Source organism: Nyctereutes procyonoides, unplaced genomic scaffold, assembly GCF_905146905.1.
Source record: "Nyctereutes procyonoides isolate TBG_1078 unplaced genomic scaffold, NYPRO_anot_genome, whole genome shotgun sequence".
NCBI classification, from domain to species: Eukaryota; Metazoa; Chordata; class Mammalia; order Carnivora; family Canidae; genus Nyctereutes; species Nyctereutes procyonoides.
Genome location: NW_026575133.1, coordinates 23,210,237 through 23,354,415, shown reverse-complemented (window position 1 = coordinate 23,354,415; position 144,179 = coordinate 23,210,237). Strand labels below are relative to the sequence as shown.

Below are 144,179 nucleotides of genomic sequence, written 5' to 3'. Positions count from 1 at the left end.
TATAGTTTTAGCAGCAATATTTATGTCTAACAGGAACATTTTCAAGAGGTGTGTGCAGAGTAAAAGAGGACCAATAAGAAATGGTGCAGAACCTAGGGGCAAGGCAGGCAGGGGTGCTGTTAGCACCCCTAAGCCTGGAGACGGAAGAGCGAGAGGAACAGGTGGAATCAAGACCGCAGCTGGGTGGAAGGGGAAGGGACTGACTACCTGGTGTGGTGTACTTTGGGGGAGGGATGCACCCATCCACAACCCACACAGAGAGAAGCTGGGGGATCTCCTCTGTTTTCTGATCTTTGCTGATGCTTCCATTGGCTGAGTCCCACCCTAAACGAGAGGACAGGGGAACCACTAGATGCAATTGCTCCAGGTCCGTCTCCTGGGGCACTGAGCAACTTGGAGGAGGTGCGGAGTGTAAATCTGGGGGTGTGGCCAGCAGGATAATAGCCCCCAAAGATCTGCTGGTCTTGATCCTCACAATCTGTGAATACATTGCTGCTGTGGTTAAGGACCTTGAGAGGAGCAGATTGTCCTGGCTGATATGCTTTGGCATAATATGATTATGAGAGTTCTTATAAGGGGACGGCAAGAAGGTCATTGTGAGAGTTTGAAAATGCTATTGCTTTGAAGATGGAGAGAAACACCATGAGCCAGAGAGTGCGAGTGGCCTTTAGAGGCTAAAAAAAGCAAAGAAACAAGATTCTTCCCTAGAGCCTCCAGAAGGAACGTGGCCCTTGAGGAGTCCATAATTTTAACCCAATGAAACCTGCTTTGGACTTAGGACCTCTAGAACTGCACGATAATAAATTTGTGTTGATTTAAGCCATTATGTTTGTAGTAATTTCTTATAGCAGTAATAACTAACACAGGAGGGACAGGTGGCAGTTCCCTCTGCCTCCTTCTGCCTGGGGAGACCTGGGGTTACTAGTCCTGGAAGAACTGCAGGTGACCATGTTTACTTGCTGTGGGAAGACCCCATTTCATGAGTCTTGGTCACTGCTTTCTCTAGAGGAGGAGGTGATTGTATTATGCAGGATTCACTCAGAGGAGTAGATTCATCCCTCAGTAGGGATGGGGAATTGGGGATTTATTCCAGGAATTGGGTTTTACGCAATACTGGAATCTGGTGGAAAGTTCTGTGCAAGACTGTGGCCTCTAATGTTGAGTCTGATGTTGATTAGGTCAGCCAGACTGGCAGTGAGGAAGGAAAGATGATGTGGAGTGCAGGAGAGCAGGGATCCATTGGAATCCACCGGGGGTGGGGCATGGGGGGGGGTTGGAACCCAAACTATCTCCCATGCAGCTTTGATGACAGTGACCTGCCATAGGGACTGTGCCCTGAGCCACAGAAGTCATGGGCACCCAGCCCAGGACTTGGAGATTTTGAAGAGGAGACCCAGAGGGCACGGACAAGGCTACCCCAGGCCAACAAAGTGCCTATACCAACCCTCGAGAGCATAGAATGTCCACTGTACCATTGTGTCTTCCAAATTTGCCACAGGTGTGTCCTGTGATCAACCAGAGCCCAGAATCATACAGGAAGGGGAATTCTGGGACTCATGATTGAGCCTAACTGGGTTAATATGTTTCAAATCAATGGTGTGGAAGAGTAAGCATTTGTTAAGTGCTTACTATTTATTAGCTCCTTCAATCACCTTGCAGTTATGTCTACTTCACAGGCAAGGAAACTAAAGCTCAGGATTACACACATTCCCAAAACATGTAGCTACTCCAAAGAAGACACACAAATGGCCAATAGGTGCATGAGAAGATGCTCAATGCAATGATCCATTAGAGATATGCAAACCAAAAACACAGTGAGAGGCCTCTTCACACCCACTAGGATGGTTATAATAATATTTTTTTAAAAAAAGACATAACATGTGTTGGAAAGGCTGTAGAGAAATTGCAAGCTTCATGCACTGCTGATGGGAATGTAAAGTGGGGCTGCCAGTTTGGAAAGCAATCTGGCAGTTCCTCAAAATGGCATATATGTAGAGTCACCACACGACCCAGCAATTCCACTCCCAGGGACAAGGAAAAGGTAAGCATGCATCCGTGCCAAAAGTGGCTCACCAATGTCTTCAGCAGCCTTATTCGTAATAGCTAAAAAATGGAAACAACCCACATGTCCATCAACAAGTAAATGGGTAAATAAAAGACATTTCCACACAATGGAATATTACTCAGCCATAAAAAAAGAATGAAGCAGCGACACATGACAGCATAGATGAACCTTGAAAACATTATGCTGAATGAGAGAACCCAGACACAAATGGCCACCTGTTGTGTGATTCCATCCGTATGAAATATCTAGCGCAGGCAAGTCCATAGAGATGGAAGGTGGATTAGTGGTTGCTTAGGGCTGAGGGGTAAAGGGTAAATGGACAGTGACTGCTAGCGGGCACAGGTTTTTTTACATGGGGTAATCAGAATGTTCTAAAATTGATCATAGGGATGATCTGTGAATATACTAGAAACCTATGAATTGCTATATACAAAGTCTATGGGCAGAATGCTTGGTATATATATCTCAATAAAGCTGTTTTTTTTTTTAAATCATGCCACTAGTAAAGAGCAAAACACAGAATCCCACCGGGGTTGTTCTGACTTCAAAACCATACCCCCTCCAGTAAAAATGGATCCCCAACTGGGTGGAAGGGTCACCAGTGAGCTTGTTACACATACAGATTGCGTGGCATCCCTGGAGTCCAGGCGAGTAGAGGTGGTGAGGTCGGGAGTCCTCGTGCTTGACAAGATCCAGATGAGTGGAGTGTCAGAGGTCTGTGGCCACATCTGGAAAACCACTGTCCCTGGCTCTACCAGGTAGGACTTCTGCATCTCACAGCTAACAGGTCGTTAGCCGGTGAAATACGAGCAAGTGGGTGAGTAGAGGGAAAGGAAGGAAGGAGAAAGACACATGGAAGCTCATGGACCTGGACATGTATCAGAGGGAGATGCGGTGGAGGGCCAGGTCAGCGGTCCATTCAAGGGGGAGCACTTCAAAGAGTAAAGGAATGTCAAAGGTGTGTGGAAATTTCTCCAGAAGTGAGAGAGAGAGAGAAAGCAAATACACACTAGCCCAGTTTGCCACCTGCCCGGGGCTTCCGGGATGACTTGCTTCACACACTCAAGTGTAATCCTTGAGAGGAAGAGAATTTCAGTGAACTTGAGGTAACCAGTTCTCTGGGGCTTCTTTTTGAAGAACTAATCTGGACAAGCTTGGAAAGCACCCAGCAGTGGTTAAATTTCAATCTTTTTGTGCTGTTACATCTTTGTTCCCTTTACCTTCTCCTTGAAGTGGAAGTGATTGATGCTTAAGTAACTTTGGCTATTGAGTAATGTTTATTCAGACTGCAGGGGAACCAGATAGGGCTTAAAAATGAGGTGGGTATTTTTCCTTTGAATGGCACAAGTTGAGCCTTTGAAAGTCAAGTGTATTCCCAGTTGCGCAGTATAATAAAGAGAGGGGGGCCAGCGGGTGAAAGGTCTCCTGCAGATGATCAATGTACAGAAGTTAAGTGGGGAGCTCAAACAGTCTCCTGAAGCCACCTGAGCCCAAGTCCCGGGTTATAAATATTGACTGGGGCCTGGATTGTTTTGAGGAGATCTGAGGTCTTGTGGTGAGCACTTTTGACCTAGGAACTAGAGGGCTTTGTAAATAACTTTCTGAAGCTCTGAGGAAAGAGGGAAGGCCTGTTCCCATATTTCAGACCTTCTGTAGATCATAATGGCAGTCTCAGCCCCACCCACCACCTCAGAGGTACCCAGAGACTAGCAAGAAAAAGAAATCTCCCCCCAACACCAGTGATGGCGGTGATCGCCTCCAGAGGAGCCCGAACGCCTCCATGTGTGGGCTCCTTCCTGTCCATTGGCTCCAGTTGGCGTGCAGCAGCAGCCAACAGGGCTCAGACCGGTCCAAAACACACCCAAAGCTTTGGCTTGGCACGCTATTATTTGATCTTAAAGTCTAAAAATATGTAAGCAAAAGCAGGAAAAAAGTAATTGTCTTCATTTCGCTAGGGTAGTCTAACAATTGAAATTGGTCGTCTTTGAACCTATGGATTGAAGATGGGGTGGGGGACCTACGCTCTCTTGAGAAGCACAGGGTAGTTACAATTTTCTGAGCCCTGGGTGAGGGCTCCATTGATGAGCGTCGAAACAGCCCTCTCCTTCTGGGGAGGGGGGGAGGGGTGGTGAAAGGAAGAGCTGAGGCCTCTACGTATTCCTCCCTAGAGCTTCCAGAAGGCGTGCCGCCCTGCACCACCTCGCGTTTCGCCTGGTATGCCTGGGTTGGACTTCAGGCCCACACGCCTGTAACATGGGTTTGTGCTGTTTCAAGCCAGGACGCGTGTGAGGTTTTGTTACATCATCAATAGAAAACTAGTACCTGGGTTCCAAGATCGTGGATGTACGAGTTCTTTGAAAAGTGCCATCTAGACGGAAATTGGAAGAGTCCCTGTTGCTCAGAGGCCAGGAGGGGTGGAGACGTCTGCTGAATTGACACCACATCCCTGCAGATGAATTTGTCAGACTGACCGCCCCTGTTTATTTGGGGCCCTCTCCAGGTGGAGAAAACTCTCAAAGACCTAGATGCTCAAAGTCACCCCTCCTGCACCCACTGAGGCAGGTACGTTCGTCCCCAGCAGAGGGGGCGGCCACGGGACAGACATGAGGAGCTCCAGCCCTGGGGTCCTTGACCTCGGCCCGTGGTTCTCAACCCTGTGGTCACACTGAAATCACATGGAGGGCTTTGAAGGCCTTCCAGCAAGTACCCCCCACCCCACCCCGGGGATTCAGACTGGCTCGATCTGCGGGGCGGCCTGGCCACCAGAGCCTTGGAAACACTCCCGCAGGAGCGGCCGGGACCAGAGCTGGGAAGCGCTGGGAGCCACTGGCCAAGAGCGGCCACCTCCCGGGCAGCAGGAGAATCGTCCCTCTCGGGGCCCAGGGACGTCGGTGTCCAATTTCTCCCAGCCCCTGCAGCCTGGCTGGCGTCAGTTTGCCCACGAAGCCAGCTCCTCCCAGACAGGCAGGCTCAACCATAAATTTTAATTCAAAACTTTTCCTTTTTATTATTTTCAAATGCTCAAGGCCCCGAATGTGACGAGCAGCTTTCCTCATGCTCTGACCTGCAGAAAAGCAGCCTCCCCCCGCGAGCTTCCCTTTGACCAGGTGCGTCATATTTCAGCAGCCTCACCCCCTGACACACACGCACGCCCCGCCCTGCACACATACACATTCAGCTGGTTCTCCTCTGCATCCGTGGATACTGTTCTATCCAGTGCGAAGCCAGTGACTTCACCCTGCTACACTCTTTGTGTGGCGGCTCCTTCTCTGGGGCCAAATGGAAAGAGAATCCAGATAATCGTGGATAATGTAAGTGCTGACAGGTACGGGCGCATGACTCCACCTGTACAGGCCGCCTCCTCAGTGAAGTCCGTGTAACTTGTCGGAGCATGAGTTACTGCTGCTCGGCGGCATGAGCTCACCTGCATTCCTGGGCTGATGTGTGTCTTGACTGCACGCCTGACGCCGTGTGCCTGCGAGTGACCGAGCCCCTTCTGGCTGGCCTCCTGCCTGGAATATTGGAAAGCCCTAGCTCGAGGCTTCCTTAGCACCTGGAGACAATTCCTGGTTTGGCCTGTGCTCTATCCTCTGTGGCCTGAGCCTGGGCATGGGGTGGGAGGGTCCCTCCTTGAGGTCACATTGCCCCAGACAGTGACCCCCCTTGGTCTGGAAGCCCTCAGGAAGTCACATCCCTCTGGTGAGCCAAGCCATCGGATCCCGTGGGTCCGGGGCTGGGCCTGACGTTCTGTGTTCCTAACGAGCTTGGTGGGGCTGCTGCTGCTGCTGGCCTCGGGACCACACGTCAGGCAGCAAGGCCTGGGGGGCTCTGAGCGGCTCTGGAGCTAGGCCCAAACCCAGCTGGAGCTTCTGTGGAGACATCTCTAGTGTCTAGGTGGGAGGGTACAAAGGGAACCCCGGAGTGCCGTGGAAGGATGCTCCACCAACATGACCACCCGTAGCTGTGGCTCACAGGTAGCGATGATGTTGCCGAAAAGCAGTCAGTGGAGGCAGCCTCTGTCTTCTCTCCCCTCTCTCCCAGCCTCTACTCTGCAGCATGGAAACCAAAGCCTGTTCCCTCGTTGGCTCCATCTGTAGCTCCCATACACTAGGCGATCCCCGCCCCGTTCCTCGAGTGACACTGGGGGCCCTCCATCAGGCCACCTCTCCAGCCTGAACCCCTGGCCTTCATCCCACCCTCTCCCAGGCCTGAGCCCAGGGACACCCCATCATCTCAGAGCCCCAGCCACAGACACTTCCTCTGTGTGTGGTCTCCCCAACTTCGGCCAGAATGAGTCTCGTGCTCTCCAGGCCTTGGCACACCTTGGACCCCCGTCTGATCTGGAGCTTTCTTTGTTGTGCTGTCATTTTATCTCCCCTCCAGCCTCCAAGTACCTCAAAAATAGCACCTGCCCGGCATGTGGTCGGCATCCAGGCAGTGCCTGCTTACAGCATAAATCCTGCGAGCATCTAGTCACTCCGGCTTCCCCGTGTGCACAGAAGCCATCTCTCCCTAACAAGAAAGGGAAATGCAGCCTGGTTCAGAGCTGGAGGAGGCATAAAGGGCGTTCTCAGGGCAGGAGTGCAAGCGGGGCGGAGAATTACTGCCCAGGGAGGAGTTGGATATAAAGCTCTCTCGCTCACTCCAACACCCCCCCACCCCCATCTTCTCTCCTGAAGGAGGAAGCCCGTGTCTGCAGGGCAGGCCCCAGGGACCAGCAGGTTTGTGGACACCTGATGGGGGGAGCGCTGAGGGCTCCCTTCACAAAGTGAGGGCAGACCTTCCCCGGGAATGTCCAACAGGTTAAACTACATCTCTGCTAATAGTCGAACACATCTTTGTATAAATACTGAAGTGGAGTGAGGGTCGACTCTAGATGTGATAGGTTGTGTAGGCGTTAAATTCCACATGCATTCATTTTAGTTTTTGTTTTTCACTCCCTCTCTTTGAAGGAGAGGTGTGACTTAAGTCGTTCCATAGGGTCTGGGTCTTAAGGAAGCCCAGGGCCTCTGAGCCGCTGCAGACACACCCAAACTGGGGATCAGGGCTGGGCGGGGGTGCTCAGGGCTCTGGGGGGCTCAGGCTGGGGCTCCAGGGCAGGAAGGCAACACTTTTCTCTTGTCTCCTTGGATAGGCAGCGGTACCCAGCTAAGGGCTTCCCTTTTCTGCACCCCCTTGCCCCCCCCATCCTTTCTCCGGCTCCCTCCTCTCCAGGAGGGAAGGAAGTGAGCTCCCTTCAGGGTAGAGTAGCTGAGCTCAAGCCAGGACCTCAGTGACAGCCACCAGGAAGTCAGGAGGACCAAGAAATCAACTTATGGTTTGCACCTTCCTTCGAGAGGGGCCCTCCAGGTGCCACGGTAGTGGCTTGTCGCTGTGACACAGAACGAAGCCCCTTTCCAGGGGCCTGGCTGGTGCTGCCCAGGGTGCTCCCGCCCAGGAGCCATCCCTCCCTCCTGGCCCAAGGGTATGCGCCCCTCTAACCCCAGGTGTCTTCAGTGCCCGGGCCCTGCCAGGCGCCCCAAGAAGCACACCTGCAGCCTGCAGCCTCCTGACCTGGGCTGGGCCGGGCAGGTGCACACACTCCTGCAGAGCCGCCGCCACTCCGCATTCCAAGCCTCACCTCCGGGCTGGCTCAAGCAGCACCCCCCCACCCCGCCCCGTCCTCCCCCGGCTCCGGATGCCCAAACAGAGGCCTCTCCTCTCGGGGCCTAATTGCAACCTGGATGCGAGCGTCAGCAGGGCCCGGGAGAGCGTGTTAATGAGCCAGGAGGCTCCGGCTCTCAATCTTTGGCAGTCGGGGCTCTGCCGAGGAGGCCGAGCAGCAGACAGCGCGGGGCGCGGGACGGGAGCTAATTAAGCTGTAAAGCATCCCCGGAGCCCCCGGTGCATTTGTAATTACGCTCTCTGATCTCAGAAGCGCCCCGGGCGCCCTGGGACAGCTGGGTGGGGGGGAGCAGATGATTGAGAAGTTCATCGGGGCTTTTCGAATGGATTTTCACGAAACTGACATTTACCCCGTTCTTGGAGAATCTGCTCCCTGAAAAGAACCATAAAGCGTGCCTAATTCTGCCGCGGGATGTGAGGCGCTCCAGACCGGCGGCCCCAGGGGGTACTGACTTGTTCTATGTAGGTCAGGGGACCCCTGTGTGCCGTGATTTTGGAAGCCCCCCTCCCTGGCTCCTGCCCACGGAAATACCCCAGCTCCGTGCACTGGTGCTGAAAATCGGGTAGCTCTTTGACTCCGGTGCTTTTAGCATCCCCCAAATCCGAACACTGCGCTTGCCTCCCCGGATGCTGCACCTCCGTGGGAAGAAGAACCCAATCTCAAGGATGGGCCCTCATCGCTAGATCCCAACCTGTCTTTTTTTGTTTGTTTGTTTTGTTTTTTTGTTTGTTTGCTTGTTTGTTTGTTTTTACAGCCAACAAGTCAAAACGTGACCTAATAGGTCTATTTTTTCAAGTGGGTACCCTGAGAGCCAGAAAGGGCCGGGGACTTCATTCTAGATCACACGGGCTTCTAGAAATGTGGCAGAGCGGGACCTGCAGCCAAGCCTGGCTTCAAGTCCAGCAGACTCTGCACTTTCTAAAAAATTGACTAAAAGGCCAAAGCTGGAAGGCGGAGGACCTGTCAGGCATCGGGCCGCCGAGGCTGGTAGTGGGGAAGGGCACCACGCACAAAAGGCTGGAGCCTGAAGTCCCTTCCCGTTATCACCCTTGGTCACTTTTTTGATTTGTTGACTGCTCGAAAAAATGCAGGTTGGGGATATAGGCTCGTTCCGGAGGGTAGATCACAAGCAGGACCACGCAGGCCGCTGATGCACCTGCATCTGGCCAGCCCTGTGCCCAGTGAACCCCACTGCAGTGACGGGTCCTGGTGACAACCGACCCGGGCCCGCGCCCAGCCTGCGCTCCCCCCGAAACCCCGATCCCAGACAGTCCCACGTAACTAAGTAGCAGCAACTCATCTGCGCTCAGCCTTTGAAGAAAACCAGGTAATACTGGGCTCAACCCGTTGTAGGCAGTGGCTATTTCTTTTAAAAACAAAGAAAGAGACAGAATTCCTGCCTGAATCCGTGCCCCCCCTGCCCGTGTGGCCAAGCCCCAGGAATTTTGCCCTGGCGGGGAAGACTCAGACCTCAGCACTTTCCTGAGCATCGGGGACTCGGGCCAGAATCTCCTCCCATGATTCTGGTTCCCAGAGTGGCAGCAAGGCCTGTCAGCGGGAGCCGGCCCTCAAGAGCCTTCCAGATCTGTGAGCGGAGCTCGGGGCTCCGGCGTCTGTTTCCACTATCACTCCAAATCATAAAGTAGACACGACTAATTTTTCATCAAGGTTTCCTTTTTAAAGATCTTATGTATTTATTCATGAGACACACACAGAGAGGCAGAGACACAGGCAGAGGGAGAAGCAGGCTCCAGGCAGGAAGCCTGATGTGGGACTCGAACCCAGGACCCCAGGATCACGCCATAGGCCGAAAGCAGATGCTCAGCCGCTGAGCCACCCAGGGGCCCCTTCATCAAGTTTTAATAAGGATTGAAGAGCTGAGGAACAGCGCCCGGTGCCCTGCATCGAGTAAGCATCCTGAAAGTAGTCATTATCAAAAGAATACATCTCTAGTTATACAGGTAGCTCCCTCGTTATAAACAAATTTGTAAAACCCCAAGAATTACAAAGCACAAAATTAAATTCATCTATAATCCAAACTTCCGGGCATGATGCCTTGTGGATCGATACCCTTCTAAAAATTTTTCTGCCCATAAACTCAATATACCTATAATATAAACTGGGTATGATGATGTCACACATCATAAATGGTATATATTTATTCACAAAAATGAGATCGAGGCATACGTATTGTTTGACTATGGTTTCACTACACAGCATTTCCTAAAATTCTCTTCACGTTAACGAGTATTCACCTAATTCATTATTTTTCACAACTAAGGGCATACTGTAATAATAGCTTTCTGCCAAGCGTCCTTGCACATCGGCACACACCCTCACACACCCTTCACCCACTTGCCTGATCGTTTTCTCTGGAAAATTCTCAGAATTGGAATTCTTGGGGTTAAAGCTTTTAGGATCGCAGGGCCCAACTCTCCTCCAGAATGAACACACCGGTTTTCTTCCCAGCATCTTTATGGGTTTCAACAGCACACTGACATGCATTGATCCTCACTATTCATGGATTCACAAGAATTAGTCCACAAAATCTCTATAGAAAAGGCGATTCAAATTTTTTATCTTTTCACTTGTGATACCCCTAGTACATAGTAAGCACTCAATAAATGCAGTGTGTGTTGAATGAATGGGAAAAAAGTCAGAGGTGGTTATACAATACAGGATATTGTATTTTTTGTTTCTTCTTCTTCTTCTTCTTCTTCTTCTTCTTCTTCTTCTTCTTCTTCTTCTTTTTTTTTAACCAGGATCTTTCCCTGTCCTGCCTTTAGCTGGTTCTTATAAGCGTTTCTCTGAGGCACAAGCACCCTCACAGAAAAGCAAACTCCAGATGTCACCCTTGATCTTTTACCGCTCATTAAATGTGAAGGCCACCAATGGCATTGAGAAAAGTGGTGATGTAGCATGGAAAATCATATTTTCCCAACTAAAAAGTAGGAAACGAGGACGTTATCTGATTTATAAATCTATTTATGTGGAAGAAGAAAAATATTTGCAGAAGAATAATATTTTGTGACATGTGAAGATTATGCAGAGTTCAAATTTCAGTGTCCATAAAAAAATTTGTTGGAACACAGCCACGCCCATTTGTTACCGATCAGTTATGGCTGATTCTGCTGTATTACCATGGACAGGAGTGGTTGTTTCGGAGAAGGGACAGCCCACAAGCCCAAAAATACTTACTCTCCGGCCCTTATGGGAAAGTTCGCCAACTTCTGGAAGGAAGTAGAAAAGGATACTTGGTCACAACATTCTTTTAAGTGCACCTGTGTGTGCACACAGACACTTGTGAAAAATTCTCCTGTTGAGTATAGTGGTCCTCCAACTACTTGGCCTCAGAACCCTTTTCCATCTTGAAGACCTAAAAGAGCTTTTGCTTAATGTGGGTTGTATCTATTGATGGTTGCCGTATTTGAAATTAAATCTATGAAACACTTAAAAGTTTATTAGTTCACTCAAAATAACACAATTCCATTACGTATTAACATGCGTAACACATTTTTATGGGGGGAAACCCCCTATATTTTCAAAACAAAAATGTCAGTGGAGGAGAGTGGCATAGTTTTTACGTATTTGCAAATCTCTTTAAAATCTGGGTTAATAGAAGACAGGGAGATTCTCATCATAGTTTCTGTGTTCACTCTGTTGCAACATTACACATGACACGGCCTCTGGAAAACACCACGAGGGCGAACAAGACAAATAGTATCTTAGTAGTAATATAAAAATAGTTTTGACATAGTGGATCCTCTGAAAATTTCCTGGGGGAACCCCGTGGGTCCCTGGGCCACACTTTGAGAACCACTAGTTTAGAAACACAAGGGCATGTATATAACAGTTTGCAGGGTGAAGTCTCTGAACGAGGGCCAACTGAGCTGGAGCCAAGAGGACCACCTTTGCCCCCGTTTCCCACAAGGTAACCAAAGTCTCAGAGACGGAGGAGGTTAGGACAACCCAGGCCATCCGCTCACTTGTCCCGCAAACCTGGGGTGGGGCCAGCCATTCACTTGCAGCCCCAGCAGCCAAAGCTATTAGAGAAGCAGGTGGGGCTCCGGAGGTGGCAACTCTTCCTCCCCTGGTCTCAGCCTTTCCAGAAACCTCCTCCATCTTCCTCCCTATTTCTTCTCCCTCCCACCCTCTCTATGAGCTGAGGGGAGAGAAGCCAGGTGACGTCGCCGTGTGTGTCTTCAGGAAGGACCAGGGCAGTTCCATTGCACTCCGGGACATGTCTGTCTGAGATCCTTCCTTCAGCTGGAGGAGCCACTTCCCTGGAGCTTGCATCTCAGGTCCCTTCTCGGGGCTCCCCTAGCCGCCCGCTGCACCAGTGCCTTCGTAATCCTATTTTCTCTCATGCAGAACATGAGACTCAGTCTATTATCCTGCTTGCTTTTGCTTTTTTCATTTTTAAATTGCTGTTACAACTCTGTGAAGACAGAAGAATGGTCTGTGTACAGAACCTGAGCCAAAAGTAAAGTGTTCTGAGCATGAAGGTGACCTCTGTGAAGCATGATTTGCTTCTTCCAGGGCAGTGGGATTTGGAAGAGAGCATGAGTCTACAGGTACTGTCCACTCGCTAAGGACCAAGGCCTGTTTCAAGCACTTGAGATCCTTGAGACTGCAAACTGTACACCTCGACATCGCTTTCCCCCTTCCTTTAATTCTGGAAACCACAGTTTTAAGTGAGGCATATGGCTTCCCAGTATAGAGACAAGGTCTGCAAGCCTCCCTCCTATCCAGGTGTGGCCGCAGGACTAAGTCTTGGTCAATGAGATGTACAGACTGAGCCCTGTACCTCTGGATTCTCTCTTGTTCTTTCCTGCTGGTCATAGTGAGGATCTGATGACTGACGCACCAACAACCATCTCGAGTCACGTGGTGGAAGCCACTTGTTGAAGAAGGTAGAGCAACAAGTCAGAAGGAGCCCAGGTCCCTGACACTCAGCAACATACCAGCCTGGACTGCCAGCTGTGGTCTTTTGAAGGAAATAACTATCTTTCCTTTGGTTTAAGCCACTGCTTTCTGTTATGATTAAATATAATCATAATACAGACCTTTGAGGGTCATTAGTTTTATTCCTTAAAAAGTATGACATCAACACTTTCCAGTTGAGGCAGATAGAGATTATATAATGAACCCAAGGCCATCTACTCAAAGAAGGCTGAAACAAAGATTCTGGCCCAGGCAGTCAGAATTCCAATCCTGGGGCTTTTAACAACTGTACTTTGCTCCCCACTATTTCAATAAATGACTGGCCTTCTTCCTTTAGAGGTTGGTTTTCTGGTTTCCTTCATTTACTGTTTATAAAAATCTGCTAGTATTTGATACTAGCCTCTGGAGCAGAGCCACCGGGTTGCCAATTACAAAATAGGGCAATGACACCTCTATTTATTATATTCTCAACTCCTGTGAGCTGATAGGTGTATAGGCACACATGCACACACACGTACGTATATATGGAAACACTGATATCCATCTCAGAGTGGAATGCTCGGTGTCCTCCTAGCTCATCAGATACTGGCTTTTAGACTCTCTACACACTTATCATGATCCTAAGCCCACAAATATGTCCTATAATAAACAATCATGTCAAGTATAAAATCTATTTATTGCACTTCTACTCTATCCAAAGGAAACATCCTTTAGCGGCCAGTGGCAGTCCCATTTTTATTTTCCCTAAATCAAAAGTTAGGTGGCACTTTTTCCCTCCAGCAGAACAGCTTCTCACCCCTCCCCACCACCCCCACTCTGTGGCGTTCTGCTTAAAAAGGACCACTCAGCTAGCCTTTTGTGAAAACGTGGCTAGCTCCCAGTCCTATTCTTTTGTGGCAGATCATTTTATTAGGTTAGGCTAGGCCATACTACAATAACTAATTAACCCTAAATGTTTTTAGTGCCTTAACAAAGGTTTAATCTGCTCCCAGTGTGGGGCAGCCAGAGGCCACGAAATATTCAAGGGAGCTAGTACTCCACATAGTCACATAAAGACTCAGGCTAGTGGTGGCCCCTATATCCTACAGTTGTACTCTCTGGAGCATAGAACCTCCATGAATTACCATGGAAAGGGAAGAGAACACTTAGATATCCCACCCCCTCTGTTTTACGCTTCAACTCAGAAGTAACAGGTCACTTCCTCTCATAACCCATTGGGTTAGAACTGTTCACATGACCCCACCTATCTCCAAGGAGCCTGGAGGAGGCACATGATAGGTATATGGTGAGCTGGAAGTATCTCTGCCATCCCATGTAGGCATCAACATGTCTACAGTCATGAGCTAAAACATATTCTGAGTTCTTAGTTTTTGGTGAAGACATGTGGAAATTTCTAAGCTCCAATTAATGGAAAAGCACAGATGCATAAGGACTTCCAAGGGCATCTCTGTCCCAGTGACAGGATGGGTTAAGATTTTAATATTTTAATACCTGATGGTTGAGGACCAATTAGTCAAGTGGTGCCTGTGAATTAAAACAGGATACTTAGTGGGCTGAGGAGAAATAAGCCAATTGGTCCATCTGTCTCTGCCTTCCAGGCCACAAGGAAACTTGGAGCAGCCCCTATGATGCCCACCCACTCCTCTACCCACTCTGGTCCTCCCATAAGTTTGAGGGGAAATACACGCACAATTTATGGACTTTGGAAAGAGATGAATTCAAGAATATGTATCAAGAGAAATGTACATTATTATTTATATCCTGAGTGCTCCAATCTAAACACATTAGATTTCATTTACAGGTTTGAAGAGGAATGTTCAGCTTCTCTTTTTTTATGGTTGGCCAATTCCAACGAGTACCTAAGGGCCTAGTGGAACCAGGGGCTGGCTTGTGTTTGGTCAGGATGGTAATCTACCACTCAGGTATTTATTTTGTCCCTACCATGTGCCTGGTACAATGCTAACACTTTGATGTTTGCAAAATTAAAGTACAGTGCGTTACACGACAACGAGGCAGATTTTGTAGTGAAACACGCCACTTTTGTAATATTTACACATAGCCCAGGAGAACTCGCCCTTCAAAGTGATTGTTTTAAAAGTTAGAAGTCTTATTAAAGATTTTATTTATTTATTTGAGGGGTGGAGGGGTGGAGGAAGAGAGAGAAAGAGGGAATCTTAAACAGGCTCCATGCTCAGTGTGGACTCAGACATGGGGCTCGATCTCACGACCCTGAGATCATGACTTGAGCTGAAATCAAGAGTTGGGTGCTCAACCAACTGAGTGACCCGGATGCCCCTGCACCCTTATCTCTGAGATGTAGCTAAGAAGGGTCTTGGCATCCTCTTTCTGAAATATCTTCAGGCCCTCGGTAAGGACGCATCTGAAAGCTGACCCCATTACCATTGTAATGTCTCCTTTTCTGGTACTATTGTTATCCAGCAGCGTTATCTACTAGTTTACTAGAGCTGGCTTTCAATACCTTTTGTATATTCTCAGAAATCAAATACAAGCTCCACAGTGGAAGAGTAACCATGCCTACAGAATATCTAGAAAAATGTGCTGTAGCCTCCGAAGGCACATCCCTAAGTACGTTTCAAACCTCTATGGTAAATTATATTTTCCAAATGCAATCTCTCTCATCGTATTTCTCATCCTATATACTTTCCAAGAAACTTGACACTCATCCACCAAGAGGTGGACTCTAGTCCCCTTCCACTTGAAAGGAGATGAGTCTCTGACTCATTTGTAACCAACAATGCAGGGAAGTGATGCTGCTGGACTTCAGAGTGAGGTCATAAAAGATAATTCAATTCGTCATGTGAGTCGAACACTCTCACCAGAGTCCTGACTCACCACGTAAGCACTCTGATCATTTCCGTCGTGTAAATACTCGCACAATGGCCAAGGTGGTGAATGTAGAGCTGAAAAGTGATGCACACAATGGGCACGCTGGCTCCAGCACACACCATCCATAGAACTGGAGCCGACCCTACAACAGGTCAACTCTGCACGGCCAACAGGAGCTCCTGAATGTGTTCCAAGTTCCTTCCCATTTAAGGGATGGAGCTCGGAGCCAGGAAACACAGAAATGTGGGGAGATTATCTGTGTTTGCCTCTGGCCAAGATAGTAATGAGACCCTTCTGGCTTCATGGTGGGCAAACAGAGCTGAAACCCCTAAGCAACCCCAAAGGACCTCTAATTTGACAGTATCCTGCCATGATACAGAAGAATGCAGTGGAGCACGCCCTCACCTCCTGAGGGGTAGATATGCAGATGGCTGTGGACAGGTTTGACCATTAGCTCTTCGAGGGCTTTGAAGGCCCTGCCTCCCTGACAAGGCTGGGAAAACCTGCCCTAAGGAATTTGGCTGAGGGGAGCAAACTGATACACAGGAAGCCGTGGGAGGGCTGGGCCCGCTCTGTGAGAGCGAGGCCCTGTTTCTAGTGAGAGAACGTACTGGCACCCCAGTACCTGGGAAAATACCCACCCCCCAAACAACACCAGAGTCTGCGTGAGGGGGCCAGACAGAGAAAGCCATGCTATTTGCAATGACTTGGTTTCTATCTTAAATTAACATATTGTATTTGGGGGGAAAAAACATATAAAAGGAGAATTAAAAATTGTACCTCATCTTCCACTCTCTCCATTGAAAACTCTGGCTTTGTTTATACAGTCTTTTAGAATATACAGTCTATTCAGGTTTTACACTCGAAGTCTTTCCCTTAGCATTACATCCTGGTCATCTCCCCATAGTCTTAAATCTTAAAAAGTAATAACGGGTGTGGGGCACTTGGGTGGCTCAATGGGTTGACCATCCAACTCTTGGTTGCAGCTCAGGTCACGATCTCAGGATTGTGGGATCGAGCTCCACATTGGGCTCTGCGCTCAGTGGGGAGTCGGCTTATCCTTCTCCCTTTATTCCTGCCCCTACTGCCCTCTCTCTCTTTCTTTCTCTCTCTCAAATAAATAACTTTAAAAATAATAACGGGTGCATAATACTCCATCATTTGGAAGAAAACAACTCTGATCCCTGGCTATCTAGGCTAACTCTGCTTTTCCACGATGGAAAAAGTTGCAAGTCAATCTTCGTGTTCTTATCGGACTCTAGAGTGCTTGTAGCAACAGGAAAACATCATGGAATGACAGGGGCATTGCTGAGGCTCTTGATGAACATCACTGCCCTACAGAAAGCTGCTCTCAGCGTGAGCTCCCACCGGGAAGGCGGACCAGTGCACCTCCTACAGCAGCGTAAGGGGCAACGTGAATTTGCCATGACTGGTGTGATTGCCATTTTGATGACTGCATGGAACCACTGCACGCATTTGCTGAGCGTGTGTATTTTTGCCGTGGACTTGTGCTCTTTGTCCATCTTCTTGCAGACATCTCAGCACTTTGGTGATGTTTTGCAATAGGCTTCCACATCAACATAAAATTCTTTGTGATATTTAGCACAGACATCTTCCCGGCATTACTGAGAGCCATACGCGTTCCAGATTCTGTGGTCACGTGCAATCATCTCTTAACTTTTTAACTCACATCTAAGAATTTTATATCTACAAAGCCCTTCTCTCGAGATCGGAGGTTTACGTATGTCTTCTATGCTTATGTTATTTTTGCATACAGCTGTTAAAGGGCTGTGGACTTAATTTCGATATGTGGGGAGAACCAGGGATTGTCTTTAATCTTCCCCACATGGTTGGTCCTCACATCACTTGTTGACTGACTCCCCATTCCTCACAGATCTTAACCGTGTACTAATTTTTTATCTATAGTGTTTCTATTAGGGGGTGTGTTTGAGACTCTGTTTTCCTCTTCCATCTGCTGCTGATTTGATCTGGCTATTGCCATTGTATAATGTCTGTGTTTTTCTTCTTTTCCCTCAACAACCTGATACTTTTAATACACTTTCCTTATCAAAATAGTCTGGATCAAGGTACTAAAATTTCTTACCGCCGAGCTCCTCCGAATACAGCTCTTGTTGACCTGAGCAAGTCTACAACTTTCTCCCAGGAAACCACTCTTAATTTTTCCCTGCTCATCCTGGCCTTTGGCTTTGGGCTGGAGAAACAAATAAGAGCGAGTGAAGACAGAGCTTGGGCCTTAGGAGGCCACCGCCACATGATATTAGTTTGTGTCATCACCTCCTTCTTACGAAAGGCCATTTGTCTGTCGTTGCTGGAAAGCAACATCTTGCATTTAGCTATGTCTCCACCACGTCCTGGCAGAGGGAGACCCCAAAAGTGAGACGAGTGGCTGCTCATCAAAGAACATTCCGCCTAGGGTATGGGCTCTACTTGTAACTTTATCGCGAGGTGACCTTGGGCACACTGGTGTCACACTCTGGAACTCTGCTGCACCATCCGTAACATGAGGCTTCCAGACTGGACTCCCTTCCACCTCGAACGCGGGGCAACCGGTTGTAGGCAGCCCCCGCTCTGAATCTTGCCTTGGTTTCCCTGAAGCCGGCATCTGTCAGACCTTATCGACAGCTCTGAGTTTGGACATCATCTTCACATTTTCTGGAGCCTTCTTGCTTTGAGAACAGTCCTGTCAAGATCCCCGGGATAAAAGCACCCCCAAAGTGGGAAGCAGCTAAAAAGGAATACAGTCCTCCAAGAGAAGAAGGAAGTCGTGTGTCTGTTTCTCTCTCAATCTCTCATTAGTGTAGCTTCTGAATGATTCAAACATTTGTTACACTTTTCCTGGAAAATTACAAGTTTAATTTGGAATACAGTCATGGAGAGAAAATTCTGCTGAGTATATAATGTAAAAATATGGTTGCTAATGAGTGGCACTGATTTAACAGGAAAGAAGGAAGAAAAATACACATTTTGGAAGAAAACAAGCAATTTCGAAATGTTTCCATTTGCTCCGAATCCAACTTCATTGCTTCAAGGGGTCGCCTGGAAATTCTTCTCATGAAAGCGCAGTAAATATTACTGTCGACTGTCTGTTTTCTGGCCTGGAAGAAATGGGTAGAAATGACAGATTTCCTAGGATAACTTTTGGGAAATTTGTGTTGATGGTACCCCTGATTTTAAATTCTTCATTCTTTCCTCCAGCAAAAATACACCAAATTGTGCAAACAGCACAGAACAGCGTGGCGAATTCCTGCTTCTTCAATTAAAAATAAATAAGTAAATAAAATCTTTTGGGTCTTTGTGTCCATATTGTTTATGTGTGTGTGGGGGGGTGTTGTGAATATCTGAGTGTGCGTACGTATCGTATGTGATCAGATCTGCTTTGAGATAGTTTGGGGAGACACCACAAAAGAATCTCCTTCTTCCCTCTTAGAAATTCTGATTTTATACCGTTAATTGGCATTTTCAAAACACCCAAGCACCGGGTTTGAAGTCTACAAATAAAACACAAGCCCAGATGCCGTGTTTACGCTTGCATGCGTTAACAGTTCATAAGCAGTTCATTAAACTGATAACACTTTAAACAGTAACACTGGCTCTTTCAGACTCTCTCAGGCTGTGATTGTCCTGAGGCGCCAAATGAACCCTTTCTAGGCTGGGAACCGCAGGAATTTACATTCTTGACGTGTGTCTCTTAATTACGGACACCCTGGGCCCTGGCTGGCTCGGGGAGGGCCGGGCTGGGGCCTGCACGCCCGGGTGACCGCACACACAGGGTCAGGCCAGGGGCCGCTGAGTGCTGGGGACACTGCCCGCGACAACAGGCCGCAGGCCCCGTCCGGGTCGGTCACTGCTTCCCTGCAACAGCTCGGCTGGGTGTGTGCTGAGCCTCTGACCAGAAACCAGTTCGCCAAGAATAAACCTCCCGGTTGATAAAGGTCTCGGGAGTGGGTGTTTGCCACCGTCTGGAGTTTTCTGAGCAGCAATCCCCACTGCCCCAGTTCTCTTTCGAAGCGGGAGAGCCTGGTGCAGTCTGCACCCCATCTCCCTGGCATCAACTTCTAGGGCCCGGGGGCCGTGCTAGCAGGGGGGAAGAGGACCGTCTTGGTCCTCTTGGTGTCTGCCTACCGGGCACAGTACTCTTTCTAGAAGGACGTAAGGGTTAACTGTCTGATTGCCACTGAGCCAGCTCTGCATGCATTTCCTCCAATCCCACAACAGTCCAGGGCGGCTCTACCTCTTTGGGGTGACGACCCCGAGGCCTGCCAGGCCACAGAGGGCTACGGGCCCCCCAGTTGTACTCGAGCTCAGGGCTACGCCAGGTCAGTCTTTTCCAGCATCCTCTTCCCCTGCCAACTGGTGGAGACCCTTATTATCCTCACTTTGCAAAAGGGGAAAGGGCAGCAGAGGCGGAGACGGAATTGGAACTCAAGCCCACCCTGCCCCCGCCGTAGAGGCTCTCCAAGCCCGGCCGCAGGGCCTCAGCCCCTCCCTCCGGGCCGCCGCTGCCCCCAGGTCCCAGGCCCCCGGCCCTGCGGGTGGTAGCTGGTGGGCACTGATGCATCACGACGGGAGCGGACCGGCTGCTGCTGCACCTGAGCGAGGCTTCGGCGAGCGCCCTTCCCCGGCCCGGAGGCGGGAGCCCAGCCGGGAAGCCGGGAAGCCGGGACCCGAGTCCCCCCCGCGAGCGCTCCGGGCCTGGACGCGCGAAGGCTCCGCGGCCGGGCGCACAGCGCCATCGCGTGGCCGGAGCGGGCAGCGCAGCGGGGGCCGCGGGCTCCCACCTGCTCCAGGCTCGCGAGTCATCGGTGATGCCCGGGTGATGCCCGGGTGATGCCCGGCTGGCGGAGCTGGAGGGCGTCAGCCTTTGGGGAACATCCCTGATCTCCAGCTCTGGGCTCAAGCGGCCCGTGCGGCTGCAACGGCAGGGGCATGGCCCGGCGGGGTGAGTCCCGAAGGCTTCCGTGGAGGAAGCAAGGCCCCCCACGTCTCCAGGTGGGGCAATGGATTTCCATCTCCTGAAAAAGGAGCACAGGTGGCCAAGGATCCCGAGGACCTTCCGCTTCCTCGGAGATGCATGGGTCCCTGAACCCACGCAAGGTCTTATCGAGGCTCTCACCACTATTCATTCATTGGTTTTTATGGTTCATTCAGTGAAGCCGGCAAAAATGTAACGAGCACCTCCCATGTGGCGGGACCTCAGGTGCAAGCTGATGAGATGAAAAAGGACCCAGGACTCCTGGGGAGCTCGGTGGTTGAGCAGCTGCCTTTGGCTCGGGTCCTGATCCCGGGGTCCTGGGATCGAGTCCCTCGTCTCGCTCCTTGCAGGAGGCCTGCTTCTCCCTCTACCTGTGTCTCTGCCTCTCTGTGTGTGTGTCTCATGAATAAATAAATAAAATCTAAAAAGCAAAACAAAACAAAACAAAACAAAAAAACGAAAGAGGACTGAAGGGATGGCTTAAAATGTGGTGGGCCCTTTAGTGTTCCAGGGAAGCCCCCCGGGCTTCTTCTTTGGAACAGTTTTCTTTCCAAAACTTTGGAAAACATGTAAAATAAAGTACAGAGAATTACAAAGCAGCCAATTTTCCTAAACCACAGTCCCCAAAGAATTTTTAAAATCGTGAAATAGTCATGTTCTTGGTTAATATATGATGTAGCAAGATCTAGATCTACAGACCAGTCTGCTAAGTACTGTCATTTCGTAGTGCGATGTGCACAAATGACATCTCGAGACCGGTGCACCAGCTGCAGTGTGATACGCAAACGGCTATGATTTCCGTTAGTGACAAAGTCACAATGTGACGGCTTGCCTATATTCACAATTGAAGAAAATGTTAGAGTTTGGCAAAAGGAATGACGGAAACGCTTCCTCACCAAGGTCACGGAGCTCCTGGATTTCATCCACGGACGACTTGGTTAAGAAGCAGGTGGGTGAGCAGCTCTATTAACAGGTAAATAAACAGGGTTTGCACGGCTGGTGCTGAATGTTTTGTGGGAGATCAGTAGGGGGATCCTCACTATAAAAACAGAGAGTGTGGGATGAGCACTACGGTGCTATATTATATGTTGGCAAATTGAACTTCAATTTAAAAAAATATGTGTGTGTGTGTATATATATATATATGTAATTCTTAAAAAGTAAAAAATTAATTAATTAATTAGTTAATTAATTAAAAAACAATTAACAAAACAAAGCAAAATAAATAAAAGCAGAGGGCGCTGGTCAGTCGGTCCGAAAGGCCTGGGCGAGGCAACATGCCCTGTGAAGAGGCTCTTCCAGTGGCAGCAGGTGGCCACCAGGGGGCGCAGGGAAGCCCATCACCTGCGCAGTCTGCAGACTGGACTCCCGCCCCCAGGACCTGTGTCCACCTTTTGACCTCAGCGCCCCAAGTTCCTAAGGCCCGGTCAGAGTCACTTACAGCCCTGCCTGGGCCTTGAAGTCACTTGATTTTGCAGCTTTCCCACCGGGGCCGCCTGGTCCTGGCAGCCGCAATCCGCCCTACGGAATTGAACCTGTTGGAATTTAACCCGAAGTTGGGGATCCCTGAGTTTTACTGGGAAGCCAGGCTCCTGACTGTTTGAGGTCCCCCTGAGCCTTTTGGGTTTGTGACTCCTCAGGGCCCCCCAGAAGCTAGCAGGTACAGAATCCAGCTCTCCCCCCTCGATGTCCCGTCCAGCAGCGTGCTGGCGGTCGCTGGTGACTCGGGGCCGGGTCCGAGGCGGCCTCTGTAGTTGGGTACGAACCCATGTGGCAGGCTTGCGGGGTGATGTCAGGGGCTGGCACCCGCAAAGAACAACTTTGTTGACAAGAAGATTAATTAGACAAATGTAGAGCCATCAGTTACTGCCACCGCCTCCTCAGGGGTCAGCTCTAGTCAAGCCTTGGCTGGAGGTTCTTTTTCTTCTTCTTCATCTTTTTAAAAGAAAGCTTAATCTCCTAAGAAGGCAGCCAAAAACCGATTCAAGGCGTGCAAGGAGAGCAAGTCCGCACAAGCAGGTCTGAAGGGAAGGTTCCCGCCAGGCCTGGGGCGGGCCCAGCCTGGGAGCCGACTGGGGCCTCTTCCTCCTACGTGTACAGACCCGACCCCAGGAAGCGTGTTGAGCCCTGAATCCTTCCTCATGAGGGGGGACGCCCCCCGTCTTGGTCTCTCTTCCTCTCTGCCTTTCATGAGCGCACCCCCAGAGCGGGGCTGGCGGCCGGCCACGCCGGGTCTTCAGGACGCCAGGCCTCCGCCACCTACACCTCTCCTCATTTCAAATGGCCTCTTTGTGCCCCAGACGCCCATCCCATTGTCTCCTTACAGGGAGTGACAGGGATTCCCCGAGTCCCAGTGGCCCCCTTCATCATATCCATGGAGCCTGTTGGGTGCCAGCCACCCCGGGGAGAGAGGGGTGATCCCGGTACATTAGGCCCCTGCCTGGGGCGGCCGAGGGGGGCTTATGTTCCAGAGAGGGACATGCAGCAATGACTAAAAGGACCCCACAAGCGAGCTAGCTGGGGCCTGCGGTGCAGGCCGAGGAGGAGCTAAAGGAGGGGACACGGTGGAGAGGGCCTGGACGTGGCAGCCGTTTTGGAAGGGGCGCCGCTGAGGGGGTGAAGCTGCAGTGGAGACGCCAGGAGGGAGGGAAGCTGCCTGGGGAGAGCTGGCTGTTTCTTCAAGGGAGGGAACCCTGGGTAAATACCCGGTGATTGGATGGATTGCTACCATCTCTGGCCCCTCGGGCTCCCTGAGATTCGAGAAGGCCCCTGCGCGGCTGTGGGTGCCTGAAGCCGATGTGGCTTCCGCAGGCCTGGCCTGGGAGCTGTTCCTAACCCCGGCCCTTCACCTCCTCCCTGCCCGCAGCACCCCAGCCTCAGCATGGCTGTGACGTCTGAGCACACCCAAGGCTTGTAGCCCCAGATGATGCCTTGGAAGTGGCCAGTGGATCTGGCCCTCTGCTCCAGGGGGTCTCGGAAAGCCTCCTGGGGTTGGGGGCAGAGTTGGGGGGGCACTCACTTGTCCTGTCCAGCCACCACCCCTCCTAGACTAGACTCCCTTAAGCCCTGCGGGATCCCCAGAGCTCCCTGGACCCCACATCCGTTTTCTCTGAGAAAGAACTGAAAAGTCCGAGTGATACTCCCCCGTGTTCCAATACAACTTGTTTTTGGCCACTCTGCACTGAGCAAAATGACTAGAAGGAAAACCTCACTTCAAAAGAAAGAATCAGAAACAGCCCTCTCTCCCACAGAGTTACAGAATCTGGATTACACTTCAATGTCAGAAAGCCAATTCAGAAGCACTATTCTACAGCTACTGGTGGCTCTAGAAAAAAGCATTAAGGCCTCACGAGACTTCATGACTGCAGAATTTAGATCCAATCAGGCAGAAATTAAAAATCAATTGAATGAGATGCAATCCAAACTAGAAGTCCTAACGACGAGGGTTAACGAGGTGGAAGAACGAGTGAGTGACATAGAAGACAAGTTAATGGCAAAGAGGGAAACTGAGGAAAAAAGAGATAAACAATTAAAGAACCATGAAGACAGATTAAGGGAAATAAATGACACTCTAAGGAAGAAAAACCTACGTTTAATTGGGGTTCCCGAGGGCGCCGAAAGGGACAGAGGGCCAGAATATGTATTTGAACAAATCCTAGCTGAAAACTTTCCCAATCTGGGAAGGGAAACAGGCATTCAGATCCAGGAAATAGAGAGATCCCCCCCCCCTAAAATCAATAAAAACCGTTCAACACCTCGACATCTAATAGTGAAGCTTGCAAATTCCAAAGATAAAGAGAAGATCCTTAAAGCAGCAAGAGACAAGAAGTCCCTGACTTTCATGGGGAGGAATATTAGGGTAACAGCAGACCTCTCCACAGAGACGTGGCAGGCCAGAAAGGGCTGGCAGGATATATTCAGGGTCCTAAATGAGAAGAACATGCAACCAAGAATACTTTATCCAGCAAGGCTCTCATTCAAAATGGAAGGAGAGATAAAGAGCTTCCAAGACAGGCAGGAACTGAAAGAATATGTGACCTCCAAACCAGCTCTGCAAGAAATTTTAAGGGGGACTCTTAAAACTCCCCTTTAAGAAGAAGTTCAAGTAACTCTGAACGTGAATGGGCTTAATGACCCCATCAAAAGGCGCAGAGTTTCAGACTGGATAAAAAAACAGGACCCATCTATTTGCTGTCTACAAGAGACTCATTTTAGACAGAAGGACACCTACAACCTGAAAATAAAAGGTTGGAGAACCATTTACCATTCAAATGGTTCTCAAAATATACCCTAAAAACTACAGAACACTTCTGAAAGAAATTGAGGAAGACACAAAGAGATGGAAAAATATTCCATGCCCATGGATTAGCAGAATTAATATTGTGAAAATGTCAATGTTACCCAGGGCAATTTACACGTATAATGCAATCCCTATCAAAATACCATGGACTTTCTTCAGAGACTTAGAACAAATTATTTTAAGATTTGTGTGGAATCAGAAAAGACCCCAAACAGCCAGGGGAATTTTAAAAAAGAAAACCATATCTGGGGGCATCACAATGCCAGATTTCAGGTTGTACTACAAAGCTGTGTTCATCAAGACAGTGTGGTACTGGCACAAAAACAGACATATAGATCAATGGAACAGAACAGAGAACCCAGAAGTGGACCCTGAACTTTATGCTCAACTAATATACGATAAAGGAGGAAAGACGATCCACTGGAAGAAAGACAGTCTCAGAAAAGTCCCCCTGTGGGAGTTAGGGTAGCAGTTGGGAGCTCAGGGTCTGATGAGGACATGCCCAGACTGAGGGGCCCCAGGTGGGGACAGGTGATCGGCTGGCCCTTCCAGGAGTGGGGCGTGGTGATAGGGACTGAGCACTGCAGAAGGAGCCAGCATGGCCACAGGCCAAGGCGTCCCAAGACCGGGATGTGCCTCCCTGGGTGCTTCATCCTGACCTTCCAGAGTTCATCTTGGGTACCTGGAGCCCCCGGCCGGCTCCAGGTCTGTGTGGACCTCTCTCTCTGGGCCCCTACTCCTGTGGGTACCAGCGCGGCTGGATGTGTGGGTGGTGGGGATGGGAGCACGGACAGGACCTGGACATGCGGGGCTGTGGGTGCACACAGGTGAGCGCTCACACCTGTTCTCCTGGCCCTTTGTGCCCCAACAAAGAGCTGGGGGTAGACCTCAAAGGGGTGGGCCGAAGCCCCACTCTTGCACTACAGCTTCCAGTAGCCACTCCTGGAATTTCTAAATTCAAACCTGGCCTTCCCGATGATGAGGAAGATATAGTTATCAAGGTAGAAACATAACACGTGTGTTATCTAACAGCTTGTTGTCTTGATTTATGACTTTCTAGTAATGGGCACACTCTTGGGGCCTCCCCTCTTGCTCTTGTCCTGGGCAACCGAAACATCAGGAAGCTCAGAGACAGTTGGAGGAAGTTCCCAGCACCAGGCAATGCTCCTCATGGATGTGGCAGATTCTGAGGATGCAGACAGGAGTTTTGCAGAGCCGGCCAGGCCTCTTGTCCCCCCTGCACCCAGGCTTCACCTCCACGCAGTGACTCTCCAGGGGTAGTTGCGGGAGATCCTCCTGAGTCTCGTGTAAGCCTGTTTAACATGCAGATCCCAGGTGCCCCCCCTCCCCAGACCTGGTGAGTGGGGTCAGGTGGCTCAGGGTCACCGGGGGGTGGGAGAACCACTGCCCCCCCCCGTGGGCCCACACCGACACATCCACACTTGGAGAAGGAGCATGGGGCGCCCTGCGTGAAGACCAGGGGGAGGGGCGCCAGACCGGGATCATCCGCTGTCTCTGAATAGATGTGGGGGGGCCCCGGGGCAAATATTTGTAGGCAACTCCCTTTTCCAGCTGCACAAGGAAGAGGCTTTAAATTCATGGGGCCCAACACAAACCACTCACAGCATCCCGTGCCCGTAGTCCCTCAGCCTCTCCCAGACCCCCCCCCCCCCCCCCGCCCGGGAGGCTCATAGAAAGCTAGCCTCCGAGGCCACCTGGCCTGGTTCTCTCCTGGGAGGGAACGTAAAACTCACAACGGACGGAGCGCTAGGCCTGGGCGTTATCCTGAGCCCGCAGCAGCGCGTGGCCGTGGGGCCTTCTCTCCATCCAGGCCTCAGTGTCCCTGCGTGCGGGACTAATAAATCAGCTTCCATGTAAAGCATCAACTTACTGCTCCGAGTCCCAAAAGAGCACACATGGATTAGGACATTTTTGTTGTTGTTATTCCTTTGCCTAATTAATGGCCCTTGGGACGCCCAGCTGCCAGGCAAGTGGTCCCACAGAAGACAGCCCTGTCCCGCAGAGTCCCAGGGCTGGGTCGCACGCGGCTCCATCTCCCAATCTCTGCTGCCCTCTGCTGTCCAGGGCCGGATGGGACGTGCTGACAAGGCGGGGGGCACCACAGGCCACCCAAGGGGTTCTCGGAAGGGGCAGGGGTTTCCTCCAGGCCACACAGCACGGGGGAGCAGGGCTGAGTCCTCGGGCTCACGGATGCTTCGCGGGCGGTGCGGGGATCCACAGCATCAGCCTCCCCCGGGACGGGGACCTGGCTGGAGAGGCAGCTTTTCAGGCCTCCCGGGGAACATTCGAGGTCAGACACTGTGGATGGGGCTCAAGGCTCAGCATGCGAGCCCTCCAGGTGACTCGGATGCACACGCTGACGGAGACCCTTTGCTCTCTCTTTGGGAACACAAGTCTGGAGTATATGCACACACACGTGTACACACACATATATACATGTACATACATGTATGTATATATGTATAATATATATGTTAAAGATTTCATTTATTTATTCATGAGAGACACACACACACGGGGGGGGGGGCAGAGACACGGGCAGAAGGAGAAGCAGGCTCCATGCAGGGAGCCCCATGCAGGACTCGATCCTCGGTCTCCAGGATCATGCCCTGGGCCAAAGGCAAGCACTAAACCGCTGAGCCACCCAGGGATCCCCTGTATATATATTTTTAATTGTATTGTGCATCTCCAAATTTGAAATAAGATGTGAGCAAAATGTAGGAGTTTGACTAGTTTGTCAGAGGCCGGTGCTCTGAGAACATCGGGGGCCCCACATCACACAGGGTGGGCTCAGTTCGAGCGTGTCGGAGAGCAAGACTCCTCAGGGACAAACACGTAGAATGTTTTCTCTGACCTGGGTGATGGCTGTGCTGCTCAGAGTGACAAAGAGCCCCCGCTGTCCAGCAGGATTTCCGCATTTCAGCAAGACGCACCTGACAGCCCGCATCATTGGAGAGAGGTTTTGGACTCTCAGGGAAATTCCGACTGGAATGCATTCATCTACTCACTTAGGGACTGTTGATCGAGCAGTCCCCACGCATTCTAAAGACTGAGCTAGCCGTGGGCCATTTGATTCCTACCCCTGTAGATGCAGCACAGTGGGGAAGACAGGTGGTCGGCCACAAATCGCACCTAAAGATGAATCAGCTGACACGAATTGGTCCCAGCTGTCGTAGGCTGTGCGGGTAGGCAGGAGGGCCGCGCCGGGCCCCAGGGACGATCATAAAGCCCTCTGATGGCACATCCTCTGAGGGACGTGGTCCCGGTGCCGTGGCGGAGACTGGGACACAGCAGACTCCACCTTCCCTGGTGGGCTGCAGGGGGAGCCCCGAGAAAAGACATCGCAGAAGTTGGGGCTTGGTGGGCTGAGTCATCAGAACGGAACAATGAATTATCACTTATTGTGGGACAATTTTTATTGTTAGAAATTTAGAAAATGAAGATAATGCAGATAAGGTGCACATTTTAAACCACCTGTCATCCCACCGTGTAGACATAACTGTCAACAAGAGTTGTTGTAGAGGCTTGATTTTTTTTTATGTCAGTATATGTGATGTTACGTCACATTATATTAATTTTACAAGGGGAGGGAGAAGCAGAAGGAGAAGGAGAGAGGGAGAGAGAGTGTTAAGCAGGCTCCATACTCAGTCCAGAGCCCAACGCAGGGCTCGATCTCACGACCCTGAGATCATGACCTGAGCCGAAACCAAGAGTTGGCTGCTCAACCAGCGGGGCGGCCCAGGCACCTCAGTCATTTGCTTTTTAAGTGAACAGAGTGGCCGGACCTTCTTGCTTCTGCCTTCTAGTCCCCTGTGAGTACCAGTGCATAGTGCCCGGCCGTGCCAGGTGCCTGCAGTGCTCACTTCACTCGGACACCTGCCCGGTTGTCCCCCACCCCCCCGTGTAGCCTGCACTGCAGGGATGTTTCTGATTGAAAGTATGTGGACTTTAAGAAGACAGTGGCCATGTGCTGGGGCTCTTGCGTGGCGATGATCATACGCTTTCAGAGATAACAATGCCCCAAGGGCAGGAGAGCATAGAATCGGGCTCCAAGAGGTCCGGGCAAGAGGAGGGCAGAGACTGGGAGAGGAGGGACAGGGAGATGGGGTCACAGTGGGAGAGCCAGAGCGGCCAGAGCCTGGGAGGTGGGCAGAGAGGTGGGGTTCGGCGTTCACAGCACACTGACTTCTCTGAGGGCTGGTAAGGCGTCGACATCGGTGACAAGGACCAAAGCCTCCTTTCCACAGGCTGTGCGGGTCACCGGTGAAGCCACGTGCCAGTCGTGCGCCCTGGACCAGACCTGGCCTTCGCCCGAGGCTCTGGTGACAAGCGGGCAGGAGCGAGGAAGGGTGGAGGTCGCCCCCAGTGCAAGGGCCTGCTGGAAGGCGCGCAGAGCCGGACACACGGAAAGGTCTGGGCGCAGGAGAACACTGCAAGCCAGCGTAGGGGGCCGTGCTGCACCCCGCAGCTCACTAGCTGCCTGCAGAAATCTGCATTTCATCAGCATGAGCTTCACCAAAATGTTGAAAGTGGGGAAATCCAGAGTGCGGAGCAAGATGCTGGATGAGCTGACGAGTGACAGGAGGGACGCCGCCCTGAGGGTCCCGATGCTGCATCTCACGCTCTTCCCTGTCTCTGTGATGGGTCTGCAGAAGGGGCCAAGGAATCTGCGGAGAGGCGGAGGGACCCCTCTGCTGGGATCGGGGCTTCTGAGGAAGGGGGTGGCCGTCATGGGCACATCAGCTCTCGGCCACGGTCACTCCGACAGCAGGGGAGGAGACAGCACAGTAAATGCACCCCCGAGTGTACCTTGAAATAGTTCCAGGCCCCATGCCAACCTCAGATGCTCAGACCCCACCCCTCGGTCCTCTAATCGCATGAGGCTGTGGGGTGACATGTATTTTTCAATTGGCACCTACAATTCAGGTGGCAGAGGAATGAGGCAGAGACACGTGGGACGCACGCTGGCAGCCCAAGTGTGCCGGGCGGCATAGGGTGACGGGGGCGGGGGGGGGGCAGAGTGGAGCAGTAGGACCAAGGTGCTCCCAAGAGTTGTGCATCTTCTAGTTCTTTGCTTATGAATGTAGTGAGGCCACAAAATAAAACATGATGCTGGTGCTTTTTATGATTATGATTATGAAAAGCACAAACTGTCGGCACGAGAGCGGATTTTGGACGAGAGGCGTATTTTGTTTGGCTTGCACTGGATTTTGTTTTGTTTTTGTTTTTTGTTTTTAAATCAAGCCAACATTTAAAGATCTGAATATCCTGTGAAGTTATTTGGACCTTCAGCTTCTTCTGAAACATCGGTTCTGACACTCAGGGCCTCGGTTCTCCTGTGCCAACAGGCAGCTTGCGTTGGGTGGCTGCTGTTCTGCTTTTCCTTCCTGAGCCTGTGGCCCAGGGACCCCCCACACAGGGCGGGTGGGAGCACTGCACCCTGCCTGTCTCACACGACTGCCCCCACCCCAGGGGCAGCATCTGACTCTCTGGTTTGTCTTAGGGCCTGTGGGTACCCGTTATCTGTAAAATAAAAAGTTTTGGCGCATCTGAACTTTGTCCATATTAAAAGCAAGCAATGCAAACCGAGCTCCTCGTGGGCTCTGTGCAACGCTGGAAATAAATGTGTGTGTGCACTTCATTCCACCTCTGAGCCAGTGACACTGTATGTTTTCCTCTTTTAAATACGATGACCACAAATAAATCTAGAAAAAAGGCCGTGGGCCTCGACATTATTGGTCATTTCCGAGTGCTCTGTTAGACACCAGGCTTGTCGCTTTGCTCAGGAGCAGAAGGTGAGCATCATGGAACCAGTGACAGATCTGATAGCCACATGCTTTCTCTGCTGAACAGGAGGAAGGCGCCCCATCTGGCAGTTACCGCCAGGCTGGTGGTGGCCTGTGGCCCACTCAGTGGAGGGACCAGGGCCGCTGACTTACCACCTTCTTCAGGAAGTGTCCAAAATGTTTTTTTTTTTTTTCCTGTGTGTAAAAGAGGTGATGGAGAGGTTGTGAATCTAAACGGAGGTTTCAGTGAAGAGAGTGGGATTGGGATGCCTGAAAGGCTCACTACAATCTAAAAATAAGAATCACCTGGAAATAGGCCAGCCCTCCCAAGCATCAGGGCCCATTTGGGATCATCCCAGGTCCCAGTTGGGTCAAGACAACCTGGGGGATTGCTAGAGCGCCTCACTGGGCTGTCCGCAAAAGGCAAAAGTAACCAGCCTCCGGAGGAAGACAGCCCCATCCCAAACTTCAGATAATATCTAAGTTTTTTTATATAGAATGTCCGACAATCAAAAATTGTCAGGCATATTCAAAGAAGCATCAATAAGACAACTGGCTTCTCTGTAGAAGCAGCGGCCGCGGGAAGACGATGATGGAGTGTCTTCAGAAAGAAAATAATTGCCAGGCTTGACTCTGTGGTGAACATATTTTTAGGACAATGGAGCTGAGAGATGATTGTTTACCCTGGGTTACGGGTACATGGAGGTTCATTACATTATTTTCTCTGGTTTTGTAGGCTTGAAATTTCCCATAAAAGAAATGAAGGCAAAATAGAAACAGTGAAGACAAATAAAAGTGGAGAGAATTCATCACCAGTGGACACAGAGTAAAGACCCCACTGGAAGGTGTTCTTCAGGCCGACAGAGAAGGGTCCCAGGTGGCAGTTTGGAAAGACAGGAAGGACCCGTACTCAGGTGGGCAAGTCTAAATGGATAGTGACCACGTAAAATAATAATTATGTCTTGAGGAGGCTTGAAATATACATAGAATTAAAATACATGATAACAATAGCTCACGAGCCAGAAGAGGGATAAACAGAATTAGCATGTTCTCACGTCCTTTTCACTGTCCGGAAAGTGACAAAAGTACTAATTTATGTTAGACTTTAATAATGAGTCAGGATGAATGTTGTAATCCCCCAGGTAATTATGAAATGAATAGCACAGAATATATAAGTAACAAGATAATAGTGGGGAAATGCAATATTAAAAAATACTAATCCGAAAGACCGGGGTGTGGGGTTGGTGGGAGAAGGATGTAAAATGAGTGGGGAAAGTTGAAGATGACGTAAAGACAGCAGATTTCCACGGCATCACATTAAGTCACACCTTTGTGTGTACGTGGTCTAGGTCTCCAACCAAAAGAGCAAATCAAAACCAAAAACCCAAGTTACGTGGCGCTTAGAAGGGACAGGGCACCCTATGCATGTGGGGACGTGGAAAGCTAAGCATAAAGCAACGGGCACAAGGAAGGGAAAAGCAACGTGGCTGTGCTAATCGCAAGCACCGTGGCCTGTGAGGCAAGAAGCGACGAGCCCCCCGGGGACGGTGGGGTATGGACCCCACAGCCTGCCATGGCAGCAACCTCATGCTCTAGGAACACATGGTCTGTTGGCTGTCTGGACCCTGACCTCGTCATGAAGCGGCAGGTGTATGGACACCTGGAGGGGCCTGGCACTGTAGAAAATGCTGGAGATGTTGCCTGGGGGAGACCCGTCCTGCCTTCCCAGGGCCTCCAGCCCAGTGGAGGAGATGCTGAGGAACGTGCATCACGGAGCAGAGGTCTGGGCCTTGTGGCGAGCTCAGAGCTGCGAGATGGGGGTGGGGTGGGGCAGGTGAGGCAGGAGGGGCGTGGGAGACGAAGGTGCCGAGTGGGAGAGGTGGCTGGGCCCCGGTTCACGGAGGACCTTTTAGGTCACTTGAAAGTGAACAGTGTGCAGGGGAGAGACTTTGGAAGGGTTCTGAGCTGGAGATCGGCACACTACGCTGATTTTGGGGGGGCAAGACTGGAGGGGCAGGGTGGTTTTCTGGCACTTGGAAGAGAAAGCTCTGGCAGGAAGGAAGGGAGGGAGGGACATCCTCAGTGCTGGGGTGCAGAAGAGCATAGTCAGCCAGGGCCAGGCACGACCCGGTAAGAACTGTGATCAAATAGGTTTAGGAATCCCAAATCCCATAATCCTTTGCGTGGAGGGGCACGATGTGCATCTGGCATATTAAAGGCCTTGAGAAGGTCTGCGATACAAAGAACTTATTTAAAACTATACTTATTTTGGCATTTCCCGGACTTGTTTGATTATGACGCTTTTAAAAATGTTTATTAATATTTTGCAGGATGTTACAGTTCCAAGGAACACAGATTGGGATTATTGGGGGAAAAAAAAATTCTTGGCTTCGGAAGCCTGGAAAGCTAAAACCGCAGAGTGTCCCACCTCTGGAATCTTCTCCAAGCCACAGTCGTGGGTCTGGATGGTTTCGACAGCCAAGCAGGACCCTCCTGGGCTGTGTGTGGGCCTAGGAATTGCTGGTGCCCGCAGATCCCGCCGATCAGCAGCGGGCAGCAGAAAGAAACGCCAGCCGGGCGTGGGGAGAGCTGCTGAGGCCAGGGGCGGACGCAGGAGGCAGGGAGCCTGGCTCGGTAAATCTGGCTGAAAACGGAATTCCGAGGTCCAGAGGTACAACTGAAAGCCTTTCTTTCCTTTTTGGAAAGCAGACCCTGAGAGAAACAAATGGGAGCTAAAGGCTAAAGGCGGTCCACCAGGACCGTGGAGTCAGAATTCCGACTGTTCTGGAAGGAGGGGTGCCAGCCCGACCGTGTGAGGTCCCCGAGGAACCCAGGGTCCTCGGTTTCTGGTCAGTGGCAGCATATCTGTGTCCTAGGATCCCCGTAATAAATTACCACACTCTCGGTGGCTGAAGGCAGCAGAAACGTGTTCTTTCCCTGTTCTGGAGGCTCCCTGGCCTCCGGTGGCTTCGGCCCCGCTCCGTCAGTCCAGTCTCTTCCCAGGGCCACGTTCTCTGCACCTCTCTGTGCGTCCTCTCCTCTTCTCATAGACTCTAGACATGGAGTGATGATCTGATCACCAAGGTCTACAAAAACCCTATTTCCCAATAAGGGCACGTTCTGAGGTCCAGGTGGGCCTGACTTTTGGGAGACCTTGTTCAGCCCGTGGGGGGCGGGGGGCAGCCAGCAGGCTGTGTGTGCGGCCGGGGCGTGGGAGGATGGCCGTGTGCTCAGTCTCTGCTGCGATCCACTGGGTTCAGTCACAGCCTGGAGGTCTGGGAGATCAGGGGCAAGGCTGCCCACGCAGCCCTGAGTCTCCAAGCAGGGCTCGCAGGGTCCCTGAGAGGGTAACTACTTTGTGACAAGCCACTGGCCACTCACCTCCCGACCATGACACTTCGATTTCCCTCCACCCCAACCATGGTGTTAGAATCAAGCTGCCGTAACCACTGACAGTTCAAGGCCAGTGGACTACGAGGTCAGGCTCCTGATCAAGAGGACAAAGCAGCATTTGCTCGGACCAGACCCAGGCTGACAAATGGACATCCTCCCCCGGCCCCCATCCGTGCAACTGGTTCTCCAAGGGCAGAAGTGAGCTGCTCCCTTCTGCGTAACCCTGCGTCTTCGGATGGGAGCTAAGTCTTTATGGGCCCTCAGACCAGCCTCTGCCCCTCTCTGGGAACAGGGCAGTGAGGTCCGGCCGCTCTGTGTTAGTAGGGACTTGCTTCTCCATTTAGTGTCCTAGTGGCCTCCAGCAGCTTCCTTAGGCTCAGTTCTCACCCAGCAGGGCCAGCTGCCAAGTTGCAGCTGTTGGGGCAGGGGGAGGGCGTGGGGAGGCTGTGGGGAGGCTGTGGGGAGGGTGGGCCCGGAGGCAAATGCAAGTGAAGGGAGCAGGGTATCTCAGGTCTCCCCCTCCCGTGGCAGGTGCAGGCAGCGTCCTCCCACTCGTGAAAGCAGAAGCCCTGCCTGGTGGTAGTCTTTGTTCAGAAGGCTCGGGCCCGTGAGGCTATCGGAGATTCGCTGATTGAATTTAACCCCACCGGGACTCCCAGGTAGGCCAAACAGTAGAAGCTGCCCTGAACAGGAGAATCTCTGAGACCAGGATTCCAAGGACCAGCAGCCACAGGCCCTGTCCATGCCAGGATGGGGACCAAATGCTGTCCTCTGCCTGCATTGCAATTGGAAACAGAGCCACCGCAGAGGTAGCAGGAAGAAGCAACGTCTGTCCCAAAGCCCGTGATGGAGGGGTGGGGCACACGCTGCACCGACATTTAGATTTTCAGCCGACAGGTGACGTGTCAGTTCCCCCAAGGCACCTGCTGTTCATTAAAAATAAGGCCAGAAAATAAAGCAAAAGCATTCTTCAGTAGTTTCCTTTTGAAAGGAGAGTGCTCCCAACTAAACTGGCATAACCTGCTCCAGTGTCGCAAATCAATCTAGTTGGAGCATCCAAACATTCAAAAAAGTTTTTAAAATGGTGTTTTGAAACCACATTCTTTCCAACAGCTGATGGCTAGGAAGAACGTTCTTTAATTCTTGCCCCAGCTGATTTCCAGGCCACCTTCTGCCTCGCTCACCGACTGAACCCAGCCTCCCCTCAGATGAAGAGAGGGCTTAGGGTATCGGCTCAGCTGCAGATGGAACCCCTCTAGAATCTCCTTACATCCCAAGTCTGTCACTTACCAGTAGGGTGACCAACTGTCCCGTTTTGCCTGACACCATCCTGGCCTTAGCATTCCAAATCCAGTGTCTCAAGAAATTCCTCATTTGGGACAGTCCAAGGAAGAGGGTCATCTCAGTCGTCCTCAACATCTCCGAACCTTAGTTTACTCTTCTGTGAAAGGGGCAAGATTGTCAACCATGAAGTCAGAGGATTGGATGGTGGATGGTGTCTGCCGATGGGGAACTTGGCTTCCTGAGGGCTCAGATGCGTGATCTCCCAGGAGGGCGCCCGCTCACCAAAGCAGACTCACCAGGGCTGCCCAGATACTTCCCTTCTTTCACCCACGTTTGCTTAGCTTAATATCTTTGTCATGCCCAGCCCTCAGCTAGCTGTTCCAATGGGGACACTGGCACCTGGTGCAATCCCAAGAGAGGGACAGGCAGGGAGCTGCTGACGCGTCTCTGGGGACTGGAAGTGCCTTCAGATGTCTGCAGGGCTGTTGTCCAGCAAGTGCAAGAGGGATGGAGGATGTCCTGCCTGGCCCCAGCAGGCAGAGGCATGAATGGCTAAAATCTTGGTGGAAATCAAGTTTGGTTCAAACACGAGGAGTGGGGCAGGGTCCCAGTGGAGATGGGACTTTTAGTTTTCCTTTTGCCTCTTTACTCTTTTAATCTGCTGCTGTGTCCTTGAAGTTGTGAGCTAGTTCTTTCTCAGGAGGTAACTGGAGTCTCCATAATTTACCTTGTGGATGCACTCTTTTTCCTCGAAGGAGTGGCCCCGAGGCCCTGGGGAATGCTGCTGGAAAGGCTGCTCCTCCACCAGGCCCTGAGGCTTGGAAGCAGGTGGTAGGAGGAGTTAGGAGATGCTCTCCACCACTGCTGGCTAGAGTCCCCCGGAGACAGGGAAGCAGAGAGACCCATCACCCCTCCATGTGGTGTTCGGGGTTACTAGAAGAGTCTTAACGTGAGCAGGAAATGAGGACAGGGCCCCCGAAAGGTCACCATCCCAAAGGGAGGGTTGTTAGGATTAGGGACCTGGGCTTTGGGCAAAAGAACTGACTGTGGCCAGAGCAGCACCCATTGCCCAGGCCTTTCGCTGGTCCTATTGATGCAGTGGCTGTGCCTTGGGGAGCTGGCTGCCTGAGTGTGAGTCTGAGCCAGGAGTCTTGGTGCCTGGTGCCCCCCTGGACTCACAGACCTGTACATGTTGAGCAGAGGATCCCAGGAAAAGATGAGGCAGTTGGGTGCCCTAAGTCAACTTAGAAAAGAATACATCAAACGTGTAAAAGCAGCAGGTGCCAAGCACTTGTAGGAGCTTCACACGGCTTATTTTATCCGCTCCATGGGATGAACTTTGTGTGATCCCCATGTGGCAGGTGAGTCAGGTGAGGCACAGAGAGGCATAGCTTGCTGCCCGTGGGTACACACTGGAGAGATGTGGTCAGGGCTGCGTATGATGAGAATCCTGTTTCTGAACCATCGTCGCTGGTGGCTTTGTGAACAGACCCCAGGGCTAGCAGTGAAGCAGTGAGCCAGCAAGGCTGCCGGCTCCCGTCTCCCGCCTCCAGATCTGAACTTCCTTTTCAAGCTGGGTCCCACTCGTGGCCTGAGGACCCCAGCAGGGTCAGGAGCTCTCTGCCCGTCTGTCCCTCCCACCCTGGGTAGCGATGATGTGCTGAGAGCACAGAGCCCCTTACCTGATGGAAACCACTGCCCGTCTCCGGTGAGCAGAGCACCCAGGACTGGGCCCCAGCTGAGCCACCGCAGGCGTCCTAGCAGCCGGGCCACCGCTCCTCCCACCCAGCCTGGGGGATGTGTTCCAGCATTCCTGAAAAATACAACCAGCTGCTGGTGCTGGTTCCAGGACCATTTTCATGACCACGCCTTTTCCTGTGTTGTGTTATCTGCCTGGACACCCCGGGCTCACGCTTGCTGCCCTAGTTCTGCCCTCTTCCGGGGCCTCGGTCTGCTACCCCTTTCTGAACCCACTGCACCTGCGGGGCACCATCCCTGGTCTTTCCCCCATTGATGTGGAATGTCCTTTTATGATCGCTTCCCATGAATTGTGTTTGGTCCTTCTCTGGTCAAGGAGAACTTCTCCCTGTGCACAGGGTTTCTCTTCACCTCTCTGCCCCTTCCAGCCCCAGTCCTACCTAGTTTTCCAGAAGTGCCTTGGTGGTGGCTCAGTACTTGGAGTTTGGTGGTTCCCACAGGTGGCGACAGGGCAGGGGGTGGGGCAACAAAGGACTGGATATAATCCTCAGAAGGGGATTCTGAGTCTCAGGCAGGAGATCTGCTGCATGTGGGAGATTTTCAGAGCTGCTGGAAGCCGCTGGAGCAGGTTTCTAGACAAGCCTCAAGAGATAGAAGGCAACCCACTGGGCTCCAGATGAAGTTCCTTCTGCTCAACAAGTCTTCCACAATGCCAGAGTGGGTGAGGTTAGAGAAGGTAAGAGTCTACCATTCCTTCTTTCAGTCCAAATCCCAGATCCTGCCTGCAGTGCCAGGCAGCAGGTTCTGGATGGTGAACGAAAGCAACCACCTCATTCATCTCCAGCAAGTGGAGAAGTGGATGGATGGCACCTGTTCTGGATCCTGACTGAGGTCTGGAGCACCCTCTAGACAGACAAGTCCCTGCATCTGTCATCCTCTATCAACCACCCTGAGGTCGGCAACATTGCCACCTTCATACAGTTGAGGCCAGGCAGCCAGATGACAGGAAGACGCTGCCCCACGCTCTGCTCTCCCCTTGCCTCCACATTTCAGGCGCTGGTGTTCACAAGCACCGCTGAGTGGGTTCATTGGCAAGAAGCAAAGCCCAAGGTGTGGTAGAGTTACTCTGTTGGCCAGAGTGTGGCTCCAGCAGGCCCTCTGAAATGTGCATTAGTATTTCCCAAAGCACAGACTTTGGATCAGATTCTTACCACCCCTTGAATTAACCTGCCTTGGAGTGTTGCTAGAACATTATCCTCTTGGGACAGCTTCCTAAGTGCTTGACAGGACACAATGTCTTTTCTTTGGCCTCCTCTTGGCAAAGATCAGTAATTCAAGACAAGTAAGGGCCTGTCGTTCAAATTCCCGACTGACACACATTCTAGAAGACCTCTAGGAAGCAAACAATCTGTAGAACTGAATGTTGTTGGACAGATAGTCATCAAGAAAACTCGGTCATGTCCCACAAATCAGCCTGAGAAATCTTGTTTCTTGGGCCTTCTCCTTTCCTCATTCTCTTCCATAACGTGTCTGCACAAGCTTAGTCATTTGCGGATTTCCTCCAGAGCTCATCCATTGATTCTATTGCAGACTCGTCCGTTCACTTCTGGCGGCTGTTTCATTCCCCAGTCCCTCCACGTGGATTCTATGAAGCCCTAGCCATCAGCGACCGCGGCTCCCCCGACCCAGGAGTCTCTCCCCACATGGGACAGTCATAAGTGTATGCACCCTATGGATTCACACCAGCAACAGTAGTGCCTATCACTGGCTTAGGACAGAAGGATTTTTCATCTACTACCCTGCCTGAAGTACTATGCCTTAAAAATTCTGGTAGGATGTCCAAAGACTGGAATACAATGAGGTTCTTATCACAGAAGAACATGTTAGCAGCTGTCTGCAGTAAAGCTGAGATTTGCTTTAAAATGTAACTATGAAACAGCTCTTGGATTTAAATTTTTCTATCAACTACTGATGCCTTTTATCTCAAAATTGTCAGGAATATACCTGAGGTCACCCCAGGTGGTTCACGTTGTATGTACTTCCCCAGACCCTTGGCCATGGGACTTGGGCCTGTAAAGGAGCCAGATGGGATGAAGCTGAAACATCTTTCTGGAAAGAGGTTGGTTCCAGTGCACGTGGTCACAGGAGAATCGCAGTGGGCTTCATCCTGAATCTGTGCCTACAGGGCAGCTGGACACTGAAATTTCATCACAAGGAAGCACGCAGGGGCCTTGAGGAGTAGGTAAACCTTTTCCTGTAGAGTCAGACATTTAAGTATTTTAGACTTTTCAGGCCAGATGGTCTCTGCTGCATCTACTTGTCTCTGTTGAATGAAAACAGCCACAGACAAAGAACAGATGGGCACAACTGTGTTCCAGTACAACTTTATTTACAGAACAGGCCATGAGCGGGATTAGCTCCGCAGGCTAGTTTGCAGACCCTTAACCTAGAGGGACGGTCACAGTGCTGAGGCCCCTTCTTGGGCTGCTCTCTTCTTCCCCCTGCCTCCACACCAGCCCACTTCACCTCAGCTTTAAAAAATACTGTACCTGCAGAGAAAATGGGACCCTGACTACATTTTTAAGGTAGTGACTGAGGAAGGTCTTATCTGATCTTAAATTTTCAACTACTCTGTCCCGCCCAGTCTTTCTGAAGCAGCACAATACGCAGTCTGGAACCACCCTCTTCCCTAACTGCACTTGGCTATGCTAAACATAAATATGGAAGAAGGAAAAGCTAAAAACCAACCCAAATTGCCTGTGGGACCCAGAATGTCTCTCCTCCTCTGGTATTTAGAACAGTTACTATTACCTTGATTATGTCTTATTTCTTAGTGAACTCCAAAAAGTCAGGGGTGGTGGTGGCGTTTATTTGGCCTTTTTAGGCAAGAGAATCAAATGCTGACAGAAAATGCTTGAAACTGCCTGAAGGGACTCATCTGAGAGCTTCAGACTCATGGGTCATTCTGAGTGAGAGAAATGCGGGGCTTTCAGGCAGGTTATTTTCAGTGGATGAGGCAGGGCTGGAAGAGCAAACACATGGAAGGATTCTTTAAGGCCAGAAAAGACAGCAGGACGATCCAATTCCCTACCTTCTGTCTGGGCCTGTCCGTCTAGTGGGATTCCAGCAGTTCTCAGACTGGATCCTAAAGCCTAGCTTCTTCCCTGCCCTTCTTTTAAAAAAGCAACACCTTAAAGTGTAATCAACTCAAAATGCCTTTTCATTTGAACGGAAAGAGTTCTTTCTTTCACAAGTTGTTTGGAATCCGTCAAATCAGTTCTAAGCAGAACAGGAACCAGAGCCCTACTGGCTAGCAGAATATGCTCTGGGCAGTGGTTCTGCCTGCCGGGTTTTACTGCTGCACAACCTACAGGTCTGCGCCTGACACTCTCCTTAGGTCACGTACTGCTGCTGCGCACAGTGAGATAGGGTGGGTGATCCCCAAGCTCAGGAGTCACTGAAACAGAACACTGTCCTCGTGCCAGGTGGCGGGATGTCTCCAGGCAATAAACAGTTGGGAGGTGAATTGTTTTTATGCCAGAATCTGGTCCGTGGAAAATCTCTGATCAGGAACAGCAGTGAGGGATATGAGGCTTGTACAGAGGCTGCTCTGATAACTTTTAGAACAAAATGTCCTGCTACCACTTTCAAAGCATTGAAAATACTTAAAGCAAGATGGTGGGGAGGCCGCCACTGTTGGTAGAATATGAGCAACACAGCAGGAAAAAGGTAAGAGTGAGTGACAGGGAATGGCCCTGCAGAGACCAGCCTGTAGAAAGGGGTCACAGGGGTCCCCCACACCAGGTCTTCCAGCTCCACTGGCCTGGCTGCCAAGGGAGGGCCGGGGCCCTGAAGGCATGGCTGTGGGGATGGGCACAGGGAGACCCCTGCAGCCCTGAAGTCACGGTCACTCTCGTCTCATCCTGGCTGTGGGTTTCGCTCTGGGAAGTCTCCCCGGCTAATGCATCAGGAACATGAGGTTCCTAAAGATCCTTCATGAAAAGAAAGTGGAAGCGCAGGCCGTGAATGGGATTCACCCTCATCCACTGCTGTCTCTGGGTGCTCACCAGAGGTGAGGCTCAGCTAGGGCTCAGCTTCGGGCCCACCAGGTCACCACGGGGAGGGGCTCCCAGGTTCTGTCTGGGTGGGACTCCCAGTTGTACCTTGACAGACCTGGTCGCCGTCCTGTGTGAAGAGTAAGGACCGCCATCCTACCCGCTGGACTGTGACAGACTTTGGGCCCGTCGGCCTCAGGCGCTCAGCTGGTTCCCTCCGAGCTGCTGGGCCTGGTCCTCTCCTCTGTTGTCACAGTCAGGCAGGGCCTCATCACTTAGTTGTTGGCCTCAAACTCAAAGCATATTACGTTTTCAAAATGCCCCACTCCAGAGTAAGATATCTTTTTGTCTTCTCTACTTACTAAGGGCAGCATTCTTTTTTCCTTTAGCTAGCTGATGGTTGAATAAACAAAATATATATGGGTGATCATTTAACCACAGGCAATAGAGAGAGATCTGTGTTTGCCCATGGCCTTTAGGAATTCTGATGTAATCTGGCCCGGCACAGAAAGGACAAGTAAAGGGAGCCAGTTACAGGACTAATGAATGCATCCTGGATTTCTTCTAGAACTTTAGCCAAAGTGCTGTTAAGGGAACAGACATTCCTGGGATAAATCCATCCTCTCTATGGATCACAGTTCCTTGTCAGAGGGGATTGTTGATATCTAAGGGTAGAGGCTATGATTCTTATCTAAAAATCGTATCTCCTAGTGGATGTGAGGAGATGGGCCACCCTGGATATGCAGGAGGGGAGACAGGAATGCCACTTCCTCACCTCACCTCTGAGAGCTGCACACTGACTCCCAGGGCGCAGGCGTTCAGTCCAATCCTGGGCCCACACTCCTGGAATTCCTACATTCCAATTTCTCTGGACTCAGCAAGTGGCCTGGACTTTGGAGGAAGCAGATGGACTGACTCCCGAGAAGCCAGCACAGCCCCTGACCTCATGCACAGCAGCTCAGGAAACACAAACACCTGGCTGAAATTTCCTTTTTATTTATCATTTCTGTAAGTTCTAGACAACAATAATTTATAATAGTCACATCTCATATATTTCAGTTGTTGGACAAACACAAAGACAGAAAACTAAAAGCACAGAGAGTGCAAAAAGGAGGTTACTGTAATACATCAGAAGAGTTAAAATTCAAAATGCCCAAGATCCCACAAACTAGAATAAAACATAAAGCTTAAAATTTCCCTATGAGCCTGAAATTACAAAATTTAGCAACTGCGTAAAACAGAGAATCAAGAGATCTATATTCTCAAGATAAGAAAGAAGGAATGCTTTGGTAAGTCATCTTTACTGTTGAAATCTCTCTGCTCTGTCTCTTGAATGATTGTAGAGAAACACAGGCATAGTACACATTTGAGGATAGGTCTCACAAACTCCTCTTACAATTAGATTTTTCAAACACCTTTCCACTCAATGAGAAAAGCAATTCAGTCACTTGAATTTTATGATTAAAAAAATTAAAATATTTCCAGGGACTCTTAAAGCTGTCTCCAAAAGTATAAAATGTTATACCCTTTCAAAATCTGAAGCATTCGCATTTTTTTCTGAGATAAACAAAGGGTGTGGAATCTGCTCCTAACTTTGCAAATGCTCATCTGCTGCTGTGCACACACAGCCATGGGAAAATGCTGAGCAGCTCACAGGGACCCTGGAAGGACAGTATCCTCAGTGGTCCTGACCATGACCCTGAGCACTGCTAGACCGACCCCCTACCCTGCATGCGAAGCCAGGTTCCCCAGCACAGATCGACCTGTCACTCTTCAGTCCGTTCTTGTTTGGGGGATTCCAGCTCATTCAACAAATCTCTGCCAGCTGCTCCAGCTTTTGAAGCAAAAAGAACTGCACCCTGTTTAAAACCGAGGTTCTTCAAGCTTCGGGCATAATCTGCATATATAGCAGAGATGAGTTTCTGTAAACCATAGTTAAGGGGAAAAAGGACAGAAAGAAATGTGATTATACTCTACCAAGTTCCCACAGGCAGAAAGAAACCACCTCTATGGGGGCAAATCAGGAGGGATGCAAGGACCCGCCGGGGCCAAGCAAAACACAGACACCCTTCCATGGGGGAGAGGGGTTCCTTGCTTGGGGAGGCAAGGTCTCAATCTGCAATGTCACCCATTCCCCTCTGCAAGAGCTGAATGCAAAGTGTTTCCTTCCAGAAGACCTAGTTAACATCCTCTTAGATTTAGATTGTCTCAAAGCCTAATACTACACTAAAGACTAGAAAAAGAAAGAAGCCTTAAGTACATACCCTCTGGCACCTGAAAGGCTGAGTGGTAGGCAATTCAGGGGCAGACACAGCCTAGTAAGAGGTTTTGATTACGAAGTCTGCCCTGAGGTCTTAGGTTTTCAGACAGCCCTGTTTTCCTGTGCTCTGACAATCTAAGTAGCCTGTTGCAACCAGAGTCAACTTCACCAGTGCCTGGATATAGTTCAAAATTTGGAGTCCCATCCCTTTACAGTCCTTCCTGCCTCCCCACCCATCTTAGAACTGATGCCAGCTATGCAACCATCTTCTTCCTGTCTTTCTCTCTCATTTCTCCTTCTTTCCTGACTTTGGTGAATATGAGTGTGGATCGTCCCTGACCTAACACAGTTCCTGCCCAGGCAGTACACTAAGAGGAACCCACTCATGCCGTCAGCCTCCTGTTCTGCATAATCATCCCAGCAAAGGATATCTGTGTCCTCAGTGATTCCGACTGCACCGTACTTGAGACAAGCTTCCACAAACAAGGCAGCTCGATCGAAGTATCTCATGCTGCTCAAGAGAACAAAATGAGTTAGGCTTTGTGATTTATGGCATTTGGGGCAGACCCACCTGAGGGTGTATTTTCATATAGAGACTTGTACCCATTCTCCCTAGAAACCCAAGCACCAGTAAGTTTACATTAGCATTTTTCCAAGCCCTGGCTCATAGAGGAAAGGCTATGAGAACTGGGTGGTTTTCATAGCCCCCACCTGGGGTTATCATAGACCCCTGGGTGGGTCATCACCCCCCAACCCGACTAATTCATATTTACAAAAACTGTGACAGAGTTGAAATATACACAAATCTACAGAGATGGGACAAGTATCCACACACCCACTGTCCAGATTTATCCAGAAGTCTTTTCATATTTGCCTCAGCCTCCATTAGTTTTAAATAAATAAAATGTCCCCTAAATGATAGGTATTATTTTTAGAGGGTACACTGACAATGCTGTCAGCCTTCCTACTGTTCTCTGGTCTTCATCTTAGTTGCTCTATTCAAAGCTAAATTCTCTACAGACTTTTTTTAGATTCTTTTTAAATAGGTTACCTATTATGTGTGGCAAATATACTGATAGGAAAATAAAGCTCCTAGACCAAATGGAGATGATTAAATAAAGACTATGGACTATTTCATTCCCTGTAGGGTTTTTTGTTTTTTGTATTTTTTTTAATAAACCTAAAAGGTAAGCTTTTCCTTTTACTCCACAAAGTGAGTGCTTGCTCTATCCACCCAGCAGAGCCTCAAGAGAGCATGAAGAATTAGTCACCCTGACCACCTGTGATGCACTGTGGGTGTACCTGTGAAGTGTCTCAGCAACACTGAAAAAGCAGCCCAGGGAGAGAAGGACGAGGAGGGCTTTTGACTTCTGGTTGACTTGTGGAGAGCAAAGGTGGTCAACCCACCGCTTTAAAACATCAGCACACTCCTCAGAACTTAAACGGACCTGAGAAAGATACCCATGTTAAAAACAAAGACATCCTGCACTATAAAAAAAATATATATTTATAATGTAATCAAAATGGTATCTGTTCCTGTGAAACAAATGCTAGGCTTGGTTTTGCTAGCACACTGCCCTAGCTTTGCTGCTTACCATGAATAGCAGAGATAACCACCCAAGTCAGTGGAATTAGGGACCAGCAACTCCTGGGCTGGTGTTGGGGTTTGGGCTCACACCCCAGCACCCCAGCAGGGAAAGGAGCCAGCTGCTTTCACTAAATTGCTACCAAGGCAATCCATTTCTCAATAAGAAGAAAGGTAATTTATACTCATAAAGAACAGGAGCATTAGAGTTGCAAGAAAATATCTGCATAGCAGCTGTGCAGCCAAAAAACTGCTTCTAAATCAGGAGTCAAAAGTTAAAGAAAAACTTTCTATCCCAAATGCTCTAAGCACCTGCCAGAGTCACCTACTTTTGCAAGCCATGCTGCCCGGTTCCACTCGCCATATGTCTGCAGGTAGCGGCAGGCATCTGCAGCTTTGTCTATCAGGCAAAGCAGCTGCACACCCTCTGGAAGATAGAACACCAGGCCCTCAGGTGATACCACAGCCCTCTCTAACAGGTCACTACAAGGTAAAAACCACTATTTGATGTCATCTGCTCTTGTGCATTATATACATACTGGAGACATTCTTGACTTTAATTTTAAAATAAAATACAGGGAACCCTCGGTGGCGCAGCGGTTTGGCGCCTGCCTTTGGCCCAGGGCGCGATCCTGGAGACCCGGGATCAAATCCCACGTTGGGCTCCCAGTGCATGGAGCCTGCTTCTCCCTCTGCCTGTGTCTCTGCCTCTCTCTCTCTCTCTCTCTCTCTCTGTGACTATCATAAATAAATAATTAAAAAATAAAATAAAATAAAAATAAAACAAAATACAAAAATAGTTTTACAATGCTACCCCTTGAGTCAAGAGGGCAGCAGCAGCAATATAGTCCAGGAAGCAAACTGGGAAAGTGTGGGCTTGCGCACCTGTGTTCACTGTTTCAGCCTGCTCAGGTTCATCCAACTCATGCCTGCTGTATTGGTAATTATGACTATTGCCCTCTTTCACACTTAAGATGTGTTCTGCTTCAAATGATTAAGTGATATGGTCACCATGTTAAGGGCTGGCAACAATCTTCCTACTTTTCTCCAGCATATATTAAAAAAAGAAAAGAACTATCTTAATAATCAAATACTTTGCTGGGAATGGGCCTGAGTTCCCAGAGTACTGACAAATATACCCAAAAAGCACACCTTACCTGCCAACTTGCCGTTGGCAATCATGTTAGTTGCCACCAGCTTAATGGTGCTCTGGGAAGGGCCTGATGAGGTGACAGTTGTAACCAAACAGGCTTTCAGGGAGTCACAATAATAATGCTGGTTATCCGCACTTGTTTCCAATAGCAACTGCACAGCTCTGTCTGTCTAATGAGAGAAAGAGAAACAGTTCTTCTAATTATGAGACCATTTTCTTCCAACACAGTGTTATTGAACTCGCAATTTGGAACACTGAAGTTATAGCTTAGAGAAGACTTTCATTTTCAAAGCTTGTTTGTCAATGCTTTACTTATATATACAAAAATTCAACAAGTGTCCTATTGCTTCTTTGGAACAAAGGGAAAACCACAATCTGGTTTACATAGATGCTCAGGAAACTGCTTACTCTAGCTTTGCATCAGTCAATTCAGAGACACAAAACCAAACCAAACTGGTTAGGTCTCATTTGACATATGTAATCCAAAATTCCAAGCTAGTCAACCACAGAAATTTGCTTTCTCACAAGGTTTGTTGGTCTTATTTTGAAAGAAAGCCTAAATTTACATGTATACTTTTAGAAAGATACTATGATTTACCTATCTGTCTGTATGTGTGTGTGCACGCGCATGTGTGCATGTGTGTGATCTACATGATGCTCTGAAATACTCATCAACGAGCAACTCCATGAAATGTGAAAAGAGTCATAAAGATTGACATACTTGACCCAAGAGGAGTAGCTGGTCTGTACATTTCCTTGTATGATCGTAAGTTGACCGCTTTACTTCCTGTAGGTTAACCCTTTCCAGCTGAAATTTCTAGAGTAGAAAAAGAAAAGAAAATTCTAAGATTTTAAATTTTACTATATTTAATAAAATCATTTTATAAATATTATTTTGACTCCTGAGGTTATTAGATAATCAACTTTACAGAAATCCAAAAATTTAATAAGAATTTGACTAGAAAAAAGTGTTGAGGGACACCTGAGTGGCTGAGCGGTTGAGTGCCTGTCTTTGGCTCAGGTCTTGATCCTGGTCTGAGGATCGAGTCCTGCATCAGGCTCCCTGCAAGGAGCCTACTTCTCCCTCTGCCTATGTCTCTGCCTCTTTCTGTGTGTCTCTCATGAATAAATAAATAAAATCTTCAAAAAAACAAACAAGGGATCCCTGGGTGGCGCAGCAGTTTAGCGCCTGCCTTTGGCCCAGGGCACGATCCTGGAGACCCGGGATCAAATCCCATATCGGGCTCCCGGTGCATGGAGCCTGCTTCTCCCTCTGCCTGTGTCTCTGCCTCTCTCTCTCTCTCTCTGTGTGTGTGACTATCATAGATAAATAAAAATTAAAAAAATAAAATAAAAAAACAAAAGTGCTGAAATGAATTCTCATTTGTGTGCAACTCTGCCTGCTTCCAGAAGCCAGCCCTCTGTGCACTGAAGTTCTTTCCTGCAGTGAAAGTACCTTTTTATACATGGAAAAGTGTATTAAGATATCAAGTGAAAAATATTTTTTACAGAAAATGCATAAAAATGAATCTTCTAAGTTAACAATTGTTAAGACAAAGAAAAAAATAAAGACTTAATAATAAAATTATAAAACTCGTGTATTACAAAACTCAATAAGCATTTATGAGCTTCTCAAGTTCTGAGTCAGGCCTTTTCAATGTAGAGGTGCCAAAGGACTCATTTCTATTATGTGGACCTTAATTTAGCTGGAAAGTTTCCCAAATTTAAGACACTTACAAAGACATAAGTCAACAAGATGGGAGCTTTCAAGATTTTAATCCACAAAACATAATACCTGAAAATAGGCATTTTCACAGAGTATATCATAACATATATCTAGTGGGTTGTTCACTTTGTCCCGAGGCTCGGTGTCGTTAGAGGTGGGGCTGCTTGATGGCTTCTCCTGGGACAAGCTGTGCAGGTAGTGGGCAGCAACTGTCCAGAAGTGCAGCTCCGACTCATCGCCGTAAAGCCTGAGGAAGGTGAAACCAAAATCCCACTGACCCCACATGGCAGACCTGGGCGTGGACAGGGCCTCCCCACAGAAGCCTCAAGTACCAGGAGCACAGCGCTGTCACATGAAAGACCATTTGGGACACTCGCCTGTGCCTGGTGGGGTGAAAGAAAAAGTAGCACATTCCCCAGCCCTGTTACCGAGTCTCAAATGATACAGGTGCCTAAGGGCAAGGCCCCTTTGCCCCTAAGTCCTCTCTGTGCTGGGTTAAGAGCATCACTATGGTTCCAAGGCCTGGGCAATGATTTACCCGGCTTGTCAGCAGCACACACACCTTTCAATCGGGACCACAGCTTCACATTAAGGAAGAAATTCCTCTTGGAAAACTGGCTAAATAAGATATGGAAGTAACTACAATTTATTCTCTGGGGAATAGATGGAAATGCCTTTTTTGTAAGTGACAACTCTACCTTGCAGAGAGGGAGTACAGATTATTGCTTTAAATATAACTTATCAGTATATTTAAGGACATGCTTTTTATAGCTGATATTTTAAAATACATATTTTTAAAAGCTATCTGGAGGAGGCAGCATTTCCAGTAGAGAAGGTCTAGATCTCACATTAAAAATGTAGTTATTTTTTCCTATTTCCTTTTTTCTAGTTCCAAAATTAACTGTAAAGCAAATCTAAAGGATGAACTGATATGTTGTTCTAAAATCAAAATCGTTTATTTAATCTTAACTACAAAACCTTGATAAGAGAAATGAGTTCATCTAACATTCTGTTTCTTACACAGAACACTTAGTGTTACCTTGAAACAAGCAGGCATCTCTGCAAGAGACTGAATTCTGGATCAAGTAAGAGCTTCTTTATGTCACTGCAAACAGGAATCCAGACAAAGGTAAGGCATACTTTTTTAATAAAACAATAAGGGAGATAAATCAATATACTCTTGAAATGGGAAATCCACTCAAAATTGCTAATCTACTTAAAGTTTTGCTATTCCTGAAATGTTTTGTTCTTTTTTTAACTAGTTAGTACACTTAGAACTTCCAAAGGAAGTTACTTTGCCAGGACCCTGAAATCATAAATGCAAAGGCTGAGTGTATCTAGGCCAAGAGAGCTAGTACCTGTCAACTACCATAGGGGGGTGAGGCTCTGATTCTGGTTTACATAACATCCTTGCAATAGTTCAACTCAAGGTTTTGAAAACATGAACAGTTGCCTAACTGTAAGAACAAGAATGTCACTGTTGATAAAATGATTCTGCTACTGATCAGAAACAGTGTATACTTTAGAAGAGATAAATTCAGAAACTATTACAAAAAATAAAATATTTAAGGAGAAAGGCATGTTTTTATAAATTGATATTTCTAAAATAGCCACATACAGAATATTCATACATCGGGGGAGGAAAGATGTTCTTTAAATCTTTTCTACTTAAACACAAATATTAACTTTTGGATACAGAAACAATAATTATTTTGAATTTGGCATCAATAAAATATCACTAAATTATTAAATATTGTAATTACATGTGACAGATTCTAAGACTGCAAAAATGTACTCTGTTTTACCAAGAACTCCCCATGAACCCATATTTTTCTACTTCCTTGGCTTTATTCCCAATATGTACTTTTAAATGCTCTTGGCTCTAGGGAACATATTAATTTCTTAGTCAGAAGTGTGCACACATAGCACCTGACACACAGAACTTATTTTAGAAAAGGCAGCTGCCACACAAGAACTGTGCTGTGTATGGCCTCTAACTTGAGGCTTCCTGGGGCATCTGTGACGGAGGCAGGCTGAGCTACCAGGACGCTCACAGCACAGATTCCATTCCTGTCTGACATGGGACCACAGCCATCCAACACATAGGAAACTGGTGAAGGTAGAGCTGTCATGTAACTATTAAATAACTACTTTCTACAACACGAAGATTCGAAAGATCAAATGAGCCTTTATGAATAGAATGGTCTCTCCTTGGGTTACTAATGTTTTCTAAAACACAAGTTACTTTAACTTCAAAAAGCCTAATTATTCTATTTTCTTTCTCACAGTCATATCCCTAATAAAACATAGCCAGGATGCTTACTTTGACAATGAGTTCAGCTGCTCTTGAAGGAGATTCTTTATTTCTTCATTTTCTGGATAATCACTATACAGAAAAGATTTTGAATAAGCTCATTTTCTCTTCACTTATAATCAAGCATTTCTTCACCAGAAAAAAAAGCTGTGCCAATGTAGAAATAACCTCTTTGCAGTCCCTGGTTTAAAAAGCTGGTTATAGGGGTGCCTGGGTGGCTCAGTCAAATTAAGTGTCTGCCTTCAGCTCGGGTCATGATCCCAGAGTCCTGAGATAGAGCCCCACGTGAGACTCCCTGCTCAGCAGGGAGCCGGTTTCTCCCTCTCCTTCTGCCTCTCCCCCTGTCGGCTGTGCTTTCTCTCTCTCAAATGAATAAATAAAATCTTAAAAAAAATAAAAAAGCTGGTTATAGATCAAACAGCAACCACCCAAGAACCTACCAGCCACCTTTCATGTCTGCTTTTATCCTATTTAGTTAAAACAAAGACATAACTAAAGTGTCTCTCTGGCTTTCAAGAAACCAGAAAATTTATCAGTGGGCTCTAAAAACTATCGTGCTTAAGAGTCATGTTAATAAGAAATCTAGCAATGACTAAAGGAACTTGTTCTTTCTGCTCTGCAAAATGGACATTTATTTCTCTAAGGAGATACTTCTTGGAAAACAGACATCACATTATTTTTCTTATTCCTTAACCCATACTTACCTGTGCACTCCACATGTCATAAGTTCAGTAATACTTGTGGATTTAACTAATAACTACTAATAATAGTTACTGTGAATGCCTTTATAAGTGAAATTTCATAAAACAGAAAATATCTCCACAATAAGCCCATTCTTGCTGCTTTTTAAAAAAAAGATTTTATTTATTTGAGAGAGAGAGAACGAGTGGGGGAGTGGAAGAGCAGAGGGAGAGGGACAAGCAGACTCCACACTGAGGAGGGAGCCTGACGTGGGGCTTGAAACCAAGACCTTGGGATCATGACTTAAGCTGAAATCAAGAGTTGGTTGCTTAACTAACTGAGCCACCCCACCCTGGGGCCCCTCATTTTTGTTTTGTTTTGGTTTATTTATTTATTTATTTATGATAGTCACAGAGAGAGAGAGAGGCAGAGACACAGGCAGAGGGAGAAGCAGGCTCCATGCACCGGGAGCCCGACGTGGGATTTGATCCTGGGTCTCCGAGATCGCGCCCTGGGCCAAAGGCAGGCGCCAAACCGCTGCGCCACCCAGGGATCCCAGGCCCCTCGTTTTTAAAAAGAATTTGAAGGCTGGCCTCAAATTCCTCTTGGCCTAACTGGCCTTCTTCACACTCATCATGTCATATCCTGGGTTCAGACAAAGGTTACCAAAAGCAGCTCAGGTGCCCCAGCTCCCAACACATGCTCACTCCCAAAGGCCCCAGAGAGGCAAATGAAGGGTTCTTTCAGGGTGTCTGCTGTCTCAGCCTCAGCTTGTTTTTATAGTTCCAATCCTTTTAAATGCCAGAGTACAGGCTCCTACTGATTTTCAACCCCAAGCAAGTTAAGAAAGGAAAACAAAAATGGTAAAAACTTACACCTGAGAAATGTCCAGAGAATACTGTCCATTCCACGGCTGGTGTAGTAAGAAAGCTTTCAAGGCAAGGGAGGCCCTTGGAACAAGGAGATAGGGGCACCACACAGGCTCTAGACAAAAATAAAATAATTTTAAAAATTAGTTCTTTTAATAAAATAGAATTTTATAGTTTTACTCTGAAGCTTCAGCCACAGCCGTTCACAGAGAAGTCAACAGAGAACAAATTATAAATCTGGTGGCAACTGAGAGAGTATATTCAGTGTAATCACTGCTTAAAGACAAATAGCCTGAATGGAGCGATTCTCTTCATCCAAACTGATTAATATGTCTTCCTTCCCCTTTTTAAAATTTAAGTGTCCTATATGGTATAAAAACACTGATCCTATGTGAATAAAAGATTCAGTGCATCATCAACTCAACAGATATTAATAAAACTCATTATTTTAAAATACTAAAAATAATACTTACCTGTATCATACCACTTGTTATCTTTGCTTTTCTGAGACTATTAAACTAACTCAGACCTTTAGTGAGCTCGGCACTAAAGGGATTAGGTCATCTCTGATCAAAGGCATTCTCAGGTCTCACAAGGGTAGGCCTTGAAGAAAAAGGATTATATTCCTAGACTATGGGCCCCAGCATCCCCTACATGCAGCAGTTGGCTTGCTTCAGACACAAGATTTGCCTCTTTTTCAACACGTTCTAATGCAAAGAAGGTCCAAAGGTCCTAGTGCCCAGGCAACTGTGCTGCGGCTGCCTTACATGGCCGACTCAGTCAGACACCTGACCTGGTAAGAGTTCTTTGGGACTTAACTAATTTTAACTAATTAACCTTAATTAATTTTAACTAACTTAATTTAATGATTCAGTCATTGGAGAACTTTTAAGTCTACTTAGGAATACGTAACTATTTTTTCAGTTGTAAATTTTATAAAATCTAAATATGGCTTAAGTATTTCTGCTGAAAATATGCCCCCTAAGTTGATTCGTGTTCTAACGTGAAATACAGCCTGGACTTTGAAAACGGAGCATGCAAAAATATGAAATACCTCATTAGTAATTTTTAATACTAACTATATGTTGAAAAAAATAAAGCTAGATATACTGGGTTAAATAAAATTATTAATTTCATCTGTTTTATTTTTTAAAATGGGTACCAGAAAATGTAAATATATGTGGCTCACATTACATTTGTTAGACAGTACTGCTTTACAAAATGTCATTCTATGTATTTAGCTAAGTATTAAATAATGGATAAAATATCTTATGTGGACTTTTCAGAGTTGGAAAATGGTCAGAAATATTTCTAAGACTACTTTTTTTTACACCCAAGTGTTTTTTTTTTTTTTTTTAGATTTTATTTATTTATTCATAAGAGACAGAGAGACAGAGACACAGGCAGAGGGAGAAGCAGGTTCCCTGTGGAGAGCCCAAAGCAGAACTCAATCCCAGGACCCCAGGATCACAACCTGAGACGCCCAACCACTGAGTCAGTCAGGTGTCCTACACCCAAGAGTTTTAATATTGATTCACTAAAAACATACTCAGAGGTCCTCTGTTATTCCTTATCCTGACAGCTACATTCTACCCACACTGGTTTCTCATCCTCCTGAGTCTCCTCTCATCTAGAACAGTCCTTTCAACCTTTTTGTTTCTGGTCTTAAACAATGTTTTCATTTTTGAAAAGTTCTGGTGCATTCAAGGTCCTAGGAAATTATCTCCAATGTGATCTGTGTGAGCAAGAACATGACACAGGATGTTGTGTACTTCTCACTGCATCGCATCAGAGGGAGCATGTTAGTTGGCTTCTTGGTAACACTAAATCTGATCATAGGCTCCCTCAATGTCAGGGCACTTTTTTCCCCTTTTCAATTAATAGGTAACAGCGAGATACTGTTGAGACCGAACTTCCTATTCCCAAACACCCTTCTATCAGTGATCTGACACGCACTAGTGATCTTGGCTTGAATCAACTATTACATTAAGAACTGGAATTGTGATTTTCTAATTCTATCACTCTGTCTACATTTATCGACTGGCATTCTTCTGTAAACAACAGCTTTCCCTTGCTGCCCAGACCCCTTCTTCTTTCCCTTTAAATATTGCTATGGAATAATGGATTAAAAAGAGTCCAACACTGATAGCAATACAACTGTTTTTCTTTATGATGCTCAGACTGCCCCACGTGTGGCAGTGGAAGCCCCTAAATGCTAGTTTCTGTATGTTTATGATGAGTCCTCATTGATTTTTCAGTTCCTTCCTTAGTTTCTGGCACCACAACATGTCCCAGACTCATCTTACAGCTTCCTTGCCTCTCTCCTGGAATAAACTGCCCAAGGAGCCCCGGTTCTTTTTAGTCAGGAAATGGAATATAGAAACCAAATCTGGGTGCTAAGAGTGCTCACTGCCATTGAAACATCATTGCTTCTATGCCTGAAATCAGTATATAGGACCAAGAAATAAGGAAATGGATTTTTTTTTAAAAAGTCATGAATTAATTATATTGCTATCTCCAATGCAAATCCATCCTGGAGGGTTCTTTCTCCTCACCCCCCATTCCACATCTGTACCTCGCTCTTCCCTCATTAGGAACCCTGGTTCCCCTAAATTGCAATTTATGTACTAGTTTGTTACAGTTGATAACATGCACAAAACAGTTTTAGAATAACTAGCGCTACTGCCAACTAACTGAAAAATCCATTGTGACTCTTTCTGTTCTCAGGGTCTGAACCACTAAGGGCCACAGTGAGAGTTCTATATTTCAGTTATGTGAACTAGTCTTACCAATCTGTTGTATAGTTAGGTTCAGTAGTCTCTTTGTTCAATTTTAGGGTTTGTTTTTTCTTTCATCCTTTTTGTTTTCATTATACAGTTGATCTTTGAACAACATGTGTTTAACTGTGTAGATCTACTTACAGATGATTTTTTTTCAATAAAGACAGCATCATACTGTAAATGTTTTTTCTATTATGATCTCATGAAATTATTATGATCTTATGAAAATCTCTTATGATTTTCTTAGTAACATTTTTTCTCTATCTTCTCTAATAAGAATACAGCATATAACACATACTTCATATAAAATATGTGTTAATCGACCATTTACATCATTAGTAAGGCTTCCAGCAACAGGTCATTAGGAAAGTTTCTGAGGAGTGAAAAGTTATACTCCGATTTTCAAGTGTGTGAGGGGTCAACAGCCCTAACCCCCATGTTGTTCAAGGGACACCTGTATCTTCTGAATATGTGCAACATTTAAACGACTCAGAAGTGGAAACTATATAATATTAGTATGTTCACGGACATCTCATCCAATCCCCGTTCTTTCAATTTTTCTACCTCTTATCAATAATCATTTTCCTTAGTTCTTGGATTATTCTAGGTTTGTTTGTTTTTGTCTTTTGCAAAATAAACAAATGTATATGCAAACTATACACACTTTAACACTTGGATTTTTCACCTATACATACCCTATCACTCCAGATCAGCTCACAGAGAAATTCCTCATTCTCTTTAGTGCTGTAGACTATTCTCTTGTCTTCAAACTTATTCTTTCCCCAATTCTGCTATGGTCACACATACAGATGGTCAAGTTAAGTTCTTAGTAGTGGGACTGCTGATTATAAAAGGTAAATACACATATAGCTTTGTTAAGTATTGCCAAATTCCTTCCTATAGGGACTGTGCATGAGCAATGCAAGAGTGCTTATTTCCTCAGACTTCCAGGAACATATTTTTAAGCTCCTGAATTTTTATTAATCTGATAGGTGAGAAGCAGTTTCTTAGTGTAGTTTTAATTTATATTTCTCTTATGAATAAAGCATCTTTTCATATATTTAAGAGCCACCTACGCATTTTTTTTCTTCTCTGTGGATAGCCCATTAAAGACTTGCATATACCTCTCCCAGGTTATTATTTGTATTTAGCTTTGCTTATAGTTTTTGCTGCTATGAAAGTTTTTTTTTTTTTTTTTTTTTTAAATTTTCCATTGTCACATTTATCTTTTACAGCCAGGTTATAAAGGGAGGAATGGTACCTGGTAAGAATGAGACTCACTGGGGTGCCTGCATGGCTCAGTTGGTTAAGCATCTGCCTTTGGCTCAGGTCATGATCCTGGGGTCCTAGGATGGAGCCCCACATTGGGCTTCCTGCTCAGTGGGGAGCCTGCTTCTCCCCCTCCCCCTGCTTGTGCTTGCTCTGTCACTCTCAAATAAATAAATAAAATCTTAAAAAAAAAGGAAGAAGAATGAGACTCACATACCTACAGAACCATTAAAACCAGCACTGGAAAGGATAAAGGTGGGTTTACTTAGCTCTCTCTCCTCATCCTTGCTAGACGACAACCACAGGACTCTCCAGCTCTCAAGCTGGCCCTCAACACTTTTAGACAGTAGGGGCTGCTAGCATTAGGTTAAAAATGTTTGGAAATAGCTAACATAAGGGAATAAAACCTTAACAGTAAAAGATTAAGCTTAGAAACAGAGAAAGCTTCCATGCTATGTGTAGTTTCTTAATCAATGAACAGTGAAAAGACACAAGAGAATGTTCTTAGAGAGCAGCACTCCAGAGTTATTATGTAACACGAGCAAGACATTCACCACGCCAGAGTAAACTGAGGGAAACATCTGATTTTTATAAACAAATGTGTTATTTTCTCCAAAACAAAACATTGTTGACAGCATCCCAATGAGCATGAACAGCTGAAAGTGAACTCTATTCCCTCCTACCTTCAAATGAGTTTTTTTTCTTTTTCCTTCAAATGAGTTTAGAACTTTCTTCTCAAAGGCAAATAATCAGCCATGAAAAACGAATAGGTGATCATCTCACAGCTGGAGAAACTCACCTGCAAGAGCTCATTCACTTCTGGAAATTACAATTAGAATGAAGAGGCATTTGGCATCACTGCTACTTCTCTTGCACAATTCTGCTTGGTCTGGGCTACAGCTATCTGAGATGCTAAACAGAAACTTGCCCAGACTGCTGGCTACCTATGGGACAGCAATGCAGAAAATGAGGAGCTGAAGAGCCAAGAAAAAAGCAGTAGGAAAATTGCTCCTCCACCACTTGGAGGTGGCACACGGCACGGTGAGCAGGCAGTCTGGGAAGGAGAGGACTCTGCTTTGGTCATGCTGTTACAGTGATGCAATGAGGGAGAAAGAAGGGAGACAAGGGACACTACTGACATTTTGGGTAGGATCATTCTTCATTATCTAGGTTGTTCCATGCACTGCATGCTGTTTAGGGACCCTAGACTCCCCACTCCCACCACCCCCCCACACACACCTGCACATTGTGACACATTTCCAAACAGCCCAAATGAAAACCACTGGAAATGAGTAGAAAGCAGAGGCAGACGAAGAGGCAAGGTTTGTGTGTAATCTGATTGTAGAAAGTTTCCTTCTATGTGATCTCCCTTAGGAAAAGCGAGTTGTTCGGCAGTGGCCTGAGCAGCTGGAAGGAAGTCAGACTGGACAATCTCTCTAACACTCTGCTGATACTATTTAAAGTGTGTGGAAACCACATCAAACAGCAATGTTATTAAAAAAGTCTTACACTCTTGGGACTCCTTCTAGATGCTGCTAAAAAAAGCATTATAGTATTTTTATGTGGTTTTATGACCCTGACAAGGCAGCAGACAAGAAGGGTTCTCCAACTCAAAAACAGGGATCCTCATCTTCTACATTTATCTGACCTTCTCCTTCACTGAGGCGTGGAGGGTTGAGACAAATGTAAACATGGGGCATAGGGACGGAAAGTAGGCCACTTAAGCTATTCTAAGAAAACGGACAGATTTGAACCAGTATTGGATACTCTCTACTTGTTATTAAGGGGAATTAAAGAAAATTCATTAAATATATCACTGCATATGACCTCAAATGATTTCATCCCCTATCAGTAAGTTCCCAGAATAAAAATCTATCAAACGTATTTTTCCAAGACCAAATTTGCATGTAACTACAGATAAAAATATAGACATCTTTTTGGCAACCTCATATTTACACTACCACCAGTTTTTATTCTTTAACATGTATCGAATGACATTCTGAGTTTAAGGGTCAATACTGACCTTTCCCTGTAACTATTTCAAAATTTTCCCTTTCTGGTTGAGGCTGCAGCACTAGAGACTAGATAGGAATTACTATTATTATTATTTGGAAAACTTTAAAAGAAAATGTAACCTAAAATCTATCTGTAGGTCAGATATTCAAGTATGGTGTTAATGATGGGCTCCAATTCTATAGTCACTTTAAGAAAAGCTACCTTGGCTTTGGTAGACTCAAATTTTAAATTAAAGGTGATAGAAAGCTTTTCAAAGATTTTGATTACATTTACACACCTCTTTAACCTAGATCTAGTAGCTAAATTAAAAGGAAATGACCTTTGAAGTTCCCTCGATTTCCTTAATAACTTTGTTATGGAAGAAAGGGACACTGCCACTTCTGCAGAGCTGGCGAGCATCTCAAGGACACACATGAGAAAGCCACATACAACTTCTGGCTTCAGGAGATGGTAGTGAGGGTTACACAGGATGAAGCGGTGGGACCAAAGCCACCAGGCAGGGCTGGGGCAACAATAAAAAAAAAAAAAATGCACACCTAACATAACTTCCAGGGGGCCCAGCCAGCATCAACAGCAACCTGAGAGTGCCTCAAGCACGAACACAAGGTGAAAGCACAGGTTTTCAAAATCTTACTGCCTCTGAATATGCCAAAGATTGACCCTACAAAGGTATGGCCAGTTCCCAGAGTGGACAGTTTTAGGCTGAAGTCCAGTAAGGGACTAAGTAAGTCTCTTCTGAAATTTTTCAGCAGCCAGCCTGGAATGTACACCAAACAGATGCCTGGGGAATACTTAATTTGCTCCAGTTAGGGTCAGAATGTATCTCCATTCACAAGTGTCTGGCATGGAGGACACTGTATTTCATAAGACAAAAGCAGCCTTTCAAACTGATTGACGGGCACATTCACAGTCCCATTTGCTTTCATAAAGTCACGTATGAGGTTATAGTTATCAAAATATTCTTTTTTTCTGGTAAAAGAACAATCTTAAAACAACTTACAGAAAAGGTACAACAGCGCAATCATCTAATTTTATTTTCATTGGCCATTTAAGAAGTCTTAAGATAGGTATCAAAATTCATGATACCCCGAACACTTTCCAAAGTGACTTTTTAATGATATCTGCTTGCCCTTTTCTTTTCTTTTTTTTAAGTAATCTCTACAACCAATAGGGGGGCTCTAATGCACAACCCTGAGATGGAGAGTTGCACGCTCTTCTGGCTGAGCCAGTCAGGCGCCCCCAGTGATATATGCTTGCAAAAGAAAAAGCTCATTCTTAAAAAGCCAGCAGCACCTTACCACTAGATTCATGTCCTCTGATGAGTTCTTCTAAATTATTATTATTATTATTATTTGGTTAAAGAGTTTATTTATTCATTTGAGAGAGAAAGAGCAAGGGAGAGAGAACTCCTGATCCGGAGAGGGGTGGGGCAAAGAGAGGAGAGAGAGAGGCAGGCACTCTCCCCACAGAGTAGGGAGCCTCATGTGGGGCTCAATCCCAGGACCATGGGATCATGACCTGACCTGAAGGCAGACGCTTAACCAAGGAAGTCACCCAGGCACCAGAGTTCTCCTAAATTCTAAGTGAATCATTTTTATGCAAATATCTCTGATCTTTCCACAAAGCACTCCGCAAAGGGTCAAAGAAGGGGCACTTGCCAAGCTGGAATAGATAATGATTGACATTTGCAGTAACAGAGCCCAGTATCTTAGCAGTAAAAACACTCAAGCTTGAAGTTAATCCATTTCCTTATACTCAGATTGTTAGAAAGTAAGACTGAAATGAAACAGAAGAGAGCAGCCTGTGCAAAATAAAGAAAGTGTCACAGATCCTTTCATTGACATTCCATACCAGTTAACTCTTGTTCATCCATTCTAAAACAAGTGGACTTCATAGACATCTCCAAGACTCTGATACACCCATCATCTGACGCCAGGATCACTTTATCTGACGTACACCAGTCCACATCCAATATCCGAAAGGTCACATTCCTTCCACTTCTTAAACTGCTCACCATCTGAACCTTCAAAAGTGAATTTTGTGGTGGTCATTTTCAGAAAGAAAAGGAAGATGTTTATCAGAGACAATGCCAGTGGCATAGACCCAGTGCAAGTTAAAACTGAACAGTTTTGGCAACCTATCTTCTACATGCAGATATATTTTAAAGATCCCAAAGACAGCGATACCATTAAAAGCAAGAAAATTATTTTAAGAAGCTTGTCAAACCCATCATATAGGCTTCATTTCTAAATCAGACGGAAGAAAAAAAAATAGAGCTCCTGTGACCAGCAGCTTGGTTTGAATGTCTTATCAGGGAGCTGGGCCTACCTCTTTAGTATCCCACACTTCAGCACCATCATTGTACATTGCTATCAATTTCTGGTTTCCTTTACCAGGAGCAAAACGAATCTTCCTGACCCAGCTTCGGTGTGTAGGTATTCCTCTGAGGGTGATAAACAAACAAAACAAAATATCAATACACAGTAGGATAATATCTTGTCACTGCAAAGTTTGTTCAATGACTCTTTCTAGGTCTGCTTTTGACAAGGTCTGGTGACGTGAGAACCACTTTACTTTCTGGGACAAGGGTCTCATTTGACAGAAATGGTCTGGCCTTTAACGACAACTGGAATGATGTCCCAGCATTTCTGCATGGGCCACCTGCAGATAAGTGTCTCCTATGAATGACCCAGAGCCTGCTCAACGCCTTTCCTCCCAAGTACAGTGACAAGAGACCCAAGGGTCCAAGCTATACTTGGTTATGTTTAATATTCTACTTTAGCAGGTCACAGCCTTCAATGGAACCATATCAGGAAGTTACTTTTTAAAAAAAAACAAATAATAGTGAATTCTTTTTTTTTTAATAAATATTTTATTTATTTAGAGAGAGAGTGCATGAGCATGAGTGGGGAGAGAGGGGGAGAGGGAGAAAAGCAGAGTCTGACATGGAGCTCAGTCTCAGGACCCTGAGATTGACCTCAGCTGAAGCCAAGAGTCAGATGTTTAACTGACTGAAACATCTAGGTGCCCCAAATAACACTGCATTCTTGAATCATACCTGGATACTCTGCCTTTCAAATCCCAAAAATTTAAATTTCCATCCATATCTCCAAGAACTAATGTGTCACCTTTCCAAGCGATGCAGGTAATACTACCCATACTTCCCTAGAAAACAAAAGCAATAAATATACAAACATACATATTTTTTTTTACTACTTATAGGACATCATAGCAGAGAAATGTTTTTATTAATAAATGTGATAAAACAGTCAAAATATTTTAGTAAAACTTAACTATAAATGGTTTTGCTTTGGTATGAATGCCATCAAATACTAAGAGACCCTGGACACTAAAGAAATACCTAACTTATCAAATTCAACGATGAAGAAGATTTCAGTTTGACAGACATTAAGTTACCTGAACTGATTTTATAGAGAAGAGGTGTTGTATGAGGAAAAAATACCTTAAAGAAAGCAAACTAAAAGAAGTAAAGAGAAGGAAAGAAAACCCTTTCTAGAGGGCTCTTGTCTCCAACTTCTCACTTGCTGCAAAATAAATCCTTCTGTCCCAGAAGAAACTCAGAGCTGTTTCATAATTAATTGTGCAGCAATTTTTTCTACTGAAAAGAGGATCGAGAGCTTCACTGAACCTTCTAGAATAATGACAGTGAAGAGATACTGTAGATTAAAGCCATGTGCACAGGGACACCTGGGTGGCTCAGTGGTTGAGCATCTGTCTGCCTTTGACCCAGGGTGTGATCCTCGGTCCTGGGATGGAGTACTACATTGGGCTCCCTGTGGGGAGCCTGCCTCTATCTCTGCCTCCCTCCCTCCATGTCTCGCATGAATGAATAAAAATCTTTAAAAAAGATAAAGAAATAAAGGCATGTACACAATCTAAATTCACAGAAAGCTTTGCAAAGAAGGTCCATAGGGAAACCTCAGTGTAGGAATGAAACACTGTTGCAATAACTCCAAGGGGTGGGGGAGAACCGAGCTTATAGCTCTAACAAACCCATGGAGGTAGTGTGACAGAGACCTTAGGAGCCTAGGCTCTAGAGTCAGTTGCCAGGGCTCAAATCTGAGTTTCATCACATATGTTGTGTGGCTTGTGGTACATTTACCTAATCTTCCTGCATCTTGGATTTATCATCAAAAAAGTATGTTAAGCTCATGAAAGTTGAGGAGCTCCTCTTAGTATTAATAAATTTATACAGGAAAGGGCTCAAAACAATGCTGGCTACACAGTAGTCAATACATGTTTGCTATTAAAAAATATCACTGCTCAATTATTTCTCTACTTATTAAAAGAAATCTTGTTTTTTTGCATTTATAGAACCAAATAAAAATAAAAATTTACATGCTTAGTTCTCAAGCTACCCACGGCAGGAAAGCTCAAGGTTGGCCAAACTGACTATTATAAACTGGCCCATACATCAAATACTGCATAAATCCTAATGGTAGTCAAGAAATAAAGGAAAAAAACCTGAATTAAAAATGAGTATTTTAAAGAATTCAATGATAAAAATCTTAGAAAGCTATGTTAAATAAACAGAATTCTGTATGATATGAAGCCACACTTCAAGATCTTATTTCCTAACATCATTAATAGAATGTTTAAAAATTTGCCTTCAAGTTTACTTTTTCTAGTCTTGAAAACTTTCACATTTTATAATCTTACTAACTTCTAAAAATCAAAATATTAAAGTTTAAATAAGCTCAGAAATCAGCTTAGAATTATAAGTGACATATTCATACAACTATATAATTAAGCAATCCAGATCTTTCTACCTAAGAGTTGATGGTATACAGGCCATATGCAGATACCAAGGTGCTTTCAGAGGATGTGGCATAAAGTTGCTCTGTGGCTCCAGACAATCCGGAGAGAGCCAAGACTAAAACTCAATAGAGTATTATTTGTTGACACTGTTACGTTCCTGTATATAAAATATGATGTTCAAAAGATGAGAAGTAAGGCTGACAGCAAAGCAGAAATATTCATTCTCTCCCACTATTCCAGTTTTCTGAATAAAAGAAGTCAACTACTTAAAATATGTCAAACTTTCCTCTTCTTTTTACCATTTTTATACATTCTATAGTTTGCGGGCCAAAAATCGAGAGAGGGAAAGTTTCAATTCAAAGCAAGTGTTTAATACTTTACATTGGGGAAGAGGGTAAGATAAATATTGGATTAAAATAGGCAAACAAAACCTATGCCTATGTATCTATATAGATCAGTCCCTAGAAAATATTTAAGTTACAGAAAATAAAAACAATGATTCAAAGCCAATTCTTCACGTATTATACAGTAGTTGCTCAAATCCCTTTCCCTAAAACCAATCTGCTCTAAAATATGTGCTAATTTCACTGGAGGCTAGATCTGTACCAGGCTGGTCTCTCCCTGAGAAAGTTCCTTCCAGCTGTGGAATAAAAGGATCTGGCAGGCAAGTAGAGACTTCGGACCTCCATAAAAAGAAAAAAAAAAATCTTAAAAACTGTGAGGCACAATTGCCATCCTGAAAGAAACTCTTATAAAAAGGAAAACTAGAGTCTAATGCCCAAAAGTTTTAAACTTTTTCTGGGGTAAGGAGGAATTGGCATCTCAAAAAATTACTGGATTGTGTCTATATCCTAATCCCAAGTGTGAAGTGAACAGACACACAGCTGCCTGTGAGTGGCAAGAAAAGAGTTCAGAAGGGGCCTTCTCTGGGGTTCTAGAGGAGGAACTCTGAATTATTAAGACAGCAAACTGATTTTCCAAAGGACAGCTACATAATACTGCAACTCTATGTCTGCTTAGTTTTTTCTTTCTATACATTTAGTTACTTTTCCTATTGTGATCAAATACCAACCTTTCACATTTGCATTACTTTCACCTTTTCAAACTAGTGACAATTAAAGTTCAAAACAGACATTACTAAGTATCAGGTATGACTTGTTCTATGTAATAGTAAAAATGAAACTGGTTTGAAAAGTACTTTCACATGTTCGTTTCCATTTTTAGCAGAGAAGGTTGTTTGATGGCCTCACCTCTTCTCACATTGTTTATAAGGAAGACATGGCAGCAGCCAGTCTCTAAGAGACTCCACTGATCCTGCCTTGTGGTTTTTATGTGCCCTGGCAGTCACCTCCCACAAGGAACAGGACTGACTCGTGAACCATCAGCATACTGAGGAAATGACAGTGTGATTTCTCAAACTCGGTCCTAAAAGACATCACAGCTTTCTCTGTGTTCTCTCTTGGATCAGTTGCACTGGAGGGAGCCAGCTGCCACGTGGGTGAGGACACTCAGACAGCCCTAGGGAGATGTCCCCGTGAGAAAGAACTGAGGCCAGTCATCAATAGTCAGCATTACTTTGCAATGGCCATGTGAGTTAGCCATCCTGGCTAACTTAGCCACCATCCTGACTGCAACCTGTAAGACTCTGAGCCACCTGCAAAATATAGGGCTTGGCATTCAACTAAAACAGTCTACTTTTATTTATTTTTTAAAGATTTTATTTATTTATTTGAGAGAGAGTAAGAAAGAGTTGAGAGAGGGAGAGAGCGAGAGAGCGAGCACACTAGCAGAGGGAAAAGTAGAGGGAAAGGGAGAAGCAGACTCCCTACTGAGCAGGGAGCCCAATGCAGGGCTTGATCTGGGGACTCCAGGATCATGACCTGAGAAGGCAGACACCCAACTGACTGAGCCATGCAGACATCCCTAAAACAGTCTATTTTTATGTAACAATTTTAAGTAAATAGATATATTTCATGAAATCATTTCATGCCTCCACTTAACCATTACAGCAGTATTAGTTAACAAAAACACTTTCTTATCTATCTTTTAAAAACAACCTATGAAATGCATATGGACACAAATTACAAACTATAGAACCTCAGAGGATTTCAGAAGGTCCTAGGAGGATACATATAAATTAGTAAATATTAATAATGCTATTGCACTTATAACCTGATTACTATTACCCCCAAATGATGCTAGACTGTAAGTCAAATCCTCCAAGTGGAAAGAGGAGAGATACTGGAATCAAACAGACCTGAGTTTACAACTGCCATGTCACTAAGCGGGGTAACACTAGGAAAGTTACTTATTCTCCCTTGGTTTTGTCATAGATAAAATGGAAAGAATTCCTCATGGATTATTAAGGGGATAAAAAATAAGTAGCACATAGTATTTAATTTAAGTAGTTACAATGTTATTCTCTAGCAATATGGGACAAGTTTAATCAATGAAAATATCTCCTTAAATAGTCAAGTTTATGATTTAAAGTTTCATGAAAGAGCTTCACAACTTAACTATGGCTTCAGTGGATACGGAATCAACAAAACCTCTGATAAACTCTTCACGAAGATGTAATCAAGACCTGGACTCACATCTGGTGGAATCCGAGCACTATCTTTCACTGAGTTTCCTTCCACTGTGAGATGATAAACTTGGCCATCGTTATCGGTAAACACAAAATGCTCCCGGGCAGAGATGTTCTGACTGAGTTCAGATTTACTTTCTGCCTCCTGCAACAAGCTTTGGAAGAGAGAGGAATAAGGTAAAGCTATTTCTTTTTCCTAGAGTGACACACACATTAATTAATTTGTCCCAAATACAGATATACAGATGCATTAACAGGAAGTCCAAAAGTCCAAAACTATCTGGAAAAAAAAAAAAAAAAAAAAAAGCACTGACACTAATCTTTGCTCAGTTAATAATAGGAAAACACAAATTACTCCCAACAGGTTATTTACCCCATACAGAGGAATGTAGTCATCTAGACTTTACACAAGAAATTTGTTCACTGTTTCTGTTACAGAAAGAGGCCTTATCTTGACCATTCTCTCTGAGGTTTTTTATTTCTAAAATTGGTGGGGATGGAGATGCGGACAGTCCCTAAATCTAGCATTCTCTATATATTTTCTTTGGTGCATATAAATGACAATATGAACTATCCAGATGTTCATGCTAAATTCATTTGGATTTCAGAAGCTGAAGTTTAGGGCACAGAAGGGTAGTGAGAATGATCACACTCGCTAATGGATACTGGCACATGGATACTACTGTATGTGTCATTGACTACACTAAGCAATGAAATAATAAAATTAACTCTTTCAGTCTTCCGAGTATGCACCGAAATACAAGAGAGTACAATAGATGCCTTTGGACGACACTTGTCAAGTTCCCTACCACGACACTGGTTATCACAAATGACAGGCAGGGAACAGCACTCTGCACCTGATCACGGATGACTCCACAATGCTCAGTTCTGTGTCTGAGACCACGGTCTGGCGGGCCATGGCCTCTCGGGTAGCCAACTGTTTCTTTCTCAGGCTCTTCAAGTTGTGAGATGGGGACCATTCCTGAGAAGCAAAGATGGACACACCTATAAGTGCTCAGTTTACTTCAATCAAACAATCTTTCTGGAACAGTTGGGCATCACTTATTACTGCATATGAATTGACAATTTGTTCTTAGGTATTATCTATTTATAGAAAGGCTGAATGAATGCATTCTAATTAGTGCTTAAGGCAGATTTTAATAATCTACCCTCTACCTCCTTCTACCTCTAATCTTTAATGAGAGCTTAAGGTAGAAGAGTTTAATGGCAAACTTCCAAAAGGTCTAACTCTGATGCCTTCTTTTTTTACAAAATGAAAATAATAAATACAATTATGATATCTTCTCTTCCTTACTTCTAGCCCTCCCCCGTAGATACATAGGGTGAGATGCTTATGTTCCTCCAATATGGTCCATTGTCATCAACAGATCTACCTCAAATCTCTTATTTATTCTTTTATATTCCCACCTATTTTAATGCATTCAATCCAATAATCTCTCATATGCATCAATTCTTCACAGATATTTCACACGTGTGTATTCATAACTTACATAAATAGGAATCACATCCCACCCTGTTCCTAAACTCTTTTCATTGAGTACAACATAAGTCACATCTCTGCTGTTTCTGTAGGCTACCCAGTACTCCACGAGTGCATCCATCCACTTTTAGTCTCTCTGTTCTCCCAGCAGAGAACACCCTGAGCACGTCTGACCTCTCTGACAAACAACACTGCAGTCCATATCTTCACAGAAGCTCCTTTGTGACCAGGGGCTGCAAAGTCTGTTTGTCCAGGGGGGCTGTCAGTCTGCTCTGCAGAGTACCTCACTGGTCTGCATTCCTACCAGCAGTGGGTAAGGATTCCTGCAACCTACTACACCCACAACTGATGCTATCTGGCTCCCCAGTTTTCGTTAGTTTAAAAGTTATACCATGGTTAGTTTATTTTGCCCATTTCTAAAAACTGATGACTTTGAACATTTCTTCATATGCCTATTGGCCTTTTAGGTTTCTCCACCATTCGTGAACTGCTCACGTACTTTGGCCCTCTTTCCACTGGTGTTCCTGTCTTTTCAAGTTCCTGTAAGCCTAGCCCTCTACAAGGATTAGTTAGTCCTTTGCTGGTTTTAGATATTGGTAAATTTCTTTTTCCAACTTGTCCTTTCTATTTAACTTTGACACTGGTGTCCTTCATTGGATAGAGAGCATCAATCTTGATGTAATTAAATGCATTTTTCTTTTTTTTTGCCTTTTGGTTTGAGCTCCTGACATCCTTTTCTGCCCCCAAAACAGAAAAATATTCTTCTATTTTTGACTATGAATTTGATAGATTTACATTTTTACATTTAGGTCTCTAATCCCATAGAGCCTAGCTCTAAATATGGTATTAGGTAGAGATCCAGTATTTTTCTCCATAAAGTGAGACCATTTTCCCAACGCTGTCCTCCTCTTTTTTTAAGGCTGAGTTAGCTACTATGACCTTTTATTCTTTCACAAATCTCTTTATAATGTTCTTCAAAATATCTGAGTAAAACTTTAATTGGAACTGCACTAATGCTATTATTAAGCTTAACCAATCCAAGAAAATAAGAGTTCTCTCCATGGACTTAGATCATCCTCTCTAAACACACATTTTTAACAAGAAAATACATGAACAGTAATGATTTCAATTCAGGCTAAAGAAAAATATTGACCACATATACAACATGCCTGGATAAACTAGTTTTTCAATTGTAACTTACCAAAGCAGTTATTGCAGGGAAGTTTTTGGACATTTCTCTAAGAATGGTACAAGTCCTAACATCCCATAACTCCAGGGGTTTATCTTTGAATACAACTGCCAAATACTGCCTAAAATAAACAAAATTACTAAAAGTTTTGCAAAACTTTTCACCATAAGTAATACAAATAAAAGGTTGAGTAAATCAGAAAAGTCATATAAATTAACATTAGTTCTCATCACTAATAGTTATTAAGAAGATAAAGCCCTAAGATGACCTTAGATAGCCACATAGCCATAATTAAGCAAGGAGCCCAGGTCAGAAGAAAGAATGAAGAAAGGCACAAGTTCACATTTTACCGATTTACCAATTTATGGCAACTCTCCCAAGGCTTAATTTTCTCATACATGACATGAGAATATTACCACCTATCCCAATGGATTGGTATGCAGGGTTATGGTAAAAATTAAATGAAAAAGTAAAGGTTTTCATAAAGTTTCTATCATGCTAGCACTGAGAAAATGTCACAGAGCAGGAAGATCCTTATACTCAGTATCAAAGCACCTAGGTTCTCTTGCTCAGGACAAAGTCTGCCACTTGATAATTTTGTAGCCTCAGATAAACCATGCAATCTTTTTGAGATTTATTTATGTATATATGTATGTATGTATGTATGTAGGTAGGTAGGTATGTAGGTATTTATTTATTTTAAGATGTTATTTACTTATTCATGAGAGACACAGAGAAGCAGAGACACAGGGAGTCCTTGAGGGGAGCCTGATGTGGGACTCCGGGACCACACCCTGGGCTGAAGGCAGATGGTCAATCGCTAAGTCACCCAGGGGTCTCTTTGAGTTTTATTCTACTTATCTTTATAATGATGTTAATAACATCTGTCTTACCCCCCTCACTAAATGCTAAAAAGGGGGGAGAGAGGATAGCACACATGGAAGGATTTTATACACCATTACGGATTACACAAAGGCAATATAATATGTTACATTTTTTATTATATCTAACATGAAGCCATCTAATGGCTTATATATAAATAACTAATATAAGACAGAATCTGGTGAATGCTACAAAGATTAACTATGAAAGAGGAGATTTATTTTGACAACTAGGCAATGGCATTCTAGGCAGTGTAACAAATGTGACAAATGGCCAAGATAAGAAAGGACACAGAGTGGGGGGAACATGCTACCTGAAATGAAGAGCACGCAAGAGCAATCATCATGAGAAAGAAGATCAAAATGTGAATTTTGGATCACATTATTAAAGACCTAAAACACCCAAATATGCCATGCTAGGTTATATACAGATTTATTCTACAGAGTATAGTGGATCATAGAAGGTTTTAAAGTAGTGGGGGATAATGTGATTTGTTTTAGATGTATTAATTTAGCAGGCATATGAGAGTCAAGAATGACTGGAAACAGAAGAGACTGGAGTCCATATAGTGCAACTGAGCAATTAAACTCTCTAATCTCAGGATTCTTACATTTTTAAAAATTATTAAGGACCTCCCCCAAAGAACTTTTGTTTATGTGGTTTATAACAACTGACATTTTGCATATTAGAAATTAAGTCTAAAAAATTAGAAACTATCCTTATTAATTCATTTTAAATTTAAAAACAGAAACTAGCAAGATGGCAGATTTAAACATAAGCCACAATGATAATTATGCTCAATATGAATAATTTAAACACTGCAATTTGAAACATAGATAACCAAATAGAAAAAGAAGCCCCAACCAGATGCTTTCTAGAAGATATCAACTTTAACTATAAAGAAAGACATAGATAAGACACAAGTAAAAGGTATGAAAAAGATACACTATGCAAACATTAATCAAAGAAAGCTTAAGTGGCTATATAAATCAGGCAAATCTGACTTACTTCTGAATAAAAGAATAGTACCAAAAATAAAGAGGGTATTTCACAATGATAAAGAAATAAGTCAAGAGGAGATAACAATACCAGATATGTATGTAACTAATAACAGAGCTTTAAAATACCAAAAGCAAGAACATGAGCTCTTCAAAAGAGAAATAAACGCAAAACAATGTTTATTTCAACACTCACCTGTCAGTAATAGACAGAAAAGCAGGCAGAAAATCAGTATGAATATGAGACCTAAATAACTACCAACCAATCTGAACTGACATTTATGGATTATTCTAATCAATGAGAGCAGAAAACACAATCTTCAAAAGTGCAATATGGAACATTCACTAAGACCGTAGTCTGGGCCATATAACAATCATATTAAATTTAAAAGAACTAAAGTAATATAAAATGTGCTCTCTGATTCTAATGGAAACCATGAATTAACAGAAAGATATCTGAAGAACCCCTAAATATTCTGAAATTAAATAATGTATCTACAAATATCCTATGGAAATTGATTGGTAGTTATGATTTCCAAAACCAGACAAAGATATTACATGAAAACTAGATCAATATGCTTCATGAGCACAGATGTAATAAAATATTAGCAAGTCAAATCCAGTAATATACCATGACCAAGAAGAATTTATGCCAGGGATATAAAGTTGGCTTAACAAAAAAAAATCAGTCAATGTAATTCACCATATTAGCTGACTTAAAACAAAATCCCTCATTATAATGATGTCCCTAAATGCAGAAAAATCATCTGACAAAATCCATCACCTACTCAATGATATAAAGTTTTTAGTAAACTAGGAATAGAAAACTTCCTCAATGTAATAAAGGTCACCTACAAAAAATCTATAACTAACATATTTAATGTTGAAAGACTGAACACTTTTGCCTTAAGATCCAGAAACAGAACAAAGATGTCAGCTCTCATCATTCTATTCTACATTGTACTGGAAGTCCTACTCATTACAGTAAAGCAAGGAGGAAAAAAAAGCCCATACTCCAGAAAACAGAGATGTAACTGAGTCATTACTGGCAAACAACATGGAATGTCTATATAGAAAATACTAAAGAACCAACTAAAAAGCTACTAGAAATAATAATTAAGTTAGCATGGTCATGAAGTCAATATTAAAAAATTAACTATTTCACTATGCCAGTAATGAATAATTGGTAACTGAAATTAAAAAGAGAAAAAAATACATGTATAATAGTATTGAAGAAAAAAAAACAAAAAAAAATTAGCAAATGATGTGTAACACTTTAAGACTGACAACTAAGAAATAAGTGGAGAGATACACCATGTTCATGAATCACAGAACTTATTAGGATATCAATTCTTTCCCACATTGATCTATGGATTAAGTGCAATCTCAATCAAAATCCCAGGAAGCTTTTTTGGTAACACTGATAAGCTGATTCTAAAATTTATGTGGAAATACAAAGATTCCAGAAAAGCTAAAGAAATTTGGAAAACTATTTTAAAGAGCTTACTCCTCCTTTCTTTGTTCTTCTGATTGGTCTTCTTTCAGTCTCTATGTTTAATAGTCTTACTTTACATGTATTTCCCTTGGAATGAAAAACTCAAAACTTACTGAAATTTAAATAGGTCTAAATTATAAACAAAGAAAATCAGTTCTTTGACTCAAGAAACCCATGTTGAGATAGAAATGCATAAGAATTTCATTAGGTGACAAATTACATTTTCCTTGTGGGTGACAAGCATTTAGATCAATATAGCTATAGGAGAAAAAATAGGATTACTGGTTTTACCAATCAAATGAGATATTAAGATTCATAGAAAAGTTATCTTTTTAAGTAGAAATTAAAAGCAATAGTTTAATTTTGTGATCAAAATATTTTCTTGAGATGGCTGCATAGCTTGATTTACCATCACTAAGAAACTCTATATGCATTCCAGCATATTCTCACTTTCTTAAAGATTAAAAAAAAAATCTTTAAGATCCCATTGTGATAACACCACAGATTTTTTTTTTTTTTGGCTCACACTTACTTTAAATGAGATACTTTAATCATTTCGATGGGTGACTCATCATTGCCTCGTTCACCGCGAAAAGCAATGCTCCTACCTTTAATTGAAAATATTAAAGAAAATGTGAAATATCAGATGAAACAGGTAAGACAAAAAGCTATACACACCAACAGAATCTGATCAGTGCTTCCTCTACTCTCCCACTTACTTCTACACTGTTTCAACTAATCTAAATTCAAAATGTATTTCAAAAGTATTACAAGTTAAAGATCAAGAATATATTACTTGTATTCAATTATCTATCTTATAAAAAAGTATTTTCCTTTGTTACAGTTTCTTGAATACTTTCAGTGGTTTCTTTCAAATAAATAGTTATATTTTAGAAATTCAAAATTATCAATCTCCAAAGTTTCAATCCATCTACGGTAAAGGAACAGCCTACTGTAAAATACAACAGGTTTGTGTATTTAGACTATTACATATAATATCTATTATTTAGAGCTATTATATCTAAAGTAATATAAACATTCCCATGTTCACAAATACTAACCAATGGAAAAAACACTCTTTAAACAGGTATTTAAGATTTCCTGTCCCATGTACAAAATGCTCACCTAAAACACTTTGACCTGTTTCTTACTGAAAGGTTCTTTACACACCGGAACTGGGGAATGATAAGAATTAGTTAACTGTCAGAGAAGCTAAATGGTTTTCTGTAATTAAAAAATGCAAATTCTACTCTGTCTGAACAAATACATTTTAATAACTTTTCCCGCATTTTTATTTACATTAAACAAAAGAGAGCATGCTCAATTCAGAGACAAATGAGTGCCTGCATGCCTCTGCTCCTCAGTGCTGTCAAATGGGGCTCCTGTTCTTATTTGCCAAACAAACACCCACATCTTTTCCTAACTCTGCTGGTCTGCTGCTCTTCTTAGAAGACAAGGCTAGAAAAGTCTATTTAAGCTATGAACTCAAATATCCCACCTAAGTAAGTTAGTACCTATGACTTAAATTTTAAAATTTATTGCTCAAAAGTAAGTCTGGGAAAGATTTTAAGTTATCTAATAGTCCTGAACTAACTGGAAAAAATGATAGGCTTTTTTTTTTTTTTTTTTAAGTGAATGATACTAGAAAACAGCATTTTGCCCCTGGGCTGTCATATAATTAGAGAGACCCCAATTTAGGGGCAGGGGCTACTGGGCATGTCATTGCCAATGAGACCAGAACTACACTGGACTGATTACAGACAGTGGGTCTAATTCCTTGAGGTTTAGTAACATACCCATACCCAGAGAAGTAAAAACACCCATTATCTTGGAAATACATATTGAGAATATACTCGATTTGCTACACACATGCCCACACACATACATATATATATCTTAGAATTCAAACTGTTTACATATATCCTTATTGCTAGACCATTTTAAAGAAACTCACTATAATTTTGTTCAGAATTCTATTTGAAATCATCTGTGTGTCATACAATAATTTGAAACTCTCACCTTATTCTACGTTCAAGTTCTTCATTTTGAAACTCACTGGGTTGTAGGTTTTTAAACAAATTCTGAGCAAGTTACTTAATTGGAATGCTTCCTTTTTTTAAACTCTCAAATTACTCTACTCAGTCAGCCTGAGACTGTCAAAAGTCTTAAATTTGAACATTTAAAAACAAAGTCTTACTTATAAATTTATAAAGGTTTTCCTGTAAAGGCCAAAAGTTTTAGAAGAGAATCTAAGAAAGCCTACTACAAAGATTTATTTTAAAACCGTACTTTTGGTCACCTAACAATGTACTTAAAGGTAGAACTGGTAACATATGTAATTATAAATCTGTCTGTTCAGGCTAATGGTACTCCATTTACCATATACTTGTATTAACACAATTTGCATACAACAACGATGAGCCTTTCCAGGGTAATTATTACAGAACAACAAAATGAATGTATAAATAGGATATAAGAAAAACTCCCAAGTTGAAAGAAAGTTTATAAATAGCAACATCTTTGATCAATATGACAAACCATTTTCAAAACTTTTATTTTTTTTTTCATTTTCAAACTTTTAATAGTCTAAATACACAAACCTGTTGGAAGATCAACCAGCTGAAGTTCATTTCTCACTAATCCCATATTGTTTGGTGTTGAAGTAGCAAAGGAAAGAAAACCAGTCAAACTTGTCCATTCGATACCCCTAAAATGAGAAATTAAATAAAATTTAGTCAAAAAACCTTTTTTGTTTGCACAACTTACTTGAAAAATAAGTTTTTCCTAAGACCTTAATTTTATTATACAAGCTAATTAAGAATATTAACATGACCTTTCAATTGAGACTAAATTACCACACATTTTTAATATATATATGAAATTATTTCAAATTAAAACTTAATCTCCAAATATAATGGTGAGATAGTTTAGTTACCTGGATTCATAGCAGCATTAAAATGACTATCAAAATCTGGCAAAGGAGAGTCACACAACACAGTAGTGTCTGAGAATTCCACCGCTTAAGAAACAGTGGTGTGGAAATATTCCGAGCCAGACTGCTTAAAGTTGAGTACACTGAGGAATTTATCAAACTTCTTAGTTGATTAGGAGGCAGAAATTCCTGTAGTAAAGAATTCAAACTGAGCTACCAGATTTGGAAGTGGGCTGACAGTTCCAAATGGTGTATTAATTAGAGAAAAGCACAAAAGAAAAATCTCAAAGAAATGATGACAAGACTCCAAGCAACCTATCCACCAAATGCCTGGGAGTCTCCTTTATGAGGACTGGTAACAAGTGAGTCCACAGTTTCTTGCACTGACGTTAAGAACAGAGTATTACCACCATGGCTTGCAGAGAATGGAAGCCAGTGGTAGTGGTGGTGGGGGAGGGTAGGGTGTGGCAGAGAGGGAGCACAGGTTAAATGGACCATCAGAGTCATGAGGAGAAACACTATTCTATTGCCCCACCTTGCTTACAAGGTAATAGAGGCTAGTTGAGAGGGAAAGTCCAAACCTTTGCTCTACATGTAACTGCCCATCAGATTTTATGGAACAACCATTTTTAACAACATATTATCTATGGCTACTTTCATAACATAATGGCTGATTTGAGTAATTGTGACAGAAATTTTATGGCCTGCGAAAAGTCTAAAATACTTATCTGGTCCTTTACAGAAAATGTTTGTTAACCCCTGACCTAGTTTATCCACATTTACTTCAATTTAAAAGTTATTGCTAGAGAGCATTAAATACTGCTCTGCACATGCCCCTCATTTGCCCAAGAAGATATGCTGGCTTCCTGCATCATATCCAAACTCACATGTGACTTTCAAGTCCATCCAGTTGTCTGCCTCACCCTACCTAACCAAATTTACCTCTTAATCCTCCAAACCTTGTCCACTATTAATACTAGAGTAACTTTCCTCACTTATCCCTGTGTACCTGCCTACTTGTCTTTTCTCAGAGGGGCAAAGGTGATCCCAAAGGAACTGAAAAGAGTATTTGTGAGAGAAGGGGATTGCTGTAGTTATTAAGGATTATAATTCTCTTGGTGTAAAGTTGTGTTGAAACACTCAGATTAGGCTGCTTGAAACTGAGTACTCTTAAGAATTTCCATGTCCGGAGTGATTTCTCTTCTTCCCTCTTCAAATATACTGGCTCCAGCAGTTGCAGGCTCTGTGTCTCCCTATATCTGTCCCCTTATCTGCTATTACTGCAGGAGTAACACTGTGTACATAAAGAAATTCTGGCACACAGGAAGAGCTGCATGTACTAGCAATTACTATCATCATCATCATTCTAATTTCAAGATCCCACTCAAGCCCTATTTCTGCAATGAAGCCTCCTCATTTGCTGAACTCGAACCACATCGATAATGAATACAATATATATCTGATGAAAAATTATTCACTGAAAAGACCCTTTGTCTCTTGTTTCTCTTTCCTTCCCCCAGCATGTAACAGTACTAAGTTTTCTACTCAGAGTGAACAAAAAAAGTGAAAAATCACTTTGAACTTATGATGCATTCTACGTAAGTCTGGTAGCATCAATCAGATCTGTTTATCCATAGAAACCAAAGACATACTCTCCAAGGCTTGTTGCTGGCAATCTGAGCACCTATGCTCCAGTATGGTAATGCCACAATCTCTGGACACTAAGAATCCCAGTCCACCCATTCTCCATTCATTATTTTTTAAATGTGTCTGTAAAGTACCCACATTTTTTAAATGTGTCTGTAAAGTACCAGTGTATACCCATGACGACACTACGCAGCATAAGTATCACTGTGAATGAGAGGTTTGCCTGCTATCCTTCTGGAACTTATGATTTAACAGAAAAAAGACACTACATAAGTGGATTCTGGACTCCCTATTACAAAATACAGTGGTACAGAGTTCAATAGATGCTTGTAAGAGTCCCACAGAATCTGGTCTTGAGGGCCCACTGAGACCCAAAGGGAAAATAGGGTGTTGCCTAAACAACAAGAGGAAACTGTGACTGGCTGAGAAACACTGCAATGGGTTGTACTACTCTCTTTGAAGGGAGGTACCACAATAAATGCTGCTGGATTAAAAGAATGATGTCTACGGAAAGTCTAGCACTCCTCCCTATGGTTATTAGTGTCATACACATTCAGCCTCCTTTCCCCACTGCTTCTAAGACAAAGACATCCCAGTGTTGAGGACAGAACAGAACATGGAATGGCTGCTTATTTGTAATGTAGCACTATGAGTATGTTGCCTTTGAGCTGATTCCAGCAGCTGCTTTTATATCTGACTCCAACTGATCAACATGAAGAAAATAAAAATCAAGTTGGGACTTCAAAGAGGATTAGATAAGGATAGGATTATGTCTTAACAGAAAGGAATGAAACCTCTTGTCAAACTCAGCAAGCACCACGCTGCTCTCAGGATTAGAAAGCTATTGTCTGGGTTCAACCACATACTGAGCTCTTTATAAAAACTCCTAAGAACAGCAGCTCATTTTCTGACTTGGTCTAGGATTGTTCTGTTGGGTTCTGAATGAATGAACAACTGTAACCGTAGACTCTGTCAACAGGTGTCTGAGGTTCTGACTCCCATAGGTTTCCAAGTCAGGCCTGTTGACTACAACTGGGGCTGCTGCACAGGCTACTTTCCAACCCTGGGTACTGCGAGGAGCGCTCACCTCTTGGAAGGCCTTGCAGTTCTACAATTCTATGAAACTAACTTTTGGCAATTTATAGACAAAATGGAAATTATTTTACTTTGCACAAATCACTCCACTTCCTCAAAACAATACTGAGCCAGTCAATGTTCTGACATCCACATAAACTGCTGTTATAGTTAAGTTTTGACACTGAAAATAGTATCATGCTATATTGTTGTAAATTTAGCCTACTGAACAAAGATACAAACTAATTATCTAGAAAAAAAATCTAATAATCTAAGAAAACCTACATATACGTTTACTCCTAGGTATCTTCCACTGGATTATAAGCATCAGAGGATTTGTTTACATGAAAACAAAAGATGCTCAATACGAATCTGTAATGCATAACTGGCTCAAACATCATGATTTTAAAAACAACCCACAGACAAAACTATCTGGAGTTAGGCAGTTCCTGCCCATGCGTATGCATAAAATTCAAGTATGTTAGAGTAAGTGTTTTTTAAAAACACATTTAGTATCTAGTAAAAATAACTTTAAAAAGTTGGCTTTACATTTGACAATGAATATCTAGAATGTGTTGGGTGTATTGCTAATAATTTCAGCAATTTTTACAACACATCTGTGAAGTTTTCATAATGGCTTTTAATTATAATACTATAATTGCATTAATTGAAACACAAAGATGTCAGGATTTTACCATCCTCCTGGGCATCATCACTGAATATAAAATGTGAATTATCTTCAAAATGGCAATTAATAGGGAAAATTCATATAAAATAATGGAACACATTTGTGTGAATCATTCACAACATCAGCCTGAGTAGCATATTCATTATTTGGTATCCCAAGTAAAACTGTAATTTCAAGTATTACTCAATAACAAATATTATTACAGCATGTGAAAGTCATGTATTTAGTGACATCTATCATCTGAATGATCTAGGAAAACATCTTATTTAAATCTAATAGCTTGCTGATAAACTGGCTATTGTGTCTTTATTAAAAGATCTGTGTTCAGAAAAAGTGAAGATGTACTTCATTTTCCAGAAGCAGGTATAAATTCTTAGCATGAATCCTGGCTCAGTCAACAGTTTCATCTTTTTGCCAAATGTGCCCTACATGCATTTTTTTAGCTGGAGATACAGCACATGTACTCTAAGTATAAAGGTCAAGTTGGAAGCCTGAAAGGCCCAGTTTAAATTTCACAGATTATAAAACTGAGTTTCTTCCATAAATTGGGAATAAAAACAGTGCTTACCACATAAAGTGGTGGTGGGGCGTCAAAGAAATGGTCTTGCAAAGTATTAATATTTAACACATCCTCAGAACAAGTATTGATTAAATGCAGTTTGACTGGTGGGTGTTATTCATAAAAGGAAACACTACACAGCAAGCCAAGGGTGAAAGGAAATGTCAAGAGAAGAAACATAGACAGGAAAGAGAGGGAGAGAGTAGGTATCAGTAGTGGCAGAAGGGCTTCTGGAAGAAGAGAGAGAAGATGAACAACAGTCTGAAATGGTGTAAACACAGACATGTGTCACTGTACCCACAGTGCATTGAAAGAAAGTGATTCTTTTTTTTTTTTTTAAAAGATTTATTTATTTGACAAAGAGAGAGAGCATGTGCAAGCACAAGCAGGGGGAGCAGCAGAGGGAGAGGGGGAAGCAGACTGACTCCCTGCTGAGCAGGGGGCCTGGTATGGGGCTTGATCCCAGGACCCTGGGATCATGACCTGAGTCGAAGGCAGCCACTCAACTGACTGAGCCACCCATGCACCCCTGGTGTTAGTGATTCTTAAGATATTAGGATGCCATGTAAAGGTATTTGGGTAGCTACTGGAGGGCACAGCATGAGGTGTTGGTGACCAATAGTCACCAGGGCTGCACCACAAACAATGTACTTGAAAGAATAAGGCAATGTAAACTTCTGGAACTTTCATCACAATCAGGAGTTGTGATACTTAAAGGATTAGCCTTTCCCCCATTCAGAAAATGCAGTAACTCAGAATAATGTGTTCACGAAGGATTAACTATGAATTTTAATGCACACATGAGATCTATATTTATATAACGTACAGAGGACAGAAAATTGCCTTTCTTTTATGTTTGTTAAAAGATCAAATAATACTGGAAATGTAAATTTATACTACAAATGCATAACTTCATAACCCATCATTGCTGGGCAAAGAGGAGAGCAGCCATGCCACCAACAAAATAATGCTATAGAGCAGATATGTATGTCTTCAAAACAAAGCAGCCTTCTTCCCTCAGTATCTCTGAATGCACGGCACTCATACAACACATCACATCTCAAAATGAAAGACGAAATGCTATATAGTTTAGTCCCTTTCTTATGGTGCTTAAGCAAAAAAACAAATGAGATTAGTTAATAATTAAAATGATTTCATTCAAACTTTTCAGGATCCATCCTACTGATGTATCTTTATAGAAATGAAAAACAGGGCACTCCGGGTGGCTTAGCGGTTTAGCGCCACCTTCAGCCCAGGGTGTAATCCTGGAGATCCGGGATCCAGTTCCACATCAGGTTCCCTGCACGGAATGCCTGCTTCTCCCTCTGCCTGTCTCTCTCTCTCTCTTTCTTTCTCTCATGAATAAATTAATAAAAATCTTTAAAAAGAAAAAAAAGAAATGAAAAACAAACTCCACAAATCTGAACAAGGGAACACAGTGATATTCAGTGAGAAAATATTCTAGACCTTAGGAGAAATCAGATGCAGCAATAAAAGTTAGAAAAAAATTTCCACTGCATAATACTCTTTTACAAAGCGAACAATTAGTGCTCAGACCTGATTAACATAACCATTACTTAAACATAAATATTTATTATTCAAAACTTTCAGGCAAATAATCACTTCAGAGTACTTAATGTAGAAAAGTCTCCCAAAACTTCTTCCCAGTATGCTTTCTGTTTGTAATCTCAGTACCACAATACATACTCACCTGACTTCACAGGAGTGGACACTTAACTCTTTGTGTAGCAGCCCACTGGTGAGATGGTACACCAGGACAGAACCGTTACTTGTACCTATCAAAACAATGTAATAGTCTTAATTAGCTGGAGTTCTAGATCTTCCCAAGTCTTTTCTGAAGATTTTAATCATTTGATAACACTTATCTTTTGTAAAAGAGAACCAAGCTATCTGTTAAGAATGAGTGAATTTCTGTCTTCTCTCTTCGCAAAAATGGGCCTAATCTCATATGTTCTGAGAACTTCTCTAAATCCAGGGACACATTTTCACAGAAAGACTTCAAAATCTAACTTAATAAACACATAAAATTTGAAGAAGCACTTTGCTAGGCTTTTTTACACATGGGAACTCATACTTCTTGAGATTTGGAATGTTTAGTCCAAATCTCCTCAAAAAGGCAACCTAGGGAGAACTCATTAACCAGATCTTTTCTATTTTTCTTTATAAAGATTTTTGGTTTGGTTTCGTCTTTTCTATTATATCAATCATAGAGATGGTCAGGTATGATGGTTAACTGTGGACTCTGCAGTGAAACAAGCCTGAGTTCAAGCTCTGGTTCCATCTTACACTCTTACAAATTACCTGCCCACATTAAATCTGTGTTTTTAATTTCTTTAACATGGGAATGACATATTTTTATGAGAAGACATATTTTTATTTTTTTTAAAAAAGATTTTATTTATTTATTCATGAGAGACACACACAGAGAGAGAGAGAGAGAGACACACACACACACACAGGTAGAGGGAGAAGCAGGCTCCATGCAGGGAGCCCGACGCCGGACTTGATCCCGGGTCTCCAGGATCACACCCTGGGCCAAAGGTGGCACTAAACCGCTGAGCCACCTGGGCTGCCCAGAAAACACATTTGTAAATACTTAGTACAGTACCTGACACAAACTAAGTACATGATTATTACTATATTTCTATTATTGCTGTTGTTTTGATTTGTGGTTATTATTATGCCTAAATTTTCATGGTCTTAGTTAGGTAACTTGTGTGTCTATAATTTAATTTGAAGAAACACGGCTATACTCAAAAAAGTAATGTTTCAGTCCTTAAAATGTTTTTGTAAGTTAAGCAAGAAAAATGAAAAGTATTGGTTGGACAACCACTTTCTCACTGCACATGACTTAAAAAAAATGAATGGATTCATGCAAAGTAACAGAAATAATAGAATAATAGAAATAATGCTAGGCAAGTTCCAATTTAGCTTAGTGCTGAATAAAGCTTCATTAAATATTTTACAAAACCATTCTAGAAAAATACAGTATTTTACTTGTTTACATTTATCATTTATTCCACAATAGTACCTTCTAGTACTGAGACAATATCTAAAGAATTATCAAAACCTTTCAATTAATAGATCTTCATAATAATAAAATATTTTAACATTCTGCAAGCCTTTTGTTGTTGTTTTTAGAGAAAGAGAGACAGCATGCATGTGTGTGCTTGAGCGGGGGTGAGGGAGTAGGCAGAAGGAGAAGGAGAGAGTGAATCTTAAGCAGGCTTTACACCCAGCTTGGAGCCATCCATACATAGGGCTTGATTCCATGATAGTGAGATCATGACCTGAGAGCCAAACTCAAGAGTTGGATGCTTAACTGACTGAGCCACCCTGGTGTCCCTATATTTTGCAAGTTTTAATAATGCTGAACCTATGATCTAATACCCTAGAGGCACCACAAGAAGTAATTCCACTATGCCTCTTTTCCCTAGTGACACTGTAAAAGTTTAAGCACTTATTTTATATTTTTTCCTTTAACTTTGTGATTATACTAAATTCAATAAATGACTTGATCATCACAACATACCAGTACAATACAGCTTACTCTCAATAAAAATTCCAGACCCTGACTTAGCTCTTATTATTTAGCTGTGGCAAGAAGTAATTTTCTCCAAGAAAGTGACAATTTAGGTACTGTATATACATGTACATATAATTTACATTGACAAATTCCAATTAAAATCTCTGTAAGAGGTTTAATATAAGTCAATAGTTTCTAAAGCAAAAACTAAATATTTACATTTATATAAATGTAAACATAAACTACCAAATGTTAAAATGCAAACCACTTTCAGAAGACAGTAATGGAAAAAATGGGAAAATCAGAATAGTGCCAAATATTACTCAAGTGAGCCTTTAGTACTCATGAATAGGCAGTTAGCTAACTGAGACATACTAGCAACAAAATAAACATGGGTCAGGTTTTCATATTAGGAAAAAAAAATTCACAAATCATGTTATAGACCCAGAGTGGAAGTCAGAAGCCAACAAATAGCATCTTAAGAAAAAATGTTGACAATTTTAAACGAATATACTTTTTGAAATTGAAAAATACTTTTAACCTCATATACACAATAGCAAATTAAAATCTGTTTTTTTTTCTATGAAGGAGATTAGATTACTCATATTACTATGAAATTGATGTGACAGCAAGGTGAAACTCAGACCAATTTTCTATTTACAACATAAAACTATGCAATTTCAACCCAAAAGGCAAATCTTGGTTTACTGAGACCATAGCCACTTTAAACAATGTTTCACATAATTCTTGGCAAATGAAGAACCATTATTATTATTAAACTAACTATGATCATATCATTAGTTAACAAAAACCCGATACAAAATGACAGGCACAGAATAAACCTGGGGTGGTCCAAAAAAAAAAAAAAAAAAAAAAAAAGAAGCACAAGGAATCTGGATTTAGGATTACCTTCCTAACATTTCAGAAAGGTACCCACTATGTCAGGATCTCTATCATCCAGTGTCAGGTGAATGAGTTAACACTGTGATTAAAAATAAATGAATAAAAAGATGGGTGGATTTAAAGGACAGAAAAACAAAAAGGAAGAAAAATATTTTAAGATGAGTATATACTTGATTTCACTGGGCCTCTTCCTCTTTATCCTCAAAGAAAGGGTTTTCTAGTAACTAGCAAACTTAAATGTCTTATAAAACGTAAAGCACGCATGAAGGATTAAAAAAAGGACAGCTCCAATACTCACCAACAGCAAGAAGTGGCTGATACATCTTGATGTTTTTTGTGGTCAAGGGTGGGCACATACGGATGGCAAACTGTGGGGAGGGTAGCCCTGAAAGCAGTCCCGTCAGCAGGAATCGGAGGTGCACTTCCTGCAGAATGGGGCCTTTAGGATGCTCCTCCCCAGCAATGGCACTTTGTCCTGATTGATGATCCAAAGTACAAATACATCACTTATAATGTATGCTGAAATTTACAGAAACTTTTCAGTGGAAATACTCTTCAGGTCTAGAAGAAATACTCTTCAGACCTACAAGGTACCAGGAAGCACTCCAGGGGCTGCAGCTAAGCAATGACACTGTTCTTGGCTCTGGGTCATAAACCACACTGTCTGCCATCTCAAAGGACAGATTACTCCAGACTATTGCTGTCCAGAATTCAGGAACTTTTGTCATCTAGAGAGTACTGTTTCAGCCAAAGTTCCTGGTATTATGTACTAAACAAGGCAAATCACGGGACCTGAGTCAGAGACCAGCTTCTGTGGAGCAGGGTACTGCCGTACATTCCCACCTCACTGCCTACCTAGTTTCTAAAGGGTTGCTTTTCAATGTGATGTACTTTACAAAATATACATAATGTTGGTAATCACGAACTGCAGGTTCCAAGAACTCATTTAGATTTCTAATCAGAAATCTTCTCAATGGGGATCCCTGGGTGGCGCAGTGGTTTGGCGCCTGCCTTTGGCCCAGGGCGCGATCCTGGAGACCCGGGATCGAATCCCACGTCAGGCTCCCGGTGGATGGAGCCTGCTTCTCCCTCTGCCTGTGTCTCTGCCTCTCTCTCTCTCTCTCTCTCTCTGTGACTATCATAAATAAATAAAGAAAAAATATTAAAAAAAAAAAAAGAAATCTTCTCAATGTGTCAATGTAATTACAAAATCTAAGCTTCATAATTAAATACTTCATATATAAATACATAAATACATCATATATAATAAACTGTATATTATATATTAAGAATATACAAATACATAATATAAAAATATATAAACTGTCACTGTTGATAGTTAAATCTTAAATGGGCATTATTTTCAGATACAGTATTTGTACTTAGGTTATTAAGTCTCAAACTAAAAGGATTCAGTAAAACCATTCTAATGAAATGTGAACAAACAAAATCAAGACCATTCACTAAGGGTATACAAATTTCCTACCTATAAACCACTTGAGTACTGGAATAAAGTTGTCAAAACATATAATAAAACATACATGAAAGTGTGTATGCATGTGCACACACACACACCCATGAAAGGGAAAAAATGTAAATAATTACTATAAATGGGTGATGGGACTATGAATACCTTAACCTCCTCAGTTTATATAGTTGTTTTAATAACAATGTTATTTTAAAATTCATAAGATGTACAGAAAAAATGACCATCAATTTAATCCAAATAAGATAATCCCTTAGGATCCACCATATGATTGATATCAATCTTTGGTAACAAAAGACGAGGTCTAAAGAATGTGAATTTCAACTGAGAAGTACCATGTTTACAAACTCTCCATAGCTTGGAGTTGACTCCTGGGAATGGCCGTATTTTTCTTAGAACTTCTTCCATAAGAGGCAATTCACAGGGATCCCTGGGTGGCGCAGCGGTTTGGCGCCTGCCTTTGGCTCAGGGCGCGATCCTGGAGACCCGGGATCGAATCCCATGTCGGGCTCCCGGTGCATGGAGCCTGCTTCTCCCTCTGCCTATGTCTCTGCCTCTCTCTCTCTCTCTCTCTCTCTCTCTGTGACTATCATAAATAAATAAATCAAAAAAATTTAAAAAAAAATTATAAAAAAAAAAAAAAAAAGAGGCAATTCACAAGGTAGGGCAGATTAGGCCTTAAAAAGCAGCAGGCTTTACCCAATGAATATAAATCAGGCCTCTACAGAATTGCTTTCAATTATCATTAAGGCCACAGTGAATTCAAATTAAAAGTTTAATTGAAAGTTTTAATTAAAATGTTTTCAAATAACAAAGCATTATTTATTTAATGATTTTAAATCAACTACATTGTCAGGAACTGCATACAATCTGTATCCTTTTGTGTTTTAAGAAAATGTAATTCATTTCACTTAGACACCTAAACAGCATGAAATTTCAACCTCCTGTGGGCTTCATTACTGATTAGTTCTGTGCATGAGTGTTTATAATTTTTTTTCACTTTAATATTTTATATTAAGTAGAGACAAGGTCAATTAACTCAGAAAACTGTGTTACTGATAAAATGAATTTTGCAAAAGAAGTATGTGTTGGACTTATAAGTATAGACTTATGTCTGGAAAGTGAAGAGATAGAACTTTAAATATACAAGTTAGTATCACTGAGCAGAAGGATTTTACAACTGGCAAGAAATCATGAGGAAACATAGACCTGAAAAGGTCAGATCTTGCCTAAGATCACAGTGGAGCAGCCAGGACAAAAGACCATGGCCAAAGAGGTTCACCCTTGGAGTGACTGGGAACCCATTTTAGCTCTTCCATTTATTGGCTGTGTGGTATGAGGCAAATTTTTAAAATCTCTCTGGATTTCAGTTCCCACTTTTATAAAATAGAAATAGTATTACCTACCTTGTAGGGTTATTAAAGTAATCATTTTAATTGTACTAAGCACCCAATAAATGTCACTTCTGAGTAAGATTAATAAGGTAATGCTTTTCCTAGAATTATCTATTTAGCATTTAAATAAAAAACTTACTAAATAATATTTTCAATTACATTATGAAAGAACAAATAATGACAAAGAAAATCCTTTATAAGCCATAGCCATAATTTTAAAAGAATTAAGACATCAAAATTGCTTGGCATATTTACACAGTTGTAAAATATTTTTTTCCAAGATTTTATTTATTTATTCATGAGAGACACAGAGAGAGGCAGAGACATAGGCAGAAGAAGAAGCAGGCTCCCCTTGGGGAGCCCGATGTGGGACTCAATCCCAGGACCCCAGGATCACGACCTAAGCCAAAGGCAGATGTTTAACCACTGAGCCACCCAGGCGCCCTGGCTGTACAATATTTTAAGTCACAAATCCTCATTCTTCCTTTAATATATGCTGACCCTATAATTATTCAACAACTCTGAAGCAATATTTTATCCATAAATAAGTATTTGTTGAAAGAATCACCAAAATGAAAGTTTTAAAATGTATGTCAAAATGTTAAAATAACTTTTTCTAATACTGTTCAGTTTCTTTATTCCTTCAATAAATGTTTATTGCACATCTTCAAAGTATAAGGCTCTTTGCTGAGAGCCTAGGGATACAAAGTGGAATCAAAAGTCCCACATGGAGTTTATAATTTACTGGAGGAGACAGACAAAATCTTAATCACAATCAACTGATAACTATTAGGCACTGCAAATGAAGAACACTTAAGTCAGGCTTGGGACACTAAAGAAAGCAATACTTGAGCTGAATTTTAAATTAGAGTAGCAGAAAGGGAGAGAGAGGAAGTTTGTATTCAGTTCCTAGCCTAGGGACCAGTCTGCATGGGGGGCCCTGAGGGGGCAGGGTACAGCTCATTGTAGGTTAGACCTAGTGTCACCACCTTCATTTAAATCAGTCTCTCATGAATGAACATTTTCTAATTCCAATAGCTTTAATGCCAATCTATGCTTTTATGCTTAAATATTTCATACCCTCTGATTTATTGAGAAAAGATGTTCCCATATTTTAGTTTTCTCAAGTATTAACTTTGACTTTATAATAACTGCAAATCAGTTACTTCTATTAATTTTGCCCTTTAAGAAGAATACCTAACAAATGTTAGAAGAAAAAAATAGCTTACCAATCATGTTATCTAAGGAGAGGTCTGGGAGTTTATTCTGTAGCACTCCTACAGGAATTCCACAGAAAGACACTGGTGAATATAAAGGTGATACACCAGAACTACTGCAAAGACATAATAATTACATAATTTTACATATTTAAAACCTATGTCACATTTTAGTAACCCAAATTACTAATTTCAGATCTTGGCATTCTATCCATTTTTACATTATTTATTAATCTTACCCATAGATACTATGCTAGCAGGTTTACATAATTTCCTAATAATCTAAAGTTTGAATTCTCACTTAAATTTTTTTTAAAGTCCCTGCTATTTTCATATGATTCTGGTAATTTTTTAAAAAGAGGAATCAAAGCAACCCAGAAAACAATCCTATTGATTCACTTACTTGTTCCGTGAATTTCGATTACAAATGGCAGACTTCAGTTCCCATATCATGACTCTGCCATCACTCACAATGAGGGCAGCTGCATTTTCATTGACAGGACAACACACCATACTGAAGGGACGGACAGTTTTTGTCACCCTGATTGCATCACACTGGCTTCGCAAATCATAGGTAAGCTCCTGCACAGGATCTGGATCTTAACATAGCATTGTTTTCTTTTAAATATTAGAAAGCAACACAGCAAAATCACTACTACTTGCTTTAATTTAAATAAAACCTCAATTAAAAAGAACGTCATTCCTTCACTAGGGCGAAGTTTGTCCAAAATGCCTTCTCCTTTTATAATTATTACTAATTTATTCAGAATATAACTAATTTAATGGCTGTCTATACAAAGTTTAGGCTCCAAAATAAAAACTACAATCAATACAGCTTGTTTTTTAATATTTTTAAAACAATGAAAATAACTTTGAAAAAGGACCAATAGTGATATGACTGAATAATGTACAGTACGCTATAGGTCATCATAATTTATAGTGCTCTATAATAAGCCTGAAAATAATGGTACTCTACAAAAGATGTAAAAGTCACTTTCGCTTTTATGTAGTACATCATTTTACAAAACAGTGCTTTTATTCTCCAGGATAAGACTGAAACAGACAACTGAATACCCTGAAGACTTATTAACCTATGTCATTTTACAATGGAGGTTCCTAAAGCAGAGAAGTCAGGGAAATAATAATACAGGTATTTTACAAGGTTCTACTTATGCTGAGGAAAAATTCACAAAGATAATATCTACTTGGCCCATGGATACAATTAAGAAATTACAAAATATTACATTCTTTGCTGCATATAGGAGGTGCACTATTAAAACACCAAGAAATTAACCTTGGGCTTGTGCTCTTTTTATGCCCCATATTACAACTATATTCTACTTTCTCAAGGCCAGGATTACCATTAACTCTATGCTTTGGCTGGTATTTGCCACATAAAAGTTTATGAAATTCTGAAGAAAATTATATTAACATTGTTCTGAGATATAAACTCACCTGGTTCCTCATTTGAAGTAGTAAAAATACTATTATAAGATCTTCGAACACGTAAGGTTATACAACCATTTTCATGTAGGCAAAATAAACCATCACGCTGAAAGCAGGGTATTACCTTTAAACAGATAATATATTCATCTTAAAAAAACACAAAAGATTAAAAAGCATATGCTGGGAAGCTCATAAACTCATATTTAGAGAAGATGGGCAAAAAAACAAAAACAAAAACACACACATAGTCCACAAGCTTTAAAACTAAATGAATATTCAAAAACTCTCATTTATGGGGCCCCTGGGTGGCTCAGTTGGTTGAGCGGCCGACTCTTGGTTTCTGCTCAGGTCATGATCTCAGGGTCCTAGGATCCAGCTCTAATATGAGGCTCTGCGCTCAGCAGGGAGTTTGCTTCAGGATTCTAAGCAAACACTCTGCACCCGCCTACCATCCTCCCACCACCTGCTTGCTGGCACATGTACTGGCACACTCTCTCAAATCTCTAAAATACAAACAAAAACTGTCCATTTGTAATTATAAAAAAATTTGTCTTTATCTAGGTAACTTAAATAGTTCAATAAATATTTCCAGGTCAGAAGAATTTCTAGGGTAAATCAAACTAATCAAAAGTGCAGAAAAATAGAAATATACAGTAACATTGTTAATTTTTAAATGAAAAGAGAAAAGCAGAACTAAGGACTTTTAGAAGATAATGTTTTTTTCTCTCTATAACATTCACAATCAACCTGGGGTGATATTTAATTTATAAATCACAGATACCTGCAGAAATGGAACTCCTGTTCGTTCTATTGCAATCACTCCCACAGTTTGATTCACCTCAAGGTCAAGGATTAAAATCTCCCGAGGATAGAGTAACAACATGTGATTTCTTTTGGAAGGCAGATATGCCAACTGAAGGCAATCATTGAGAGTTATAAATTCAGCGCTGAAAAAAGTAAAGATATTTTAGGCATCAAAAAATGAATTAGGCTGTATTCATACCAGAAAAAGCTAATAAAGGACTGAATTTTGTCCTTTCCACATAATGGTCGATGAGAAGGTACAATTGTTTCCTGAACAGACCAATAGCATCTAAAACTCAGATCCCTACTATGTGCCAAAACCCAAATTATGTCAATAGTATTGCATATGTTGGATAGAGATACTTTTCTACATTTTTGAAAAACTTAAATAGTAAGTCTATAACGTAGTGACAGAACTACACCAGCATTCACACGATAGTGCCTTTATTTTTTATTTTTAGTTATATAGTTATATTTTTAGTGCTTTTATGTTATAGTTTTATTTTTATTTTGCAATTAGAAGTACCAAGCAGACTGATGAAATCAAGACTTAGTAAAAATGTGGGCAATTAGGGCCCTTGGATAAGGAGTCAATGGAACTTCTGTATAGCCTTGGATAAGTCACTTCCTCCCCTCTGCCTTCATTCACTTCCTCCCCTCTGCCTTCATTCATTTTTAAGCTGTCTTAAATCTTTTTTGAAACAAAGTAGGGTATTTTATTCACTTATCACAGCATTTTCTTCTATGTAAATACAATTAATAAAACTCTACAAAGATTGTAGATTGTTCAAGAATCTCAAGAATCATTTTAGCAATTTGTGACTCACTTATATTCAATCATAACCTTTTATATTAAACATATTTCAATAGGAATAAACATATAACTATGTACTACTTTCTTTTTACCTAATGATTAAAAAAAAGTTAGGCGCCTCTTTCTGCCCATGGGTCCTATCCTCATGCTTTAATAAAAACACTCTCTTTTACTGAAAATAAAATAAAATAAAAGTTAGATTAGAGGACTAAAAAAGGGCATGGATTACATTAAAATCTTGGCTCTGCCATTTCCTAGTTGGGTAAGCTTGAGGATTATTTAGAGCTCAATTTCCTCACTTACGAGATAGGCACAGTATCACTGCCCAGAACTGTAGTAGGATAACACATGTAAAGGCACCTGGAGTAGTTCTATTTGAAGGGATTAAATAACTCGTTTCCCCCGAACTTAAAATGAATGTATGACTCCTATGAGAAGATATAACATTTATAAATCATAATATAAAACAATTTAGATTTTAAAAGATTTGTAACAGAATCAATGAAAAATAAATAGAAAATTCTCAAGATACATAAGGAACAATCTTAAATTATTTGGGCACAGGGTGGGGGATAAATTAGTGAACTTAACCTGTCAATGGTTTAATACATAAATATGATTATTTATATATAAATTCAGAATATATTTGTGGAGCAATCTGTATTTTACCATATATTTTTCAGGTAATTACCCACAAAACCTAGACAGAATTTCAGCATATTAAAAGAGCCTTTTTAAAATGAATGCCAAAAAACTGCCAAAGCAATAAAACAGAAGAATAATCACAGCTCTCTAGAAAAAAAAATACTGAAATCTATTTCTAATGCACAAAATTAGTTACTTAAAATTCTATTTAATTGCGATTTCTGAAATATACAATAGGTAGCATTTACCAAATAAATGTTTACTAAGTCATCAACTACCACATTAAGTACTTAAACTACCATATCTATTAATTCTTGTAACAACCATATAAAATCCTGTAAAACACTGTTTTAGAGATTGGGAGAGTGAAATTTGAGCATGATTAAACAATTTTCTGAGTCACATAACTGTAATTTCCCCTAGAATCCTGGCCTTTAACCAGTATGAGAAACATGTTTACATGCAAAAGAAAAACACCCATATTTTATTAGCTAATGAGACTGCACAGCACTTCTTAAGTCAGGAAAACGTATTTAAAAATGAAAATCCAGGTTTGTCCCCAATTTTTGAATGTATTCAACTGCCAACTGTGGAATCATCTTATATTTTCTGAGAGAAAAATCAGAAGTCTTCAAAAATCAGTGGGGGAGAGGTTAGCACAATGAGTGGCAACAAAGGAGCCACGTCAAAAGTGGAATCTCCTCTTTGGGATAAGAAACAAAACATTCTTCTCCTTTACACAAATTCAAAACTAGAAATGAGAAAGGTTAAGGCAAAGAAGAAAATCAGTATCAATACATCTTCAAAAATGACATTTCATGAATGGATGATAAATAAACAGATGAACCGTGGTTAGTTTTACACTTATAACTTACCTAGGTTTCTCCTGAGTGATTAAGATTTTTACTTTATTGAGAGCTTTCTTGGCTCCCGTGGCTGCAGCCAGCTTGTTATGAGCTGGGCTGGAGTGTGGGCTAGATATATAAACTTTTTTCCCAGGGCCCGAGGGAGGCTTGGATGGAGAGAAGTCTGAGATGAACACAATACCCTCGCTGGTGAGTACTATATTAAGAGAAGCAAAACTCTGATTAAAGTTTAATCAAGTTTAGCACAGAGTTTTATTCCAATACAATTTTGAAAGCAAGGTAATGATAATTTTAATAATATAGAACTGGCAGTGTAACGTAGTCATAACATAACTGGAATGTTCTCCAAGTTGAAGTGAAACAGGTGGTCCGTTACGATTCACCAGGGGCCTCCAAGCTCAGCATTCTAAATTAATGTTTTATATTAAAAAGATATCAGAAGGTTACTGGCAGAAAGAACAAATGTTTGTTCTTCCAAATAAATTCAGTGCACAGACTTTCATTAAAAACCTTTCCTCATTATACCCGTAACTTCAAAATCCCAAAGACTTTTCAGAATATAAAATTCAAAGAACGAAAAAATATATAAGAGGCTTATATATAAGAGGCTTCGCATATCACACTTCAAGTTCAAATATTTGATGTGATACTAATTTTTTTATGATGATCATGAGTTACTCAGCCTAAATATATATATTTTTTTCTTTTAGAGCATCAGCTTGAACCTTAGGAAGTATAAGAGTGTTCTTTTTCTCTTTATAACTAGAGTAAAAATAGAGTGCCAACACTGGCTTACTAAGTGTACAGGAAACAGAAGTATTCAAGAAGGCAGCACCACATTTAGTAATACAAATTATGCCCTTTTATGACTGAAAAATAATCTTCCTCAAAACTGGGGATAATATAAGGATATCTAAACAAAGAAATCTCATCTATCCAGGCTCCCTGCAGTTAGTGAGGCTGCTTTAAACACAGGGAGCAAAGAAGTATTCATGAGTTATGACAGCCCTAGCACATTCAATATGAGTAAATCAAAGATGTTAGGTGAAATGGACGCTTTAAAATATATTGCGCTTTCATCAACTAAATTACAGAGATGCAGTAAGTTAGCCTGAGGCCTTGTCTCCTTTTCAGATGACAGAAGTCACCTTCCAAGGTCTCATTCATTCCTCTTCTTTTGTGAGGCCCTCCCTCCATCACTGGATCAGCTAAAGCAGCCCTCCTCTGTGTTCCCACAGCACTGTGTTTCATAGCAAACTAGGAAGTGCACGTACGCACATGTTCATATACACAGACCATGTACATGTATATACATACAAAGCCTAACCACATGCTATTGTAGTTGCACAGCCGCGTTTCCCATTTTAGTTTCTGCTTGTACACCCTTCTCTTCCATGTTCAGCACACAGATATATACTTAGTAATAACAAATGCTGGTAGATAAAAGTTAGAATTCTGAGTCATTCAAATTCAGGGGAAACATTCTTTCCCACAGCTAATTCCCCTACCTCTTTTCAGTTTTTGATCAAATCAAAATGAAGCCTACTCTGACCACTTTATCCAATACATCCATCATTTCCCTTCATTTCCTTTATACCTGGCATATAGTAATAGCTCAAGAAATACCTGTTAGATGAATAAAGAATATTTCCCAAATCATTCAGTCACAAAACTGTGTCTAAAAACAAATCGAATTTTTAGAACAAGCAGCTCAGTGAGACATCAAAAGCACACTGGCAAAAACAACCTCTGCAAGAAAAAATTCCCTTGGGCTTATTCTGCTCCTCATATTCGTTTGTTTATGGCACTCAAAACACACACATGAATTTAAATGATTTTTTAAAAGGAAGAACTGAATTTGGCCACATACTAAATGAAACCCTTGATTCAGGTTCTTTTTAAGTGTTCCTAGAAAAACAAATTTAAGCCTGAATTAGAATAGCACAGCAACTCTCTCTCCAGCTAATCTATTTACAAATTCAACACAGTGAAGGTATAGCTTGTCGATTTAAATTACTAAACATCAAAAGACTTGCAAATGATATGGGCTTATGATTTAGTATCTGTATTAGATGTTGCAGATATATGGACTTCTCCATTTGGCTCAGCTGTTTTAACATTATAGATGTATGATGTGGGTTATGTGTACCTTACATATGGAACATTATATTATAAATAACTCACTTTCCACAAGAAACTATTACTCACAAGTTAAATGTGAGGGATCAAAAGGGTCAAAAGAGAAAGAAAGAATGTTATCTGCATAGCTCTTCTTCCACAGTTTGGTGCCAGTATCTGCATTCCAGAGCACAATATAATTTGGTGGATGGATAGCAAGTAGTAAATCTCGGGAAGCATCTTGATTCCACAACCATTGAACATCTGTAAGGATCAGATAAAGGCAAAATTCAGAAGTCACTTCAGAACACTTGGTTAATACGTCCTTGACATTTAGTTGTGATTTTTTTTTTTCATAATCCTTAAAGTCCTAACTTCCCCTCCTTCTATGTTGCATGTATGTGTTTATATATGACAAGACTGCACAGGAAAAGTGCAATTTTAGATTAAAATGAGCTGCCTGGACATAAGAATCTCAAGATTAACATTTTCAAATTACTTCAAAGAAAATACAAGACAATTTTCACTAATCATTACTTAAAACTTTGTGTCAAAGACTATCCTGGCGATGATCAATGTCAGGCTTTCCTAACATTCTTATAGTATTATTTAATGGTACTTTGCAGTTTCATGTTTTTTACACAATAATAAACAGAATAAATATCTCTCACTCAGTGAAGACAGCCACTCAATCAAAGCCTTGAGTCTAAAGAATAATACATTGGTTTTAAGTCAGTAATATAAACAGATGTTCTATATGAAAATGAAAATAAAATTTGGATCATCTCTATTAATGGAAAGTAAGAATTGAGGGCTAATTCAAAACAGCAGTTCAGCCAAGTTTACTTTATTGTAGCTTAGATTAAAAGATTTTTACAGCAGCTTAATTTTTCTCATGCTTGAGGCTGATGCTAAAATTAATGGAATTTATTAAAGCACAAATCAGCTGAGATTTGAGGAAATATGCACAGAAATATATTGATAAGGAAAAGAAAGCTAGATTCAGATAAATAAAACATACTAAACACAAGAGCTAACTGGAAAGTGATGATATTAAAAGGGGGAAAAAAATACTCTAAGAGTAAGTGTATTAATATAAACACTTAGCAGAGCACAGACTTTCCTCACCCTGAATAGGTTTGGCATGCTCTTGGATCTCACACTGAGCTACTCCCGCTGCTACATCCCAAACGATGATCTTTCCATTGACATCAGCAGAAGCTAAGCGCAAGGAATATGGTGAGCCAATGTTATGGTGATAATTTTCCCTGGCCCATTTAACCTAGTATCAAGAAGAAATCAAATCAAGTAAATACTTGCACTGGATGAAACTAAACACAATTTTCATAAAACATCACAGAACCCAAACTACATTCTATACTTACATTACAAAAATATTTAGAAAGAATAAACGGGAAATTGGTTTCTATCTCAAAAGTCAGACTTTTATTATTTGTGATACTTTTTAAAAGTTGCAATACTATCATGACAAAACATCCTAAATTGCTAAGCAGAATGGTTTTCTGTACTCCACTCTCCTAATTAAAAGGAGATAACTTAGAACTACCGAAGCTTTGCAGAGGGAAAAATAGGGAAAAAAAAAAAACAAATGCAAGCAAAAAATAAATAAATAAAAAAAAATAACTCTAGCTATCCTTTTCATAAAACTGGAAAAAAATGTTAATTTTTTCTGAAAAAAAAAAAAAGCTTCATACCTCTAGCAACAACATAAGGACGGAATATTTACAAGAAAAACTGTAAGAATTCCAGCACAAATCAGGTTAATCCTGAGCATTAAATACTGACAAAGTCCTGAATAAAACACAAGATCTTCATTTCACCCTAGGCCATGGCATTCTGTGGCTACACAGAACCTCTCCTCCGTTCTAGCTCAGCATCCAGCTTGTCTTCTTCAAAGCATTTACCAAATAACAATTTGTAATTGTATTTACCCCATCTTGACCTATCACTAACCCATGAACTTAAGTTCCACTGGGCAGGATCACACAGGCCTTATTCACCTTTTCTTTCTTTTCTTTTTCTTTTCTTTCTTTCTTAAAATCTATTTATTCATGGGAGACACAGAGAGGCAGACATAGGCAGAGGGAGAAGCAGGCTTCCTGCAGGGAGCCCAAGGCAGGACTCAATCCCAGAATCCCGGGATCATGACCGGAGGCAAAGGCAGACACTCAATCACTGAGCCACCCAGGTGTCCCGGCTTTCTTCACATTTCTATTCCCAGACCTTAACGCAGTGCCAAAGCTAGTGCTCAACAAGTATGTGTTTAATAAATGGACTCAACACTATAGAATCTTCAAATACATACATATATATAGACGTGTGTGTATATATACGTAAAACATTTATTTCTAAAAAAAAAAAAACAAAACATTAATTTCTAATGCTAAGGCAGGGAAGTATACTAACCAATTCCTACACTATTCACGAAAAAGAAGGAAACAAAAAGTTTCCTGAAATTCAGTGTCGATAAGCCTTATTCTGTTCTAATATATCTAATACATGCTGTCTAATGGTTCTAAGCACAAGAAGTTGTGATGTGACTTATGGAAAAAACATGAGATAAGCTCTGTTCAGGCATGAGTTTTAGTGCTGCTGGTGAATGTTAATGAATCAACAAAAACACATACAAATCAAGGCTATATACCAATCAGTTGATGAAAACGTTGTGACAAGAGGCTCACAGAAGCCTAACTTGTATTTCCCCTATGAGCAATCAACAGTTTAGTTTTTACTAATTTTAATGTTTGCAGCAACTTTACAGAATAAAACTACCATGGATAAGAACTGATTGTGATTGTATGTATATAAGTGCTTGAATTCCATTTATGAAAACCCAAAGCAGTGTGTGTATGTGTATATCTATTTTTTAATCACCTAGATAACATCATAATCAAACTGCTGAAAACTAAGAATAAGGAGAAAATCCTGTAGGCAACTAGACAAGAAAACATACACTGTATGTAAAGAAACAAAGACATAATTTCTCTCAGAAATTATGTAAGTTGGAAGACAGTGGAATAACTTTAAAGTATTAATGAGAAAAAACTGATGAAATACCTTCCTAGACAAATAAAAACCAAGAGAATTAATCTATATTAGATAATACACCTCAAGAACTTTAAGAAAATTCTTCAGGGAAAGTGACTATAATACCAGAACGAAACTTGGATCCACACAAAGAAATGAAAACTCCAGAAATGCCAAAAAGATCAGGGAAATGGGGAGGAGAGAGAATATATTTTTTCAAAATAAAACCTTATACCTAACACCACTTAATGGTGAAAGACTGAATGCCTCCCCACAGGCTCAAGTATAAGACAAGAGTATCGTCCCACTGCTCCTACTCATTACAGCAGCAGTCCCAGTCAATGCAATGTGACAAGAAAAAAACCAGAAGACATAAAGATTATCAATGAAGAAACAGTCACTATCTGCAGATAACATGACTGCCTATGTAAAAAAATTCCTCCAAGGGCAGCCTGGGTAGCTCAGCGGTTTAGCGCCGCCTTCAGCCCAGGGCGTGATCCTGGAGACCCAGGATCAAGTCTCGGGCTCCCTGCATGGAGCCTGCTTCTCTCCCTCTCCCTGTGTCTCTGCCTCTCTCTCTCTCCTCTCTGAATAAATAAATAAAATCTTAAAAAAAAAAAAAAATCCCTCCAAAGTTACTAGGTCTAATGAGTTTTGCAAGATCACAGGATATAGGTCAATATACAAAAATCAACTGCAATTTTTCCTACTTTACATTATATATAACATTAATTCAAAATGCATCAGGAACCTAAATGTAAAAGCTAAAACTATAAAATTCTTAGAAGAAAACAAAGGTGTAAATCTTAACAACAAAGAAAACAGAAGAAAAACTAGATAAATTGGATATCAAAATTTAAAACTTTAATGTTTTATTGGATATCATCAAGAAAGTATAAGACAACTTATAAAAGGAGAGAAAATATTTACCCAACCATATTTATGGTAAGGGACGCCTATGAAGAATACATAAAGAATTCTAAAAACTCTATAATAAAAAGACAATTTTAAAATGGGCCAGGAATCACTTCTCAAAGAAGATATACAAGTGACCAGTTAACACATGAAAAGATGCCCAACATCATTAGCCACCAGGGAAATGCAAACCAAAATCACAATAAAAACCACTTCACACCCAGTAGGAAGGCTAGCATCAAAATGACAGATAATAACAAACGTTGGTGAGGATGTGGAGAAACTGGAATCCTCAGATACGGCTAACAGGAATGTAAAATGGTGTAGCCTCTTTGGACATAGTCTGGAAGTTTCTCAAAAAGTTAAACAGTCACCATATGACTCAGCAATTCGACTCCTCAGTATATACCCAAGAGAAATGAAAACATATGTTTGCATGAAAACTTGTACATAAATATTCATAGCAGCATTATTCATAATGTCTAAAAAGTGGTCGATCAATATATGAATGTGGTATACTTGTAGGGTGGAATATTATTTAGCAATAAAAAAGAACAGTACTGACATTGCTAAAACATGGATGAACCTTGAGTGAAAGAAGAGGAAAAGCAGCTAGGCACAAAAGGCCACATATTGTGTGATTTTGTTTATATGAAATGTCGAGAACAGGTGAATCTCCAGAGATAGCAAGTATTTTACTGGATGCCTAAGGGGAGCAGCTACAAACAGGTACAGGGTTTCTTAGAGTGATGAAATTCCAGTGCTGGCTACACAATTCTATGAATGTATTCAAAACCATGGACTTGTATACTATAAACAGGTGGTTTTTATGGTATGAATATCTCAGTAAAGCTGTTATCTAAAACAAACCCAAACCCCCAAATCTCAAGCTCTAATCCTCTCTAAAATTTCAGATCACTGTAATCTTAGTATCTGTGCTGCCAAAGCGAGCACCAGATCACTGTAATTTAATTACACCAGGCGTCTCAGACGTTACATGTTGAAAACTGAAGACTCACTGATTTCACACCTACTCCCCTTGTCATAGCAACACTATCATTCAGTTTTTCAAACAGAAGTTGGAATCATCCTAGTCCCTGTCCTTAAACTGATTACTAAAAGGCTATCAAGTTTACTTCTTCAGCAGCTCCTGAATAGGACTCCTTCCTTCTTCAGCTTTATTTTAGGTCCTTACAATTCCCTGCCACAATTTCTTCAAAAGTCTCCTAAATGATCTCATGGCCTCATCTTGCCTCTCTCCAAGAAATCCTCCACAGCTGCCAGAGTAGGTTTTTCTCGAATACAAATACAACCTCATCAATTGCCTGCTTAAAAATCCAAATTTCCTTCAGAATCTTCTAACACTTTCAGGATGGAGGAGTTTCTCTGGCTGCCTCCTCTCAATCACCCTTTAGGCACATCCCACCTTTTAGCCATCTTTAGACACGACTACTTACCTTTGTGTCTGGTCGTCTTCTTTACCTTTGGTGCTCCTTCCCCCAATTCTTCACTTGGCTAACTACTGTTTACTGGTCCCTAAACTGGAAAGACTTCTGTAACACCCCACACACACACATACAACTAGGTGTTAGGTAGCTCCTTTGCCTTCCCACCGCGTTCACTTATCATACCGTATTTGTGTGTTTTCATTGTTCCTCATCAGGCAATGAACTGCTTGAGGGCTTTCATCTCTATATCCTTAGCATATACTAAATGCTCAAAACTAACAAATGAATGAGTGATCTGGTAAACGGTAGAATTGGTGCCATCCATCAGCTTTAAAAATCACCTAAGGGGGGCAGCCCGGGTTGCTCAGCAGTTTAGCGCCGCCTTCGGCCCAGGGTGTGATCCTGGAGACCGGGGATGGAGTCCTATGTCGGGCTCCCTGCATGGAGCCTGCTTCTCCCTCTGCCTGTATCTCTGCCCCTCTGTGTGTGTGTGTGTGTGTGTCGTAAATAAATTAAAAAAAAAAATCACCTAAAGGCCAGTATTTCATAGCTCAACCTGGGTTGCCTGTGAAATCACATATATATGGAAATGTGAGGCTACCCCCAAATGAATCATCACCTCTAGAAGCTACTCAACATTTACATGTACGACCTAATGAGAATCTAGCGATACCTGAAATTTCAGAACAGGCCATCTGTTAGAGGGTGGAAACCGGATTTGACTTACCTTGACCACGTCAGCTTTGTGTTTTTCCAAGACTTGAAGGGTCTGGGCTGTATTGGAATCGATCACTACCACAAGCGAGTGACATCCGTAAGCAATTAAACCTTGCCAGCCCCTAACAAAACAGTGATGTTAAGAAGTCAAGTACAAAACAACGATGTAACTTCTCTCTTGCCAAGAGCCATGCTAAGATAAATCGCAAATCTAACTAATGCATACTACCCCTAATACAATGATTATTTAAGCATAAAGGCCAGGGTTTGGGTTTTTTTGTTTTTGTTTTTGTTTTACCTTATCCCATTTAAATAAAATGTCTACCTAACTAAAAAAAAAAAAAAGTTGACATTCGTTTATTATGTGCGTATAAAGGAGAACTGCTTCTAAGAGACACACATGCACAGCCATTAGGACTCTCCATCTCTTTGCCCTTAAGGGAATGTCCCCCTTATCTTACTCAACCTCGAACCCTGAGCACCCACAAAGCGCCCAAGGTTGTTTCCATGAGACTCTGGTCCTTCCAACCAGATCAAAAGACAAAACACTAGGACAAGAGGTTTCATCCCTCCCGCCAGCTATTCGCAGCGAGTGGTCCCAGCTTTACAGCTAAGCATGGATGTTCCGAGTCACAGGGTTTTCAGTGAAAACGGTCAAGGTGGGAGGACAGGTGAGAAACAGGTGCCTAGCACAGTCTGGCCAGCCGTCCAAAGACTAAAGGTAAGAAACAGGGATACGAGAGGGAGAGGAGGAAAAGACAGAGTGGGTAGCCAGTGGGCAGGGGCGGGACGCAAGCCTGGAGCCTGCAGCCTAGAGCCTAGAGCCTGGAACCTGGAGGCTGCAGTCTGGACCCTGCAGCTTGGAGCCTGGAGCCTGCAGCCTAGAGCCTGCCGCTTGGAGCCTGGAGCCTGGAAGCTGCAGCCTGCAGCCTGGAGCCTGCAGCCTAGAGCCCGGAGCCTAGAGCCTGGAGCCTGCAACCTGGAGGCTGGAGCCTGCAGCCTAGAGCCCGCAGCCTAGAGTCTAGAGCCCGGAGCCTGTAGCCTGCAGCCCAGAGCCTAGAGCCCGGAGCCTGCAGCCTAGAGCCCCGAGACTGGAGCCTAGAGCCCAGAGCCTACAGCCTAGAGCCCGGAGCCTGTAGCCTGTAGCCTGCAGCCCAGAGCCTAGAGCCCGGAGCCTGGAGCCTAGACTGGGAGCCTGGAGCCAGGAGCCTACAGCCTGGAACCTGGAGCCTAGAGGCTGCAGCCTGGAGCCTGGAGCCCGGAGCCTGCAGCCTGGAGCCTACAGCCTGGAGGCTGCAGCCTGGAACCTGGAACTCGGAGCCTAGAGGCTGCAGCCTGGAACCTGGAGCCCGGAGCCTAGAGGCTGCAGCCTGGAACCTGGAACTTGGAGCCTGGAGCCTAGAGCCCGGAGCCTAGAGGCTGCAGCCTGGAGCCCGGAGCCCGGAGCCTGGAGCCGAGGTGGAGGCAGGCGGCCGGGACGGGGACGGAGGTCGGGGGAAAGGGCGCACAGAAGCACGCCAGGGCAACTACCACTGCGCAGGGAGGGTTCGCACAGGGCGCTCTGACCCGTCTCACGGTAACAACAAACCCAGCGCTGAAGGAAACCCTGGAGCGAGAGCGCAGCCCCCAGGCTCGGCGAGGCCAAGGTCCCGAGGGGGCGAGACCTCCGGTTCCCCTTCCCCGACCCGCTCCTGGCCGAGCCCGGCGCCCTCACCAGTCCACCGCCGCCTTGTTGTGAGCGTTGAGGGCCCCGGTGAGGGTGCGCGCCGACACCTTGAAGTTCACGGTGAAGGGTAACATCGCCTCGGCGACGGCCGGCCCCCGGCGCCCGCCCGCAACAGGAAGCGGCGGCCGCCGCGCTTCCGCTCCCCACAGGGGCCGGGCGGCTCCGAGAGCGCCGCCTTTGGTTCCGCGGGAGGCGCGCCGCCACCCGTCCTAGGGTTCCGCCTTCTGCAGGTTCCGGGGCTGCCTAGGCGTGGGAACCGTGAGAAGCGCGAGCGGAGAGTCCCGGTCACCTTTCCGGCTTCGACCCGCCCGCCGAGGACGAGGACCGAAGGCCGGGCGCTGTCGTGGGCATCAGGGCGGGAGCGAGCCGGAAGTTCCTAGAACGGGGACGCCCGGGGAGGGGGGGTGGGGCTCAGGGTTGAGCGTCTGCCTGCGTGATCCCAGGGTCCTGAGATCGAATCCTGCGTCGGGCTCCCTGCAGGGAGCCTGCTTCTCCCTCTGCCTCTCTCCGTGTCGCTCATGAATAAATACATAAAATAGTAATTTTAAAAAAAAAAGTTCCCTTAACAATCCTCACTTCATCCTGACTCTCTCACAACACCCTTTACAGGATCTCTTTCCAGCAATGATTTTTGGCAGATGTCCATTTCTTCTCCGACGCGTTCAACAAAAGAAACAAAGCAATTGGTGATTTTTCCATCCTTTCGGGGTTTGGCGTCCACCTCGTCACTCTTGGGAAACAGCTTTCTCAAAGATCACCCCCCAACACCATCTTAGTTGTTGAACCAACGAATGCGTTCTGTCTCTTGGTTGTTCTCTGGCAGCTGTTGCAGCTGCTGGTCTTCTTCCAGCCCTACGTCCTGCCCTACTGCTGCCTTTTGGGGGCAACCAGAAATGCCAATAACCAAAGGTCTAGATTGGTCACTCCCTTGCTAAAAAAAAAACAATCTTTGATGCCTCCCATGACAAAAATTGCCAATTGGTCCCCTTCTTTCATAGAAACAGAAGCACAACTTGCATCTGAGCACGTTGTCACTCCATTAAATGAACACATGTCCCTGCTTCCCTCACAACGGGATCAAACCGTAAGACTAAATTCTGGCCAATGTGATGCAAGTGGAGCCATTGTATAGTGTATAGGCTCTGAGAAATCACTCTTCTGTGCCCTACTGCGTTGTTTCAGTATATACACCCCCCATGTGAGTGTCATTTGTGTGTATATGCCTGTCTAGCAGGGGAGACCAACATATTTTTAGGCAACTGTAATCCAGGAGGAAAAAACAGCACTCTACCAGACTTAGAACCCCTTTCAGAAAGGAACCAAATCCCAATCTTTCTCCTCAATGCCAACCACTCTCTCCCGCATGCGGTCGGTCCTCAGTCTTAATGGAGCAGGAGTTTTAAATGGCCACGAGCATAAGGTCAATCGGGCTTGGGGTGACAACGAGGAGTCAGTGATGGTGCTCACAGATGGAGAACAGCAGCAAGTGACCCTCTTGGAAGAAGAGGGTTAATTAGTTTAAGTCTGTAAGCTACCTTGAGGACATGAATGTTGAATATTCAGGGCAAGGATGGATGACCAGCTGGGGCTGGGACAGGAATATGTCTCCCATGGTACAAGAGTGTGAATTAAATATGTTAATGGATTTTTATGGCCTTCTCTGAAGCATCTGTCTTGGCCAGTGTGGAGACGGAATATTGGATATGCTAGACTATTGATCTCTTTAATAGGACAGAACCTATGCTCCTCTTCCATGCCCGAAAATCTATTTCGCCTCATGCCAATGCCAGAAAACATCAACTCTGAAGTGTGGCAATGGGGGCCCAGCACATCCATCCACTGCTATATCATTTGCATCCCTAAACTGGAACAACTTTTTTTTCCCCCCTCTTTGTTTTAAAGTTGGTGGCGATAAGAGTACTGATGACCCTTGAACAAGATGAGTTTGAACTGGGCAAGTCCACTTATATGCAGATGTTTACCAGTAAATATGGTACTGTAAATGTATTTTCTCTTCCTCATAATTTTCTTAGTAATATTTTCTTTTCTCTAGATTGCTTAATCGTAAGAATATGATATATAATACAATATAACATACAAAATATGTGTTAATCAACTGCTCATGTTATTGGTAAGGTTTCTGGTCAACAGTGGGCTATTTAGTAGTGAAGTTTTTGGGGATTCAAAATTTATATGGAGACTTTCAACTGCATGGGGGAGGTTGGCACTCCAAGCCCCTCATTGTTCAAGGATCAAGTGAATAATGATGATATTTCTTTTGTTTTTTAAAGGTGAGAGAGAGAGAGCAAGAGAGAGCATGAGCAGGGGCAGGGGGGCAGGAGCTGAGAGAGAAAGATAAACAGACTTATCCTTTTTTGCAAAAGGACAGCAGACTGTCCTTTTGCTTCTTGCTGAGCAGGGAGCCTGAGGCAGAGCTCGATCCCAGGACCCTGGGATTATGACCTGAGCTGAAGGCAGATGCTTAGCTGACTGAGCTTCCCAGGCACCTCAATGGTGATATTTCTGATTGCTGTTCTGCTCAGGGATGAAGATGGAAATAACAGGTAACTGAACAAACCGCTTATTTCATAAACTTTCCAAGGTCACATCAGAAAGAGCACAGGTAAATAAATTTGAGCATGGATGGAGAGGTTGAGGATGAAGATGATGAAGTCAATACCTTACCACCGAGCACTCATGAAGTGTCGGGTACTATGATCTACCTCTACCTGTATTATCTCACTAAATTGACTAAAAGTCACAAGACCATGATCACAAGTGTTCTATAGACGACAAAAATTAAGACTCACAGAGTTTTCTGAAGTGATTCAGCCAGCAGAAGGCAGAGCCAGCATTGGAACCCAGGTGAGTCTGATTCCAAAATTCATTCTGTTAACTACTGGCAACACCACGCGACCCTCCATGCCACAACATACTTCACAGCCCAGTTGCAGTGAATTCCAACTGCCTGAAAGCATGGGATTAAGCAACAATGACACAGATTTATAGAGATAGGATTTATATACCCTACAATTCATCTGCTAAACATGCACAATTTGGTGAAGTTCACAGAGTTTTCCAATCATCACCTTAATCAGTTTTAGAATCTTCTCACCACTTCATAAAGAAACTTTATCCCTTTTCAACAGTCACTCCCCATTTCTCCCCAACCTCCCTTCCCCCCTTCCCATCCTTAGGCAATCACTGACCTCCTGTCTCCATACACAAGTCTTTTCTGGACATTTCATATAAGTGGAATCATACCTCGTGTGGCCATTTTCACCTGGTTTCTTCCTCTTAGCATAACATTTTCAAGCTGTGTTCATGTTGAAGTATGCATGAGTAATTTATTCCTTTTCATTGCTGAATAATATTTCATAGTTTGGATATACAACCTTTTATTTATCCATTCATCCATTGATGAACATTTGTATTGCTTCTACTTTCCAGTTATTACAAACAATGCTGCTATGGACATTCTTGTAAGCTTTTTCGCGTGAACGTGCCTTTTCATTTCTCTTGGGTATATACTGAGGAGTGGAATTACTGACTCATAGGGTAACTCTATGTTTAACTTCTTGAGGAACTGCACGACTGTTTTTCCAAAGAGGAAATATTCTCATCAATTCCAATTTCTCCATATCCCAACATTACTTATCTCTGTCTTTTTTTTTATTATAGCAATTGTAGTGGATGTGAAATGTTTTTGATTTGTATTTCCCTGATGGCTAATGATGTTGAGCATCTTTTTATGTGCTCGTTGGCCGTTTATATATCTTCTTCAAAGAAATGTCTATTCAAATCCTTTGCTCATTTTCAGATTTGGTTGTCCTTTTACTACCGAGTTGTAAAAGTTCTTTTTATACTCTAGATACATGGTCTCTTATTAGACTTGAGAAACTTTCTCCCTTTCTGTAGGAGACAACATAGACTTTGAGCCACTTGGCTGAGCAAATATTGCCAATAAGTTTAAGGACTGCAGTCAAAATCTTATTTCCAAAACTAAGAAAGATAGCGGTGGCCTGGTTCTGTCCTAATTATGGAAAGGGAAGGGAACATCATTCTGGTGCTAAGACATTGTGTATAAGAACAGGGTACCCTCTCAGGAATAATGAAATTAAGCAAAGAGAAAAAATCTGCGGATCATGTTTTATTTCTATATTTTACTATTTATGCATAGCTTTACTTTTTTTTGTTGTTTTTGTTTTAATTTATTTCACTTGAAATGGCAGGATCATGAACGACTTCGGGCACACTGTTGACAGTCCTTCTCAATTCCTGATCTTCACACTTGACCACGTCTTCTAGCACTTCTGTGTGCACGAGTCCATGGAAGCCATGCACTGTGTGCAGTTTTTTTACAGGCCTTTTTGATGCCCTTCTATTACTAATATTAGGTCTCATTTGTTGAGGGTTTAACCATGTGTTAGGCAGGGAGCTAAGGACTTTCTATGTTAGCTAAACTTTTTAACCCTTGCTCTGGATTTTCTTCTTTTAGCCCCCCTCTTCTGGGGGAAGTCATGAAGGGTTATCATCAGGAAAAGAAAGGTATTTTTTTGTGATCTTGGATGGACAGATTACCTGACTACCTAAAACCTCCTTTTTTTTTCTTCTCTTATTTAGAGGGAGGAAGCAAGTATCCCTGGATGATTAAAAGCATTACATTAGACAGTACATTTTAAGAGCCTAGCATAGCACTTAGATTCTTAAGCACCTTCTTATTTGCTGACAGAGTTGGAGAAGAAATCTAGATCTCCTGTTTCATTGACAGCATTGGCCTGTCTAAGCTATAACACCTTCCCTCTCTGTGGGGCAGCCTGCTAGCGAAGTCGTAATAAGGATTTGGGTAAAAGTTGAGTTGAATGTGCTGTCAGTCATCAGGATGCCAAAACCACAGGGACCAGCTTTAAAACCAAGGCTTAAGGGGTCACAGCAGTGAACCACAACAGGCAGTTTTTGGAAATTACAGTTCTGGACAGAGCACACTGAATGAAGTGGGCCTGGAGGAGCCAGATCAGCACTTTCTAAAAGGTGAAGCTGTCCTCACCCAGGCAAAGACATGGGCTGTTAGAGCTGTTAGGCAAGCCCCAACCTGTGCTCCACTAGCAAGCAGCCATGCACAGGGAGGGCTGCCCTGTGAACCACATCCTGCTTCACAGCAGATGCTGCTTGGGGCTCGCCTCCCATGGTCACAGGGATTGGCTTTTAAAGGGGTGGGGGCTGCAGCCTGAGTACCTTTCAGGCTGACGTTACCTTATATCGCTTCCAGGCCTGGGTCCTTTGAGCCTCCCTACACAGGCTGTGAAGGCTCAAAACCTTCTCTGGACATTGGTCACTCAGCTGTGGCATCAATATGTGCCAAGACATTTGTTATTTTGTTAATATATTTGTATTTTTAAATTGATCAATCCTCTATTATTTGAACAAAAGCTCTTGAATCCCAAACCCAACCTGTTTCGTTAGTGGCGGGTATCACCAACTCCATGTTCTCTATGGAGGAACATAACCTGACTTACCTAAGATCCCACTTCTAGCCGGTGGCATAGGTGAAACTCCACCAGGTTTTCTCACTCTGAAGCCAGGGCTCTGTCCAGGCTACAGAGCTGCTCCACGTGACATATAGCCATATTCGTGAAATTCTCATAGGGGATGAAATTGGGACTGGGAGTACACACTTGAACACAGTGAAAACATTTCAAAGGAAACATACCCAGTTATGTGGGTAAAGTTAGAAAGGGAGTGGGTGACTGGCCACATGGTGGGGAGTACTGGAATGACAGCCTAGACTTGGCATCTCTGTGTCTCTCCCTGGATTTTTCCTTAAACACCTTCTGCCTATCCCTTCCTTCCTTGAGAATGATCATCAGCCTGATTTATCATTTGGCTCCTGTCATTACTGATCGTCTTTCATGTCTACATACTACAGGTCCTTATGACAGTACAATTGATTAGTTGATGTACTTTGTGACATGGTAATAGAAATTTATTAGATGAAAGGTTGTTTCTGAGAAAAGCAGTCCTGGTGAAACGCACTTCTCCCAAGCAAGTAGTATGAGGGATGTGCTTCTCTTACACCCTTAGCACAAAAGGGGGCAGTTAGTTGTTGCTTGGAATGGGGAGGGCTTTGCAGTTAGACAGATGCCACCCTGAGCTCTGTGACTTTGGGTGATGTTAGAGGATAAAAATACTGCATGTAAAATTCTCCAATGCAATGGCTGTCCTGGCTAGTGAGGATGAAGACCCAGGTCATCCTTTGCCTCTCAGTAGCTCATTCTGGCCCTTTATCTCTTTCCGGCTGGTCTACAAAATTGACCTGCCAGCATCCTGGGGCCATGTAGGTCCTGTCATTGCATGTTTATCCATTTATTGGCTGTTTTTAAAGGAAGAATAAACTAGAGGACTTTCTCATTTGGTGTCTTCATCAGAATTTTATTAGTCCAAGTAAACAGTGCTCTAACAATGTGCTCACAGAATATCATTTCACAAATTAGATTAACCTAACAAGATTGTGTCTGGTACATGACCATGATTTCTGGGGGGGTGGGGAATGATTCTATTGATTTCTTACTCTTAACAAGCTTGGACTTTGGTGGAAATAGATTGTGAGCCTCTCTAACAGGTTGAAGGGACTCTATAATATTGTCTTTCACAGGATCCACTAATTGTTGCAATTAAAAATAAATGCCGGTTTGCCTCTGTTAACTTAGAATCTCTGAGTGTTACACTTTCATTTCTGCCCAGGGTAGATGACTGATTGACTTATAATTCAGATCTGCTCTGTAAATGGGGCTTGAGTATGGATGGACCGAATTAGGAGGCTCAGATGCCAGCATAAAACCAAGGGAGTTCCTAGCACCCTGACCTATATGGAACGTGTTTATTCAAAACCATCTTGTTTCACTCCTTTGAAATGTGAAGAACAATATGATTTTTAGAAATGTATATATCTAAAATGATACTTGCTAATGTGTTATCATATTTTACACATTTCCTCCCAGTTATTCAACGAAGATGTATTTTACATAGTTGCATAATACACATACATCTTGTCAATCTTTTTCTTTGAACATTCTAGCAAAATCTTACCTATAATATTTGTTAGTCATCATAATTATCATTTGAACAATTCCACAATATTTGGTAGAATGGACTTATTTTACTAGTCCATTATTGCCCAATATTTTTTGTATTACAAGTCAATGGTTTATTTTTTATTTTTTTAAATAAATTTATTTTTTATTGATGTTCAATTTGCCAACATATAGAATAACACACAGTGCTCATCCTATCAAATGCCCCCCTCAGTGCCCGTCACCCCCACCCCCCGCCCACCTCCCTTTCTACCACCCCTAGTTTGTTTCCCAGAGTTAGGAGTCTCTCATATTCTGTCTCCCTTTCTGATATTTCCCACTCATTTTCTCTCCTTTCCCCTTTATTCCCTTTCACTATTTTTTTATATTCCCCAAATGAGTGAGACCATATAATGTTTGTCCTTCTCTGATTGACTTATTTCACTCAGCATAATACCCTCCAGTTCCATCCACATCGAAGCAAATGGTGGGTATTTGTCGTTTCTAATGGCTGAGTAATATTCCATTGTATACATAGACCACATCTTCTTTACCCATTCATCTTTCGATGGACACCGAGGCTCCATTATTGCCCAATATTTAAGCTATTTCCAATTTTTTAAGTAATGAAGCTAAAGCTGCAGTAAATATCTTTATACCTATAGTTGGTTTTCATTCTATTGTTTCCTCAAAATAACTTGCAGGAGCGAGCATAACTATCATTGTTTTACTAAAAATTTCTAAATCACAAAACAAATAGATGCTTATTGTAGAAAATATGGGAGTTTCAGAAAAGCATGAATGCAACAAAAGTCAATTATATGATCACTGGTCAGATTGGCCTCTGTTGAGTCTTCCTTTTAAATTGCATACATGTTTTTTTTATATAAAATTGCAGTCATACTACAAGCAATATTTTTACTCTCCTCTTTCCCAATCAACAATCTGATGTAATCATTTGTAAACATATTCCATTAGGTAACCAGCTACCATCATTTACAAGTATTTGCCTAATTTAATCTGCCTTTTGTTTTGTGAATTTTTTTGAAATATAGAAGTTTAATGTTTTTTAATGGAATAAAATACACTGCCCATTATATGCCCTTTTCGGATGAATCAAATCTTTCATTGCTCGACTGCCCCACTGCCATTTGACAACACGGTGTTCAGAGTGCTTCTGACTCTAGGCCAGGTGTCAGTCGCAGAAACTAATGAACAAGAGCCATTTTTGAAATTTTCAGGTGACGAGCCCCGTGGCAGGTGTAGGAGGTGTTATCCCTCCTCCCCTCTCACCTTGCCCCTCTCACTGGCTTATTCAAGCTCCCCTGGGGGCATTGGTGTAATAGGAGTTGTAACCCAGAATCCGTAGTCACTGTCCACATGGACCCTTGCAGGGAGCCTGAGCTTCACAGCCTCTCCCTCGCCTGTGAGGCTGGTTCAGGTGGCCAGAGACTGCCACCAGACCCACGCATCTGCCTCAATACACACCTAGCTGGGTGGTTGCCAAACAAGCTGATTAATGACAAGCTGCCTTCTACCTCTGAAGGATGCTCTCTGGAGGGTGAAGTTAATACCCAGGGGTTTCCAGCCAAATTAACTAGGAAAGTCAGACCTGACTTTGCTGTGTCAAGTTCCTAACATCTGTCTCATTTGCATGACGGTTTCAACAGAAAGTGGAGAAGGAATATGGTCATTAATCTTCTCGTAGCAGAATGTAGTGGTTATAAAAGTTAATTCTCTGTAGGATCAGGCTTAAATTTCATTTAAAATATTTTAAAAGGGAGAGCCACTAGGATTCTTGCACAATGGTAGAAAGGAGTGTTCTATAAAACTTGATGAGCTAGGGATCCCTGGGTGGCGCAGCGGTTTGGCGCCTGCCTTTGGCCCAGGGTGCGATCCTAGAGACCCGGGATCGAATCCCACGTCGGGCTCCCGGTGCTGGAGCCTGCTTCTCCCTCTGCCTGTGTCTCTGCCCCTCTCTCTCTGTGACTATCATAAATAAAATAAATTTTAAAAAAAGCATTTAAAAAAATAAAATAAAACTTGATGAGCTAAATACTGGTATTTACTGAGAAGCAGTATAGCAAATGGAAATTCGTGCTTCTGATTATATATATGTTATATATATGTATAGGTATAAAATCACAAATATAAAAAATGTATATAAAATGTTTTAACTCCTACCATAATTTGCCATATGGCAAATGGCAGTGATATTAAAATGTTCTTGTTTTAAGTCTTGCCTTTCCTCTCTGAGTGCTCTCTGGGGGCCCTAGAAGTGGGGGCTGTGAGTTACTGCTGAGAGCCCAAACAGAAAGGGTGAAGAGAGTGGCCATTATGGAAGACATTTATGGTGTCTATGATTGAGGAATCCACCGCTTCTCTGCTTTATTTAGCCCATAAGAACAGTCTTTACATGGTAATATGTTCATGTCGGCGTTATATTGGTATTATAGAATTTGCATTAGGGCTCATTAATCTACAACAGGAGATAGTAGGTGCTTTCATATGTACTTTAATGATTCAAGGAAGTGATAATAACACAACATCAATTTTTAAACTGGGGAAATTCTCCATCCCTCAACAGTACCTATTCTTCTAAAACAGCATTACAGGTACAGTAAAAATTTCCTTTATGTTCTGAACACTGCATTCCCAATGCCCTCCTGGATCAAATCTATCCCCCGGAGCAATGGTGCTCTCCCCTGATTACTGCCCTTCTTCTCCCACTGTACCTCATCCATCCTCATTCAATGTCACACATGTTCACAGAGCACCTGTTAGGGCTGGTGCTATGGGTCCAGCTGGAGGCCATCTACCCATCCAGGATTGCTGGGGATACAGCAGTGTGGCAGGCTGCGTGGACCTCGCTGTCAACCAGGATAAAGCTCTTTTTTTCCCACTGCAAGAACTTTGTTCATGATGTTTCTTCTGTCTGGGACACTGTTGTATTTCTTTGACTAGCACTTCCTTCTCTCTTAAGAATCAGACCTGGTATCTTCTTCTCTGGGAGGTCTTTCTAAAATCTCCAGATTCAAGGCCTAATGCCACTATTTTTATACTGTTTATATATATATATATATATATATATAGAAATATATATATTAAGTGTATTTCCTATGTTCTTCTGATGATATTAAATGGCATTTGTTCATGAATGAAATGTTGGTACATTTTTAAAAATGTATCCTTGAAATATTGATAAATATAAAAATGCATAAAAGAAAAAAAAATTGTATTAATCCCATCTAAAGATAACTATTATATTTATGTTATTTTAAAAGTTTCTTTTAATATGCTTATTCCCTTCCCCAGACCTTTTGGGGACATATATATGTTCATGTCTTATTCATCTGATGCTTTTCTCTACCTAGCTCTCAGCCTGTCACATAGGCACTCAAAACATGTTTATTGAATGGATCCAGATTAATTCACTTAAATGATCTTATGGCTACAAAAGGGAGAGGCAGAGAGAGAAAGAGAAAGAGAGAGAGAAATTAAGCATTTTATTTAGGGCATTAGGAAAGAAACAAAAATTCCTTCCACCAAATAGAGGGATATAATAAAGGCAAAAGAGAAAGTAAAAAAGAGAGTGTCATTAATAAATCAAAACAATCTTCTTTTGAAAACAAAAATATATGGAGTACCTTTGGCAAATCTTAAAAAAATGAGGAAAAAATACAAATAATAATAGAAACATGAATGAACTGTAGGTATAGAAACATTTAAAATTCTTTAAGTACCATACATATGTGTATATTATCAACTTGAAAGGCTAAATTAAATCGATGGTATTTCTGAAAAATACAAATTGACATCACAGTAAATTTCTTTTTTAAATCAGAGAAGGTAAATAAGAAGAAAAAAGTGAATCAAAGAAATGAGCCTGCTCTCCTCCACCTGGGAGTAGCTGCCAGTTGAATTCTTTTAAGAAATTGATGAAATCCACTATCCAGCAGCCATTATAAAACCTATGGCCAAAGATAGTATATTTACTAACATTCGAGTTGCAAAGAACAGAACCTTCTGTGGTTCACCAGAAAAGGGGTTGTTCCCAGAGCAACTAGCTAGTTAGAAAACTAGCACACTGAGGAGATGATAGGGAGATGAGGTTTGACTAAGAATGTAGAGGAGGAGAAGCATAACCAAAACCATTCCAGCAAGCTGCCCAGAATTGCACTGCTTCCCAGCTGGCCCCTCACTGCCACTGGTGCCGCCACTTCCAGACATTTCTGTCTCTGCTACAAGACTCACCTCCACATGGTAGACTCTGGTTTACAGCAACCACTATGAAAAAATTCTCTCAGTCCTCTACTTGGACATGTGTAGTCATGAATTTGGTAGTCCCACAACACAGAAAGTCTGCTTGGGTGCTAGAGACTGAAAAACAGCAAGTATCTACCATGGTCTGTTCCTCTAGGTACATGTGAGCACTTCTTCCTCTACTTCTAAATAATGGCTCCTGGCAAGCAGGTCCACTCCTTTTAACTCAAAATGACAGTGTACACTAAGAGGAAGGATTCACCCAAATCTCCCCAGTTTCTGGACTGAATCATATGAAATTGCCATTCTTCTTAATCAAAAAAATGGTTGACTATGATCATTTTCATATGGTTCAGACTGACATTATGCTCAGCTCCCATTTCTCCAAACTAGTGGAACTCTCGGTTGTTAGATGGGACACTGATTCCTGAGACTGGTATCTTCCAAAGACACTTCTCTCATCAAGAAGAAAGTTCCTTGAATAGGAGCGATGCTGTGTAGGCTACCATGATACATCCAGTAAGTCATGGAGGTTGGTACCAGCAGAAGACTCGTGGGCAGGAAACAAAAATCCAAACTCAGAAAGAGGCCTATTGCAGTGAGGAAAAAGCTCTACTCTTCCATAGTGGAATGAGTCTGGTGTAGTTAAACTACTGCCAGCTTATTTTACCCCATTGGGTTTTTAGGTTTGGTTGCTGCTGCTCTCAGATTGTGCAGGCAGCAACAGCAGCATCACAATCACTTCCAGAGAGAGGAAGTTCACATTGTTAAGCCCATACAGAGCCTCTGCTTCATGAGCAGCCTCCAGGCTGGCTGAGGAAGAAAGTCAGCTGACATGCTTAGGGCCCTTACCCCACTGCCTCCTCCTGCCACTGAGAGCCTCTATCACAGAGGATAATTTCTTTTTTTTTTTTTAAAGATTTTATTTATTTATTCATGAGAGAGAGAGAGGCAGAGACACAGGCAGAGGGAGAAGCAGGCTCCATGCAGGGAGCCTGATGGACTCGATCCTGGGTCTCCAGGATCATACCCTGGGCTGAATGCGGCGCTAAACCGCTGAGCCATCTGAGCTGCCCCACAGAGGATAATTTCTGATGACAACTCTCACAAGGCACAAATACTCTAATATTCTGGATCTAGCCATAGAGGTCTACCCATATATCTCTCGCCAGTCCTCCTGTGACATCATCTCAGTATTCATTAACTGCGTGAAGGAACCACATTTTCTCCCAAACGCTAGCAAGATAGCCTTTGACTAAAAAAATAAAAAAAGATAGCCTTCGACTCAGAGCAAGAGGGGTCCCAGGTGACACCAGAATTGAACTTGTATTAACCATCACATGCTGTGGCCTCCTTCCCTCACTTGTCTGCCCATTTCTATCAGCCTTCCCACCCTTACCTGAAGAGACATTTCTTTAGGAAGCCTCTGCCGATCTTTGTTGCAAGTTGGGTTTTCCTAAAGCAGATGCTAAGATGGGGTTTGGCCTACCAGAGATTCACCAGAAATCAACAGCCATGTCAGGTGGTGAGCAGAAGCAGGATGAGGCAGACAGAGAAGTTGAATTGTGCCAGAGACCCAACAGTGACCTCAGCTCTAGGCCCTAAAAGGTTTCCTGATATCTCAGACCCCTGCCAGGGCTGGACACAGATGTTCAAGAAGTAGCCGGACTCCAAGAAAGGATGGTTTCTTCCTGAAGGGATGAGAGCTGGGCTGTCTCCAGGTTTGGAGGTTCCTTATAACAAAACATGAAAGCAAACTGCAGAGCCTGGGGCTCAGAAAGAAGAGGAAGTATGCAGTGTTTATTGAACCCCCAATCTGGGGCTTGATCTCACGACCCATAGATCATGACCTGAGCCAAAACCAAGAGTTGGATGCTCAACCGACTGAGCCATCCAGATGCCCCAATATCAATACATATTTCTTAATTGTCTGTGCTTCAGTTTTCTCATCTGTAAAATGGAGGTCAGTTTCCTCATAAGATTATTGTGAAAACTGGATGAGTTAATACATACTTAGAACATCTGGCACATAGTAAGCTCTATAAAAATGTTAGCTGTTATATAATTACTATAGCCATATGTATTGTACATATTAATTATAATATCACATTGTTTTGATATTATTAAAATGACATGTTAATTTATATTACTCTCATGGGAAGTATCCAAAATTGATTTATTTTCTGCCTTATGCTTTTTGACACATAGGTACAAGCACTCAGCTACAGACAGCTTGGTGTGGAGCAAGGAATCTGGAGGACCTGTATTGTTCCCAGTTCCCCTCACCCTGAAAGCCTAGCATGGGATCTCATCTCCCCTGTGTGGTCCTTGTCAATGAGGAAGATCTACAAAGGATGCTTTCAAGTAACCAGCATCCTCTTCAGATTTTCTTTTCTAGTTCATTCCTTCTGGGGATAAAAGAGTCAAGCTAGTGTATCAAGACCTTGGAGGCCCAGAGAATGAGCAAAGGTAACATCATGACCCGAAGTTAGCATGACAGGCTACTGGTAGAAAGGTTCAGGGTGATGGGCAGTGTTATGGCCTGTTTGTATGTGTGTCCCCTCATGCACATGTTGAGAACCTAACCCACAATATGGTGGTATTAGTAGGTGGATCCTTTGGGAAGTGATTTGGTCATGAGGGTGGAGTCTTCATCAAGACTTTTATAAAAAAGACCTCAGAAAGCTAGCCCCTCCCCTTCCACCACATTGAACACACAGCAAGAGGTCTACAACTCAGAAGGCCCTCATCTCACCAAGCTGGCACCCTGACCTCAGAGTTCCCACCTCCAGAACTGGAGAATACATTCTGTTGTTTATAAGCCACTTGGTCTCTAGTCTTTGTTATAGCTGTGTGAACAGGCAGGAAGGACAAAGGGAGGGGTGGCATTCAACATAGTGAGCATGAGCATAGGCTTCCTTGGTCACTGACCAGCTACTTGACCTTGTCTGCGCCTGTTTCCTCATCTGTAAAACCGAAATCATGGTAGTGCCCAAATAATAGGGTCCTTATGAGGAGTAGAGGGGATAGTGTATGTAAAGGGTTTAGGATGGTATCTGGCATGTTCTAAGCTTTCAATAAGTATTATTTTCCCACTGCCCAAAGACCTCAGAGCCTGGCTGAGGAAATAAGACATAAACTCCAGTGGGCTTCAAAGGGTGATTTAAAAAAACAACAACTCTGTATATGAATCCCAAGCAATGGTCTGGAATTACCCACACCAAATTCACAGTAGTCCTTGGTCTGAGAAGAAGAAATGGGAAAGGAAGCCTCAGTGTTATCCATCATCACTTACTTTTTTGATTAAAGAAAAAGATTTGAACTAATATTTAGAAAGTTCTAGGCACTAGTTTGTAAACGATTGTTGCATTATTCTCTGTACTTTCTGATACCTGTATAAAAATATCTTTAGAGGGACTCCTGGTGACTCAGTGGATGAGCATCTGCCCTCAGCTCAGGGAATGATCCTGAGGTCCTGAGATTGAGTCCTGCATCGGGCTCCCTTCAGAGAGCCTGCTTCTCCCTCTGCCTATATCCCTGCTCTCTCTGTGTATCTCTCAGGAATAAATAAATTTAAAAATCTTAAAAAAAATCTTTAGAAATAACTAGTGAAGGGAGAGGCTCCCCATGTGTCTTCCACAGGCGCTATTCCATTCATCATTACCTAATCACCTCCCGAAGGCCCCACCTCCTAACACCACCACACCGAGGGGTTAGGATTTCAATGTGTGAATTTTGGGGTGATGGAAACATTCCATCCATAATGAGTACAGAGGTAGGACTTGAAGAATTGAACAAGAAGGGGCATTTGTATTGAAACTGCAACCTAGAGAGGAAAGTATGCTCTTCCAACTTTCAGCTGGTTAACAGTAGTTAAATATGTGATGGCCTCGCCATGTATTTGTCCTGTATCTTTTCTAATAGGGCTCAGACTTGACACAGGAGAAGCTGACTTTACCATCTGTGGCTCTAGGCACATGCCTGATTGGCCTAAGTGAAGTCTTCTCCTTTTTACCAGGAGGTAGTTTGGAAGAGGCATGTGATATGCTTCTGGTTAATGAACTATGCTAAGTTTTTGCTGGAAATTTCTAACAACATTCTTCTCTGCTCCTCTGAAAGGCTTCCAGAAGCATCTCTCCCTTTATCCTGTTGGATATGAACAAGGGAGAACATAGCCTGGTTGCTGCCAGAAGCCACCCTATGATGATGAGGAAAACCATCTTTAGGATGCGGTTGACATTGAACCACAAAGCAGAATCACAGAGACAGCCTGGGTCTCAATTATATCATGAGCCTGGTGATATCAACTCACCCATAGCCCACGTTGTCTTTGGACATCCTCTTCCACAAACAATGGATTTCTAGTTTCATCCAGTTTGAGTTGATTTTCTGTTACTGCAATCTAAAGCATTCAAATTGACATATTTTGACATTGGAAAGAATATACACTTCAAAAGTGAAACCATAGCATGAAATACTGGTGCGAGCAGTGTCTGAAGGTATGCTTTGAAAAGAGCAAATGAGCAGTCCACCCTCGGTGCTAGATGGCATCCAATGCAGAAAGCTCACCGCCTCTTATCAGAAAGCACAGGCTCCTGCGAAGGCACTCCACTGAACTATGCATTTCTGAGTTTGGCAGACCCTATTTTGACCAATGTTACAGCCACTCAGCTCTACTCTGGACACTTAGCTTTGAGTTGCACCATTGATTTTTTTTAAACTTCATTCTGTTGTTGTTGTCTTTTTCTTTTTCCACTGCTGTCACAACAGGCAGAGCAGGGCAGCAGTCACTTACCTTGAGAAGCACTTTCATTTATATTCATGATTAATTTGTGGAGAGCCAGCTGAAGGACAGCAATAGAGAAACTGTTGCCTGGGCAACAAGAGCCTTCCTGGCATTTTTTGAGAAATGTTGGGTCTTTGATGCTTCACAAAACACTCAACTTAATCTAAGAATTCAGCACCCAGAGTAACCCTGCCCAGCCATGCTAGAATGCGGAACTCTAGAGCCAAGAGTCATTGTTGACTTTTAACTCTGGTCTGTTTTCAAACTGGCTAAAGGAGGAATTCATACTCTCTTCTCAGAAAGTTAGGTCTGCTCTGCAACAAATTCCACACTTACAGACAGTACCTGAAAGCTGCAAATTCTAAGGAATTCCAGACAGTCCAATCTCTCCACCTGCTGGGCTGGTGGTGACTTGCTCTTTGATTTTTTTTTTCTTCAGACCTTCACAGAGAGGATTTGGGCCCAGAGATGTTAGGATTTCTGTACCCATGAGGGACACCCAGTTTTCCCCTGGGGTAAGAGCATATTGCAACAGAAGCCAAAATCCAAGTGTAGCATAACAGTAGATTAAATAAAATATGGAAAACCATGCCACCCCACCAAGAGTGTACAAGGGTTCTAATTTCTCTGCAATCTTACCAACATTCGCTGTCTTTTGTTTTTTGGGTAACAGCCATCCTAATAGGTGTGAGAATGATAGCTCGTTGTGGTTTTGATTTGCAAGTCCCTGATGATGAGCATTTTTTCATGTACTTGTTGGCCATTTATAAGTCCCGTTTGGAGAAATATCTATTCAAGCCGTTAGGTTGGGTTATTAGGTTTTCTGTTATTGACTTGCAGGAGTTCCTCACATATTTTGGGAACTAACCTTTTATCAGATATATGGTTTACAAATATTTCCTCCCACCCCATAGGTGGCCTTTCTATTCTGTTGGTTGCTTTCTTTGCTGTGCACATTTTTGGTCTGATGTAGTCCCAAGTGAGACTATTTTTGCTTTTGCTGCCCATGATTTGGGTGTCATATCCATGAAATCATTGCCAAGACCAAAGTCATGAAGATTTTACCCTGCTTTCTTCTAGGAATTTTAAAGTTTCAGGCCTTACACTTAATCTTTAATCAATTTTTAATTGATTTTTATGTATGGTGTAAGACAAGTGTCTAATTTCATTCTTTGCAAGAGAATACCCAGCCTTCCCAGAACCGTCTATTAAAGGGACTCCTTTTCCCATTGTGTATTCTTAGCACCCCTGTCAGAGATCTGTTGATCATAGATGCTTGGATTTATATCTGGGCTCTCTATTCTGTGCCACTGGTATATATGTCTGTGTTTATGCCAAAATCATACTATTTTATTCACTATGGATGTGTAATATACTTTGAAATCAGGAATTGTGATACTTCCTACTTTGTTCTTCTTTCTCAAGGTAGATTTGGCTATCCAGGGTCTTTTGTGGTCCCATATGAATTTTAGAATTTCTATTTCTGAAAAAAAAAATACCATAGGGATTTTAATAGAGATTGCACTGAATCTGTATATCACTTTGAGTGGTATGGATATTTTAACAATATTATTCTTCCAGCCCATAAACAGAAGAGATCTTTCCATTTGTTTGTGCCTTTAATTTCTTTCAGCAGTGTCTCATAGTTTGCAGTGTACACATTTGTCATCTCCTCAGTTAAATTTATTCCTGAGTGTTGTATTCTTTTTGGTGCTATTTTAAAGGAAATGTTCTCCTAATATTCTTTTTTTAGGTGGTTCCTTGCTATTGTTTAGAAACAGAACCGATTTTTTTGAAGATTTTATTTATTCATGAGAAACACAGAGAGGAGAGAGAGAGAGAGGCAGAGACACAGGCAGAGGGAGAAGCAGGCTCCATGCAGAGAGCCCGACGTGGGACTCAATCCCGGGACTCCAGGATCACGCCCTGGGCTGAAGGCAGCACTAAACAACTGAGCCACCCGGGCTGCCCAGAACTGATTTTTATATATTGCCTTTGTATCCTGCAGCTTCATGGAATTTACAGAAAAACAAATACAGCAAAATTTCACTTAAATGAGGTAGCTAAAATAATCAAACTCATAGAATCAAAGAATAAAATGATGGTTGCGAGGGATTGGGAGTAGGGGGAAATGAGGGAGTTGCCAACCAATGGGCATAAACTTTGGTTGTAAAAGACCAATAGTTCTAAAGATCTGCTGAACAATAGTGCGCCTATAGTGAACAATACTATATGCTTAGAGATTTTTTTTTTAGATTTTATTTATTTATTGGAGAGAGAGAGCAAAAATGAGTGGGGGGAGAGGCGCAGAAGGAATGGGAGAAGCAGGCTCCCCACTGAGCAGGAAGCCTGATGTGGGACACAATCCCAGGACCCTGAGATCATGACCTGAGCCGAAGGCAGATCCTTCACCTACAGAGCCACCCAGGTGCCTTTCCCTTAGAGATTTTTTTTTAAAAAGGTAGGCCTCATGTCAAATGTTCTTATCATAATAAAATAAAACAAAATAAAAACTGTGCCATCCCAAATAACATGTGAAATGTTTAGATTAAATAAAAAGATGCTCCAAGTCAGGATCTTTGGTTGCAAGTGACAAAAAGAGCATTCTCCGACTGAAAGAATCCAAGGAAGGAAATATCCAAAACTGTAGGGAAGAGAGGGGTACAGTGGGCATCTAGGACATTGGAATTAGAAGTCAAGTACTGGCTATATCGGACTCTCCCTGTGTCTTTGCTCTCTGCTTCTCTGTGTGTGTTGGCTTTTGTCTCTCTCATTGCAGCCTGTTTTCCACCAAATAGCTGGCAAGAAGTCTGTCAGCAGATTTTGAGCTATATTTCATTGCTTCTCATCGCTTCCCCAATTCTAAAACAACTCTTGGGGAAGAACACTGATTCACCCACTTTGGTCTAAGGCTCAGGGAAACCAGGCTGTGTTAAAAAAAAAAAAACACAAAAAAAACCCCCACAAAAACAAAACAAAACAAAACAAAAAACCATAGAGCTGTGTGGATGAAAAAAAGAAGGCATTCAGTCAAAAAACCCTGAAAAGTTCACCACTCTACAGTGCCTCAGCCACCTAAGAAATCAGAGTCAGCAAACCACAGGGGAGAAGCCACTGGGAGGACTAAGTTGTCCAGATAACCAGGGGTCAGAATGACCAGGAGTCCTCTCCAAGTCCCAGGGAAAATTAGAGGAAAGAAAAACTGAGTGTGATTCTCTTCAAAAGAATGATACTTCTCAGCTTCTCATAAACCCACAACAAACAGGCATTTGTAGCATATGGTAGTTAACGCTGTCTAAAGAAGAATTAAGGGACGCCTGCATGGCTCAGTGGTGGGGCTTCTGCTTTGGGCTCAGGTCATGATCCTGGGGTCCTGGGTCCTGGGTCCTGGGATCAAGCTCCACATCAGGCTCGCCACAGGGAGCCTGCTTCTCCCTCTGCCTATGTCTCTGCTTCTCTCTCTCTGTGTGTGTCTCTCATGAACCAAATAAATGAAATCTTAAAAAGAAAAAAAAGGAGAAGGAGAATTGAGAATTCCCTCCTTTGTCCATGTTAGAAAGGTGGAGAGAACGGGGCACAACTCTCTGAGCCGACCCTGAATAGCCAAATCTACCTTGAGAAAGAAGAACAAAGCTAGAAGTATCACAGTATGATTTTTTGCATAAACACTATGCTCTGTGCTTCGTGTGGGTCATGGCATTGAATCCTCAGAGCGCACTATCCCTAGGCATCCCCATTTTGCAGATGAGGAAGCTGACGATCAGTAAAACAAGGCAACTTGCCTGAGACCTTCTAGTGAGTAAGGGATGGAGGTTGGTTAGAGATCCTCTCCGTGGCCCCCTGTGCGTGAAGTATGGGACCTTAGGGAGCTGACTGATTCTGGCTCTGATGTGGTGAAGACATACTCCCTTCCCTGGGATAGATTCCTACTCACCTCTGGGGGATATGTACAGATTAGGAGTTGTTGCCACCTGTCCTTCCTACCTGCCCCACCAGGGAAGACAGCAGGCCCGGTCAGAGGATAGATACTCAGGTTTCCTCTTTCCCTGCCCAGGTACCTGGAAGCCACCTCCCCGCCACACCCCCCACCCCTCCCCAGGCCCTGAAATCAGCCTAAGAAGACCCTACCAAGCCCCACCACACTGCCTGGGACTTGAGAGCAACAGCACCATACAAACCATAGTTTGGAAAATTCTAGGTATTTTTGCTCTTTTAATAATAACCAGGACTTTTTTTTTTTTTTTTTTAGATATTTGACTTTTAAACCATAAGCATATCCTAACGATAGTAGTGGATTATCTCGGCTGGGCCTTATTGAGATGTCTTACAAATTATATTAAAATATTTATGCCCTTAAGAGTCCCCAGGCTTGCTAATTCCTTTCCTAACGTCACCTCATGCCAAAGCTGACAAAGCTAATGAAATAATCCTCCCTGCTTTCCCCTCCCCCAAAGCAATCATATCTTCTAATCATATCTCAGAAACTAGTCACACAAAGTCACTTGAAGTCCTTTTGGGGATTGTGTTATAAAGATGGATTTGTGCTATGAGTGTGGAATTCAATTTGTATGTTTTCAGCTGGTTGTCCAGGTATAAGAAGGCTTTCCCAGTGTTTAATGGAGCCGTTTGTCTCCAGAAATAAGCACTAATACAATGTGACATGTACAGACCTGAAGTTCTGCCTTTTTTCTCTTGCATGAGCACCCTGGGGGCCAGGGGGGGGGAAGAGGCTCTGGTATCAATGGGAATCACAAATGGCCACTTTTCTGATAGAGATTGTGTTCCCTCCCCGGAACCGCAGGAATGGCCAGACTGTACAGTCTCTTTGTCAAGGCACTTAGATTCCTGATCTAGAGCATTCTCTTCCACATGCTTCCAGATTCTGATTGTACGGACGCTTTAAAACTAAGAATGTCTGGATTTGAAACTGAGGAGAAAGGTAGATAGAGCTCTATCCTGCTAATCTCATCGCAATTACTGAGGCCGTTATTGTTATTACTCAATTTTCTGTAGAAATTTGCAAATGGCTTTATAGTTATTTTATGCAGAAAAACAAGAGCTGACTATTGCTAAAGCGCATGCAAAAATTGCTGATAACTAGAGAAAGACTCAGTGTATTGAGGAAGTAAATAACCGAGACTAATTATAGAAGTCTAAGAACACATGACATTGCACACAATCGTAATGGTAGTTAACACAACACTGTGCGCACCATGATCTGTCTCAGTGGTTCCTATCATTTAACTCATTTAGTTCTTACAACCACCTGGGAAAGCAGGTATTCCCATTATTCTCATTTTGCAGACGAGGAGACTAAGGACAGGGACTGCCTCAAGGTCACAGTAGTTACTCAACGTCTGTTGTTTTTGCCTGGTTAATACCCGTTCCTGCTACTGGTTCTCCACTGATCCTCGGGGAGACCCCCACTCGTCCCCCATTCTCAAGCCTACGTTTGCTTGGGGTTTGCCAACTTCCTCTGCCCCCATCTCCCCCAGAGTGATTCAGGTCTAGGCCTATCAGCATACACCACACCCTGGCCACCATGTCCAGTTCCAGATTGACCATGGAGAGTCAGGCTGAAAACTGCTGTGCAATATTAAGAAAAGAGATCTTCCCTTTGAGCTGCTCAAAACTGGGAGGAATTAGGCATGGAGCTGCGGAGCCACCAAGTGGAGAAGGGTGTGGAGGGTGGGGCCACCCCAAGCAAAGCTGAGTTGCAGAGGGGGAGAGGTTGGCCTGATGGTCTGTGAGGCCCCGCATCCATCCAGCCTTTGCAAGGTCTACTTTGGAGTGGGACTTGTCCCAGTTTTTTTTTTTTAATTCAGTGTTTTGTTTTGTTTTAAAAATCTTTGCAAAGGTTGTACAACCATCACCAACACTGCTAGAAAATTTTCATCAGCCCCAAAGACACTTATTGGCAGTCATTCCACATCCCTGCTTCCACAGCCCTCTGCAGCCTGCATACTTGTCACGTCACCCCAGGGTTTAAAACAGAATCAGGGCAGCCCCGGGTGGCTCAGTGGTTTAGCGCCGCCTTCAGCCCAGGGCCTGATCCTGGAGCCCCAGGATTGAGTCCCATGTTGGGCTCCCTGCATGGAGCCTGCTTCTCCCTCTGCCTGAATCTCTGCCTCTCGCTCTCTCTCTCTGTATCTCATGAATAAATAAATAAAATCTTTTAAAAAAAATAAAAAATAAACAAAATATAACAGAATCACACTCATTCATGGTTCAGGGCTTCATCTCCCTGTTTCCATCCCTGCTCTGGGAGAGTGTGGTCCTCAGGAAGATCATTGAGGACATCCTCTGAGGATATCACTTATGCTCAGGGGGGCCACTCTGTTATATATAAACAAGTTAGGAATCAGAGACTGTGAAAGTGACATCAGGAGATGTAGGGTGACAGGGGTGGCTGTGACATGCGATTCTGATGGTGACTGGGACATTGCTGCCCTCTGTGGCCTAGATAAGATTGTCATTGAATCCCCAAATCCAAAACATTTACCACAAAGAGGGAAATCAATGCTTTGCTCAGGGACCCCAGGCCACTGGCCCTATAATGAGGCTCCTGTGCTATGTCTGTGTCACCACCTGTGTCAACGTAGAACACAGCTCCAGGTTGACTTGTGTTTCCACTTAAACTCCATTTGCACAAAATTTACTAGCAGAGTCGACTTTACTGATAAGCTGGGAGGGGGGGTAGATAAGGGAAGGAATGTTGCAACCCCACACACAGCTGCAAAGTGAAAGCAAAGCTTCCCTGCCTTCACCATGGCCACCACCTCAGACCCTGGTTGTCCCTTCACGTGGGTAGCCCCATGCCACCCACTGACTCCTCTCCCTAGGTACACTCCACTCCTCTCCCTGTCTCTCTCTCTCCTCCTTCTGTTCCTCAGCATCCCCTGCCCCTCCCCACAGAGTCCAAAGTGACTAATTCAGCTGCTCATGAAGAAAAGCTTAACTGCCATTTTGTTGCTCAGGCACCTGACCTCAGGGCCCCCTGTTCTTCCCTGGGTAACATGTTCCTGTTTGCTCCTAACAAACACAGCTCCCTTCCAAAGACCAATGTAACACTTAACTGTAGGGCCACGTGATGACTTCAGTCCTAAATGCTTTACCTTCATGGGTCCTCCATAAAAAGTATTAAAAGTTATATTTGTGATTGCATTAGTAGAAGAAAAATATAATTCCATCTGGGTTATATTAATTTTTTAAAATTTCTGATTTTAAGAGAAATTAAAACTTGTTCTTGGGTCCCTAAAAGTATCATGGCCCCTGGGTGCCAGTCCTGTGGTTCTTACCGCCTAAGCTGGCCCTGCTCAAACAATACATTTTTCATCCTGCTGTATATCTGAGTGAGGTGGGCTCTCCAATCAGTGAAGCGAGGGTCCCACTACTAAGATGTCCCTCACAAATTGACTTTTGGTGCTGGAATACATCCAGGCTGGGGCCACGATGGGTCTCCTTTTGCCACCTGTTTTTAGTTTGATGCAAGGAAACAGTTCAGGGACTGGTTTCCCTTGCAACCATGGGGAGGACACCTAGAAAGTTCAGCCCAGGAACCCTGGGCTCCCCAGCAAACTCTTCATTGAGGTGATTGGAGGAAGAACAACTAAATTATGGCAGAAGAGGGAAGGGGTGGAAGGGGACATAGAAGTTTATTGGGACCTGGTGGGCACTCTGCTGAGCATTGCTTCCCTTAATATTCTATGAGCATCTGAGAGGTGGCCAAACATAAATATGTGCAGGGTGTCCCAGCACTCTGCTGAATACTCTAAATAGTTTATTTAATATTTGTAGTCATCTGAGAAGTAGGTATAATTTTTGTTTCTATCTTACAGGAGAGGATGTTGACGTTCAGAGAGAGTTAATACTTCTTTTTTTTAAGATTTTATTTATGTATTCATGAGAGTCAGAGAGAGAGAGAGAGAGGCAGAGACACAGGCAGAGGGAGAAGCAGGCTCCATGCAGGGAGCCTGATGTGGGACTCAATTCCGGGTCTCCAGGATTATGCCCTGGGCCAAAGGCAGGCGCTAAACTGCTGAGCCACCCAGGGATCCCCAAGAGTTAAGACTTCTAAGGGCAGTTGGAGTAGGGGCAAAGCTCAGGACTGAGTTTTAGGGAATATCCCAGGACCAGGAATGGCTCATGGTGAGTCAGAGTCTGGAGGAGACTTTGACACAAAGGGAGCATCAACTGAAGCATGGGCATCATGTCTGGCAAAGGACTGATGCATTTTAGTCCTGGGCTCATGGGCTATTCAACAACTATGTCTCCCATTTGGGGCTTAGGTTAGATTTTGGGAGAGATGGGGTTATGCCACAGAGGTCAAGCTATATCATATTTTGGAAACCCCATATGTTATGGGTCTCAACAGTCTTTTAATATGATAAGTGTGTATCCACTTGATTGCCAGGTCAGGTACAAGGAAGCAGGTTTCCAGTAGAACTAGATGACAGCCCCAAATATTTACAGGCAATGTATATTTATTATCCTTTTAAAGGGCCCATTCCTAGGACACTTGATTCGCCCAAATTACCTTCCAAGCATAGCAACCTATTCTTTCTTTATTTTTTAGGATTGTATTTATTTATTCATGAGAGACAGAGAGAGAGAGGCAGAGACACAGGCAGAGGGAGAAGCAGGCTCCCTGCAGGGCCTGATGAGGGACTCGATCCCAGGACCCCAGGATCACGCCCTGGGCCAAAGGTAGATGCTCAACCGCTGAGCCACCCAGGTGCCCCTACAGCAACCTATTCAACCATCATGGGACTCTGCTCTAGGCCTAATAACAGTAACATTAAGCACCATCATTGTTACACTATTAGTGGTGTGTATCATGTGCCTCAGGTGCATTGAATGCTTTGTATATCATGTCTCGTTTAATTTTCGTAACTGCCTTGGAAGATAGGGATATATTTTACCCATTTACAGGTGAGAAAACAGGCTCAAGTAGGTTGAGCACCTTACAAGGCTATATAGTTAGGATGTGACAAAGCCCCCTTCCCATTAGTCTGGCTCTAAGTCTGGAGCTCACAACCACGATTATCTTCTACCAAACCCTAAAGGTAAGTGTCTCTCATTTCCTGAGACTGTCCCAGGCCAAATCTACTCAGATTTGTACACTAAATTTTACTGTAAGACATACTACACGGGTGCTTCTCAAAGAGGGGCGGTTTCACCTCCCAAAAGACATCTGACAACATCCAGAGATGCTTTTGGGTGTCACAAATGGGGGTGGGAAGAGGGGAGGTTGCTACCAGCATCTATTCGTAGAGGCCAGGGTTGCTGCTAAACATCTTACAACACACAGAACGGCCCCACAACAGAATTATCCAGCCCGATATCAGTAGGGGTGAGGCTGAGAACCCCTGTGTTACATAAGCTACCATTGAATTCTAAGTCAAAATAGAAAAATCATACAATCTGCTCCCTTCCGAAGCAGTATGTCATTTGCCAAGGATGCAAAGTACGGTCTTAGTACCAACCGCTGGATGCTGAGTCTGAAATGAATGGCTTTCCAAAGGTCCCACCAGGTAGGGTGACCAGATATTTTATCCTACAAACCAGACAGTGACTGTAAAAGGAGACAATTACTCCATGACAACAGGCAGAAACCTGGATGAATGACCCCTCTACTGTCGAGTTTGCTGGCAAACACCTGCTCAAGGCAGAGGCCAGGGTAGCGGTAAAGATGAAAGGCTGCCACATAAATCTTGGCAATGAATTCAAAGGTTTTCCTCCAAGAGCTTATGGGCACGTTAGATTCCCAAAGGCTATTCCTGGGTCCCTCTGTCCTCCTTACAAGTGACACCTCGCTCCATCTGTTGCTATCAGGTGAATCTGAGAAGCCTTTCCTCTCCAGCCAGTTTTCTTGTTATTTCTGAGAGGTCGTCATTTGAACTTTGTCAAATTGAGGATCTCCTGTAGTTCATTTTACCTTGCCAAGCACTCCGTGAGGGAGGGTCATGTGTTATGTTCATTTTTAAGAGGTGTATACTGAAACGTGGAAAGGCAGGTGCCTCTGGGGGACAAAGCAAGTTGGTGGTTCTGGAGTCCATGTTTCTAGGTCATTCGAACCCAGTGATTGTTTCTGTCATAAGACAGGAGTCAGATGGTATCACATTCCAAATAGACTCCCGTGGTTGGGGGGGACACCTGGGTGACTCTGTTGGTTGAGTGGCCAACTCTTGGTTTTAGTTCAGGTCATGATCTCACCACCCTGGGACCAAATCCTACATCGAGTTCTGCACTAAGCCCAGGGTCTGCTTCACGTTCTCTCTCTCTCTCCCTCCAGCTTGCACTCCCTCTGTCTCTCAAATGAATAAATAAAATCTTTAAAAATAAAGAAATAAACTAAATACACCCCCATGGGTATAACTAGACCTCGAGAAAAAATCCTTAACACATTTTTAGTATGACCCTACCTGACCAACATAATAATAATAATAATGATTATTATTATTTATTTATTTTTAGAGAGAGAGAGAGAGAGGTAGAGACACAGGCAGAGGGTGAAGCAGGCTCCATGCAGGGAGCCCAATGTGGGACTCTATCCTGGGTCTCCAGGATCACGCCCTGGGATGAAGGTGGCACTAAACCGCTGAGCCACCCTGGCTGCCCTAACCAACATAATTATTAGTGGGGTATCAATAAAATTGTGTCTTGAGCTGAGGAAGAGCCAAGGTGGTCCAAAGATTCTGAATGTGCTGTCTACACTTCACCCCCCTTTCTTGCACTCAAGAGACTGTATCAGAATGTGAGTGAAAGTCATTTCATTATAATGGATAATGTTGGATCCGCTCTATTTTATCAGAAGAGAGATTTATTTAGAGACTCTACTGAGTAGCTGCCTGTGATCCATCTCACTATCTACCCAAGACTCACCACCTGTGTGTTGGGCACCTTGCTTGAGAGTGGGGCTCTCCCTGCCTCAACAGTGCCCTGTCCGTGGAGAAATGAACACAAACAGCAAGTAAGACAATAAGACACTATCACTAGTCTTTTTTTTAAAAAGATATTTATTTATTTATTCATGAGACAGAGAGAGATTGAGAGAGAGAGAGAGAGAGAGAGAGAGAGGCAGAGACACAGGCAGAGGGAGAAGCAGGTTCCATGCCGGGAGCCCAATGCAGGACTCACTCGATCCTCAGTCTCCAGGATCACGCCCTGGGCTGAAGGCGGTGGTAAACCGCTGAGCCACCTGGGCTGCCCCACTAGTTTTGTTCTTTAGATTATTTTTCTTGCTTTCTCTTTTGAACTCAAAATCGAATCCCTGGCTAAAGCTCATGGGTTTTAGGGAGATGACAAGAGGTAATTTGGCAGTAGAGATGAGAGATGTCTACTGGTGTCTGGCTCTGTTTAGACTAATGATGGAAAGATGGCCTGGGAGACAGAAGACACTCATGAAAGGTAAAAAGTCTACAACAAGGGGTGAGGCTTATGAAAAGAAGTGGGATCTCCCCTCCAAATAAAAATAAATAAAAAAGAGGTGGGCTCTCCCTCCCCCCAGTCAGGAAGATGTGATATTGATAAAGTAAAAAAAAAAAGAAAAAGAAAAATTAGGTTGTGAGGTTGATATAGAGCTTTGTCACTCATCCCTTTAATTCTGCAATTAAAAGAAGAAAATAAGTGTGCTGTGCTTCTTTTTCCTTCAGGAGAGATGGTTGAAGCTGTAGGTAGAGCTACTCACTGACAACCAGAAGAGGAAGATGGATGATCCTGGCTCCTTGGAGACTTTGTAATGGAGTTTTCTCCTTCACCGCATTCCATTTTTCCTTGCCACAGACCCCGACTTCTCACTCTCCGCAGTTGAAATACATTCCCTTCTGTTTTGCAGATGGCAAATGTGACAGTGCAGTGAGCTGTGGGCTATAAGCCAGTCTGATGGGCACCCTAGTCTGTGAGTGGAGGCCAGAAATAGCTGGGGTGGAAATGCATGCCTTGGAGTTGGGGTGGCCTTCTGGAGCGCTGGAGCCTCCCTGGAGGACCCTGGAAGGCTGGCTTGCAAATCAGTTTTCTTCCTCTTGTCTCTCATCCTCCAGGCTCCTCAGTCTCTCCCGCACCCCCCACCCCATCTCAGGCTCCCCTCTCCTTGGAATTCACAGCACAGCTGTAGCACTGCAGGAGTCTTCTACCATGACTTCTGTTTGGAGTTAATGGGGAGAATGTCTCTCCCCACGGGACCTGCTGGACAGCTGAGGCAAGGAAGCTGAGAGAAGGAATGGGTCCTGGCCCACCCGCCAGTCAGACCACAGCTTGCAGAAATTGAAAGCACATCCTATCACAGGCATAATGAATGTGCAGTGGGTATGAATATTACCCTACATCTGTGTGCATAAGAAATGTCACAGTGTTTTTATTTTTCTAAATCAACTTCAATTGGCTCTGAGCCCCCACTAACCAGACTGGCAGGAAATTCCATCTTGGTTATGAAATGGAAGCCTCCTTCCCCTTCTCTGAGTTGTACCCAGGCCTTGAAGATGTATGACAGAGTCCAGAACATTCATCAAACACTCTGCTGGCCTTCGGCTCATTTTCCTTATTCAAAGAGTGCCCTGGCACGCCCTTGACGTTGGCAGCTTCCTTGTCAGGTTTTGCTTGGCGATCTTTGCTGGGGTGGGGAGGTTCATTCCTGACTCATTCCCATGGGAAGTTCTGCCAAGGTCTCACCCACAGCCCCCACCCACTGTGCACCCTGGGAACAGGACTTGGGGTCCTCTTACCCATGCTATCCTTAAAAGCCCCAGCTCCTGTTAGAGCCCAGGGAAGCTAAGTAACTTTGCCCCTCCCCTCCCTGTGGCTTCACTATCCCCCAACTGCTCAAATTTCACCCATCCCTTCCCGTGTCAGAGCGTGATGGCTCTGTCAGCCCAGATTTTTGTCAAGGAGTGATGTGTTGGCCTAGTTGTTTCCGTCTCAGGGCTATGAGGGAGAATCTTCCAGGACTCTCTCCTAGCCCCTGGTGGGTTGCTGGTGATCTTTAGCTTCTTGGCTTCTGCTACATCCACTCCAATCTCTGCCTTCATCTCACATGGGCTCCCTGTATGAATTCCTGTCTCCAAATTTCCCCTTTTTATAAGGACACCATTCATACTGGATTAGGGGCTCAACATACTCCAGGATGATGTCATCTAATTTCTAATTAACTAATTACCACTGTAATGGTCCTATTTCCAAATAAAGTCACCTTCTGAGGTACTGGGAGTTAGGGCTTCAACATTTAGAGGGGACACCGCTGAATCCATAACAATGACCAATTTGCTTCAGTTTGCCTGAGACTGTCCTGGTTTTAAAGTTGAAAGTTTCATATCTGGGGAACTTCTTCAGTCCAAGGCAAACCAGAACAGTTGGCCACCCTAGTGACCATGCTGAAACAACCATGCTGACCATGCTGAAATAGTAACAAAAAGGGTCCAATGCTTGTTATTGTCTGCTGTATATATTTCTCAGGAATCTCAAAGGAAAGGTTGGCTACTGGCAGATAAATTTGGGAGCCTAGGTTCAGTGGATGAATGGCACTTAACTCTTGACACAAAGCAGATATTCACCAAGTGTTGATGGAAATGGAAAAGACAAGTGCCCAGAGGGATGTGCTTGGAGGTATGGGTGGAGGAAGGAGGAGACGGAGCTGGAGTAAGGTGGGAGGAGTCACTTTTGGAAAGGAAAGGTCTGAGGGAGGGTTAAGGTGAAGCAGCTGTCCCAGATGCTGGATGCAAAGAGGAGGACCTGTGGGAGGGCTTGCACTTGAGGCTCCCCCTCTCTATGGGTGGGAAATCTTCATCTGTTGAATGAGCCATCATACCCAGGAAGCTTGGCACCCAGTGGTTCTGATGGTCGCCATGCTTTTAGGTTGCTACCACTTCAGAAGAGTGAGAACACTTCAGTTCTCTCAAAAATTGAAGATAATGTGTTTAGAAGGTTATATTTAAAACACGCTTAGAACACATCTGTTTTGCAGTGTGACTGGATGCAAGTCTCCACAAGGACAGATCTCAGTGAAAAGAAGGAGAACTGAATTTCCAGTAGACCACTCATTTGAGTGGGCAAGAGAAGGGCCCCCCTGCCCCCCTGTGATTGGCTGCTGTCTTGTTTACAAGTTCGGTTTCAGGAAGATCATGCAAATGTCTCCCAGAGGATCCCTGTGTTATTTGACATGATCTTGAAATAATCCCCTCAAACCAAGCTTTCTGATCACTGATCCAGCTAACAGAGAAATAAAAATAAATGCATTTCATAAACACCACTACTGTGGGTATGTAAACATGTCATGAGCAGATAAGTAATTTCAGAAAAAAAAAAGATGGGGGACATCTGGGTGGCTCAGTGGGTCGGACATCTGGATCCTGGGTCCTGGGATCGAGCCTGACTCCTTCCTCAGCAGGGAGGCTGCTTCTATCTCTCCCTCCCTGCCTGCTATTCCCCTTGTTTGTGCTTTCTCTGTCAAGTAAATAAATAAAATTAAAAAAAGATGTGGTTTTGACAAATGATAGCAACTGCTCTTGTTAAATAAACATTCTCCTTTCATAAGACCAGGGATAAATCATAGTTTAGGGCATGCACAGTTGATTAAAGAAGCATATTTTCTTGTTTACAGTCTATTGATAATACTATTCTCAAGCAACTGTTAGGTAGAAAGTAAGATTCTTAGGGACTCCAACTACTTTGTCCACAATAGATTTTTCCTCCATTACCCAGAATTTTATGCCACTGTCCACATTACCAATAGCCCAGTCCTAAAAAAACAATCTCTCTGGTTTTTAAGGAAAACATCATCAGAATTGGTCTGTGGTAACCAACAGCCCTATTTTATAAACGGAAAAACTGGGGTACTTAGTGCCTCGTAGAAGTGTAATTAGAGAACCGGAAGGACCAGTCATCTCTGGATTCAACCTTAGAGGCTGGGAGGTGCTGTAATATAAATTTCTACAGAACAAGCAAATAATCTAATAATACTGGAAACTACTCTGAGATAAGTTTAATAAGTATAGTAGATACACACACTCCACTTGATTTTGTTTTGGAGAATATGGTATTTTCCATTTAAAAATTACATTAATTAACAGGGACTGGGCTTATCATTGTTTTAAAATGAATTGAGGGGCACCTGGTGGCTCAGTGGTTGAGTGTCTGCCTCCAGCTCAGGGCATGATCTGGAGTCCTGAGATCAAGTCCCACATCGGGCTCCTGGCAGGGAGCCTGCTTCTCCCTCTGCCTATGTCTCTGCCTCTCTCTGTGTCTCTCATGAATATATAAATAAAATCTTAAAATAAATAAATAAATAAATAAATAAATAAATAAATAGATATTTTTTTAATTTCTCAGTTTTCATTTCTAACATGATAGACACACAACACACAAAAACACACTCTTTATGGTCTCCAGTCTTTTTTAAGAGTGTAAAAGGTGCTAACACCAACAAGTTTGAGAACAGTGTGTCCTTCAAAAGAACGTGTCATCTAATGTTCATTATGTTCCGGGAACTGACTCAGAATCCATTCTCTACGTATGCCACTGCACTCCTTCACAAATGGCAAATAAAAAAGAAGGGGAAAGTTAAAGTTTCAACATTCATTTATTTTTTAAAAAGTAGAAATCTAGGAATAGGAGAGAACATTATTACTTGATGAGTCTGCCTAATATCGGCATAAATATACTGAAAGACTGGGACCATCAACATATTCCCTTTGAAGTCAGGAATAGCACCTGCATTGCTTCAACCACTTCTTCTCTTCAACATCACATAAAAGATTTTAGGTCAGTGCAGTAAAATAAGAAAAAGAAATAAAATGTATAAGAATTACAAAGACGGAAGCAAAATTACCATTATTTGCAGACAAAATTTCTGTTGACATAAAATCCTATGTCTCTCTGCAGAAAAGCTACTAGAATAAATAAGACAGTTCTATATTGTTGGACAGAAGATCTATATGAAAAATCCATAGCATTCTTATATCCCAGGGACTATTAAGGAGAAATATAATTTTAAAAAATCTGAAACTGCATATTCATAACAGACATTTGCAGAAAAAAATAAAACTGAACAAAAAACTTTATTCTAAGACGTAGGAGATCTAAATACTAGTTTGTAGGTGGGAAGATTTGATGTCATAAAGAAGACAGATAACATTTTATTATTTTAATGATAGTCTAATGGAAGTCCTAATGAAGTTTTTCATACAACCTGGCAAGGATGAAGAAATGCTAAGACAAATTTAAAGAAGGTGCCATATGTATGGTAAGGGAGAAACTTGAAATAGGGAACAAAATGTGTCTTATTAGATAACAAAGCTTACCATACAGGCATGGTAAATAAGACAGTGCAGCACTGGACTGGGGATGTATACAAAGGCCAATGGAACATCTTAGGCAGCCTGACACCAGAATAACATATGTGTTGGGTACATGACAGAGGTGGCTTTAAAATTAGTATGGAAGAGGGCAGTCCAGGTGCCTCAGTGGTTTAGTGGTGCCTTTAGCCCAGGGCGTGATCCTGGAGACCTGGGATCGAGTCCCACATCAGGCTACCCGCATGGAGCCTGCTTCTCCCTCTGCCTGTGTCTCTGTCTCTGTCTCTCTCTCTCTGTGTCTCTCATGAATAACTAAATAAAATCTTAAAAAAAATTAGTATGGAAGAGAATAGACCAAACAACTAGTGGTTCCAGGATGATGAGATGTCTTCATCTTGGAAGAAGAGAGTGTTAGGTCATTATCTCTGAGCATATTAAAAAATAATTTCCACTGTGTAAAAGACACAAATGTCAAAAACAAAACTATAAAACTTCTCAAAAAAAAAAAGCATAGGCAAATATCACTGTGACAGTAGAGTAGGGACAGATTCTTTTTAATGATAGGAAACCTGTAGGTCATAAATAACAAGTTTGATAAAATTGTCTAATTAAAATGATAAATTCTCATACCAAGAGGCAAGAATAAACATGAAAAGGTAACAAATTTCATAATGTGTGCAGTGGACGAGACATCAGTCACTAGAATATACATAGAATTTTATTTATTTATTTATTTATTTATTTATTTATTTATTTATTTATGACACAGAGAGAGAGGCAGAGACATAGGCAGCAGGAATAGCAGGCTCCCTGCTATTGGGGAGCCTGATGTAGGACTCAGTTCCGGGATCTAGGATCACGCCGTGAGCTGAAAGCAGGTGCTCAACCACTGAGTCACCAAGGTGTCCCTAGAACTTCTATTTAAGAAAACAACCCTATGAAAGATAGGGAAAATAACATGAATAGGCAACTTCCAGAGGAGGAAACCTTCATGGTCAATAAAATAGATTAAAATATTCTCCACCTCTCACACAAATATGCAAATTTCAAAATGAAACAGCAATGAAGTATCATCCCACATATCAGTTGAGGCCAATTAATAAGCCTGTTCATACCAAGTCTTGGTGAAGATGTAGAGAAATATGCACTCTGTACCATTGCTACTGTGAGTGCTAATCAGAAGTGACCACACCAGAGAGCAATTTGACATCTCCTAGTACATTCCCCTCCAGAGAAATTCACATTTATACACAAGTTATATGTGCACAGGAGTTCACTGCAACTCCATTATTCATAGCATATAAGTAAAAACTACCCAACAGTAGAGGACTGGATAAATAATGTGAGATCTATTAAGTAAATCCAAGTCTAAACTGGATCTACATGGTACGAAAGTGGGTGCAACTCAAATGCAAATCAAAATCACAATGAGATACCATGTCATACCCTTTAGGATGGCTTTTATAAAAACAAAAGCAAAACCAGAAAATAAGTGTTGAGTAGGATGTGAAGTTAGAACCCTTGTGCTTTGCTGGTGGGAGTTAGAAATGATACAGCTGCTGTGGGAAATAATATGGTAGTACTTCAAATATTAAGTATAGAATTACCATCCAATCCATCAAATCCACTTCTAGGCATATACTTATAAGAATTGCAAGCAGAGAGATGAATAGATACTTGCACATCATGTTCATAGCAGCAGTGTTTACAATAACCAAAAAGTGAAAAGAGTCCAAATGTCCATCAACAGATGAATGGATAAACAAATTGTGGTACATACATATAATAGAATATTTTTCAGTCTTAGGGATGAAATTCTTATACATGCAACAACACAGATGCATTTTGAATACATTATGCTAAGTGAAATAAGTCACACAAAGAAGTATTGCATGCTTCCATCTATAGGAGTTACATACAAGGATGAAATTCATAGAGACAGAAAGTGGAACAGAGGTGATGAGAGGCTGGCAGGAGGGGAGAATCGGGAATTATTTTATAGGTACAGAGTTTCCATTTGGATGATGAAAATGTTGTGCAGATGAATGGTGGTGATGGTTGCACAACAGTGTGAATGTATTTTATGCTGTCGATTGGTACATCTAAAAATAGTTAAAATGGTAAATTTTATATCCATTTTATCATAATACAAAAGCTAATGAAGAGATTTTAGGATCATGGGTGCTGCCCTGAGTATGCGAGTGCTGGTGTGGGCTTTGTTGATCTAGTGGGTAATTTACATGTGCCTACACCCACTTGGGTGGATGGAGAACTCAGGGCATGGGGCTCAAGGCCCTTCCCAAAAGCCAGCAGAGCAGGAGGAGGGAGACCCAGGGTGGATGGAGAGATCAGAAAGGCTCAAGTACTTGGCCTGCTGGAAAGCCTGAAAAGGCAGAAATTGCTGGTTGAGGGGGACTCCCTAGGCTGACATAGAACCAGGTGGCTGGATCTGAAGTCCAGGCTCCCAGGAAGAGCCCCTCCTTCTGGTCCATGGATCTTTGGCACTTGTTAGGATGGAGGAAGTGGGGAAAGAAGGCGCAGAAGAAAGAGCAGAGAGAGAGAGGTGTTGAGGTGTTGTGTGCTCATCCGTGACCCTGGGGTGGAAGGAGAGGAAGTGCATGGTAGAGGCGGACCCTGTATAGGCAGAGGGCAGGAACGGGGGGAATGGAGTTGGGAGACTGTCCAATGCAGCCTCTAGATGTGGAGTGGAAAGAGCGAAGGCTTTGGAGCCATGCAGACCTCTGAATTCTTATCCTGTCAATTATGGTCAGTGTGACCTTACTGAGCCTTAGTTCCCATATTTATATGTAGGGAAAAAAATATTTTCTCACTTAGTTTTACAGAAAGACGCAGTCCTAGCTGATCTTGCTTCCACGTAACTCAGAAAAAGAAATCCAATTATTTAATCAAAGATCTTCTTTGGAACATCGTCCTTGTCTTTTAGTTATTTATTTTTAAATTGTTTGTTTTGGGGCACCCAGGTGACTCAGTCAGTTAAGTGTCCGACTCTTGATATAGGCCCAAGTCATGATCTCAGGGTTGTGGGATTAAGCCCTGCATCTGACTCCCTGCAGGACATGGAGCCTGCTTAAAATTCTCTCTCTGCCTCTCACCCTGCCCCTGCCCCCTCCCCCCCGCTACCTCTCTCCTCTCTCTCTCTCTCTAAAAAAAAAAATTTGTCAACTCTAATTCAATACAGGCTTCTTTTTAGTAAGGTCATATCGATGTCCTTTTAAAACATGGAAAAGTTAATCTCATTTCAGGAAACCACAAGGAGAGAGTGTTCTCTACCCCCGATTTTGATCATATGTCTCTTTTCTCCTATCTGGTTTCACTTAATTGAAGGATTGTTTCATACATGTTTCTTTTCCTCATATCTATTTTCATTCTTTCTAGTCTCATTTCAGAACTCACTCAACCATTTCTGCTTCCTAAAGAGATGCTATTCCACTGGTAATCGACAAAGCTCCAGGTGCAATGCCGTAATCTAATTTCAGGATATTATTAAGAGCATTTAATTCACGTAATTGCATTTGATTAGGAAAGAATGACTAAATCATGGATCGAATCAACTGGGGCACAACAATTTTAGGGCTTGCTATTAAGAATTTAAATATTGTTGGGCAATTTCTTATGTCTGTTTTCACTCACAACAATGTATCTCCTTGTAAAACCTTCTGTAGGATAGCATTTTATATTTAACAGGGGCCTGGCATGTTTTATTTGATATAATCACCTTAATATCTCAGACGGTTTTCCTTTATTTTCATCTTAAGGTTGAAGACATCAAAGCATGAGGCTTAATGACCTGCCCCAAACTCATTAGTAGTAGGTAGCTTCTTCACATGTCCTTGGGTTTTTGTTCATGCTCCTGCCATCATTGTTAAGTGAAAGCCAATACTGCATGTCCTATGTTATCCTTGAATTTATTTGTCCATTTGTCTTCAAGACATCTGAAAATTAAGCTATATTGCATGCCAGAAACATAGTATGATTGGTTGTTGTTCAGTAATTTCTGTATAAAGGAGGGTGAAGGATGCTTCTATTGAGTACTGATAACTCTTGAAGTTGAGGTCTTTAAATTATGGCCCATTATAATTCATTCCAATTGATTCTCGATATTATGGAGGGCATTAATGTTATTATTATAAATTATGTGTATTGTGAAATCAATAGCCTTTGTGTTTGTATTCTTTTGGTATTGTTGTAGATTGGGGTTTCTCAATCATGGCACTACTGACACACCGACACAGATCTTCTGTGTGAAGGGCCTGTTTTGAGCACTGGAGGATGTTTAGCAATACCCCTGGCCTCTACCTACTAGCTGCCAATAGCACCCCATTGCCCCAGTTTTGACAACCAAAGATTTCTCCAGGCATGGTCAAATATTCCAAGGGCAGAGTCATTCTTAGTTGAGACCCAATGCTGTTGATGATATGAGCACCAAAAATATTTTATTCTCTTAAATTATTGAATCCTCTAAACCAAGGGAAAAAAATTTAATTACTTAGAAGCATATTTATCTATTGATTCTTGTACAAGGCATCAGTAGAAATCAATTGAGAACGTATCCCAGAAGAGAGAAAAAAATAAAATCTAGTTAATTCAGATATAACCCCTGGGACCAGGTAATTAGAGATGTTCTTAACTGGCTGTCTTACCAAAGTCAATAAAGACTAGAGTTTCATCCATCTTAACTACACAACATGTTTTCTTCTAGTAGTATTCCTTTTAGGGGTCTTGGAACTGGGCACTGAGAAAATAAACCAAGGTCAACATCTTCGATTATATTATAAATGTTTTTGGTACACATCAGCCTGATTACCCTGTACATTTGATTGTCCTACCAATTTTCCTTTGTATCATTTGAAAAGAATCATTTATGAAAGGGGAAAAAAAAGGAGGTAAGGCTCTGGGTAGAGAGGTATAAACAGGAAAGGGATAAAGGGGTATGAACAGTTCAACACAAAATGCTTGTTACTTGTCAGTGCTGTCCAGCCCTCAGCTGTGGGGCCAGGGGGGAACAGTGTGCCCTCCCTTTTGAGGGAAGCACCCAAGCAGGGTTGAAGTGTGGGAAGCAGGAACAGAACGGGCAAGGCAGATCCGGATTTGAAAGTTGAGTGGCTTGAACTTCAACTCCACTGAGCTTCTTCCTATCTGTAAAATGAGAATTCTTAACATAAAAGTTGTTTTGAGAATCAGAGATACCATTTACAGAAACCCAAGACTTAGGCTAAATATTCGGTAAATGGCAGCTTTGTTTCTCACTTCTGTAGAGTCCTGTGTTTCTGCTGGAGAGCTGGGCTCCTTCACTTGTAGATTCTGTGCATGACTCCATCCTGATAGATTCCCAGGAATTGTGGCTATTTAGAGTCTGCTTCAAAATGGCTTTACCCATTACCATAAAGCAAACATTTTGCAATACCCATCAGATGTGTATTCTTATTAACTTTTCCCTGAAACCATCCTTTGCTGTTTCATGGATTAAGAAAAAGAATGAACAAGAAGAATAATGGTCAGGGGCTCCCCTCGCTGAATCCTGGTTTATGGCAGCAATAAAAGCAGTGTGTTAGCCAACCATAGGCACGTCTATTTTTAAGTAAGCTAAGCTTTCGCTTCCATTGTGCAGACCTGCGTGGAAGTGTATCTTGGGGCTATGTTATGCTGGTTCAGCGTCCCTGGCACAGTGGGCTGGGTGGGAGAGAGTAAGGAACCACAGACAAGGGCACAATGCCCTTGCCCTCTTGGCTGGGGTGCTTCCCCTCTGTACAACCCTGCAGGGCTGGGAAGGGGCACCAGATGCCAGAACACACCAACCCAGTGGTGCTGACTACAACCCAGGTCTTACTTAGTCATTCATCAAAAGATTTGCCACCCCAAACTATTTTCATTCCAAAGAGAATACTTCATCAGTAAGGCTCTCTAGCATGCTGGAGGGGGACGTAGGCTAGTGGTTTTTGATTACTCTCACAGAGAGCTTTTTCTATACATAGAACTTCCCAGGGAACACTGACCTGTAAGACAAGGGAGAAGGAGGCCTCCATGGTGGAGATTGGGGTGAAGAACAGGAGCTTTGAAGTCTGTGCATCCCCTGCACCACCTTGCACAGTTCTTCCTAGAGACCTGGAGTCGGAATCCCCTTGAACTTCTATGACTCCTGGAATCCTAGATGGACAACCAGCGGACACAGTACTCTCAAATCCCTTTCCTGTTTCAATAGCTTTATTGGCGCTCATTTGCATGCTGTACCCTTGCAAGCCCTACTGGCACCAGTAGATGATAAGAGATTGGAGGTACTTCCCTGCCAAGTTGAGAGCCACCTGCATACAACAGAGTCCCTGTTCTTAACTCAAAGAATCTTTTAATGACATTTAATAAGGCAGTTTTATCTTATTTTGCTCCTGATGCTCTTCCCTGACTTACCATTAATTTAAAACTAGAAGGCTGTGGAGGAGGTGGTCATACAGTAGTTACCAGCATTTATTGGAAGAACATCCAGAAATAATTGTTCATTGATGCTGCTGTGATTTTAACTGAGCAAGAGCCACCGGAAGTAAGAGTTCTGAGTATGAATAATGCTTCTGCCAACTTCAGGAAGCTGGGGGGCTGCTCTTGTGGACTGTCAGCTGATCCCGCTTAGATTTTGAAATATCTGAAACTGAGGCCTGCACATGGTGGGTGCTCAACATATCTTGGCTGCAAAAGAACAAACCCGGCACCCTAGAAGCACCCTGGCTTGCTCGTATTCTCCAGTGCACTGGCTGCTAAAATGTCATTCCAACTTGGCATCCCTGGATTTTACTGACGAATTCTTTCCCCCTTCTGGCATCTATCTCCCCCCGAAAACAAGAAAGCATTTGTTTTTATATGTAAAGCAAGAGACATGCTTGGGGAAGAGAATGGACAAGTGTAGATTTAATAGCACCTCTTCTTCTAACCAGCTGTGATCTGCTGAGAGAGGATACATTTGTGTTTTTCATTTTCTTCTAACAGAGCAGCTTTTTCCCCCTCACACACCGTAGTGGCAGCAACTGGCACAAGTGAATGCCGAAAGCAATTAATGAGATGACACGAAGCAAGACAACCCCCCCCAAAATGCAGATTTAATTAAAGCAAGTTGCAATATAAAATCAAGCTGGCAGGCTTTTAAAGTTGTAACGAACTCTAGGAGGAAGAGGAGGCTCATCCAATCCCTCTCCAGGCATCCTTGGTAGTGTTTGCTCAACCACTTGTCTCCTTCAGCTCTTCCTTCCTCCAAGGTTCTCCTGGACATCTCCAGATCTGTGGCAAAGTCTCTTCTCTGGATGACAACTTTAGGACTCTGTGGCTGCAGAGAACTTTTTCCCTCTGGAGGGCATTTTTAGCACTCTCCTTTTGAAGAATGCCACATCATAAATTCTGCCAAAAGACACGAAATGTGACAGGGGACATGACTGGGCTGGTAACTAGCATCCCAGGTCTCTGTGGGGTCGGAAACAATGGCTTTGTTGGAAATGATGGAAAAACAAACTGCCAGCTGGGGAGCCAATGATATCAAGCTTCCAGTCAGGGAAAGCATGAACCTTACCTGTTGATGGGATAGTTGGCATTCAACAGACTCACCACACCGTGAGGAAAATCTGGAGGGGATGGTAAAGATTTGAGCAGAGTCTCAAAATTCTCCCCACAGTCCCCCAAATCTCTCCCAACCCAGCCTCCTTGGTGCCTGAAGTCTCTCTATTATGCATTCCTACTGCAGCTGATTTCTCCAGGTATCTTTTTAAAAAGGTATAGACTCCAAGAAAGCACCTCTATATCCCAGTGTGAATTCATCAGATTCCTTTTCTTGCTGGCGGCAGAGATAGAGGCAAATGGGAGTTTTGAGTGGTAAGACCTTGATCACGCCTTTGTTTGTCCTTTTCATTACGGCCTTCCAGCAAGTGCTAGGTTGTGTGACAATGTTACAGTGTGGCTCTGCTATCCTTTTGGGAAAGCCATTCTCTGGAGACTCTGTTCTTTCTGTACAGGCAGAGAAAGCAGAAACCCAATTTGTGAACTCCTTTCTCATGATCACTGCTCTCAAAAAGCTCTGCATAGTGAAGAATGTCATGTCATATAATCCTGACTATGAAAAGCAAAGAACCTGTATTAACAGGAAACAAAGGAGCTGGGGTGTGTACAAAGATGCCCCCTTGGGGCAATAAATGGATCTTAAGGTTGTGTGCAATTCTGCTTGACATATTATGGGCATATTAATTTTCATTTCAGAAATGTTATTCCCATTTCTCACCCATCTTTAATGTGCAGTGGCTAATGATTTTAACTTTCATTGTTCTTGCCCTTGAGCTTGTCAATGAGGTAATGATCTTCCATGATCCATGTTCTGCTGCCTGAAGGATTCTTCTGCAATGTAAATTCTGATGCTCTAATTGATCGAGAGTGTAAGTTTTTGCTTTAATACAGGGAAATATTTTACTCAGTGAGGAAATAAGGATGCATAATTTAATGTCATTTTTTTTTAGATTTTATTGTTTGTTTATTTATTTAGAGAGTGCACATGAGCAGGGGGAGGGGCAGAGGGAGCAAGTCCTCAAGCCGACTCCTCACTGAGCATGGAGCCTGATACAGGGCTTGATCCCAGGACCCTGAGATCATGATCTGAGCCAAAACCAAAACTTAGATGCTTAACCACCTGAGCCACCCAGGTATCCCATGTTGTTACCCGCTTACAGGGTCACTTTATGGGTGGGGGCAGCAGCCGACCTGCAGATCCTCCAGCTTCTGCTGGATCTCTTTCAGCTTCTCAGAATCCTGGTCCGGGTGCCTATGCTCCAGGGTAAGTGTGCCAGCGAGCCACTCAGACATCGGAGTTGGATGCTTAGCAATGTTGAAAGACAAATGCAGTTCGTGTTTGCAGTCTTCCATTCCAGTGGGCCCTCTTTTTTGTCCTAGTTTCTCCCACTTTGTGTCTCCTTCTCATTCCGCACAGAAAGCCCTATGGACTTCGGTTACTGATGCAATTGCTTTATGTAGACTTTAACCAGCTGCCCAGGGCATGTGTTGGCATATATTGGCACGGAGCCAAGGGGGCAGTGGACTCCCCGCAGGGGCGGTGAGGCTGCAGGTGGATCCGTTCCTAGTATATTAGGGCAGGCGTGCGGATGGGTGGTAGCATAGGGGTCTCACCTTGGGGGCGTTGATGTAGTCGGACGTGACGGGGGGTGGCTAGTGCAAAGAGGGTAAGGACGTTGGCGGACTGGGTGAGGAAGGCGGAGCGGGATGGGGGCAGATGTTGGGGGGGGGTCAGGCTCCCTACTAGGGGGAGTGTATTCATCTGCGGGGTCGTCCGTTACCTGCAATTTAGTGTTCTGTGGGCACATTTGCAACTGGGTGCGGTTGGCGGGTTATGAGTTTCATGGGCGCGAGCATATCACGGCGCACTGGGCAGGGTGGGGCGGACGAGGGTTGGGGGGTGGTGGGGGGGGGTGGCATGTGTACCTGGGGCATGCGGCTCCCGGGGGCGGAGGGCAAGGTGTAGTTCACCGTTGGTTCCGGGACTTGCAAGTAAGGGTGCATGGCAGATGCCCCTTGCAGGGGGTAGGGGGTCATGATGGACCTCGATTTGGATTGATCAAATTTGTTCCAGCTCTATGAAAAATGTCAATGGTATTTTGATAGGGGTTGCACCAAATGTGTAGATTGCTCTGGGTAGCATAGACATTTTAACAATATTTTTCTTCCAATCTGTGAGCATGGGATGTTTTCCAATCTCTTTGTGTCTTCCTCAATTTTTTTCTTATATAAGTGTTTCATAGTTTTTAGAGCACAGATTCTTTACCTCTTTGGTTAGGTTTATTCCCAGGTGTCTCATGGTTTTTGGTGGCAACTATAAATGGAATCGATTCCTTGATTTCTCTTTCTTCAGTCTCATTGTTATTGTATAGAAATGCAACCGATTTCTGTGCATTGATTTTGTATCCTGCCTTGTTGCTGAATTCCTATGTGAGTTCTAGTAATTTTGGGGTGGACTCTTTCTGGTTTTCCTTTTTTTAAAAAAATAAAAAAATATCAAATTCAACATTGCTGTAATTCGGAATACACCTTTAAAGATTTCACTATTTTGAAATGTATTGAGACATACTTTATGGCATAACATATGGTCCGTATTTGTCAGTGGTCCATGTTTCTCAAAAAGGGAATGTGTCCCCTACCTTGTTCCATAAATTCCAATTAAGTTTGTGGATCATTTTACTCAAATCTTCCATATCCTAACTGATTTTTTTTTGGCCCTATTTTTTTCTGTGAGTTATGAGAGAGGTGTGTTCAAATCTCCAACCACATTTTTCCCTCTTTTCAACAGTGATTTTTTTTCTTTGTGGATCTTGAGTTTCTCTAGATATTCTGTGTTGATTTGGAAGACCAAATAGATCTTGTATTGTTATGTATCCTGGTGAGTTGACCCTCTATCACCATAAAATGCTCCTCTTTATCTCTCTGCTCACGGTTCTTGCCTTGAAATTTAATTTTAACAACTACTAATAAAGGCACTCCAGCTTTCTTATGCTCATGCTTTGCTTTTTATATCTTTATCCATCCTTTTTCTTTCAACCTATTCAGGTCTTAAGATTTTTTTTTTTTAAGATTTTATTTATTTATTTATTTCAGA

General features: G+C 43.0%; 1 protein-coding gene across 1 annotated transcript; it reads right to left on the bottom strand.

Annotated features, from left to right (window-relative positions):
- Positions 1-42,025: 42,025 nt before the first annotated feature.
- WDR11 (WD repeat domain 11) lies at positions 42,026-101,246 on the bottom strand. The gene is made up of 29 exons (XM_055300250.1): positions 101,118-101,246; positions 99,414-99,525; positions 94,404-94,557; positions 93,366-93,539; positions 91,167-91,353; positions 88,810-88,975; positions 88,038-88,152; positions 86,986-87,181; positions 86,595-86,698; positions 82,784-82,960; positions 79,747-79,831; positions 73,736-73,842; positions 71,668-71,743; positions 67,773-67,881; positions 65,928-66,052; positions 65,078-65,225; positions 60,763-60,869; positions 60,033-60,147; positions 59,556-59,727; positions 51,646-51,754; positions 50,099-50,161; positions 48,815-48,880; positions 47,845-48,022; positions 46,771-46,866; positions 46,054-46,219; positions 45,226-45,323; positions 44,614-44,759; positions 43,743-43,822; positions 42,026-42,975 (listed from the first exon to the last, which is right to left on the bottom strand). The coding sequence occupies exons 1-29, from the start codon at positions 101,201-101,203 to the stop codon at positions 42,818-42,820; spliced, it is 3,675 nt and encodes a 1,224-aa protein (XP_055156225.1). The 5' UTR covers positions 101,204-101,246; the 3' UTR covers positions 42,026-42,817.
- Positions 101,247-144,179: the final 42,933 nt, after the last annotated feature.

Coding starts and splice junctions, on each gene's coding strand:
- WDR11 (XM_055300250.1), bottom strand. CDS start 101,203: ATGTTACCCTTCACCGTGAACTTCAAGGTGTCGGCGCGCACCCTCACC. Junction 71,744..73,735: donor GCTGGTTGATCTTCCAACAG/GTTTGTGTATTT, acceptor TTTCAATTAAAG/GTAGGAGCATTGCTTTTCGC. Junction 60,148..60,762: donor TTGAAAGGCAGAGTATCCAG/GTATGATTCAAG, acceptor TATCACCCTCAG/AGGAATACCTACACACCGAA.